At 47.8% G+C, this 144,179-nt stretch overlaps 2 protein-coding genes, 1 long non-coding RNA gene and 1 other non-coding gene across 5 annotated transcripts; 3 read left to right on the forward strand and 1 right to left on the reverse strand.

The window, feature by feature from the left end:
- The first annotated feature begins 3,875 nt into the window (after positions 1-3,875).
- Positions 3,876-38,687, forward strand: cand1 (cullin-associated and neddylation-dissociated 1). The gene is made up of 14 exons (XM_072485193.1): positions 3,876-4,019; positions 12,131-12,285; positions 13,551-13,674; positions 16,725-16,981; positions 17,092-17,197; positions 17,487-17,632; positions 18,105-18,397; positions 19,123-19,264; positions 22,244-23,737; positions 25,750-25,845; positions 27,508-27,677; positions 27,768-27,932; positions 28,752-28,859; positions 36,059-38,687. The coding sequence occupies exons 1-14, from the start codon at positions 3,880-3,882 to the stop codon at positions 36,281-36,283; spliced, it is 3,621 nt and encodes a 1,206-aa protein (XP_072341294.1). The 5' UTR covers positions 3,876-3,879; the 3' UTR covers positions 36,284-38,687.
- LOC140396693 (small nucleolar RNA SNORA53) lies at positions 10,559-10,812 on the forward strand. The gene has a single exon (XR_011936596.1). It is a non-coding gene; the product is annotated as a small nucleolar RNA SNORA53 (small nucleolar RNA).
- A 2,490-nt stretch (positions 38,688-41,177) lies between the features above and the next one.
- Positions 41,178-83,615, forward strand: LOC140396507 (uncharacterized). Of its 2 annotated transcripts, XM_072485194.1 has the most exons (9): positions 41,178-41,357; positions 53,759-53,846; positions 54,773-54,833; positions 59,984-60,236; positions 61,345-61,446; positions 61,631-61,763; positions 64,866-65,083; positions 68,305-68,433; positions 82,327-83,615. In XM_072485194.1, the coding sequence occupies exons 2-9, from the start codon at positions 53,784-53,786 to the stop codon at positions 83,549-83,551; spliced, it is 2,184 nt and encodes a 727-aa protein (XP_072341295.1). In that variant the 5' UTR covers positions 41,178-41,357; positions 53,759-53,783; the 3' UTR covers positions 83,552-83,615. The 2 variants fall into 2 exon arrangements, with proteins under 2 accessions (XP_072341295.1, XP_072341296.1); XM_072485195.1 differs by lacking the exon at positions 53,759-53,846.
- Positions 83,616-84,693: 1,078 nt separating this feature from the next.
- LOC140395944 (uncharacterized) lies at positions 84,694-89,330 on the reverse strand. The gene is made up of 3 exons (XR_011936413.1): positions 88,991-89,330; positions 85,586-86,019; positions 84,694-84,827 (listed from the first exon to the last, which is right to left on the reverse strand). It is a non-coding gene; the product is annotated as an uncharacterized lncRNA (long non-coding RNA).
- Between the last annotated feature and the right edge of the window lie 54,849 nt (positions 89,331-144,179).

The following is a 144,179-nucleotide window of genomic DNA, read 5'->3' on the forward strand; positions in this document are numbered from 1 at the left end:
AATACAAGGAAAATGTCAAGAACGACACCAGGAACTGTTTGTTGCATTCAGCAATCTCACTCCGCAAATGGCAAGGCTCTAAGGATTGTGCTCCAAAGATTTGGCTGTCCAAGAAATGTCATCACAATCCTTCACTTGCTTCATGCCATTGGGAAATCTGGAATGAATGCCTTCAAAATCTGGATCAGGGATAGTTGAGGATATCTTTTAGTCTCCATACTATTTACAATCTACCTGCAAGGGGCTATTCATCTCCAAGATCAACTGCCTTCTGGTGTCAATATTGAATACAGTTCAGATGGAAAACTGTAACTTCAGTTGTCTCTGTACCAATACTACACTAACTACCATAGGTATACATAACGTACGCTTAGAGAATTCCTGCAGTGTAGTTGCCCACTTGGCACCAGATTTGGAAGCCACTCTGGATCTCTTCAATCTGCATTCAAGATACTCAGCTTATCCTTGTTGCCAAAACAAAACTCGTATCAACCCATGCCTGGTCAGCCAAATATTCCACCTCCCATATATGTTGAAGGAGAGGCGCTGGAATATGTTGAGCACTTCCTGTACCTTGGTAGCCACCTCTCTAAATAGCCCACCACTGACACCAGGAGATCCAATACTGGGTGAGTTGCTGCAGCTCCGCTTTCAGCAAACTACTGCAGCGAGCATTTGACAACAAAGACCTCCGCAAGTCAATAAAAATTCTAGTAACAGAACAATTGTCATCACCGTACTCATGTACTGCAATGAGGCATTGCGTACCAGAGCGTTAGAGAAATGGCATCAACATTTTTTCCCGCTGCATCCTCTGGATTCTGTGGGAGAGCCATTGAACAAATGCTAGTGTAACCAGGTCTACAAGCAATTAGACAATACTCCTGCCTAATCAACTTGAATGGGCAAGACACTGTCCGGATGGCTGAGGCCCATTTCTCCTGTCAGGAACTATTTTCTTGTCCTCTCCTGAAACTTTGGCCATTTGAGAGATAAAGAAAACACTTAAAGGCACTCTGAAGTTCTCCTTGAATTGTGGAAATGATCGGGAGGATTCTGCTATCAATTGTTCAGAAAGGCGCCAACATGTCTATTGAAATGCATCACACTTTGAGTCTCAAAGTTTTAATGCTGCAGCCGAGAAGGAATGGATAGGAGTCCTGCACTCCTGATTGCACTAGTTTGTGGGGTGCCCCATGTGCCAAAATAAATGCTGGTCTACAATTGGCCTATTCAGTCGCATGAAAACCCATGGCAGAAGCTTGCAGTCCTGAGTAGAAGCTTGCCATCCTTGAATTGAGAGACAGTTGGCAATCAAGTGGCACTTATTCACCAATACTCTGTATGGGTCAGGATCACTTGACTCCAGACCTCATTACAGCCTTGGCCAAAACACAAATGGAAGAGCTGAATGCCAGAGGTGAGGTGAAAGTGCCTGCATCAAGACAGCATTTGACAGGTGCTGTCAAAGTCACCTTGCTAACTTGTTGTACATGCTGCAGCCCAGTACACGCATGATGGATGGGCTGCTATTCAAGTGGACCTCTATGTCTGGATAATGTTGAGCTGCTTATGTGTTGTTACACACATACCTGTCCAAGGAAATGGACAGTGTTCCAGCACACACTTAATTTGTTGGTAGTGCAAAGGTCTTGGGGAGCTGGAGGTGGCACAGAACACCCACCCTCTGACCTGCTCTGGTTGAGTTTCGTGGTCAATGGAAACCCCAGGATTTTGATGGCAACCGATTTGGTAATGCCATTGAATGTCAAGAGGAGGTGGTTAGGTTTCCTTGTTGGAGATGGCCATTGCTTGCCACATATACCTTGTAAACATTACTTGCCATATGTCAGCGCTGTCCAGGTCTTGCTGCATGTGGGTATGCACTGATGATTGTGAATGAAGCTGAATACTGCAATTATTAGCAAACATCACTACTACTAACCTGATGGAGGGAAAGGATTGAAGCGGTTGAGATATTGCCCTGAGAGACTCCTGCAGAAATAACCTGAAACTTGGGGCAATCTTCTTTTGTGCTGCTGGCTGTGTTTCTGCTTTACACAAACTTTCCGATCTCATCCGCAGAACTGGTAAACTATACATAGATTCAGTTGATTTGAAGGTATATTACGAAGATGGTTCAGCAGATTACTTGCTTTTTTGAACATTCCCTTAAAGTTATATCACAACTGGAGTATTTCCCACATTTCCCATTGATTGCAGTTTTACTCGGGTGTCTTGGTGTCATATGGTCAAAAGCTACTTTGATGTCGAGTGCCATCACTAGGTGTCAGTGAATGCGTCCGTGAGTGCACCAAGGCTTGGATGAGATGTTTCCAGTCTTTGGCTGATTTCTGACTTGGAAATCTGTCATTTGTAAATATCTCTTGTGATTAAAAAAAATTGCAGCTCTGCAACCAGTGAGTGGGTGATTGCAGAGGTGTGAGTGAGGGAGTAGCAAGGGTGGGAAGGATAGAATCTGAGGAACCATTCTGCAAATCTCAAATTTTGTCCCTCCCTCCCAACCTTACTGCTCCTCCAGAAAGCAAATCTGTGAATGGAAGAGCAGCAAGGGCAGTAGAGAGGGAAGCTGTGATCGGAGGAGTGGCAACAGTTATTTTGGATGGTGAGTCTGACCCATTTGATTGTGGAAGTTTGATATTCTTGAGAGCCTGAGGAGCACAGCTGAATATGAAGAGATGCAAGTGGTGGCCTGAAACGCAGAGTGGGGGCTAGAGTGAAGATTTGCCTCGGGGTCGGAGCTGAGGTGGGAATGTGTCCCAAGGAAGCTCTGAATGCTCAAGGTCTTGGTGTTCGAGAGTAGGACTTGTCACAGCAACAACCGGACATCTTTCTCTTAGTTTAAGGGCGTCCCGTGCAGTCTTTTGAGCATGGGACTATGTTCAGCTCAGGAATATTGCTGCGACCTACCTGAGTAAAAACATAACATTTTAACAAAGTACTTAAAGCACAAATTTTCATATTTATATGCATCATACTGAATGTTACTATGCTGCTTTGAGAGTTTTGTTTTTTCACTTTAATTTTCAAGAGGTTTTAAAAATATGAGTTAATGGAATGTGAGCAATGGTGGCAAGGCCAACATTTGTTACCCATCCTGAATTGTCCTTGAGAAGGTGGCATTGAGTTAAAATGGGGCCACATTGGGAAATAGTTTACAAAGCACCATTGTAGTCAGTCCTCTGCTTCACTCCATGTGCACCTAACCCAGCATGGTCACTCCGCTAGTATGGGCTTCTTCCTGTATTGCATGTACTAACTGCATTAAATGCTGAAATGCAGAGGTCACTTTGGTGATTTGAAACTAATGTTTCTATCCACACACAGTCTAATAATTCCACCAATTGAAGTGACCTAGAATCATTTGCATTCACTACAGATCATAAGGAGTGCTATAATTACATGATTCCTTGTCACAAATAAATTCCAGATCTTTGTCTTCAGCCATTCTCATTCCTAAAGACTATCGTCAGGCAAAGAAGGACGAAGGGAGAACTAGGAGGGTTACGTCCATGGAAAGGGATTGTTGATTGGTTAAATGTATCACATTGATAATGTTTGAATTTTATACTTTGAGCTGTGTTGCAATTGTTTTGGCACTCCATTGACTTTGTGCCTTGGGATATCCTGAGGTTGTAAAATACGCAATATCAATATAAGTTCATTCTCCTTTTTCAATATTGATGAAACAGGATCATTATTTGAATAGATTCTTACTGTTGAATGAAATTATGCTGTTGTTGCAGACAACATTCCACCATTGTCTGTGGCATCTGTTGAAATTGCTGAGTAATATGAGTAGATAATAGAAAACTCCTTTTTGTAACATTTCATTTCACTTGAATAATTTGCAGATTCATGGCTACCAATGACTTGATGACAGAATTGCAGAAAGACTCTATTAAATTGGATGATGACAGTGAACGAAAGGTGGTTAAGATGATCCTGAAGTTACTGGAAGACAAGAATGGTGAAGTGCAGAACCTTGCAGTTAAATGGTACAAGTATAATTTCCAGTTTTCAGAATAAATTTGTACAGATAAATTTATCTAATTTCTGTTGCCTTCACTGGATCAATCTCAGCTTCTGGGGTGGCTGCTGCAAAATCCCTGAAGATCATAAATAAGTGCTGAAAATGACTAATTCTGGTCTTGGAGCCTGTGCATAACTGTGCCCTAAGAGTGATAGTGCAACACCTTCTGTTGATGGCTCAACATTGCTTCCACTTTGAATGCTATATGTTGAGTCTGAGAAAGTGGGCCCTGTTTCCACTGTTCTAAGTAGGCACATGGTATGGTTTCAGCACTTATTTGTATATGATTGCTGATGTATGGCTGGGAGTATCCTTCCTTGGTAAGTGCTGATGCAGCAAAATAATCTCTCAAGTTTTTTGAACATTATAAAATCAAACTCAACTTTATGAAAGAGTAAGAAATCAAATAACTTGCCGTATGATTTGTTCCTAAAATGCCTACTAAAATGTTAATCATGTTGCTCTGTTGTACATGTTGCATTATTTTCCCTGTATTTTTCATTGGTTCCAGAGTATTTGTAGAATGTTTTCTTTTCTTTATAACCTAACCTATTCGCAGAAGCACTAGACAACTGATCTACATTATCTCCAACAGGACTCTTGTACAATCCGCTACTCCAATACATAGCCATAGAGGTCTACAGCACAGAAAAGTCCCTTCGGCACATTGCACCTGCCAAAAACAACCACCTAACTATTTTAATCCCATTTTCCAGCACTTGACCAATAGCCTTGTATGCCATGGCACATCTAAATACTTCCTAAATGTTATAAGGGTCTCCACCACCCTTTCAGGCAGTGAGTTCCAGACTCCTTCCACCCTCTCGGTGAAAAAGATTTTCCGCACATCCCCTCTAAACTTCCTTATCGTAAATCTATGCCCCCTGTTCATCGATCCCTCAACCACAGGGAAAAGTTTTTTCCTGTTTGCCCCTATCTGTGTCCCTCATAATTTGATACATCTCAATCATGTCCCCCTCAGTAGCCACTGCTCGAAGGAAAGCAACCCCAGTCTATCCAATCATTCTTCATAACTAAACTCTCCTGCCAGGCGACATCCTGATGAATCTCCTCTGCACCTTTCCAGTTCTATCACACCCCTCCTATAATGTGAATAATGTGCACACAATTCTCTAGCTGTGGACTAACCAACATTTGATACAGATCCAGCATAACCTCCCTGCTCTTAAACTCTATTTCTAATGAAGGCAGTTTACCATATGCCATCTTAACACTTTATCCATCTGCCCTGCTATCTTAAGGGACTGGTGTGCATGCAGACCAAGGTCCCTCTGATCCTTCGTGCTTCCCAGTGTCTTTCCATTCATCATGTATTCCCCTGTCTTGTTTGTCCTCCTCAAGTGCATCACCTCCCACTTATCTGGACTGAATTCCATTTGCCACTGATCAACGCCTCTGATCAGCCTGTCAATATCCTCCTGTAATCTAAGGCTATCCTTATAATTTAGCACCCCACCAATTTTTCTATCACCCACACAGTAAGGGCGGCACCACCATTGGCGGCCAAACTTTTAGCTGCCTAGACCCCAAGTTTTGGAATTTCCCCCTCCCAAAATGTCTATCTGCTTTTTTGTGTCACTGGATAAGTTTACCTCTTTGACCAAGCTTTGGTTATCTTCCCAAATATCTCATGAACTGGCTCAGCATCAAATTTTGCTTGGAAACGGTATGGTGAATGTTTCATTATGTTACAACTATTAAAAAACTGAAGTGTTGCAGTTGCATAGAAATATGGCCACTTAATCAAGGTCAGTAAACAGGACACAGTCTTAGAAACATAGAAAACAGGAGTCGGAAGAGGCCATTCGGCCCTTCGAACCCGCTCCGCCATTCATTATAATCGTGGCTGATCATCCAATTCAATAGCCTAATCCTGCTTTCCCCACATATCCTTTGGTCCCCTTTGCCCTAAGATGATAAAAGAATCAAAGGAGACACGAGGAAACATTTTGTTTTATACTGTAATTTATTGTGATCTATAATGCACTGAATGGAGTTCATAGTAACATTCAAAAGAGAATTGGATGAATACTTGAATGGAAAATAAATTACAGGGCTAAGGAGAAAGAGCCGGGGCTTGGGATTAAGAAGCCAGTTCTGCCAAAGAGCTGACACAGGAACGTTAGGCTGACTGGCCACTTCCTGTGTTGAGCTGTAACCACAGAGCCCCTTTCAGGTAGATAATGGGGCTATGCTTGCACAACCACTGCATTGTCAAGAAGAGTGTCTGGAGGACATAGTGCAAGTGTGGACTTAGACAACTGTCAGAACTAGCTGGGAGCTAGCAACCGGTACTTACTACAAACTGACTCTAGGTAATGAAACCTCTCCGTTTCAGCAGAACAAGAGCCATTCACCTGGAGTTTGCAGTTAGTGGCCAAATGACGGCCCTTGCTTATACAGAAAGCTGCCCACAAAGAACTAGTGATATCTGTGAGGTAGGATTTCACATTCACATGTTAGATTGACTCTTGCCAAATGAAGGAGTCACCAGGCATCCAGCAGCAGTAATGTAATCAATCACATTGACGAATTCTCAGACAGCAAACCACAATGTGAAATGCACTGATTATCCTTCCCTTTTTGTACATTTTATGCAGGGCAAAATAAATGATTGGAACATAAACATTAGAGGCTAAAATATTATAATCTTGATAAAAATACCATACATTCTTTTAAACAATGGAAACTTTTGATGTTGCACAAACATACAATTATCTTTTTGGGATGTGAGGTTATTCAGTTAAGACCATAAGACATAGGAGCGGAAGTAAGGCCCATCGAGTCCACTCCACCATTCAATCATGGCTGATTTCAACTCCATAGCCCTTAATTCCTCGAGAAATCAAGAATTTATCAACTTCTGTCTTAAAGACACTCAACTCCCGGCCTCTACCGCCCTCTGTGGCAATGAATTCCACAGACCCACCACTCTCTGGCTGAAGAAATTTCTCCTCATCTCTGTTCTAAAGTGACTCCCTTTTATTCTAAGTCTGTGCCCCTGGGTCCTAGTCTCCCCTGCTAATGGAAACAACTTCCCTACGTCCACCCTATCTAAGCCATTCATTATCTTGTAAGTTTCTATTAGATCTCCCCTCAACCTCCTAAACTCCAATGAATATAATCCCAGGATCCTCAGACGTTCATCGTATGTTAGGCCTACCATTCCTGGGATCATCCGTGTGAATCTCCGCTGGACCCGCTCCAGTGCCAGTATGTCCTTCCTGAGGTGTGGGGCCCAAAATTGCTCACAGTATTCTAAATGGGGCCTAACTAATGCTTTATAAAGCTTCAGAAGTACATCCCTGCTTTTATATTCCAAGCCTCTTGAGATGAATGACAACATTGCATTTGCTTTCATAATTACGGACTCAACCTGCAAGTTTACCTTTAGAGAATCCTGGACTAGGACTCCCAAGTCCCTTTGCACTTCAGCATTATGAATTGTGTCACCGTTTAGAAAATAGTCCATGCCTCTATTTTTTCCAAAGTGCAAGACCTCGCACTTGCCCACATTGAATTTCATCAGCCATTTCTTGGACCACTCTCCTAAACTGTCTAAATCTTTCTGCAGCCTCCCCACCTCCTCCATACTACCTGCCCCCCCCACCTATCTTTGTATCATCGGCAAACTTAGCCAGAATGCCCCCAGTCCCGTCATCTAGATCGTTAATATATAAAGAGAACAGCTGTGGCCCCAACACTGAACCCTGCGGGACACCACTCGTCACCGGTTGCCATTCCGAAAAAGAACCTTTTATCCCAACTCTCTGCCTTCTGCTTGTCAACCAATCGTCAATCCATGTTAGTACCTTGCCTCGAATACCATGGGCCCTTATTTTACTCAGCAGTCTCCCGTGAGGCACCTTATCAAAGGCCTTTTGGAAGTCAAGATAGATAACATCCATTGGCTCTCCTTGGTCTAACCTATTTGTTATCTCTTCAAAGAACTCTAACAGGTTTGTCAGGCACGACCTCCCCATACTAAATCCATGCTGATTTGTCCTAATCCGACCCTGCACTTCCAAGAATTTAGAAATCTCATCCTTAACAATGGATTCTAGAATCTTGCCAACAAGATTATCGAGTTCTTTGAGAAGGTGACTGAACAGGTAGACGAGGGTAGAGCAGTTGATGTGGTGTATATGGATTTCAGCAAAGCGTTTGATAAGGTTCCCCACGGTAGGCTATTGCAGAAAATACGGAGGCTGGGGATTGAGGGTGATTTAGAGATGTGGATCAGAAATTGGCTAGCTGAAAGAAGACAGAGGGTGGTGGTTGATGGGAAATGTTCAGAATGGAGTTCAGTCACAAGTGGAGTACCACAAGGATCTGTTCTGGGGCCGTTGCTGTTTGTCATTTTTATCAATGACCTAGAGGAAGGCGCAGAAGGGTGGGTGAGTAAATTTGCAGACGATACTAAAGTCGGTGGTGTTGTCGATAGTGTGGAAGGAAGTAGCAGGTTACAGAGGGATATAGATAAGCTGCAGAGCTGGGCTGAGAGGTGGCAAATGGAGTTTAATGTAGAGAAGTGTGAGAAGATTCACTTTGTAAGGAATAACAGGAATGCGGAATATTTGGCTAATGGTAAAGTTCTTGGAAGTGTGGATGAGCAGAGGGATCTAGGTGTCCATGTACATAGATCCCTGAAAGTTGCCACCCAGGTTGATAGGGTGGTGAAGAAGGCCTATGGAGTGTTGGCCTTTATTGGTAGAGGGATTGAGTTCCGGAGTCAGGAGGTCATGTTGCAGCTGTACAGAACTCTGGTACGGCCGCATTTGGAGTATTGCGTACAGTTCTGGTCACCGCATTATAGGAAGGACGTGGAGGCTTTGGAGCGGGTGCAGAGGAGATTTACCAGGATGTTGCCTGGTATGGAGGGAAAATCTTATGAGGAAAGGCTGATGGACTTGAGGTTGTTTTCGTTGGAGAGAAGAAGGTTAAGAGGAGACTTAATAGAGGCATACAAAATGATCAGGGGGTTGGATAAGGTGGACAGTGAGAGCCTTCTCCCGCGGATGGAAATGGCTGGCACGAGGGGACATAACTTTAAACTGAGGGGTAATAGATATAGGACAGAGGTCAGAGGTAGGTTCTTTACGCAAAGAGTAGTGAGGCCGTGGAATGCCCTACCTGCTACAGTAGTGAACTCGCCAACATTGAGGGCATTTAAAAGTTTATTGGATAAACATATGGATGATAATGGTATAGTGTAGGTTAGATGGCTTTTGTTTCGGTGCAACATCGTGGGCCGAAGGGCCTGTACTGCGCTGTATTGTTCTATGTTCTATGTTCTAACCGAGGTTAGGCTAATTGGCCTATAATTTTCCATCTTTTTCCTTGTCCCCTTCTTGAACAGGGGGGTTACAACAGCGATTTTCCAATCCTCTGGGACTTTCCCTGACTCCAGTGACTTTTGAAAGATCATAACGAACGCCTCCACTATTTCTTCAGCTATCTCCTTTAGAACTCTAGGATGTAGCCCATCTGGGCCCGGAGATTTATCAATTTTTAGACCCCATAGTTTCTCTAGCACTTTCTCCTTTGTGATAGCTACCTGTAAGGTCCGAATCCATTCCCAACCTGGCTAAGCAAACACTCTGAGAAGCTTTTTCTAAAATGCTTGCACGAAGATGGCCTTTGGGCATTCTACAAAGGTGTTTCCCCTCTGTGGATGAGATAGATTCCCTGCACAATGATGAAGTTTGCTTGCTTTGAGCGCATGGTTGAAGCACGTGGTGCCCAAACCTCGTGCTGATTACCAAAGCTGAGCAGCTGGTGGTGACTTTTGTTGCTGGTTATATTGCTGGTGTGTTTTGTGCTGTTGTGTCTCACCCTGCTGTCTCTGATGTCAGTGCTGAATAAGGAAAAGGGTAGCTCTGTAGTACAGGTTATTAAAATGCTTGGACCTTTAGGAGTGTGGAAGGGGCTCATTGCCCGTATTATCGCAATTGGTACTCTGTCTGCAGTGCAGACTGCCCTGCAGTGGTTTATCTGCGACTTTGTTAAGGTGTACTTCAGGCTTCCTCGCCCACCACCTCCTGAGATGCCAACGTCACTGAAGAGGAAACTTAGGTTGTAGTAAAATACATGGACTTGATTTATATGTCATTTCATAATACATGTTTAAAAAAAAGAGCTATTTAATACTTAAAGGATGATGTCTGTAATGCAATGTTGAGTTGTGGGAGAGGGCAGAGTATTCATCATCTTCGCCTCTGAATCATAACCCAAGTTATCAATGTGTAATGTATAATTGGTTTATTTGCAGGGTCTATTTCGTGACAATTTATTTAAACCTAGTTGGGAATGAAACAAATTTAATTCGTAAAATCGGTATTGGTAAAAATCACCATCTTATCTCTGATCAGCAAATACAGAATGTTTAAAACTTCTTGTGGGTTAGCGATTGTGCTTAAATTATTGACATTTGTAAATTTAGATGCTAGTCATTGGAGGTTTGGTTGGGACAGTTTTTTAAAACACACGCTCCTTAGATCCACCTTTGGGATGTGTCTGTTAGGCCTCACTGGTAGATCTCTTTGCACCCTGGTGTTGTGTTCTCCAGTGGACTGGCAGGCGACATTCATCAACTTTAGTGGTTGTACAGTCAAAGGTGCTTGAGTCATTGGCGTGTCAAAGTATTATACCTGCATGGTAGCCCCTCTGATCTGATGTGAATAACCTGTTACTTCAGGCTGTTTCTGCCATCAGGACTTTGCTGCTGTGTGGACATGTTTGTCAAACTCCATCTGGTTTAAATCTTGCAATGAAATGTGAGATGTGTGTAAGCTACTCTGGCTGCTCAATGACCCCATGACAATTGCCAGTTTTGCTGGACCACCATTTGATATAGAAATGCCGGTATCAGGAAATGCCTGCATAGGATCTTGATCGAATAAACAGCGGTGACATTGCAATTACCTGTAATGTTTTTACATTGGCGATTTCAAAATGTTTTAACCTGAATGACATTAAAATTGAGCCAAGACACTCCACTGTGTACGTTAGTACTGTCGGTGGTTCCACACCGAGTTCTGGTCATTGGGTCAGTAAACATTAAAGAATATTTGCAACAATCAAAAATAAAATTTTACTAATGTATGTTAAATGCACGTTGCTGAAAAAAACCCCACATTATTGTAATCATATGTTGAGCTGTTTGGCGTGAGTAGAAGATGGGCATTGTTTACTTTTTAACGATTGCTCTGGCCTCAAAGGTACACTATGGCACTCCAATAGTGCATTCTGATTTACATGTTGCAACGATGCTGGCTTTTTAAAACAGTTCGAACTAACTTGCCATTGGCAGTTTTCTGTGTAAATACACTTGTCATTTTTTAAAGAATAAGGGATGGCACGGTGGTGCAGTGGTTAGCACCGCTGTCTCACGGCGCCGAGGACCTGGGTTTAATCCCGGGTCACTGTCCGTGTGGAGATTGCACGTTCTCCCCCTGTCTGCGTGGGCCTCACCCCCACAACCCAAAGATGTGAAGGGTAGGTGGATTGGCTGTGCTAAATTGCCCTTTAATTGGAAAAATAATTAGGTGCTCTAAATTTGTTTTTAAAAATATTTTTTTTAAAGAATACTGTTCTTTAAGAAGCTGTAGTATTTTGCAACATGGAAGGAAGCCAAGGTACCCATCAAGGATGTGCTGCGAACCCCACAACGTGTTAAAGTGGCAGCCTTTTCTACTGCTGAGTAACTGACTGTAAGAATTTCTGGCAGGAGAGTGACTTGATTGATTTGTTTTGCAACTTGCTGCCACCTATATTTTTTGTCAAACCTTTATAGTCATTTCCATATGCATAATTCTATTCTACAAAACAATTATCAGTAACACTAAAGTTCACTAATAGCAGCAGAATTCACAGATATCCTCAATGAATGTGAGTACTAAACCAGGTTGTGGAAAGGGCAGTCTCTGTATTTAATAGATGTGTCGATAGAATGTGTATACTCCAGATGTAAATATGCATTTATCAGGAATTTGGTTTTGAGTGTGTGCCATTTTTTGCTCCGTTTTAAGCATGTAATTAAATGTTTATCCTCAGTCTTGGTCCATTGGTCAGTAAAGTGAAGGAATATCAGGTGGAGACAATTGTGGATACCCTGTGTACCAATATGCTGTCAGACAAGGAACAACTACGTGACATTTCCAGCATTGGACTGAAAACGGTAATTGGAGAACTACCTCCAGCTTCTAGTGGTAAGTTTATACTTCAAAAAAATATTGTCACTGCATTTTCAAGAATGCTAGAGAAAACACTCTGACAAGGTTATTTAGCAAGTGCATGTAGCAAATTCACAACCCTCCACCTTAACTCCTTGTCAAGGAACCTTTTGAATTAACTATCCTGTCTGAGAGCAAATGGTGCAGTCATTTATTTCTGAACTCCACAACCGCTTCAGATTGTATTTGCATTTACAACAGCAGCCTCCTGCCAGGGTCTGTGAAAGCTGATGAATGAATAAATTAACTTTTTTCTGTCAATTAGCAAAATAATGAGCTAATAGTTTGTTAACCTTAGAATTATGGATGGCAGAACTTAAACATTTGAGCATGGAAATGATTAGCAAACAGGATTAACTGACAAAATAAGTATGTTAGAAAGGCAGTTTACTTATTTCACTTGAGCATTAATTGCTGGCTAGAAATTGCAGTTGAAAGCAATGTCTGAGATTGAAGTAATTTGCCTCATTCAATTTAGGGTTAGGCTCTTTAGATTGTTGACTAGTTAATGCTGTTCAAGGCTAATCTGTCGAATATTTTGAAGTCTTGTCAAAGTCATTATTATGGCTCAGGAAGAGGCCATTTGGCCCATGCCCGCTCTCTGTAGCGTAATCCAGTCAGTTCCATTCCTCTGCTCCATCGCCATTGTGGCCTGGATTATCTGTGTTAGTCAGGCCCGAGCACATGTCCAACAGAACTTGGAGCTGGAGACAAACATCCCATGCGAGAGCTCAAAAAAGGCGCAAAAACCCTGTGAGAAGCGAGAGAGGGGTTTAAAAAAAATGAGAAGACAGAAAATGAGAGGTGTGCCTTAAATATTTTTATGGTATAGAGGTATGTCATGACATACATAAAAGGCTGGGAACCACTGCTTTACTTAGTTCACTTCCCACAAATCTTCCATATTTATTCAGTTTTACTATCTTAATTTATTTTGCATGTTCTTGCTTTTGTAGCTTTCTTAAAAATAAATAAATGTTTGGCCCATGGAACTACCCATTTTCCCATGTTTCTGCAATTTTCAGGTCATCTGAAATTGGCCTCTGGCTGGAAAACAGTTTTTCAAGCTGTGTTTGTGTGCCATTTATTTGGAATGGTGGTATTGTAATGCGACAGCGACCAATTATTTTTGCATAGGACATGGTATCTTTTCCAAAAGCGGTTTAGCAATCACCACATATACTTTAAAACCCATCCTTGTTATTCTCCGAGATCTATTTGAGAATGTATTTGTCTTGTAGGATCTGCTTTAGCAGCCAACGTTTGTAAAAAGATCACAGGACGTCTCACCAGTGCCATTGCCAAACAGGAAGATGTCTCTGTTCAGTTGGAAGCACTGGACATCATGGCGGATATGCTAAGCCGGTAATTGGGCTTTTGATTTTGGCCAAAAGTGTATACTATATCCAGTTCATGTTCCACAGCAACAAGCAGGAAGAAATAACTAGAGACACACCGTACAGATATCAGGGGCGGGATTCTTCGGTCGCTGACGCCGAAAATCACGTTCGCCGATCGTCCGGAGAATCTCCTTCCACGACCAAATCGGGGGCGGTGCCGCTTTTGCGATGCTCCGCCCCCTCGAGTACGCCACGCGCCGTATCGACGGCCTCAGGGCATTGCTTGAGGCCTGACCGGCCGAGTTCCCAACAGCGTCGGTCTCATCCATCGGGAACTCAGCGTGGCGGCTGCGGACTCAGTCCGACGCCACCACAATCGGGGGAGGGCCGACCCGCGGGTTGGGGGGACTTTGCCAGGGTTGGGGGCACTGTTGGGAGGTGGTCCTGGGGGATCGAGCCGGCCAAAGGCGGGACACTATTTCGCAGGCCGGGTCCGCGAGCAACTGGTGCCATGTTGCCGCCACCGTGCGCGGCCATGGACCAGGCAATTATCTGGTCTATATCGGCAGCTAGAGTCGGGTGCTTTACGCTGCCTTGATGCTAACCGCCAGCCAAACGGAGGATCGGTCACCTTTTTACACCATTTTTTCTGTCCTAAAATGCCACTGTGTTCCCATGCCAGCGTGGGGACATAGCCTCAAAATCGGAGAATCCATCCCCAGAAGTTTAAGGTCGTGACATAATTTTAGAGTTATGCTCATGTTCTCATGCTCGAGGGGCTCTTGTCTGAATTGTAAAATTCATTTACTGCCTCCTAATTCTCTGCGCATTAGTTCTGGTTATAATATATTACAATTTGTGAAATGACCAGGGTGAAGGGATGGTGTGGAGAGAAGAAAGCAACAAAAAGTTGGAAGAATCCATAGTGGGAGGGCCTGGCATAAGCTGCAAATTTTGATACAGAAAATTAACCATTTTGATGTGTAGATCAGTGAACCTACATGAGACTATACAAGATTGAAAAGTAGTTCTGAGAAAATAGTGAAATGGAGCGTGGAGACTTTATTTGATGAAAGAGTAAAGGGAAACAATGTGGAAAGATTAAAATAAAATTTACAGCAGGAAGGCTGTAAGAGAGAAATTGGTCTTTTCTTTTGCTGTTTTTTGGATTTCTCCAAACACTCGAACTTGCAGCAGAAAGGCAGTTTCTGTAAGAAATCCTGTGTGACCTAATACTGTGGCTTTACTCTTCAGGAGAATTTTGACTTGGAGGCGCTCAGTTTTAGCCATAATCTAACAGCTGTGGTAGCTTTGCACTGCTGGCTCCTCCGTCAAGCACAATAAATCAAATGTCGGAACGTGCTGTTCCCCTCCTACTGAGCAGGGTTTCTATTGTAACAGCACATCAGTGGTAGGATCAAACTAAGCTTTCTCGTGCTGGTTCATGCATGTTGAGTACAGTGGGACCAATAACTACTTAACAGTGATATATAACACCATACCTCCCATGTAAAGTACCCGCCTCCCGCCTTTCTAAAATGAGACGTAGGAGATGGTAGTGTAATTTCACTGGACTACGAGGCCCAAGCTAACGTGGGATTGTATCCCACTGCTGTATCTGGTGGAATTTCAATTTAATGAATAAAATCTGGAATATAAAGTTAGTCTCAGTAATGGTGACCATTGTTGTAAATACCCATCTCATTCATTAATATCTGTTTAGGGAAATACCTATCTGGTCTATATATGACCCCAGACCTACAGTATTGTGATTAACTTTCAACTACTCTTTGAAATAGCCTAGCAAGCCACTCGTTCAATTAGAGATGAGCAATGAATGCTGGCCTTGCCAATGACACACACATTTGATTTGATTTATTATTGTCACATGTAATAGTATACAGTGAAGAGTATTGTTTCTTGCCTGCTGTACAAACAATGCATACCGTACATAGGGAAGGAAGGAGAGACTGCAGAATATAATGTTACAGTTATAGCAAGGTGTAGAGAAAGGATCAACTTAATACGAGGTAGGTCCATTCAAAAGTCTGATGGCAGTAGGGAAGAAGTTGTTCTTGAGTCGGTTGGTACGTGACTTCAAACTTTGGTTTTTCCTGACAGAAGACGGTGGAAGAGAATACCCGGGGTGCATGGGGTCCTTAATTATGCTGGCTGCCTGTCTGAGGCAGCGGGAATTATTGATAGAGTCAATGGATGGGAGGCTGCATTGCGTGATGGACTGGGCGACATTCACAACCTTTTGTAGTTTCCTGCGGTCTTCCCATGTAAAAAATAAAATAATTGCATACAAATAGGCCATTATGCTTAAAATGTACAATAAGTTACTGAAAAACACTGTACAAAGTAATTGGATATTGGGGCAGCACAGAGGCCCAGTGGTTAGCACTGCTGCCTCATAGCGCTGAGGACCTGGGTTTGATCCTGGTCCCGGGTCACTGTCTGTGTGGAGTTTGCACATTCTCCCGTGTCTGCGTGGGTCTCACCCCCACAACCCAAAAAGATGTGTAGGATAGGTGAATTGGCCACGCTAAATTGCCCCTTAATTGGAAAGAAATGAATTGGGTACTCTAAAAAAAAATTTAAAACCTAAGTAATTGGATAGATAATGTGTTTCAGCCAAAGACTAAGTCAAGAACTGTTGATCGACTATGTTTATAAAAAATAAAACTGAATGTAATGTGCATAGAATGATGACCGCACACGTATATCGTGCGATATATGAAAACATTTTCACCTTGTATAATTTGATTGGTCTCGTATGTTGACTAATTGATTTAATTTACAGGTGTACCTTAGCGTGGTCCGTTTTGAAACTTCCATTTTCCAAGTTAATTTAAGACTGTTCAATAGATTTTTTTCCACCATTCATGATGGAAGCCAAAAAAGAACTTTTTGTTCCTACTGCACTATCTTGACTGGTGTTTTATAAAAAAAAAGAGAAACTTTCTGGCAGACTCTGCTGTGTCTTGTAATGAAAAAATAACTTAATGTTTAACCAAAGATGGCCATTTTAAATTGGAACTAAAATTGGATTTTTGTTATCTTTTTTTCTAGGCAAGGAGGTCTGCTGGTTAATTTCCATCCATCAATTTTGAACTGCCTTCTTCCTCAGCTTACCAGTCCCCGGCTTGCTGTTCGAAAGAGAACTATTATTGCTCTTGGTCACCTTGTTATGAGCTGTGGAAACCTGGTCTTTGTTGACCTGATTGAGCATTTGTTGACAGAGCTTGCCAAAAATGAATCCATGTCTACAACTAGGACCTATATTCAATGTATTGCTGCTATTAGCCGACAGGCAGGGCACCGAATAGGTAACGGGAATCTGAATTTGTATCTTTTTTGAAATGTTTTCATCAGTTTATCAACCCTTTAAAGCCATTATTTGTGGGAATTTCTGAATCATTGATTATTTTCACCTTAGGGGAATATCTGGAGAAAATCATTCCATTAGTCGTTAAGTTCTGCAGTGTTGAGGACGATGAACTGAGAGAATACTGCATTCAAGCATTTGAATCGTTTGTGAGACGGTACGATGTAATGTTAATTTTGTAATTTTAAATGGAAAAGCAATTGCTGGTGAAAAAGGTCTGCGGAGCAATAAACCTTTGCCTAAAAGTCAAGTGTTTGTTTATAACTTTGTCCATTTCTGTAGTTAAAGATTGTGTTTGACCTGACTTAACAGTGCATAACACAACTCGTACCAGTGACAAGCTGAGCTGGTAATTTTATTAGCAATTAAATGTTGGATCCAAATATTATTAGTTTACCAGCATCAGTTAGTTTATGGAACAACTGTGCAATCGTCCTGTTTCATAGGTGCCCTAAGGAAGTTTTTCTTCACGTCACCACCATTATTAACCTGTGCCTGAGGTACTTGACCTATGACCCCAATTACAATTATGATGATGAAGATGATGATGAAGCTGCAATGGAATCTGAAGGTGGAGATGATGATGATCAAGGTACAAAACTTGTCATGAATACTCTATCCTTTTGTATTAAGCAGCTTGTGAGATAAGCTTGTAGGTGGACAAATTCGTGAGTCAACCTAGATGGTTTAAAGAATATGTTTTTGTAGTTGAGAAAAATATATGAGCAGTTATATTTTTTGTGTATTGTCCGATTTTAGGAAAATTACTTCCTACTTCATGGTGTTGATATTTACTCAGTCCTTCGGTAGCTCATCAAAGTGGCAATTTTAGAGTCTAGACAGTGAGAGTTGGTGGAATATTTAACCACTGGGTTCATCACAACTGGGCTTGACCCTGTCCTTACCTGACTTCCACGAGTGTACACTTTTCAGGCATGAGATAGTGATCTGTACTGAAAATCCTTCCTGAATTTCTCTCTGCTTTCTCTGTTTCAGTTTGTAGAAGTTTTGTTTGAAGGACATTTATAAATATTAATACATTTTGCAACCCTTTATGTTACTAGGGAGTGATGATGAGTACAGCGATGATGATGATATGAGCTGGAAGGTCCGACGAGCTGCTGCAAAGTGTTTAGACGGTGTGGTCAGCACTCGCCATGAAATGCTACCAGAATTTTATAAAACGGTATCTCCTGCGCTGATCGCCAGATTCAAGGAGCGTGAAGAAAATGTTAAAGCAGACGTTTTCCATGCATATCTCTCGCTTCTGAAACAGACCAGGCCTTCTCAGAGCTGGCATCTTGACCCAGATGCGATGGAACAAGAGGAGACCCCTTTAGTTATGCTTCAGAATCAAGTAAGTTTGAAGGGGGCTTTCACCATTATTGCTGCCGCTTTATGTGGCTTGATAGCAAACACTGTTATCGATCAATGTTCATTTAGTGCTTCTGTCATGTTTTTTTGAGGTAGTTTGCTGCCTAACTTAAAACAGTGCTCAGTTCAAATCTTATCGTTCCGTCATCAAAATGCCATGATAATTTTAAATTAGTGCACTCTTCTATGTATTTTGTTACACCTGTGTTCTCCATTAATGCCACTTATTTTGTTTTTCTGTTAAACCAGATTGACGATCTTAAGCAGAAGTCTTTGTTTTTGTTAGTGAGTTGTATGCCTCATGTGGTCAATGTGTGTTACATGCGTAATGTGTATTTTCCTCATTTAGGTGGAGTATATGTTCTTTTTTAAAAAAAAATTACAGATCTTATTTCATCTTTGAAAGAGATCTCTGAACTGGTTGTGACTGGGGGGAAGAAATGAATAAATGAATATTCCTGTTCTTGACTAATCTGCACGTGAATAATTTTGAAAGACTTGATATTTTTCGAGCCCTTGGATTTTTTTCAAGCCCCTCAAAAGGTCATTGTATCAAAGTTAGGTACTTTATTGAGCATTTAATCTTTCACGTAACTTCATTCGGGTATTCTTTCTCACTTGACTATATAATGTTCTAATCTCTAATGAATGCGACATGGAAACAATGAATGATTAATTTTGACCTTGTTTGAATCCCTTTCGTTAAAGGTTCCCAACATTGTTAAAGCTTTACATAAGCAGATGAAAGAGAAAAGTGTGAAGACCCGCCAGTGTTGCTTTCACATGTTGACTGAGCTGGTGAATGTGTTGCCTGGTGCTTTGACTCAGCATGTACCAGTTCTTGTTCCAGGTAAAGTATTGATATTTTTTTCATCAGTTATGCTGCTTTCTAAGATTTTATTTGAAGCTATAGAAATTTTATAAATTTAGAGTACCCAATTATTTTTTTTTCCAATTAAGGGGCAATTTAGTGTGGCCAATCCACCTAACCTGCACATCTTTGGGTTGTAGGGGAAGAATGTTAGACTTTGAATATAAAGTTGTTTCAGTAACTAGTCGGTCCGAAGTCCAATGAATAATAATCTGCCAGATTCATATTCTACCTCTCTCCTTTTAAGATGCCCTTTAACCTACCTTTTTGACCAACTTAACGCCAATTTTCCCCCAATTAGCCCATTGTCAATTGCTGTCTGATTATGTTCTATTGAAATGCTTTGGGACAGTTTATTGGGTTAAACATGCTATGTAAAATCAAGTTCTGGATTGTGGTGATTCAGAAAGTGAGGAAATAACATTTGCCCATACTAATAGCTTTATCATATTCCATTTCACACAGACCAGCTCTTTTTAATATTGCTTTTCCAGGCCCAAAAAAAAAAATATATATATATATATATATATATAGGAGAAGTCAGTTAAAAGCAGACATACACTGACAGCAAAGAGACAGGAAATCCCCCTACCCTGCCGATGATTACCATCGACAATGCTCCCTCTGTTCTGACATTAGTTGGATTGAGGAGCCAGGGATTCCAGATGGGGTTGGGATGGCCACCACTCCATCCACCCTCCCTCACAATACTGCTCACCAGGCCCTGCTCCCTTCCTCCCCTCCCCACCTGGAATCCCTGGCTCCATATTTAGGTTAGGGTTTTACTGTCAAAATGGAGCAGATAGGAAAGTTAACATGAAAATAAAATTGGCACAAAGCCGAATTAAGCCAGGGTTAGCAAGGGAAGGAAAATGAGAAAACCTAAGAGTCTTTCCATTGTCGAGAATCAGTTAGCGACAAAGAGGAATAGATGTGAGAAAAAGATACATTTGATCCTGAGGTGATCTTCCAACCTCCTTCCTATCCGTGCAATCACGAAGAACAGGTATTTCTATCTCTGTAACATTGGCCCCTCTTTGCCAGCCCATCTCTGCTGAAACCCTCAGTCATGCCTCCATTAACACGATATTTGACTATTCCAATGCACTCCTTGCTGATCTACCACATTTTACTCTTGTAAACTTGTCATCCAAAACTTGGTTGCCTGAGTCTCGTATTGCAGCAGGTCCCAATCCCCCTGTGCTCACTCACTTACATTAGCTCCTTGTCGAGCAATATATTGGCTTGAAAATTCTCATCATAGTTTTCAAATCACTCAATAGTCTTATCCATTCGTATCTCTTGTAATATCCTCCAGTCCCATAATTTTGAGATATCTGCGTTCCTATAATTCTGGCCTCTATGTATTCCCAGTCATAATTTCCCTACCATTGGTGACTGTGCCTTCAGTTTCCTGGGCCACAAGCTCTTGAATTCCTGCCCTCCGCCTCTTTGCCTCTCTCACTTTCTTCTTTAAAATGCTCCTTAAAACCTTTATTGACCAAGCTTCTGGTGAACTGGCCTAAGAGCCCAGAAGATCTTCCAGTCAGTGGCAGAGTAGGAGCGCATGCCACTTGACCTCATCTGAAAATGCACCTTTACTTACGCTGGATCTTTTGGACTTTCCTGTCACAGTTCCAGCTCGGGTCCATCGATGAGCTAAGTCCAGAGGCCTTGTGCCGAAGTGCAATGTTGGAAAGCCACTTCCCTTTTTTTGTCATGAGCTGAAGTCACACCCCTTGAGGTTAGGTATCATTGAATTGAATTTTAAAGACTTTTAATGGACCTGCCTTTGCTAGGTTCTTGTTCTACCCCCCCCCCCCACACACACACACACACACACACACACACACACACACCCTGACACTATATTGCCTATGCCCTTCCCCAATAATGTTGACTCTGTTCTGACATTTGTTGGATTGAGGAGCCCCATCTGAAATCTCTCAGTTGGTCGGATTGAGGGATCCCAATATGACTGAGGAGCGAGCATTGTTGTAGGGGGAGGGATGAGTGGATCGGTGACTAGTGTTGGGGTTGCCGTGGGTGATGGCTGGAATGCTTTGACACTCCACCTAGCTTACTGCAATAAGTTGCGCTTCTGTGTAGATTTTGCATCCAAATTTGAGGTCAAAGTTCCGAAGTGGGGGCGCGCTCAAGGAATGAGTGTGGGCTCCCACAAAAGTCATGTTTGGCATACCGGACATTCTGTGTTCGGGTGTAATTTGGCTCTCTGGTCTTTAGATGCCATTGCCATCCTCAATAGCAGCAGCTATCTCGGTGTTTGCCGCTTTTGAGATTGGAAGATCTGGGCCATCATCCCCTCGTTGCTCAGTGTCATAGTTTGTTTTGTAATGCTCCTTTGAAGTGTCTTGGGACATTTCACTGAATTAAAGGTGACATAAGTTGTTGAAAGGCTGCAGGGAAAGCTGTTTCAAAGCTGATGACTCAAAAAGGTAGATGTAAGGAGAAAATCATTGAAAAACCAACATTGTGTGGCAGCTGAAGAGACAGGAAATCTAAAACCGGCGAACTGAATCTTGATTAATATTTCTCCCTCTCAATACTGCATGTTAGTGTTTGATCCCATAAGAGTATAATACATTTTCAAAATGTACTTGTAAACTGTAAGCTAAGCTTTAAGTATACAGTATTCATATTTGTTTTGCATGCAATTTGTGACATTTGGATTTGTGTGTTGTCAGCAGTGGGTGGTTGAAGCAGGATTGACTGCAAAAAAAACTCAATCTTTAAGCCAGTAAATCTACCTACTCAAAATAGCAAATACCCATTCTTTGAAATGATAAAATTTACACATTTATTTTCGTGACATCTTTTTGTAGAATTGTATTCAGATAGTTCCTTGAGATATTCTAAGTAAAAAATGTAATTTAGTTTGTTTATAAAAAATGCTTACACCACACCATTACCACAGTTTTTCTCTTTTTTTTGTTGCAGGAATAATCTTTTCCTTGAATGATAAATCCAGCTCGTCCAATCTAAAGATTGATGCTCTCTCATGTTTATATGTTATCCTCTGTAACCACTCGCCTCAGGTCTTCCATCCTCATGTAGAAGCTTTAGTTCCACCAGTCGTGGCTTGCGTGGGTGATCCTTTTTACAAGATCACTTCGGAAGCCCTTCTTGTAACTCAACAGCTTGTAAAAGTAATTAGGCCTCTAGATCACGTATATGCATTTGAAGCTGCTCCATACATTAATGACTTATTCACTTGTACTGTAAAGCGTTTGAAAGCTGCAGACATTGATCAGGAGGTGAAGGAGAGAGCTATCTCCTGTATGGGACAGATCATTTGTAATCTTGGGGACTATTTAGGCAGTGACTTACCCAGCACACTGCAGATTTTCTTGGAGAGGCTGAAGAATGAAATTACTCGACTTACAACAGTGAAAGCCTTGACATTAATAGCTGCATCTTCTCTCAAGATTGACCTGCGACCAGTGCTAGGTGAGGGAGTACCAATTTTAGCCTCATTCTTGAGGAAAAACCAGCGAGCACTGAAGCTGAGTACCCTTTCTGCTTTGGACATCTTGATCAAGAACTACAGCGACAGCCTGACACCTGCCATGATTGAAGCAGTCCTAGTGGAGCTTCCACCTCTTATTAGTGAAAGTGATATGCATGTGTCACAGATGGCCATTAGCTTTCTTACAACCTTGGCCAAGGTACACCCATCTTCTCTTTCAAAGGTCAGCGGCTCAATTCTTACTGAGCTTATTGGGCTGGTACGGTCCCCACTACTTCAAGGAGGAGCTCTTAGTGCAATGTTGTATTTCTTCCAAGCTCTTGTTGGGACTGGAACAGCAAACCTAGGTTATATGGAGTTGTTGCGAATGTTGACTGGTCCCGTTTATTCTCAGAGCAGTGCATTGACCCACAAACAGTCCTATTACTCAATCGCCAAGTGTGTAGCAGCACTTACCCGCGCCTGCCCCCGCGAAGGGCCAGCTGTGGTTGGGCAGTTTATCCAGGATGTGAAGAATTCTCGATCTACTGATTCTATCCGTCTTTTGGCTTTGCTCTCCCTCGGAGAAGTTGGGCACCATATAGACTTAAGTGGACAAACTGAGCTTAAATCTGTAATCTTAGAAGCTTTCTCTTCCTCTAGTGAGGAGGTCAAATCTGCAGCATCCTATGCCCTTGGAAGCATTAGTGTTGGAAACCTTCCTGAGTACCTGCCTTTTGTTCTGCAAGAAATAACCAGTCAGCCTAAAAGGCAGTATCTTCTCTTACATTCTCTGAAAGAGATTATTAGCTCTTCTTCAGTTGGAGGTCTTAAACCATATGTAGAAAACATCTGGAATTTGCTGTTGAAACACTGTGAGTGTGCAGAAGAAGGGACTCGAAATGTTGTTGCAGAATGCCTGGGAAAACTTACTCTGATAGATCCAGAAACATTACTACCACGACTTAAAGGGTACTTGGAATCAGGTAGGTTATTTATGTGGAGCATATTTAAAATTTTGTTTAGTGTTCGTTTGGAATGGATCATATCGAGTACTTTTATAAAAAAAATGACTTTTCTTACATGGCAACTTTAAGGAAAAGAATTTAATTTCACATAATCTGTAATTATTGTAAATAGCATTGCAGTAACCAGCTGCTACATTGTGGTTATGCAGAAAGCCTTCAATACCATCTCAGTCTGTAATGTAGTTTGGGGAAAACTGGCCAGTGTTCAGAAAAAGAGCTATGTTTGAAAATGAAGTGAGAAGAGAGGAATAAAGAAAATCAACTAAAAAAGGAGAAATTAAAGACCAGGATACTGTGGTCCTTGGGTACCTGTTATAAAAAAAATTAAAAAAAACCCTGTTCCCTAGCCACAGATTCTGCCTGAGGCGGAACCAAACCATTTGCAACCTTGTTGCTGTATTTGACCCTGCGATAAGCTTCTAAAGAATTATTATAGAATCCCTACAGTGCAGAAGGAGGCCATTCGGTCCATCAGGTCTGCACCGACCCTCTGAAAGAGCACCCTATCTAGGCCCGCTCCCCTCCCCTGTCCCTGTAACCCCTCCTAACCTGTACATCTTTGGACTGTGGGAGGAAACCGGAGGAAACTCATGTAGACGGGAGGAGAATGTGTGGGCTTTTGACTACACACTCGTGCCATCACAAAGGCTATTTCCACCTCTGTGGCATTGCCTGATTCCCCCACCCTGGTCTCAGATCAGCTGCTGAAACCCAAATCCATGCCATTGCTACTTCTAGACTTGAATATTCCAAGCAGCACCTGACCAGCCTCCCATCTTTCACCCTGCTTAAACTTGTTCATCCAAAACTCTGCTGCCTGTGCCCTAACTCGCACCACGTCCTGTTCACCTATCTGCCTTCTGTTCACTTTGGCTCCTGATGAAAAATTCCTTTTAGATGAAATTCTTGTTTTGTTTTTTCAAATCCCTCCACGGCCATGTGTCTGTCTATCTCAGGGTCTAAAATTCTCAGATATCTACACTCCTCTAGTTCTGACTATCCCTGGTTTTACTCGCTCTGCGATTGGCAGCCGTACCATCAGCTGTCAAGCCTCTGAAAATCTGAAAAGCCTCTTGACTCTGGGAATCTTTGTCCAAGCCTCTTGTCTCTTTACCTATTGTTCCGCTTTTAAGGCAGTCCTTAAAATTTAGCTATGTGACCAAACGTTTGGACATTATCATAGATTATCATAGAATTTACAGAGCAGAAGGAGGCCATTCAGCCCATCGAGTCTGCACCGGCTCTTGGAAAGAGCACCCTACCCAAGGTCAACACCACCACCCTATCCCCATAACCCAGTAACCCCACCCAACACTAAGGGCAATTTTGGACACTAAGGGCAATTTTATCATGGCCAATCCACCTAACCTGCACATCTTTGGACTGTGGGAGGAAACCGGAGCACCCGGAGCAAACCCACGCACACACGGGGAGGATGTGCAGACTCCGCACAGACAGTGACCCAAGCCAGAATCGAACCTGGGACCCTGGAGCTGTGAAGCAATTATGCTATCCAAAAGGCTACCGTGCTGCCCCAAACATCTACCCAAATATCTCCTAATATGGCTCAGTGTCAAATTTGTGAAGTACTTTAGAATATTTTAATGTGTTAAAACTGCTATATAACTGGAAGGATTCTTGAAATAAGTAGAAATATCCATCTCCATCCGGGACTAGTGTCTTTCAGTAGAAATTGGCCCTTGTTTATAAATGAAAATCTTTTTGATCTTTGCACTTTGTTTAGTCCGCTTATTTATGACTCGAGCACGATTTTGATGATTCTAGGTGGTTGAAATTTGTGTAGGAAACTATCCTTATATACGCAGTCATATTTAGTCTGAAGGAGTTCAAATTTATATTTGATAAAATACTGATCTTAAACAAGAAATCTTAGAGATTGCACTGGAATCGGTATTCTGTCTAGTATTATTCAGCCTGTGGTGTGCTTTAATCTTGCTATTTTCCGATAGGATCTTCCTATGCTCGAAGCTCTGTGGTTACAGCTGTGAAGTTTACGATTTCTGATCACCCACAGCCATTAGATCCTCTATTAAAGAACTGCATAGGTAAACGTGTTTATTTTCTTTCACGGATTCTGCTGGTATTAAAACCTTTGAATAGTTTTGAAATGTGTTTTGAATGTTTGGACATATTAAAGTTAAGTTGGACCTACGGGTAAGTGGTGATAATGGCTGCAAACGTTTGTGCACTCAATTGGACCAAAAACCTGTAGAATTGTACCGACACCCAGAGGATGGCAACTGATGTGTAAGTGGCTGATGATCTCTTTCAATAACGCTGCTGGAGCTAGTCCTTCAAGATGCTGAACACATGTTCAGTTGTGCGAGGTTACAGGAGGGAATTGGCTGGAGCATGGTGCGCCAAAATGGCACCATTGGTGTCAAATCAATGTGGCACCCTGGCATCATAATCAGCCTACTCTGTCCTGGTTGGCGTGAGCTGCACGCACATGAATGCCCTTCACCAATATGGCATCCGATGCAATTCATAGTGGATGACGTTTTGGTCCCAGGTTGGCAATACGAGTGCCCAAGCAATGGGGGCCACTGAGCTCAATTTGACGCCCATTTGTCTGACCAGAAATGGTGATGGAAGCAGAAACCGTAATAACCTGTAGAAGGGGAATTGGATAATACTTGAAAAAAGATAAATAATAAAGGAGCAAGGGAATGCGTTGGACTGGATAACTTCCAGAGAGATGACACGAGTGACGGGCTGATCATGGTGTTCTCTATACCAGAATACGGCACAACATCGTGGGCCGAAGGGCCTGTTCTGTGCTGGATTTTCTATGTTCTACTTTGTGCAACCTGTGTACATCCCATCAGTTGGGGATAGGGAATAGTACTTTGGCGATTTTCTGGGAAATTAAGAAATCTCCCCTGGAAGCCCAACGGGTAAACGCATGTCTGGTTTCACTGGGCGAATTAAGTTGTTTAAATCAGAAGACTGCAGATTCATTCCAGCTTTGTGCAGAGCGTAATGATGTTGGCTGGAAAGCTAGGGTTCTGTGGTTGGCTGCAGGACCTTGAGAAACGATGGGAGGGATAAAGGTTTGGGCGGGGGGGGGGGGGGGGGGGGGCGGGGCTGGTGGTGGTGAGCAGCAGCTAAACTTGTTACTGCTGATGTCAGTGGATTTAATGCCGGTTGGCCAAATTGCATGCATAGATATTGGGTGAGGACAGGTTTAGGCTGGGCTGAAATGTCCCCACTCATCATCATAGAATTTACAGTGCAGAAGGAGGCCATTCGGCCCATCAAGTCTGCACTGGCTCTTGGAAAGAGCACCGCACTTAAGCCCACACCTCCACCCTATCCCAGTAAACCAGTAACCCCACCTAACCTAAGGGCAATTTAGCATGGCCAATCCACCTAACCTGCACATCTTTGGACTGTGGGAGGAAACCGGAGCACCCGGAGGAAACCCACGGGGAGAACGTGCAGACTCCGCACAGACAGTGACCCAAGCCGGGATTCGAACCTGGGACCCTGGAGCTGTGAAGCAACCGTGCTGCCCCCAAACACCTAGTCTGCTGACATTTGCTGTGCATGCTGGGACATGAAGAATGGCTAATTGTGTGGGGACTTGGGCACTTGTCTCAACAAGAATTAGCATTTGTCGGGATTGCATGGTGCTCTGGTGATTTTAGAAAAACAAAATAGTGATGCATCAATTATTTAGTAATTCTTATTTACGTTACTTCCAGGTGATTTCCTGAAAACATTGGAGGATCCAGATCTCAATGTGAGAAGAGTAGCTTTAGTAACCTTCAATTCAGCTGCACATAATAAACCATCGCTAATCAGGGACCTCTTGGATACTGTTCTTCCTCATCTTTATAATGAAACAAAAGTTAGAAAGGAATTAATAAGAGAGGTTTGTATTTTGGTTTGAAAATGGTTGGGGAATTTATAAATTCTGCAAAATCTTAACTATCGTTCATCACTTTGTTTCTCTCTTTGCAAGGTGGAAATGGGACCATTCAAGCATACTGTAGATGATGGCTTAGATATTAGGAAAGCAGCTTTTGAATGCATGTACACGCTTCTGGATAGCTGTCTTGACAGATTAGACATTTTTGAATTCCTGAACCATGTTGAGGATGGATTGAAGGACCATTATGACATCAAGGTAAATAACATGAATGCAGATTATGTTGCTCAATAACAATTCGCTAAATTTAAAACAAAACTTCTCATTGGATGTCGGTTTTTCATGGATGAGCCTAGATCTTGGGCAGCACGGTAGCACTGTGGTTAGCACAGTTGCTTCACAGCTCCTGGGTCCCTGGTTCGATTCCTGGCTTGGGTCATTGGCTGCGCGGAGTCTGCACGTTCACCCCGTGTCTGTGTGGGTTTTCTCCGGGTGCTCCAGTTTCCTCCCATAGCAGGTTATGTGGATTGGCAATGCTGAATTTCCCTTTGTGTCCAAAAATGTTTGGTGGGGTTACTGGGTAACAGGGATAGGTTCGAAGTGTGGACTTAAGTGGGGTGCTCTTTCCAAGGGCCGATGCAAACTCGATGGGCTGAATGGTTGATTCTACGAGATGGTTGGCATTGGCCATTTTACCTTGAAGACATCACCATTATTGCACATTTTGCCAAATGTTTACCAATGCACAATCGCAGTAAAGGTTAGTGATAAGGGATCCCAAACTCTGGTGGTTTAACCATTCCCCCTCCTGCACAACCACTTCTCCTGAGCAGAGGGACGCTTGAGGCTAAAGATATCCTTTATTATAGACTAAATGCAGATCATGGCTCAAGAGCATATCATGCAATAGATTTGCCCACTGTCTAGACTTTGTTTTTGTGTGCTTATTATAGGTATTTTGAATCAAAGTATGCTAAGGCCGGTTGTATTATATTTTGGAAAAATAAACGCATGCATTTAGTATAACTTTGCAGAAAACTAGTTTATTGTCTTAAGCTTTTTTTAAAAACCTAACAGATGCTGACCTTCTTGATGTTAGTACGATTATCCACTCTTTGTCCAAGTGCAGTTCTACAGAGATTGGACAGGCTGGTGGAACCTTTACGTGCTACCTGTACAACTAAGGTAAAATTCAATATATAATTTAGAGGGCTATAGAAAAAGGTACATTTGTTGCCAGGCTATTTTTAGGCCCGTGAATAATCCACTGTTGTACTTGAGTGAAATCTGATTCTCATCTGAATTTATGGACATACTCCCAGTGCAGCAAGGAGGTTATGATTCAAGATCATAAGAAATAGGTGCAAATGTAGGCATTCGGCTCCTTAGGCCTGCTCCAACATTCAGTAAGGTCATGGCTGTTGTATCTTTGGACTAACAGTACAAATTAAATGGATTGCTGATTCCCCGATCAGGGGTAACCACCGGTTTGTCCCGGGGAAGATGGACGGGGGGTTCCAGAGCTGGCATCGGGCGGGGATTGGAAGAATGGGGGACCTGTTCATCGACGGGATGTTTGCGAGCCTAGGGGCACTGGAGGAGAAGTTTGAGTTACCCACGGGAAATGCCTTTACATATATACAGGTGAGGGCTTTTGTGAGGCGACAGGTGAGGGAATTCCCGTTGCTCCCGGCACAAGAAGTTCAAGATGGGGTGATCTCGGGTGTATGGGTCGGGGAGGGCAAGGTGTCGGAAATACACCAGGAGTTGAAAGAAGAGGGGGAAGCGCTGGTAGAAGAGTTGAAGGGTAAATGGGAGGAGGAGCTGGGGGAGGAGATCGAGGAAGGTCTGTGGGCTGATGCCCAAGGTAGGGTTAATTCCTCCTCCTCGTGTGCCAGGCTCAGCCAGATACAATTTAAGGTGGTCCACAGAGTGCACTTGACGGGGGTGAGGTTGAGTAGGTTCTTTGGGGTAAAGGACAGATGTGGAAGGTGCTCAGGGAGCCCGGCGAACCATGTCCATATGTTTTGGTCATGCCCGGCACTGGAGGGGTTCTGGAGAGGCGGGAGCAATATCTCAGGTGGTGAAAGTCAGGGTCAAACCAAGCTGAGGGCTAGCAATATTTGGAGTAGTGGACGAACCGTGAGTGCAGGAGGCGAAAGAGGCCGGCATTCTGGCCTTTGCGTCCCTAGTAGCCCGGCGAAGGATCTTGCTAATGTGGAAGGAGGCGAAGCCCCCCAGCCTGGAGGCCTGGATAAATGATATGGCTGGGTTCATAAAGTTGGAGAGGATTAAGTTCGCCTTGAGAGGGTCTGCGCAGGGGTTTTACAGGCAGTGGCAACCGTTCCTAGACTATCTCGCGGAGCGTTAGAGGAAGGCCGGTCAGCAGCAGCAGCAACCTTGGGTGGGGGGGGGTGGGGTGGAGGGGACGTCCCTGGGGGTGGGTGGGTGGGGGGGGAGGGGGGGGTGGAGGGGACGTCCTGAGGGGGGGGGGGGGGGGGGGAGGGAGGAGACGGGGACGTCCCTGGGGGGGGGGGGGGGGACTGCCTGGGAGGGTGGATGAGCAAGAGATAACATGAAGGGTTGGGGAAACTGTCACGTATGGGTGAGGGCCAGTGTACAAAGCTGTGTAAATATATCATTTTGCCATGTATATATCTTGCTCTGCGCGATTTCTCGTGTTTTTTTTGTTACGGTGGGCGGGGGGTGGTTATTCTTTGTAAGGGAGAAAAATTGTGTTAAAAAGCTTTAATAAATATATTTTAAATAAATAGATTGCTGATGTACGTGGATTATTAAGTAAGTCTTCACTGTACAAATGCTGGTACTAGACTTGGTTCCTAAAGAGACATTACACACAACAATAACCCACATATGTAACATCCCTCCCCTTTCCTTGTAAGGTCCAACACCACTAATAACTAATATGTTAAACAGTTATTTACACATATATATATATATATATACACAAATGCAAGCATTAAATTATTACATTTTAATAACTCAGTCAATAAGGTAAACGTTCAGGTGGGCTTATATTTTTCGCTGGTTCTCTGCGCGTTTCCGGGACTTTGTTATCCTCAACCTTAGATTTTCAGCTTCTCCAATAGATGTCTACTCTGGAAGGTGTTCCAGTCTCTTTTTCCAAGGGAAAGCTAGTGGTAGCAAGAACTTCTGGTGCAATCGCTTCTGTAGATGAACTAGAAGTTACACAGTCATATGACACAGACACCTCTTGCTGGCACTGGCACACTAGATCTGCATGCCATCTCCACATGAGTTTGTCTGTAGGTTGGACCCGCTTCAGTCAATACCTTCGCAGGGACCCACTTCTCACTAGTGGTCTTGCTGCGTGCTAATTCTTCTCCTTGCTGAAACGAGTGTTTCCTTGAGTTACTTTCTCGCCTCAAGATTTGTTACTATTAGTTTTGATCTACTATGTCAGATGACTCCTCTGGCAAGAGTAAATCCACGGTAGTCCTCAGCGTTCTTTTTATCAATAGCAAAGCTGGGAAACTTTTGTGTAATTGCATGGGACGTATCCCGGTATGTTGCTAAAAAGCTGTTCACATGGCGATGAAGTGAACCTCGGTCCTTTTAGCATTCCACTTTACTCCAGCAGGCTCTTGCTGTGTGGCCAGTTCAGCTACAATCTTTAAATTGGCTGTCCTTGCTCCTGCAATCAGCCTGTGAATGGCCTGTGTTTGCACAACAATGACACAACGGTTGCTGGGTAAACTTGGATCCTCGTATTTGCACCGAGCCCTGAACGCCATTGAAATGGCAATACTCAATGCAGTCTTCAGACTTAAATTTCACTCCATTATTAATCATCTCTGAATGACATCATTTTTCTAACCACACACCAAGCGACCTCTAATTGTGCTGTCTACGAGTCGCCAAATTCACAAAACCCTGTAAGTTGCTTGAGGAGTGCAACGAACTGCGCAATATTTGCCCTTTCTAACTGATTCCTTCGATGAAATCGAAACCTTCCTGCAATAATCAACGGCTTTGGTGCATAATGATCTTCTGATATTTTAACCAATTCTTGATACGTCTTATCCCTGGGTTTCTCAGGCTGAACCAAGCTTCTTAACAAATTGAAAGTTTTGCTTCCAATTGTACTTAGGAATGTAGTGACCTTAATATCTTCTGAAATCTTATTGGCTAGAATATAATAATGGAATCTTTCTGAGTATGATTTCCAGTTCTGAGTCTTCATCAAATGAGCCCATCATGCCAAACTTTCCTGCCATTTTTAATTGTACGGAATGCGCTCCCAACTCCCTTGAATTAATGGTCTAGTTAAATAAAGTTGAACTACCAATTTGGAACAGCGTTAACCCGCATCACATGCTATGAAAATCTTTTGTTCTGTCCCGCACTACCTTCGTGTACTGCACGTGGCGAACTCTGAAGCCTGAAATCCTTGGAGTGCCGGTTTAAAATTGGTATCGGCCCTTCCTTTGAATTTTGCCGCAAAACCCTTACCGGTTCCAATTCCAGGTGCGATTTTGACCTTCTGTTAATCTGTTTGATCGATTGGTCTGTTGAAGCAGCTCAACTCTTCTGCGTCCAAGTCCTGACCATCGAAGTTTGGCCTTTCGCCCTTCCCGCTGTAAATAAAAAATTCCTGATCTATTCCTCATCGCCAGTTTGCTTTTTGTAAACTGTTGTACCTTTAGATTAACAGTACAGAAGAAATAGATTGCTGCTGCAATGCGTGGGTTGAATTCAACATTAACTAAGTCTTCACTGTACAAAAGATGGGTACTAGATGAAGGGCAAAAGTTACAAAGTAGCCGATGACGTGTCACATGACTTCTTAAAGAGACGTTGCACACAACTACAGAAACCCACACGAATAACAATGGCTGATCTAATTGTGGTCTCAACTCCACTTTCCAGTAAACTTTGACGTGTGTCCAACTCAGCCTTGAATGACAAAACCTTAAATGCTGTCTTCGGTAGAGAATTCTGAAGACCAATGACCCATGGAGAGGAAATCCCTCCTTTTCTCCGTCCTAAATGGGAGATCCCTTATTCTGAAACCTTGCCCTCTAGTTCTAGGTTCCTCCTCGAGGAGCAACATTTTTTTCAGCATCTGCCTTGTCAAGCCCCCGCAGAGTCTTATGTTTCAATAAGAGCACCTCTCATTCTACGTGCGAGTGAACCCAACTTGCTCAACTTTTCCGCATAACACAGCCCTTCATCCCAGAGGGCCTAGTGAACCTTCTCTGAACTGTCTCCAATTAAAAAATTATTGGCACCCATCCATCTCAGGTGACAATGGACTGTGCCCAGGGTATATGAACATTCTTATTGTGGTTGTAGAAGTGGATTTGTGAGTGACAGTCCCTTCTGCAGCTGACAAATGAATACTGTTAGCCAGAGGTTGACTGGTGCTTTTTCCTTCCAGAAGGCTGTTGTTTCCTGCCATCTGGTCATTTCTATAGTGCTCTGCTTTTTCCGTCCCCCCCCCCTCCTAATTGCTTGTCCCCAGGCACTCCAGATAGCAGCAATGATTCTTGCGCACCATAGAACATAGAACAGTACAGCGCAGTACAGGCCCTTCGGCCCACGATGTTGCACCGAAACAAAAGCCATCTAACCTACACTATGCCATTATCATCCATATGTTTATCCAATAAACTTTTAAATGCCCTCAATGTTGGCGAGTTCACTACTGTAGCAGGTAGGGCATTCCACGGCCTTACTACTCTTTGCGTAAAGAACCTACCTCTGACCTCTGTCCTATATCTATTACCCCTCAGTTTAAAGTTATGTCCCCTCGTGCCAGCCAAATCCATCCGCGGGGAGAAGGCTCTCACTGTCCACCCTATCCAACCCCCTGATCATTTTGTATGCCTCTGTTAAGTCTCCTCTTAACCTTCTTCTCTCCAACGAAAACGACCTCAAGTCCATCAGCCTTTCCTCATAAGATTTTCCCTCCATACCAGGCAACATCCTGGTAAATCTCCTCTGCACCCGCTCCAAAGCCTCCACGTCCTTCCTATAATGCGGTGACCAGAACTGTACGCAATACTCCAAATGCGGCCGTACCAGAGTTCTGTACAGCTGCAACATGACCTCCCGACTCCGGAACTCAATCCCTCTACCAATAAAGGCCAACACTCCATAGGCCGCCTTCACAACCCTATCAACCTGGGTGGCAACTTTCAGGGATCTATGTACATGGACACCTAGATCCCTCTGCTCATCCACACTTCCAAGAACTTTACCATTAGCCAAATATTCCGCATTCCTGTTATTCCTTCCAAAGTGAATCACCTCACACTTCTCTACATTAAACTCCATTTGCCACCTCTCAGCCCAGCTCTGCAGCTTATCTATATCCCTCTGTAACCTACTACATCCTTCCACACTATCGACAACACCACCGACTTTAGTATCGTCTGCAAATTTACTCACCCACCCTTCTGCGCCTTCCTCTAGGTCACTGATAAAAATGACAAACAGCAACGGCCCCAGAACAGATCCTTGTGGTACTCCACTTGTGACTGAACTCCATTCTGAACATTTCCCATCAACCACCACCCTCTGTCTTCTTTCAGCTAGCCAATTTCTGATCCACATCTCTAAATCACCCTCAATCTGCAGCCTCCGTATTTTCTGCAATAGCCTACCGTGGGGAACCTTATCAAATGCTTTGCTGAAATCCATATACACCACATCAACTGCTCTACCCTCGTCTACCTGTTCAGTCACCTTCTCAAAGAACTCAATAAGGTTTGTGAGGCATGACCTACCCTTCACAAAGCCATGCTGACTATCCCTGACCAGTTCCCATCCCGGTGAATTTGAAGTCATGATTGCAGACATCCTTATATTGCAGATGTGGACAACCTGTTTATCACCAATAGCAAACTTTCCATCGAGCATGGCTTGGGGAATGCGGCCTTCACCCATTTGGCTCACATTACCCGGCCAACAGAGTCGCCACTGACTCGAGGGCAAACATGCTGGGAACCACTGAACGCTGGTTTATTTCTATATTTCTGTCTTGCCAGGAGATGCTGAATGTTCATCTGAGGCAGTGGAGCTGGAAGCTGTTCTGCTGCTTTACTTGGCTTTCATAAGTTCTCCATCCCTTGCTACTGTAAAGGAGGGTGCTGAGAACATACACCTGGTACACGCACAGCTTTGTACTTTTGGTTAGTTTGCTCGATCCATACTCGACTTCTCAACTTCGACGTGACAGCTGCGGCCGTCGTAATTCTGGTGCTGATTTTGGCCTCGGGCCAAGCTGTGGTATTCTAGAATCTATGATTTTAAGTTGTCGATGACCTTCAGAGTGAGGTTGTCTGTGTTAATGGAAGGTGGAGTCTCTGCATCTTGGCTCGGGAGGGGGGGGGTTCCTAGCTTCGCACAGGGTCACCTTGGCAGGTATGCTTTTTTCAAACGCTAAAATAATTCAAATTGAAGGCAGTTACCGTGAAAAATATAAACTCAACAATTTATATCCAGTGTATATATGCTAGAATATAAAAAAGATGGAGTTAATAACTTGGGAATTTTATTGCAGCCATTTTATAGATGAAGGAATTGGATTAGGAATTGGTACCAAGTTGCTAATGTTTACAATGTTTGGTAAAATGCTGGCAGGGTTGTTTGTTTTTTTAACTTTGAAAAAGTAAACTAGTGCAATAGGCCGTGCTAAGGAATATTCTAGTTTTCTAAGAATTTTCAAGAAGGTTGACTTCATATTGACTGCAGGTAAACAGGATCCAAGCTCCCACCCAACGCCGAAACCTGAACAAGCAGCGATGTGACTAATGTTGCATTGCATACTTTACAGCAGTACAAAATGTGCACTGTTGTTGACTTGCAAATTACCCCCTATAATTACAATAACATTTTAGCAGATTATGGGATCTGTATTTGCAGCTCAAGCTCTAGGCTTTGGCAAGTAAGATTGGGAAATTTGATACATATATAGATCTGACTGCTTTTTTAATTAATTAAGATCTGTATTGAACGGTGGGAACAGAATATAACTGCAGCTAACAGATCTTTAACAGGATGTTGTGGCTAATATTGCACATACTGGGATAGTTACACCAAAAGGATTTTGGTCAGGTTTCAGTTGTCCCTGTTCTTGGGTTTAAAAATATGAGACAGATTTTTATTACACTTTATGATGTCCAGAGTTGCACAATGAAATCAAGCGGGCATCATGCAACATGAAAAAACAAAGGAATATTGAAACTTTATTACTTGCGCTTCTCCCGGTTTCCTCCGACTGCACAAAATTTTGGAATTCTTTCAGTTTTTCAGCCAATGAGATTGCTTTTTTTTTAAAAAAACCCAGAAAGTTAATTTCTTTAAAGTCTTACGATGTTAATGGTTTGATTTGTTAGGTAAAAGCTAATTCGGTCAAACAGGAGTTTGAGAAGCAAGACGAACTGAAGCGCTCAGCCATGAGGGCAGTTGCAGCACTACTGACCATTCCAGAAGCAGAGAAAAGTCCACTCATGAGCGAGTTTCAGTCTCAAATAAGCTCCAACCCTGAGCTGGCAGCCATCTTTGAGAGCATCCAAAAGGACTCGTCTTCTACAAGCTTGGAGTCGATGGACACTACCTAAATCTTTTCTTCCAAAGAAGGAATCTTTAATTCTTGTATTGATGTTATGCACTGAAATCTCAGTCAGTACGCAAGCAAAAAGAAAATCTCTACTTTGAGCTTTAAGCTTATGAATTCATTTTTACTTTCGTGGAAATTCTAGTTTTTGTTTATTGTTGCTTTTATAGTAGTTAACTCAGAAAGTCATTGTAGTTAAAGTGGAAAAAATAGTGTAAATTACACAGAACATTTTGTTATACCACACTCAATTCATCAGTATTTAAAAGGCAATGCATTTGTAGAAGTAGATTGTGTATAGGTATGCAATAAGGGTTTTTGGTGTGCTGAATGAACTTGGAATATAAATGTGAAATTTTACTCCAAGATCTTTTCTTTCCGGAAACTTCATGCCATTCACTTTTTATTATGTAATTTTTTTTTTTTGCAAGGAAAAAAATGAGAAAAAAATGTCTGTTCACCTGTCTACTGTTTTTGTTTCAGCTTGCTAAACAATAGTTAAAGAACTCTGCTTTGTGAGATTTATGATATTAAAATGGTTGGCACAGTTCTTAAATCATAGGTTGGTACTTCCAATTTCTTGGGATGGCAAATTATTTCCATGAATGCATTGATACTGAATGGGACATTCCAAAATGTATGTTCTGTAAAATTGTGTTTTGTTTAGAATACAAAGCTTGAATTCAAAAGATGATTTTATCCTGTGCACCGCTAATGCCTTCCTGGTTTTGTTTTATTGGTCTTATTATAGTTTACATTTAATTAACTTTTTCAAGTAAAGGTAGAATAAACCTGCACTAAAAACTGGGTCCAACGGAAATTAATAGGTATGTACTGAATGAGAAAAACGTAATCTGCCCGGATGCTCCCAAAGTTGGAAAAGCTATACCACTTTTAAGCTATTTTGTAACCCTCAAAAAAGCTATTGCGCAAAACAAAAATACTTGGATGGAAATACTTGGTGCGGGAATTGGGGGAAACATTAAGGAAGGTGAGCAGGCAGTAGTTGTTTTGGATAATGGTGGCTTGGTATTTGAAGGAAGTGCACATGGTGCATAAATATTGTTTGTGGGGGCTGATGACACAATCATCAGCTGCCTCTTAATTCTGCCCATGGTGTTCGAAGGTTATGTACGTTGTTTTCCTGTGGAACTTGCCATATATAAATAATCTTCATTTGATGGCAATACAAACCTAATTGAAAAAAGCTTTGCAAATTGTCCCCTCTTAACCACTGTACGCATCCCATAGTTTCACTTCAATGTTTAGCATTGTAGTAGCAATGTTCAACATATAATATGTTTCATTTAAGAAATCTAATGTTAGCCACAAATATTCTGTCAGATAATGGCCAACTTGCATTCTTATTCTCTTGTCATCAAGCAAGCTACTTTCTGTATGTTTCAACTGGTCAGTGTTTTTATTTAGGCATTCTTCAATAATACCTGAATTTCTGTTTCGTTTGAAATGGCATCAATTTATCAGCATCGAATGTTTATCCATTATTGCATTAATTTCCCTTCTGGAATGTGCTGTGTGGTCTGGTCTGAGAAATAGATAACTTTATTTCTCCAAAAGTTGGAATTTTGAAAGCTCCATTGAAAGTAAACTTGCACAACAGCTGGACCCTGAAGCATAATTAGTTATGTGACAATATCTGGACTGGGATTGATGATTTTTGTGCTTCCTATCCATTTGCAATACATCCGTTTAATTTGGCAGGGGGTGGTGGGGAGAATGCATTTTACAGAAATGAGTCGGGGTTTGAAGATCCCCAAAAATTTGTCCGTGTGTTGGTTTGTAGAATATTTAAAACCTTAATTCTTTTGATCAAACTGGAATTTTATGTTGGGAGTTTTGCTTAAATGTGTACCGAGGCTTTTTTTCTTGTTGTTGCTTATTTGAGTATTATGTGTATCACTGCCGAACTTTAGGTTCATTCATTATATCTGTACTACAGAATGATACCTCGTGTATGCTTACGTGTACACGATCTGTACTTTAATATGCACCCCGGACTGGTGCTTTGTTTCCTGCAAGCAGTCATTTGAAATTTTTCTGGTGTGTTAGTCATGCACTATAATGCTTGAGGTGGCCAGAGACACTAAAGACTTTGATGTAAATGGCTGTTGTATACATCAGAGATCAATAGTCTGTGAATGTCAATTTTGCTTTTGGCCGGTGGAGCTCACTGCTGCCTATGGTGCTCATGAATTATGCATTGATGCCTTTGGTCTATTCTTTGTAATTGCATGTTTTAAGATTAACAATTCTGTAAAATGGGAACTGGTTTAGTACACTGGAATTCTCATGTACTTTTATTAGGTGCTTATTGAATGGTTATTTTCTAAACTGATCTATTTAAACGATCAATCCTGATTAAAATCATTGTCCCATTATTGCATAAAGACTAACAACACTTGATAAAGAAAAAGCTGATGAAAGGTCTTCTTTCAACTAGTTTGCTTCAACAAACATTGGTGAATAGAATCAAGTGGACTTCTAGTTTCAGTTGTAATTGACGCACAGTGGAGCTTTTGTTCATTCTAAAAAGCGATGTGCATAAAAATGTTGCTTCAAAAGCTACATGCCCAGTTGCAGCAAAGGGTAATTTCACATAATAGTGTGATTTATTTGAAAACTAGAAAAGGGTATACACAAGTTAAGAACTCCCATCCTCTTCAAAATCCCTGTCACATCTTAAGTTTACCAAAATATTGTGCAACCATTGACGTGAAGTTTAAATGTAGTCACTGCAGTTATGGTGGCCATTTTGGTGTGCAGCAACTTGATTTGTTTGTAATGATGGTACTCACCATGTCATGCAATCTTTTCCATCCATCTGGAAAAGTTGACATGCAGTGTTTTTAATCCCTTCTGGAAATTAGCACTTCAGGCATTGCAACACCCAGGCATAGCCACCTCACCAAACAGTCCAAAGGTGTGCAGGACAGGTGGATTGGTCATGCTAAATTGTCCCTTAGTGTCCAAAGATTAGGTGGGGTTACAGGGATAGGGTGGGTCAGTGGGCCTAGGTCAGGCGCTCTTTCAAAGGGTCTGTGTAGGAATTCTCATAGCCTAACCAGGGTGTACTATTTACAGGGGTGACTGCAGCAAGTTGCCACTGCTTCCTTGGCAGACCTCCCAACTCCATGATCTCCAGCAGTTAGGCCAAGGATGTCAGGTTCTTAATGTGAGTGCCTCCAAGGGGCTGGTTTAGCACAGGGCTAAAGAGCTGAGTTTTAAGGCAGGTCAGCAGCACGGTTCAATTCCCGTACTAGCCTCCCCGAACAGGCGCCAGAATGTGGCGACTAGGGGCTTTTCACAGTAACTTCATTTGAAGCCTACTTGTGACAATCAGCGATTTTCATTTCATTTCAAGTTGCATACCATCCTATCCTGGACATTATGCACTGTTCCCTTACAGCTGGTTAAAACTGTAAATCCAACCATGTTTGGGGATTACCAGCACCAAAGGGACTGCAAGGGTTTGAGAAGGAGGCACACCACTGCCTTCCCAGGGCAAGTAGGCAATAAATGCTGAATTTCCTGAGAATGAAGATTATTCAATGTTAATTTGTGGGCCGGGTATGGGTGATCAATACACTGCTCACTAAAACCAAAAGCTTTGTGACAGTTGCCTGCTAAATGACCATTGCTTTGTACAAAATAGCGCTGGTGCTGCTGAACCTTAACAGAGTGGAATTATTTTGCAATTCATTTAGGTAGTGGCATTGTGGAGAGAACATGCTGGAGGGGCAATTCCCTGGAGCCTCAGGAAATCTGCTAATCTTTGGAAATGCAGTACCCCCGTTAGAGGAAATGAGACAAAATCACCTGTCAAATCAAACCAAGCATGGGTGGCTCTAAATGTCGCTGTCGGTGGCTTATGCCGCTGATCAGCCTTGCGGATAAAAATGAGCAGCAGTGGTCCCTTGCTGCTGGGGGAGTTTCTCCCTCCTCCTGTTTCTTATGAATTGCACTACCAACAAGTTGCACCAATTGATATGTGTGGATGGTGCAGAGTGTCAAGAGGTGCAGGCTCACCTGACTGCTGTACCTTCCAAAAGAACAAGAGGGGGACTGCAGTGACACTATTATGGTAGTAGATGATAAAATAATGTTGAAACAATTGCCCCAAACGCTACCACTGTACAGTTGAGTGGCAATATGGCAACAATGAGAATCGGTGCAGAAATAATTTCTGAATGTTCCCATTAATGCTCTTTTCAATTTTTTAATTGTATATATACACAGCAATAAAATAAAAATCAGCTGAGTTGTAAAAATGGGTACATGATCCATTCCAGCCAGGGCCTGGAGGTGAAAATAACTCCAGCATCCTTAACAGCGACTGGAAGGGACGCCCACAGGAACGTCGTCTCTGATTGTCTGCTCGACTGATGATCTGCGGCAGCAATTATCTCTAACTCAATCCGCTTCGCCTTTCCCCCGGCATTGCCAGTATTTGCTGCTGTGTTTCATAGGAGCGAGAGCAACTTTCCACTTTCTCGGTGCTCACACAATGTTCTTACGATTTAACCCAGCTTCAGTGAAAGAGTGCACTGTGTAAAAAAAAAAAAATGCGTTGAAGTCAGTGAAGCCAATCTGTGACTAGTTGGAGCAGTCATGCTTGAAAAGTCCACGATGCCAGGGAGGTCAGTGAAAGATGAAAGTGGTGGTAGTTGTCAGTGTGATCCTGTGAATGAGTAAATGATGGGGTACAACGAGCGATCATAGAGCAGTTACCAGTGGAGGCTGGTTAGTGTGTGAGAGAGAGGAGGTAGTGAGTGATTGCAGGTACTGCATGTTTCTCAGTGGGAGGTGGCTGATACCAGGGGAGGGTGATCCCAGCAACTCAGTGGGGGGTGGCTGACTGCAGCTTGTGTTCAGCGCCACAATTGCAAACCTTCACTGCACAAGGGACTCTGCAAGGGGGAAAAAAACAGCCGGGGGAACTGTTCTTTAGCCAGTGTTTCCAGAGTGAAGCTGCAAGCCTGGGGTGACGGTCTGTGCCCAGATCCGGGAGGAAACCCCCTTAACCCAGGCTGCAGTCCGGGCAAGTGTTGGCCAACCAGGTAAGTGAGTGGAGGATGGTGTTTTGTTTTTATTTTTCCAGCCTCTCTTGTTTTTAATTATGGAAAGGTGGTTACAGTGTAATGCTGGAGTGGGATCACCCAGAAAGTTACACTTTCATTCGGAAAGTGACAAATTCTTGTTCACACCAGTTTACTGGCACAACCTATCCACTGGTTTCTGGCACTGCAGTGTACCCTTCAACAGCAGTGAGGCTCGGCTTAGTTGTACCGACTGAGATTCCCTTGGAACTGGAAGACTTGGAGTTATTGGCGATCACTTGGGGATAAAAAAAACTCACTTCTTTCGCCACATCAAAGGCATAATAATCTCTTTTTCACCGGCCACTGATTAACTTTACACCGTACAATGGCAGACTTGATGGCGTTTGGCTTTTACAATGAACCACCTTATTCGATTATCACTTCTCACAAATGTCTGTGTTAATTGTGAAAATTATACCTCGTTCTGCAGAGAACACTGAGCTGTTTCAGGACATCTGAGATTTCGTAAATAACAACTTTAAAATAATAAACCTCGGGTTGGAGGTGAAGGTGACCACTGATCATCACTCTCAAACCTTGTTTGTCAGCAAATACCTTTGTAAAATCTGACACCCTTGTCCGAAGAGAGTGGGGTGCTTCTTTCCAGCAAATGTTTATACTTAAAGCAATGCCCTTATAAAGAACATAAAGAGGTTGGAGCAAGAGTAGGCCATGTGGCCCCTCAGTCCTGCCGCTTCATTCAATCCAATCCTGGCCATCTGATCATCTTTATTAGTGTCACAAGTAGGCTTACATTAACACTGCCATGAAGTTACTGTGAAAATCCCCTAGCTGCCGCATTCTGGCACCTGTTCGGGTACACGGAGGGAGAATTCAGAATGTCCAGCACATCTTTCGGGACTTTGTGGGAGGAAACTGGAGCACCCGGAGGAAACCCACACAGACACGGGGAGAACGTGCAGACTCCGCACAGACAGTGACCGAAGCCAGGAATTGAACCCGGGACCCTGGCGCTGTGAAGCAACAGTGCTAACCGCTGTGCTACCGTGCCGCCCATTTTGATTGTGGCTTTGGTGACCAGTCTCTTGCCTGCCTCCAAAACCATTAACGCCCTTGTTCACCAAATCGCTGTCCAATTCGGCCTTGAGGAGATTCAAGGCTGTGGACGCGATATCAAATGACTAATGACCCACTGAGAGAAGAGATTTCTCATCTCAGTCATAAATGGGAGACATCTTATTTTAAACTGTGCCCATGGTTCTGGACTCCCCCCACAAGGGGATACATCCTCTCAAAATCCACCCTATTAAGTTCCTTCAGAAACTTTTATGCTTCAATAAGATCACCTCATTCTTCTGAACCCCAATGGATATAGGCCCAACCGTCTCAACCTTTCCTCAATAGACAACCCCTTCAAAACCAGAATCAGCCCAGTGAACTTTCTCTGAATCGCTTCAGGTTCATGTATATCCGTCCTTAAATAATGAGACTGAAACTCTACACAATACTCTAGGTGCAGTCTCGCAAATGCCCTGTACAGTTGCAGCAAGGTTCCTACTTTTATACTTCACCCTCTCCCCACCCCCGCAATAAAGGCTAACACTCCAATTGTCTTCCAAATTATTTGCTGCAATTCACATTCGAGGACACCAGTCTCCCTTAGTACTGCGGCATTCCATAGTCTTACGCATGGCTGGTCAGATCCCAGCAGTAGCTAAGATGCTGGACCAGAGCCACAACGTTTTTAAGTTTTAATGCAGTGCGGAAAATCGATTTGTCCCAGGTGTGATAGCATAAGAAATACGGCTTGGTTATTTTATAAACAAACTTTATTAAAACAGAAGAAAAACAATATTTAAACTTCAACCATAACAAAAACATATTACATGCAGTTTCTTAACCATAACACACAAGTTCTCATTAAACAGCACTTAAAATGAACATGCAGCTCCCATTCCACTTAGGCAGGCAAAAGTAATACTTGCATTTATGAAGCATTTTTCTGTCACAATGAAGATTTTTGAGAACCCTTTTCGAAAGTCGGTGTCTGGAACAATGTTTTGTGGCCTCCCTCTCAGTGGCTTTTCAAATCCTTCTCCTCCCCTGTTCAAAACAGAATTCCATTTCTCTCTATATGAGCTATGTCCAGCCTATCAAACAAAGGTTCTCTTCTGGGGTGTTCAGAATTGAACCCATCAGCATTGTCTTGGCTGTTTGATTTCCCACTCCCGTTTATACAAAAGAACAGAGCCATGCTATTGGTATGTAACTAACCTCCCATTGATAGTTAAAGAGGGTAATGGGCTGATGGCTGATCAGCCAGGAATGCCCCAAAGGACAATGGATCTTGAGTGACTCACCCTTGCTGAACAAGTGCATTAGTTAGTGGGAACAGGTAGTCCCACTAATGAGTTTAAGTCTGAATGGGACAGTGTAACTCAGGCCAGGTGTGGGTGAATCCTTCTGACTACTGCAAGCAGTTTTTATTCCCTCAGTCTGTTAACCACTAAATTAACCACTTTGATCTCATTCCTGGACCCAAGTTCCAAATATTTCCCTCATGTAACAACAGTCTCTTGCCATTAAATACTACTTTTCTATTCTTCCTGCCAAAGTGGCAATCTCACATTTTCCCATATTATATTCCAACTGCAAGGTGTTTGCCCTCTACGTTAATCTGTCTATACCCCGTTGCAGATACTTTGTATCCTACTCACAACTTGCTGATCTACCTATTTTTGTACCATCAGCAAATTTAGCTACAATACAATTACGTGCCTTCATCCAAGTCATTAATATCGATCAAAAATAGTTGAGGTCCGAGCATTCACCCCTTGTTACAATTTGCCAAATTGCAAATTCCTCATCCTGGCTCTTTGTTTTCTGTTAGTTGCCCAATCCTCTATCTATGCTAATATCCCCTTTGTATCTGCACCATGAGTGTTAGTGACACCATTTTAAGATTCATATTGTTGATTGTTATGTTTTGTTTTATTAATTGTGGCAAGGTATTGGAAGTTTCATATGCATAATGGATGCAAAACATCACAGTACCATGCACTTAGCTTAATTAAATTGTAAATATGTTTAATATTCTAAATATAATAAGTTTAGCCCTCTGCAAATGTTTTATCCAACTACGATAACTAGTTTGCTTTTATATTTATCCATAGTTTGTAATTAATGTTTCTCTGATATTTTATGCAAAGTGCAAATAATATTACCAATTTAATTTAAATCTTTTGAGTAACTTACCTCATCAGCATTTTGTAAAGTCTCAATTCTTTGAAATTCAGGAAGTTTAGGGGAAAATATTTTCTTTTGTTAATAGCAATGCTTTGTTAGCCCTCTTGTGAAGGTACAGTTTCGTGAGTAGTCGCCTTTATTCTGAACTTTATCCACATATGACCATTCCCCATACTTGTATCTAAACTGCAGATTGACAAAAGTTATTAGATTTCATAGAATTTACAGTGCAGAAGGAGGCCATTCGGCCCATCGAGTCTGCACCGGCTCTTTGAAAGAGCACCCTACCCAAGCCCACATCTCCACCCTATCACCATAATCCAGTAACCCCACTCAACACTAAGGTCAATTTTGAACACTAAGGGCAATTTATCATGGCCAATCCACCTAATTAAGCACTGCGCTGGTCAAGGAGACACAGCCTGAGTGAGTGAGACACAGACAGAGTGAGAATTTGGTAATTTGGTGCAGTGAGGTAACCAGGAAAGGTAAGTGGTTAATCTAATTGTGCTGTTTTTCAGTTAAAAGTGCAGTGTAGATTAGTGTCTGATTGGCTGAAGCTGCCCCCACCCTAATTCTGAGGCAGTTATCTGGCAGTCACCTGAGGCCTGTTAAGGAGCACAAAGGTACACATTGTATTCTTCTCTTTGAAGTTTTAGTGTGAGTCATCCTAAAGTCTGTATAAAAGACGGACAGAAAGCGCACTTAGTAAGCATTGCGCTGGTCAAGGAGACACAGCCTGAGTGAGTGAGACACAGACAGAGTGAGAATTTGGTAATTTGGTGCAGTGAGGTAATTCGGTGAAGAGTGGGAGAAGGTGCTTTTTCCCAACTGTTTTGTTCTCTCTCTTTCTTCGGGCCTAATTTTGGGAGCCGTTCGGAGGAGGAGGAGCAGTCTCTGTGAGTATAAAAACCTAACGGCAACTTCCTGTTTTCCAGTTGGTTTTTTTCCCAAAAGTGATGTCAGAGGGAAGCTGTGATCTGATTGGTTGATAGCAAATCTGCCCCAATTTAAAAAAAAAAACACAGCTAAACTCATAAACTTAAATTAAACTAATTAATTAATTAGTGATGGCTGGTCAGGTGATGTGCTTGAGCTGCTTGATGTGGGAGCTGGCAGATCCCATTGCGAGCTGCAGCGACCACATCTGCAGTAAGTGTTCGCTGCTTGAAGAGCTCCGGCTCAGAGTTGATGAGCTGGAATCTGAGCTTCAAACACTGAGGCACATCCGGGAGGGGGAGACTTACCTGGACACTGTGTTTCAGGAGGCAGTCACACCTGTCAGAGTAAGTAGTTTAAATCCTGCCAGTGGCCAGGGACAGCAGGGTGTGACTGCAAGTCAGGCAGGTAAAGGGAACCAGCAGCCAGGAACTCAGGAGCCTCAGCCCTTGACCCTGTCCAAAGGTATGAGGCACTTGCTCCCTGTGTGGATGGCGAACAGGGCTGCAGGAAGGATGAGTCAGCTGACCGAGGCATCATGGTTCAGCAGGCCATTCAAGGGGAGGGAGTAAATAGGCAAGTTGTAGTTGTAGGGGATTCTATTATCAGGGGGATAGATAGTACCCTTTGTGAGAAGGATAAAGAGTCCCGCATGGTATATTGCCTGCCCGGTGCTAGGGTGAGGGACATCTATGACCGGCTTGAAAGGATACTGGAGAGGGAGGGGGAGGATCCAATTGTTGTGGTCCATGTCGGTACCAACAACATAGGCAAGTCTAGAAAAGAGGACCTGTTTAGAGATTATAAAGAGCTAGGATTCAAATTAAAAAACAGGTCCTCAAGGGTCATAATCTCCGGATTACTGCCCGAGCCACGAGCAAATTGGCATAGGGAGGCAAGAATAAGGGAAGTTAACACGTGGCTGAAAGAGTGGTGTGGGAAAGAGGGGTTCCTTTTCATGGGACACTGGCATCAGTTTTGGGACAGGGGGGACCTATACCGTTGGGATGGTCTCCACCTGAACCGAGCTGGGACCAGTGTTCTGGCGAAAAGAGTAAATAGGGTGGTCAATAGGACTTTAAACTAGCGATTGGGGGGGAAGAGAAAGTCAGGGAACCAAGAGGTGAAGTAATCAGTGGGAAGCGCAGCTGCTTAGGAATACAAAAAAGCACGAAAAGACAGAACTCAGGAGAGGTTACGATAGTCCCCATCTCACAAAATATGACACACTGTATGGAAAGGCTCAATAAACCAAGGACCACCACACTAAGAAAACAAAAAGGGACGGTCAATAGAGAATTAAAGGTGCTATATTTAAATGTGCGCAGTGTACGGAATAAGGTAGATGAGCTTGTGGCCCAGATTGTGACTGGCAGGTATGATGTGGTAAGCATCACAGAGACGTGGTTGCAGGGGGTTCAGGGCTGGCATTTAAACATCCAGGGATTCACAACCTATCGAAAAGACAGAGAGGTGGGCAGAGGGGGTGGGGTTGCCTTGTTAATTAGGAATGAAATTAAATCAATAGCACTAAACAACATAGGGTCAGATGATGTGGAGTCTATGTGGGTAGAGTTGAGGAACCACAAAGGCAAAAAAACCATAATGGGAGTTATGTACAGGCCTCCTAACAGTGGTCAGGACCAGGGGCACAAAATGCACCACGAAATAGAAAGTGCATGTCAGAAAGGCAAGGTCACAGTGATCATGGGGGACTTCAATATGCAGGTGGACTGGGTAAATAATGCTGCCAGTGGACCCAAGGAAAGGGAATTCATTGAATGTTTACAGGAGGGCTTTTTGGAACAGCTTGTGATGGAGCCCACGAGGGGACAGGCCATTCTGGACTTAGTGTTATGTAATGAGCCAGATTTGATTAAAGATCTTAAAGTAAGGGAACATTTAGGAGGCAGTGATCATAATATGGTAGAATTCAATCTCCAATTTGAAAGAAAGAAGGTAGAATCAGATGTAAAGGTGTTACAGTTAAATAAAGGTAACTACAGGGGCATGAAGGAGGAACTGACAAAAATCGACTGGGAGCAGAGCCTAGTGGGAAAGACAGTAGAACAGCAATGGCAATAGTTTCTGGGAGTAATTGAGGACACAGTACAGAGGTTCATCCCAAAGAAAAGAAAGGTTATCAGAGGGGGGATTAGGCAGCCATGGCTGACAAAGGAAGTTAGGGAATGCATCAAAGCAAAAGAGAAAGCCTATAATGTGGCAAAGAGTAGTGGGAAGTCAGAAGATTGGGAAGGCTATAAAAACAAACAGAGGATAACAAAGAGAGAAATAAGGAAAGAGAGGATCAATTATGAAGGTAGGCTAGCCAGTCACATTAGGAATGATAGTAAAAGTTTATTTTAATACATTAAAAACAAACGGGAGGCAAAAGTAGACATTGGGCCGTTCCAAAATGACGCTGGTAATCCAGTGATGGGAGACAAGGAAATAGCTGAGGAACTAAATAAGTACTTTGCGTCAGTCTTCACAGTAGAAGACATGAGTAATATCCCAACAATTCAGGAGAGTCAGGGGGCAGAGTTGAATATGGTAGCCATCACAAAGGAGAAAGTGCTAGAGAAACAGAGGTCTAACATTTGATAAATCTCCGGGCCCAGATGGGCTACATCCTAGAGTTCTAAAGGAGATAGCTGAAGAAATAGTGGAGGCATTAGTTATGATCTTTCAAAAGTCACTGGAGTCAGGGAAAGTCCCAGAGGATTGGAAAATCGCTGTTGTAACCCCCCTGTTCAAGAAGGGGACAAGGAAAAAGATGGAAAATTATAGGCCAATTAGCCTAACCTCGGTTGTTGGCAAGATTCTAGAATCCATTGTTAAGGATGAGATTTCTAAATTCTTGGAAGTGCAGGGTCGGATTAGGACAAGTCAGCATGGATTTAGTAAGGGGAGGTCGTGCCTGACAAACCTGTTCGAGTTCTTTAAAGAGATAACAAATAGGTTAGACCAAGGAGAGCCAATGGATGTTATCTATCTTGACTTCCAAAAGGCCTTTGATAAGGTGCCTCACGGGAGACTGCTGAGTAAAATAAGGGCTCATGGTATTCGAGGCAAGGTACTAACATGGATTGACGATTCGCTGTCAGGCAGAAAACAGAGAGTTGGGATAAAAGGTTCTTTTTCAGAATGGCAACCGGTGACGAGTTCAGTGTTGGGGCCACAGCTGTTCTCTTTATATATTAACGATCTAGATGACGGGACTGGGGGCATTCTGGCTAGGTTTGCCGATGATACAAAGATAGGTGGAGGGGTAGGTAGTATGGAGGAGGTAGGGAGGCTGCAGAAAGATTTAGACAGTTTAAGAGAGTGGTCCAAGAAATGACTGATGAAATTCAACGTGGGCAAGTGCGCGGTCTTGCACTTTGGTAAAAAGAATAGAGGCATGGACTATTTTCTAAACGGTGATAAAATTCATAATGCTGAAGTGCAAAGGGACTTGGGAGTCCTAGTCCAGGATTCTCTAAAGGTAAACTTGCAGGTTGAGTCCGTAATTAAGAAAGCAAATGCAATGTTGTCATTTATCTCAAGAGGCTTGGAATATAAAAGCAGGGATGTACTTCTGAAGCTTTATAAAGCATTAGTTAGGCCCCATTTAGAATACTGTGAGCAATTTTGGGCCCCACACCTCAGGAAGGACATACTGGCACTGGAGTGGGTCCAGCGGAGATTCACACGGATGATCCCAGGAATGGTAGGCCTAACATACGATGAACGTCTGAGGATCCTGGGATTATATTCATTGGAGTTTAGGAGGTTGAGGGGAGATCTAAGAGAAACTTACAAGATAATGAATGGCTTAGATAGGGTGGACGTAGGGAAGTTGTTTCCATTAGCAGGAGAGATTAGGACCCGGGGGCACAGCCTTAGAATAAAAGGGAGTCACTTTAGAACAGAGATGAGGAGAAATTTCTTCAGCCAGAGAGTGGTGGGTCTGTGGAATTCATTGCCACAGAGGGCGGTGGAGGCCGGGAGTTGAGTGTCTTTAAGACAGAAGTTGATAAATTCTTGATTTCTCGAGGAATTAAGGGCTATGGAGAGAGAGCGGGTAAATGGAGTTGAAATCAGCCATGATTGAATGGTGGAGTGGACTCGATGGGCCGAATGGCCTTACTTCCGCTCCTATGTCTTATGGTCTAACCTGCATATCTTTGGACTGTGGGAGGAAACCGGAGCACCCGGAGGAAACCCACGCAGACACGGGGAGAACGTGCAGACTCCGCACAGACAGTGACCCAAGCCGGGAATCGAACCTGGGACCCTGGAGCTGTGAAGCAATTGTGCTAACCACCGTGCTACCGTGCTGCCCTTACAGTATAAGAGCACCTTAGTTGAGCAAAAACCTGTCAACAAACAGCAAAAGTCCCTTTTAAAATAGAAAGAAACATGCAATTTACAAAAAATCTATTCAAGGAATGTGGGCTTCGCTAGCTAGGCCAACATTTCCTGCCCTTGAGGAGGTGTTGGTGAGCTGCCTTGTACCGCTGCAGTCCATGTGGTATAGATGCACCTGCGGTGCCTTTTTGTGTTATCTGGGCAAATTTCCACATTGCTGGGTCGTTTAGCAGCTTGACTTCAACTTAAAATTTTACAAATTCTAGTAACAGAACTTCACCTGCCAGTGGCTGTTAACTAGCATTTAGTTGCAATCATTTGCTTTTGAATAGGTGTTCTTAACCAGCTGTAGGTCAGTTAAGTCATCACCGGGAACTTGGGAACAGTATAAAAGCAAGGGGGCCTGGGCAGGGCGCTTCTGAATAGGAGCGGCATCTGAACGGAGTGGCTTAATTGGGGACTTGGAGACGACCTACTATATAAAATCAATGTATATAAATGACTGATGAATATAGATAATAAGAGTTAAGTTACAGCTACAGGAGTTGACCTGTGAGGGAGCAGCGGTGTGGAGCAGACTGTTCCCAACACACTGTATAGGTAGTGGATAAGTTATTTTCTCCACTTCAGAGATTCATTAAGGAAAGAGTTCTATCTTTAAAAATAAACATAAATAAATTTAAGCTGGGCATGAATTTAAGGTAAGAGTCTTTTAACTAAAGTTATGGCAGGGGAGCTCAGTCCTGTGTGTTGCATTGCCTGCAGCATGTGGGAATTCATAGACTCTCCTTGCTGCCTGGATGATCACATGTGCAGGAAGTGCCACCGGTTTGTCCAACTTGAGCTCTGCGTTTCAGAGCTTGAGTGTCGGCTGGAGGCACTGAGGTGCATCCGCGAGGCTGAGATTTACGTGGATCGCATGTTTTTAGACGTAATTCCACAGCTTAAGGAAATGCATTCAGAGAGGGAATGGGTGACCATCAGTCAGAGGAAGGGAGGCAGGCAGGTAGTTGGGAAAGCCCCAGAGTGCATCTGAGGCAAAAACCATTATTCTGTGTGGGAAAATAGTGGGAGTGACAGTTCCTCTGAGATTCATAGCACTCTGGGTGTCTCAGCTGCACAAGGGGGAGGAGTAAGATTGGAAGAGCAGTAGTGGCGGGACACAGACAGGGGCACAGACAGGTGTTTCTGAGGCAGCAGATATGACTCGAGGATAGTGTGTTGGCTCCCTGGTGCCAGGGTCAGGGATGTCACTGAACGGCAGCAGAGCAATCTGAAGGGGGAGGGTGATCAGACAGAGGGCGTGGTTCACATTGGTGCCAACGAGATAGATAGAAAGAGGGATTGGGCCCTGCAACAAGAATTAAGGGAGCTAGTAGCAGATTGAGAATCAGGACATAAAAGATTGTAATCACTGGGTTATTCCCAGTGCCACATGCCAGTGAGTATAGAAATAAGAGTTTAGAGCAGATCAATGCGTAGCTGGAGAGATGGTGTAGGAGGGAGGGCTTTAGGTTCCTGAGGGAGGGTTTCAGGTTCCTCGATCACTAGGTTAGTTTCTGGGGAAGGTGGGGTCTGTGCAAGGGTTCCACCAACACTGGAATGGGACTAATGTGCTTGCAGGGAGTTTTGGTAGTGCAGTTGGGGGTTTAAAACTAATTTGGCAAGGGATTGGGATATGGAATAGGGGTAGAGTAGGGATGACGCAGAGCCGAATATAGGAGACACATCAAGTCAGTCTGGAAAGCTGAATGATTATAGACAAGTTAAGGCACAAGGGAGAAGTATGAGAAGGCTGGATGTCATTTATTTTAATGCAAGGAGTCTGTGAGTAAGGCAGATGAGTTGAGGGCGTTGATTAACATATGGGAAGATGATATTATTGCTATAGCAGAGACATGGTTGAGAGAGCGACAGAACTGGCAGCTCAATATTCCAGGATCTAGAATCTTCAGGCAAGATGGGGGGTGTGAAAGAGGAGGTGGTGTTGCAATATTGATCAAAGAGTCAATTTCTGCAGCAAAGAGGGATGATATCTTAGAAGGTCCCTCAAATGAGGCCAGATGGGTAGAACTTTGAAACGAAAAGGGCTAATCACGTTTCTGGGAGTGCACTATAGGCCCCCATACAATCAGGGAGAGATAGAAAGGCAGATATGAAAGGGTGCCCCAATCTCTAAGTGAGCTTCTGGGTGTCCCCCCCCCCCCCACTCATGACCAATGTCAACCCCCACAAACATGGGCATTAACCCACAACCCCCCCCCCCCCCCCTCATGTGAGGACACCCTGCTAGCGAGGCCTCTGGGGGTCCCCCTGTTCAGTCCACCCCAACACACTTACAGGCAGGCCCCTCCTTCCAGGACCCCCACCAATCACACCCCCAATCTCCCAGAGGCCCCTTCTTACTTGCCGTGCATCTCTAACCCTCATACCCCCCCCGCACCCTCCTTTCATGGGGCATGGCCCTACTCTTGACCCTTGACAGTGCCACAGTGGCATCTGAGCACCCTTGCCCTGGCAGTGCTTCTGCTGGCTTGGCAGTGCCGCTGAGGCACCTTGGCAGTGCCATGGTGGCAGTGCCAGCCTGCCAGTGCCAAGATGACTGTGCTCCGGGGCCACCCTGCCCTACACCTGACCACCCGGGAGCCTCCGATGGCCTGGGAGCCCCCTGGCTGCCATTCTACCAAGTCCACGTTTGTGTGGACCAGTGCTGAACGGCTCCTGGCTGGAGGCCAAAGATCCTGGGAAGTAGGCCTTAAGTAGATTCCGGGCCTACTTACGCAAGCGCAGCTTGGTCCCCCCCATTGTGGGTGGGTTCCTGATCCCGATGCCTTGCGGGACTTGGGCAGATCCCATGAGACATCCTGGCTGTTGGGAAGCCCACGGGAGGCTTCACCCAGCATCCACCGGCCATGCCGCGCTCACAAGTCAGGTTTTGCTCTCTGCAGTTTAGTTAGAAAAAGATGAACAGTCTTTAAAGCTGTGAAGACTTGTCTGAGAGCAGGAGGGAGCTAAAACAAGCCAGTTGAAACAGCTTTGGAAGACATACAGCAAGAATTGCTGACAGGAGTCACATTTTTACTGTAAAGCAGTATCAAAAGATATATTTTTCAAAGAATAATTCTGTAAAGCAAATGTTCCTCTGTGCCATTGATATTAAGGTGGATTGAGAGCTGATATGTTTTTTCCTTGTTTTAGTGGGAATAAAGTTAGCAATTAAGGGTATTGAGCAGTGTTGTTTATGGGTTAATTGTAAGCTATATTATGGTGTGATGTGAAAGATTTTAATACTGTGTGAGTAATAAAGTTTGTTTTAATATACCATATCCCTATTTCCTTGTGCAACCACCCTGGAGCGAAATGTCCTTTCCTCACAGTCGTACAAAATTAAAGTAAAATATTGGGCTTTCAGTCCAGTACCTTAGCCACTGTTGGGGTCTGGTCTGGGATCATAATGACTATTACTAATTGATATTAATGATTAGATGGAGAAGCTCAATGCTAACAGATTACCAAAATCCCCTTTTCACTCTCCATGGTTGCATATCTTTAAATAACTGTGACACAGCAAGGAATCAATCACATGGAGTTCATTGTGTGGGTGGAGCTGAATAGAAATATATAACCAGGGCTAACCCTGGAATTTCAGATGGGAATGACTATGCAAGATCGATCTGGCAGATCGATCTACTGCGTGTTTTCCTCGCAATATTACGGAACTTATAATCTTGTATCTCTGAATTCTGCTGTTGATCATCAGAATATATTGAATTACTGTGGGATATTTGGTTGCTCAATGCTAGCATTTTCCGATATGTTTATTAATCAGTCAGATTTCCGATATATTTGATTATTTCAAGAAAAGGTCAATAGAGGATTGCCACCATGGAGACACTGTACAAGACCAAATTAATAACTAGTGAACAAAGACTTCAAAGGGAAATTTCGGTAAGTGCTTATGTACTAAAGTTAGAAGTGAAATAATAGACACATTAGCTTGACGTTATTAGAAATTGAATGAATGAGCATGGCGGATAGAAATTTATCTCCGAATTAATCTGTTATTTTGTATTAACTTGGATAGAATCATCCCTTCTTGTAATAATCTAAATATATATTTCCCACTGAAATATGTTGAAGAATTTTAATGAAACGTGGTGAAGGAGGTTCTCATTTACATCAGCAATTTCTTGAGCTTCTGAACCGTCCGTCACAATTAAAATAGTGAAAACATGAAAAGTGGAATGAGGTGCTATGATAATTATTCATGCAGAATTATCTTGGAATCCACTCCTTCATGCAGCTTAAGCCTCACTCAGCAACCAACTCTGAGATCTAACTCAATACAGACTAGTTCGGGATAGAAAATAATCATCATAGGATATGTCAGATCACCCAGATAGTCAGCTTTTTATCTAAAGTGAGGAAAATAAAATATATGTCATTCTGTACATTTTACGTTTTTTTTTTAACTATAGGTTCATCAAAATCATAGAATGTTAGGGTTGATGTATTTGTTTGCATAAATATACAGCTGATTATTAAGATAAAAGCAAATGACTGCGGATGCTGGAATCTGAAACAACAGAAAATGCTGGACAATCTCAGCAGGTCTGACAGCGTCTGTGGAGAGAGAAGGGAGCTTAACGTTTCGAGTCTGGATGACTCTGTGACTGCAGAGTCATCCAGACTCGAAACATTAGCTCCCTTCTCTCTCCACAGATGCTGTCAGACCTGCTGAGATTGTCCAGTATTGCCTGTTTTTATTGTTGAAGCTGATGATTAAGGTGGCTATCAGTTTCAAAATCTTTAAAGTGTGTTACTTTACATTAGAAATGGTATGAACAGTTTCAAATTTGGAAATATATTCACAGAGCCATGTCACGTTGCACAAAAGACCATCAATAAGATCACAGGAGATATTGAGATTAACAGGTAAGATTAAAAGTCTATGAAAGTACAGAATAGCAGATGGAATGAACAATGTTATTTTACAATCCATATGCTCACAAATGCAGACATTATTCTTATGTGGAAAAGTGAGCTCCAGTAATTTATACTTCCCTTGGAGTTGTGTGGAAGATGTGTAATGGATTGTCAGAGCAAGGACGCTTTCAATGTCAATGGAAGAATGATGGGGGAGAGATTTGCACTGTGTGTAACAAGATAAAAAGAACAGATTTATGATAGGGTGGTACGGTGGCACAGTGGTTAGCACTGCCGCCTCACAGCGCCAGGGACCCGGGCTCATTTCCGGCCTCTGTCTGTCTGGAGATTGTACTTTCTCCCCGTGTCTGCGTGGGTTTCCTCCGGGTGCTCCGGTTTCCTCCCACAATCCAAAGATGTGGAGGTTAGGTGGATTGGCCATGCTAAATTGCCCCTTAATGTCCAGGGATGTGCAGATTAGGTTTTGGGTTACGGGGATAGGGCGGAGTGGATGTGCGTGAGCAAATGGGTGGAGTGCTCATTCGAAGGGTCAGGGCAGATTCGATCGGCCGACTGGCCTCCTTCTGCAGTGTAGGGATTCGCTGACTTTGTTACACATCCTACCAAAATTTTCACCCGATGTGAATGGTCACAATTGTGCAACAAGTCAGCTGAATAACTTGCACAGACAATGTAAAAATGCATAGATTAGAGATGCCATTTTCAGAAAATATGGAGCTAAATAGAGATGCAATTTTCAAATATTTTGTGATTATTTTGCTTCAGTATGGTTTTATACTTCCACGCTTGCCAGAAATTTGACGAGATAGATTTTTGACTGCAGTTTTCATTTTCTGACAGTTTCCATCAAAATGGTAATCTTATATTCCTGTCACATTTCTTGAGGGGATTATTTCAGCTCTGTTGCACACCCACCCTGATGCTGTTTTCAGAATTTATTTTATGATTACGTAAGCACTCAAGATATTATTTCTGACTGAATTAATCTGAAATAGTCACAATAGGAGATAGATAAGTAGCTAAGAGAAATGCATGGAATCGCACTCCAATAGAGAATTCATTGATACTATAATTAATTGAACGCTAAAATACTCGGGGATCAATCTCGAATCTGTTATAGTATAAACTGATAGTGAGTTGTCAGCCTTTTATCCATCTCTTCTGCCTCCCTTGGTCCGTAACCGTCCTCGTCGTGTAAACACCGTCCTCTTACTGAACAGTGTGGCCAGCCCTCTAGCTCTACCGATTGCATGAATGATAGGTCTCTCCAACCCAGCCCTTTCTTACCCGCAGTCGATCCTTCTCCCTCAGGTGCGTTTCTTGGAGGAAGACTATGTGGGCCTTCATATTTTCCAGGCGAGCGAAGACTGGATCATTTCACTGGGCCGTTAAATCCCCTGATGTTCCAGATGACTATTCTGATGGCGGGTTCTGTCCTCCTCCTCCTGCGGGATCAACCATACTTACCTTGTGGATGCACCCCTGCACTCCGGGGTTTCCCATCCAAAATGGACGGGGTTACTGAACTCATCATGAGGCTGAGTCCCTGTGCTCCGGGGTTCTCTTTGTCCAGGGGCCACCCAGCCTGGCCTCCAACTATATATGTGCCACATGGGTGAGCCCCTGCACTCCGGGGTTTCCCTTAGTTTGGGGACTCTCCAAAGTGGCTCTTTGTGGTGCCTTTGTGTTCCTTGCTGCCATATGCAACCTGCTGTAGCCAGCCTAGCGCCCTTTCCCTCTTGTCCCTTTGTTTTCCCTTCGGATTCCCTCCCTCCCTTGCCCCTACTGTTGTCCTCTTCCTCCATTCACCCCTCTTACTACTACCCCCAGTAGTGGCAGGAGATGAGCCGTGGCCCCTCCCCCTTCGCTCGTACCTCCTGACACTAGCTTTCCCACGAGTGAGGGGGTTCCCTCCTGGGGTCGGACTAAACCCCCCCCTTTGCCCGCTGCACGTCTGTTCCCCCTTCCTCCTCCCCCTCTCCTTTTTATTTGATTTAAAGTGCCCAATTCGTTTTTTTTCCAATTGAGGGGCAATTTAGCATGGCTAATCCACCTACTTGGCACATCTCTGGGTTGTGTGGGTGAGACCCATGCAGATACGGGGAGAATGTGCAAACTCCACACGGACAGTGACCCAGAACCCGGGTCCTCGGTGCAGTGAGGCAACCGTGCTAACCACTGCGCCACCGTCCCACCCTTCCTCACCCTTTCCTGCACCCTGCTGCTCTTGCCTTCTCCTTTCTGAGCCTTGGCTCTCACATTCAAACTGAGGCGATGCAACCCTGCACACATAGTCATTCACAGTCCCAGTGTTGCAGGATGTCTGCTTCATCGCTGGCTCTGCTTCTGTCTCCCTGCCTGTTTCTATGGACAACATCGTCCGTGTCTACAGGGTAGTGAAGTAATGCTCTCTGCCCTGCAAGGTGACCCACAGTTTGGCTGGGTAAAGCATTCCAAATTTCACCCTGTTTCTGTACAGGGCTGCTTCGGACTATTGAAATCTGCCCGGTGCTTGACCAGGTCCGTCCTAATGTCCTGATAAATCCTAATCGAGTGTCCTTCCCAGTTGCAGGACCTTGTCAGCTTGGCCCAGTTCAGGATTCTTTCCCAGTTTTGGTACTTCTGCAATTATGTCCCTTGGCTGTTTCCCGGCCCTGAGCTTTGGCCGGAGTGACTTGTGGGCTCTGTCTATTTCTGGTGTCTTGGAGAAGCTGTCTCTCCCCACCCGGTTGCCCAGCATCTAGGCCACATGTTCTCTGGGGTTCCTGCCCTCGGCTCCTTCCCTTAGGCCCACTATGCCTAGGTTCTGGCACCACAATCGATACTCCTGGGGCGGGATTCTCCGCAATCGGCGCGATGTCCGCCGACCGGCGCCAAAAACGGCGCGAATCAGTCCGGCATCGTGCCGCCCCAAGTGTGCGGAATTCTCCGCATCTTGAGGGGCCGAGCCCTCACCTTGAGGAGCTAGGCCCGCGCCGGACTGATTTCCGCCCCGCCAGGTGGCGGGAAAGGCCTTTGGTGCCCCGCCAGCTGACACGAAACTGACTTTGCCGTGCGGCGCATGCGCAGGAGCGTCAGCGGCCGCTCACGGCATCCCTGCGCATGCGCAGTGGATGGGGTCTCTTCTGCCTCCGCCAAAGTGGAGACCATGGCGAAGGCGGAAGGAAAAGAGTGCCCCCACGGCACAGGCCCGCCCGCGGATCGGTGGGCCCCGATCGCGGGCCAGGCCACCGTGGGGGCACCCCCCGGGGCCAGATCGCCCCGCGCCCCCCCAAGACCCTGGAACCCGCCCGCGCCGCCTTGTCCCGCCGGTAAGAGAGGTGGTTTGATTCTCGCCGGCGGGACAGGCATTCCAGCAGCGGGACTTCGATCCATCGCAGGCCGGGGAATCGCCGGGGGGGGGGGGGGGGGGGGGGGGGGGAGCGGCGGCGTCAACCGGCGCGATCCCCACCCCCGCCGAATATCCGGTGCTGGAGAATTCAGCAACCGGCGGGGGCGGGATTCACGCCAGCCCCCGGCGATTCTCCGACCCGGCGGGGGGTCGGAGAATCCCGCTCCTGATCTTCGAGCTTTCCCTCTAGCACCCCTTGAGTAGCCACCAAACGTGCTACCTCTTTTTCCAGTGAGCGATCCAGTCCCTCTGGTCAGTTGAAGCCTTTTCCAGCTCCCTTATGGTTGCCCCCTGTGAATCCAACTGTCTCTCCACCTTTTCCAGGGCTGCCTGCATGGTGATCAGCGTTCCGCCATCTTGACCATTGCCCTCATATTGACTTTAATGGCCTCCTTGAATTCCTGGAGTTCCTTTGTAACCAATTCCCTCCACCCGCTTGCCGGGGGGGGAGCTTGGTGCACCACCTGGTCGTCCCTCTCGGTCGGCCGTGATTGGTTTTGTCGCCCTGTGTGTTTGCCACCTCCCTGGTTCGCCTCTCCAGGCCTTTGTTGCCTTTTCCTTTTTTTCGACCCTGCTCAGCATGACTCGTCTTGCTGTTGTTGGAGGAGGGTGAGGGAGTGTTTCTTTCCGATTCAAGCAGGCTGTTTTGAGTTTAAAGTGCCTAAATCCAAATTCTTAGGAGGAGAGCCACCTTTCGTAAATCCGTTCAACACATCCCCATCACCAGAAGTCATTAATCAATAATTCTTAGAAAAATACCCAAAGACTTTGGCCCTCAGCTGTCCAGTAATTACAGTCACCAGGTTTGTAAATTTAATTAGAATTACTTTTTATTAATAACAAGAACTATAATGACATATGCAGCAAATTCAACTAGTTAACTATTATCTCATTCATAACCCCCACTTTAACCTACCCCACCCGCTATACACACATACACAGACAACAAACAAACACAGAGGGGAAGAGAGAGGTGAAAATAATAAGTAAAAGGGTAAAGAGTCTGTTTCAGATGGTTGTCTTTAAGCACTCTACCCTCCACACCAGGCTTTCAGGTCGAGGTCTCTGTTTTCCAGTCTGTAAGGTTGTAACTTTAGATTCATTCAGGTTTCTCAGTTTCAGAAATACAGGAGCTTTCCTGGAGAAAAACCAGGGTGAAAGAGAGGGAGAGAAAGAAAGAGAGAAAGCTGGTCCTTGTATCTCAGTGTCCAGTCACCAACTCTGCTTTCGTTCGGTCTCTGGCAGGACCCAATCAACTCTGCTTTCCTTAGGTCTCAGACAGGACCCAATCATCACCTGTTGCCAGGCAGAATACAGCCTTTTGGCCAATTCATTGGCCACCAGCCAACCAATCAAACTGAGTCCCACCCATTTCTCAGGTGCCACAGAGTCTGAGTTCTGCTGTTCGAAAGCTAGCACCATATATTATGCTGCAACGTTTGGAATTCCTCATTCTCTCTGCTGCTTGACTTAAAGACACATGTCCATTAAGCATCCATGGATCAAAATGATAATGGGAAAAAAATAAAGGGCAAATAAGGAAATCAACAGGAAGGACCCTGACACGTTATATTCCTTCCCTGAGAACAGGTTGCCTAAAAATACTTTGGGCCAAATTTTCAATCCATTGGTAAGGTAATGGGCAAAATTTCACCAGTTTTGAATTCTCTTGTAAGTTCAAGGAAAAAACATGTTTCAAGCCGGAATCATATGCTCAGAATTGACATTTCACTTCAAAATATTTTAGATGATTTATTGGCCGCTTCAAAGCCGCATCTCAGTGGGGTGACAGAGACAAGGGCATGCATGAAAACATCAGTTCCTCATCTTCCAAAAATCCACTGTACAGTCCTTCAAAAGAATGTCGTCAAAGGAAGTGAAGTGCCATTTTCTAGTATTGTTGACTTCTTTATGGAAAGGAAGAAAACTCTCAAATTGAATGGATTTCATTGGCAGAGGACCAATATCGCTGTGCCCAGCAATGTCCCTTTGGTAATAAGGTAGGATAATTCAATTGCTACTTTTAATAATCTGAAAATCTATCCGAGTTTTCAATGTTTTATATTCCAATATAAGTATACTCCAAAGGATTACTGTTCTTCCTTTAAGCAGGGAATGCCAAAATGAGAGCGGTAAGGTTCATTTTGGGATATTCCTTTAATAGCAACACTTACTAATTACTCTTTTCTTTCCTTTTTAAAAAATTTAGAGTACCCAATTCTTTTTTTTTTCCAATTAAGGGGCAATTTAGCGTGGCCAATTCACCTACCCTGCACATCTTTTTGGGCTGTGGGGGTGAGACGCACGCAGACACTGGGAGGATGGAACTTTTAATGAAAACTACATTAATGACTGAAACATACTCAATTATTGAGCTTAAATCTTATTCCATAGAATCCCTACAGTGCAGAAGGAGGCCATTTGGCCCATCGAGTCTGCACCGACCCTCTGATAGAGCACCCCACCTAGGCCCCCCCCACCCCCACCCTCCCCCGCCCTATCCCTGTAACCCTGTAACCCATCTAACCATTGGCACTAAGGGGCAATTTAGCATGGCCAATCCATCTAACCTGTGCATCTTTGTGACTGTGGGAGGAAACCGGAGCACTCGGAGGAAACCCACGCAGACACGGGGCGAATGTGCTAACTCCACACAGTCACCCAAGACCGGAAGTCACCCAAGGCCGGAACCCGGATCCCTGGCGCTGTGATGCAGCAGTGCTAACCACCGTGCTGCCTTTATTGAGTCAGTTTTACTGTAACAAGCAACAGCTTGATTCCGATCACAATTGAGCATATAGAATGTAATTAATGCACTAATAAGAGATGTACATAGCTGGACCGTAATATTTTAAAAGCATTTATTTGCATGAAGAACATATTTGAATAAAAGTGTCATTTTCTTTTTTTGAATTTTCTGCAGGGCTCATAAGAAATCTGAGGTACTCTACAAACAAATGTAGATTACGTACATTAATTGATACATTTTTAAAAAGATGAATAAAGAAAATGACTGCTTATGATTGGTTTGAGTTTTGGCAGGAATTGTCAAAAGTGAAGTGTATAATAAGCAGTGATCAACTTTCTGTTACACTGTACTCGTTTCAGGAGCTATGGGAGTCGGACTTGTGAGAATGTGGAGGATGCTGAAAAGCGTACGGGAAATGGAAATGGGAGAAAAGTTTGTGGTTTGGGATCCAGCACAGTCAGGTTTGTACTGTTCAGCCTTGCTCATTTAATGACGTGACCATTGTATGTTGTGGCCCAACTCACTGATGTATCCATTCATATGTAAATGGGAGCAAATATTAATAGTTTCTCTTTTAAAATACGGGAAACAACACAACTGAGTGGAAGACTACAAAACGTCAATGTTTATTTATGTATTTCGCAGGAACATTCTGCAACATTCAGCAGAAGAATCAACATATAAAAATCCAAATTGTGCTGAATTAGCAGATGACGTTGAAGGGGATAGTTCATCTTTGCAACACTATCCTGGAGCATTTTCACCCAAATGCCAAAGAGTAAATTCATTTTAATGGAGAATTATACTTGTTTGTTGGTATATTTTCTGCTGCTATTGATTTTTTTTGTCCAATTGAATTATTTTGCTAATTATTTTAAAAAGTTATGGTTAAGGTTTTTATCACCTCTTGACCTCAGATTAGTGGGCTACGTTTCCCATAAATAGGCGGGATTCTCCGTCCGTCCCCCCCGCACCTGTTTTCTGGCGCGGTGTGCCCCCACCGGCAGCGTGATTCTCCGTTCCGGCAGCAGGCCAATGGGGTTTCCCATTGTGGGCACCCCCACGCCATCGGGAAATCCGCGGCCGTGAGTGCGCTGCCGGCGAAGCGGAGGATCCCGCTGACGGAGAATCCAGCCCCAGATCTTTTATGAATTGAAACCCGTGTCTAGCTGGCTGTTGTATAGGGTTAACACACCCAAGATTAACACTTAATCCCAGTAAATTGGCACAGGATGTCCGTACATCTTCTGACCATTTCAAAGGGGGGAAACATTCACAGCATTGGACCACTTGGCACAGAGTGGCTATTAAATAAATCTACGAGTTAATACATCAATCCGAATATTATTTACTGCAACCTATACCAGAATTGCTCATTTCTAGTATATGCAACTGGGATGATGGTTTGAAACAGATTGTTGTCCCCCCCGTAGCATTTCTTGTCAAACTATTTTTTTTAAAAAATGGTCTGAATTTTACTTGATATGCCGGAGGAATGGGATGGTAGGAACCCTCAAATAGGAGACTTGCACTTACTGCCTTACTCCTGCTACAATCCCACCCCCCATCAATCGCCAATGGACAAGGATGGTGTAGATGCCTGCCTGAATAAGGTAGAAACCTCAGTAAATGATACAAATGTGGGTCCTGTGATGTAAAATACACGTGCTCCTTATTTCCCTGCTGGCACTGGGAACGGGATTCTGGTTGCCAGTGATCAGTGAGAGGAAAAGCCTCATTGAATCAGCCAGAGCCTCAAATCCCTGGGGGTGAAGAATACCCATTAGTCTCTCTGTGATGACGTTCTGTGTACTTTGGAATCCAGTTGACGTTATTTGCTCCAGGCAGCCCTCCAGCACCTGCAGCCCTTCCTTCGCTGCCTCCACGTCAGGCTGGCTCTCTCGAGAAGTAGAGGAAGGTCTCTCAGTGTGCGTTTTCACACAGCTTGCTTATTCCTGATCATTCCTCCATTAAAACAGAAGAATGTATGAAAGCATGAACTGTCAACAGCCTTACCTTTCAGATTGACACATTCTGTTGTGAACGAGCTGTGACCACCATGTTGGGGTCCACTCTAACAAGGTTTAAGAATAGGAAAAGTGATTTGCAGCTTGACAACAATGACAAATCTCATGACTTTCTGTCTGGCCGTAACATGCGATATTGTGGGTTTCCTTCCAACTGCTGCAATACTACGCCAAGTTACAAGAACGAATTGGAATCCCAGGACGTTCACTTTCAGTGTGGAGTTTGCACATTCTCCCCCTGTCTGCGTGGGTCTCACCCCCACCACCCAAAGATGTGCAGTGTAGGTGGAATGTCCACACTAAGTTGCCCCTTAATTGGAAAATTAAAAAACAAAATACCAGGGCGCAATTCTCCCCCCAAAACTCTAAATGTGGTCTCCAGCAAGGAAAGCAGTGCGATTCCTGGTGGGTGGGTCGGCACCGTCCGGATCGCAATCCACCCGCACTTAGAAATTTTTTGGAGCGACGTGTTTTGCACCGCATTGAGGGGGGGGGGGGGGGGGGGGCAAACATGCCAGAAAGCCCGATTTCACAGAGATGGGGGGCATCCTGATCTCAAAGTGACAGTAAAGGGCTCAGTCTCCAATCACATCACCCGCATCAGGGCATCAGTGCCCCTCCCACCACCATCTTCACTGGCATCAACTCATTCTCCCCCATCCCCCCATGATCGCTGGCATTGGGTCCCTCCCAATGGGTCACCCTTCAGGCCTCTCCCTCCCTCACCCCCGACCTCTCACTGGCATCAGGCCCCCTCCTCCCCAAACGTCGGTATGAGCAGACCTCCCCCAGGTGGGGCGACACGGTGGCACAATGGTTAGTACAGCTGCTTCACAGCACCAGGGACCCGGGTTCAATTCTGGGGTTGGGTGACTGTGCAGAGTTCGCACGTTCTGTCCGCGTCTGCGTGGGTTTCTTCCGGGTGCTCCGGTTTCCTCCCACAGTCCAAAGATGTGCAGATTAGGTCAATTGCCCATTCTAAATTGCCACATAGTGTCCAAGGATGTGTTCGTTCGGGTTGGGATAGGGCCGCTGCAGACTCGATGGGTTGAATGGTCTCCTTCTGCACTGTATGGATTCTATGATTCCATATGAGCGACACTCTGCTATGAGGTCACCTAATACCCCCACCCCCATGCTCCACATCCCCTCATGCCCCCCCCCTCAGATCACTATTTCAGGCCCCGTCTCTTCCAGGCTCCCTTTCTGGCCTCGGCCTTGCACAGTGCCATGGCACTGCCATGTTCCCGACTACCCGAGGGCCACAATGTCCTCAGAGCTCCCCAGTGTGATCGACACATCTGGTCTCTGGTGATGGAGACCAGTAGTGACTCCCACCGGCTTCACGCTGTGCCGGCAGGGAGGGAATCCTGGGCTCCAGGAGAATCCGGCTTCAAACCGTTCGAGAATATTTAAATTATAATTCGAAGATGCTAATCTGGTTTACGCCCAGCGAGGGCATGAAGCAGAATACACGAGCTGCAGCCAGTCGGGAGCATCCTGTATTGTTCACAGCCCTGTGCAAGTCCTGTTTCGGGGCTCTCCCGCTAATCTCTCGACGTAGCCCGATTTGCGCCGGGCGCATCATGACCGAGAATCACCCCCCCCAATTTCTGAGCGGTGTCACCACTTTCACTATTCGCACTACATTCTCCATTCAGAGGAAACCTCTTCTCAATGTCAAATCCCTGTGGAATATGACAGCGCAATTAACTCTTGTTCTACACTTCAGATGTAGCTGTCCTGGAAATATTGCCAGAATTTCCCTGGGCCAAGTCACTCATATTGCAGAGTTATGGTGTATCACAGATTCTGTACGTCTTATTTCTTTGTTCTTTTTTCGTGAAAACCAGGTAGGACTAAAGGTGGGACGCAAGTTCCGGATCGAACATGGTTACACAGTGGACGATGATGACATCAAAAGCGTGAGAAGCATAAAAAGTGTGAAGAGTGTAAATAGCTCATCGGACTCTGTTGCAAGTACAAAATGGTCAAAGGGGTTTGTGAGAAAACCTGGTGTTAATCAGCACCGATCTTCAGCAACTTATTTTTCAGAAACAGGAAATACCAGGTGACTTGAAGCTCCATTTAGAGGCGATTTCCATTTGAATGAGTCTCAGAATCAGGTTCGAGAATGATGCTCGCGCTGGCCTTGTGGCTCAGTGGTAGCGCCCGTACCTCTGGACCAGAAGATCGGGGTTTGAGCAGTGTGGGAGTATGATTTGTGTGGTTCTCAGCAAGTATGCCCACTCAAAAATTATAGTGCAAGGGTTCCTCAATGAGGACCTTCTCGCAGTCACTGTTATTCTCCACTTGAACGGCAGAGAGCTGAGCGCAATCTCCCAAATGTTGCTGCCGATGGCCTGGGGGATCAGGGCTCCAGATCTGGCTGGGAGGGAGTCGAAAGAATGGGAGCTGCCATTCAGGTGGAATATTTGCTTCCCCGATGGGTTCTAAGTCATACATCATGCATCGACTGCGTAGGTGCATTGAGTATTGTGGCATGATAACAATAAGATTAAGAGAACTGCAAGTCTGAGTATCCGCGGTGCCTATTGGCCTGGCCCTTGTTTGCCTCTGAAAGTACCTGTGCCCTCTCACATTCCTGCGAGTCATTCTCGTCCATCCAATTGGGCATCACTGTACATCCTTCAACCCCAGCCTCCTCACTGTCCTAGTCTGGGTTAGTGATGGAATCCTTAATTGTCAAGGGTCGAATGTTGAGGGCTGGGCATCGGGAGGGGTAGGCTAGCGCCTCCCAGCTGCGGTACCTCCTTTTTATTGTGGGTTTATGGGTTATCTTCTCCTGCGATGAGACAAAGAGGAGATTGTAAGCCAGGTGGCTGACCTGTTGTGGTGGGTGGAGGGTGGGTACAGCAGATGGCATGTGTGGGCACTGCACCTAAACAGGAAGGGGTAGTGCTGAGGAGTGCCAAGAGGGTTTGAGGAAGATGCTGGGGGGTTGGGTGCTGGGAGATGGGGAGTGGATTAATGTTGACATTCCTGGTGTGACAGGCGGGACAGATGCCAGGAGGAGACAGGCGGTCACTCACCCTTGCAGGTTGAATGGGGTCATTCATTTTCTGGCAGCATTGGACGTCGGTCCTCCATGATGTGCTGCTGGCACTGACTGCCTCAGCCACCACACCCCCTCGCTGCTTCGGGCATTCAGGGTGGCCCACCTCTCATCCACGGCATCCAGGAGCCTGTTCAGGTTTGCTTCCTGGAAGAGATGTGCAGATCTCCACGTTGCCATCCTGGTTGAACAGGAGTGAATGCAGAGGGATCGTTTAACTGCAGATCCGCCAGACTTATCACATTTTGAATCATTTCTTTCAGTTTCTGGGTGGAATATTCCCCCCAAAATGGCAAAGTGCCAGTTTCGGATTGAAAACCGGCATGTTTCTCCTCAGACTACACGGGGGGCAACACTGGTCTCAGAGCCCCCAGTGTGGTCCTCACATTTGGTCTTCATTTTTGGAGACCAGTAGTGATTCCCGCCGACGTCACGTCATTCCGCTGGGTGGGAACATCTGACGGTCCCGGAAGATTTGGTGTTAGGCCAGCCGATATTGAATATTTAAATATGTAACAATTTGCGGTATTGATATGTCACCAGTGGAGGACAGGGAAGATGTCATTCTGAGATCTCCCCGTCACAAATCCCGCTATGGCCCTCTTGCGCGAATTCCCGGCCACAACAGGATTTGCGCCGGGGGGTAACGGAAAATCGGCCTCACTTACATTATTCCTTTGGCTCTTCCATGCAGCACAGTTTTTAAAGACCACGATGAAAGGTTAAGGTTTTTATCACACAGAAGATTTTCCTGATTATCAGAACTTATCAAAGAGCCAGTCAAAAAGGCTTGTTTAGTTCTTTTTTTCCTGGTACAGTTTTCCCACCACCATGATGTCGCAGAGCCAGAGGCCAACATGTTTTGCTATGCAACTGAAGTAACTGCTGCATTAGTCATTTCTGTTGGCAATCACGCAGCTCCACGGGGCCAAATGATTTTTTTAGGCGCAAGATTGCGGTAACGGTGGTTATGCGACGTTTTTTTCTGTTTCTTATAAATTTAGAGTACACAATTAATTTTTTTCCGATTAAGGGGCAATTTAGCATGGCCAACCCACCTATCCTGCACACCTTGGGTAGTGGAGGCGAAACCCACGCTAACACGGGGAGAATGAGCAAACGCCACACGGATTGTGACCCAGAGCCGGGATCGAACCCGGGTCCTCGGCGCCGTGAGGCAGCAGTGCTCACCACTGTGCCACCTCCTGCCCTTGGTGGTTATGTGACTTGATTGGTAAATCAGAAGCTGGACGAATAATCCATAAATTCATAATTCTAAACCCCCTAGTCACCAGTTTGAGAATTTGAATTCAGTTTTTGAAAATCGCTAGCTGTGACTATAAAGCTGAACCTAAAGTTGCTGGATGTCATAAAAAAACAACTTTTTCACTTCTGTCATTTCTGCCACTTAGCGCTGCTGCCTCACAGCGCCAGGGACCCCGATTCGATTCCGACCTCGGGTGACTGTCGGCGTGGAGTTTGCACGTTCTAAACGTGTCTGCGTGGGTTTCCTCCGGGTGCTCCGGTTTTCTCCCACAGTCCAAAGATGTGCAGGTTAGGTGGATTGGCCATGCTAAATTTCCCCTTAGTGTCCAAAGATGTGCAGGTTAGGTTAAGGGGATGGGGCGGGGGAGTGGGTCTAGGTGAGGTGCTCTTTCAGAGGGTTGGTGCAGACTGGATGGGCCGAATGGTCTCCTTCTGCACTGTAGGGATTCTATGATTGAAGAAAACCTACTGCCCTTTACCTGGTCTAAATGTGACTCCAGCCCGCATGTGGTTAACCTTTAAGTAACAGGCTACTCAGATACAGAAAACTGCTGTCAGTGGCCCACTTTTCAAGGTAAATGGTGGGTGACAAATGAACGCCAGCCTTGCCAGTAATAAATGGCGAAAGACAAACAGATCAACTATGATGGCGGAGCAGGCCCGAGGGGCCGAGTGCCTACTTCTGCTTCTATTCTGTATGTTCGCATGGCTCCTATGTGCTTTTCCCTCATACAGATGCAGAACATTCTGTTTGTTAGTGAGGAACTAGGGGGAACACCTCATTGTAAACAACCTTAAAACGATCAAATTAATCGTCAATTTCAGAATGAAAAATAGCTCTCTGCACATCATTCCCGGTTTCCAATACTGATTGGGAGCCTATTATAAAGTGGGTGAGTTCGCACAAATAATGGAAGAATTCCTAAACTACTGTTGGTGTTTCGGCCTAGGGTGTGTCGCTCAGGTCTAAATGTAAAAGGTGCCAGCTGCCCCAAACACTCCACTGCTCCTTCAGTAAGAAAACTGAAGTCTATCTCGAGTAAAAGATGTGATCCGCCCGTGACAGACAGCAGCTCCAGGTACCAAAATAATCTTTTGTTTGGAGTTCATTTTTATGAAAATGTTCAAGGCTGTGGTAATTTAGTTGCTGTTCAAAACATTAATTGTTCTTTCTTCAAAGGGTAATTTAGTTTCACTAGATTTGTCAGGCTGATCTGAAAATAAATTGATGCTGAGGTCTTTCCTTTCCCATACACTGTTTCCCGGTGACTATTACTCTGTGGCTGTCACAGGTAAAATGGTGTTTTGCACAAACCTCATCCGTCACGCTCCCTTCTGATTTACAGCTACTTTGACAGTGCCATACGCATTCTGATTTAAGCACTCGTCCATTTAATTAACCCTCTCATGCCTCTTTATCCAACTTATACAGTCATCGTTCTAAAGGGTAGGGAGCCAGCAAGCATCGCCATGGATACAGTCAACACTTGGGAGACGCTTGAGTAGTATTGGAAGGGAAACATCCACCCATTGCTTCCCAAACATGATCCAAATTCTGAGGGAATCTGTGATTTTAATACTGTAGCTTTAGGGTGGAACCATAGTTCAGGCATTGTAGCTATTGGTTTGTCCTTGATGTTCGCGAAACATGTAATCAATTATGGCAAATTATGGTGTGTAAGCTGTGGTTAAAATCTCTCATTGTCCTGTTACATAATTCTCCATGGCTGGTGTTTAATGAAAAGGTGTTTTTTTTTTTACATTTACCCTTTCGCAAGATGCAGCTGTTGCTGGCTGGGCTCTTTCTTAGTTGCTGGCATTTATTGCCCTTGAGAAGGTGATAGTGAGCTGCCTTCTTGGTCCACTGCAGTCTATATGGTGCAGGTACATTCACAGTGCTGTTAGGAGGGGAGTTTCAGGATTTTGACCCAGCGACAGTGAAGGAACGGCAATGTAGTTCCAAGCCGGATTGCTTGAAGGGTTCCCATGTGTCTGCGGACTTGTCCTTTTTCTGAGTTACCAAGCCAGGGCTCAGAGTGTGGGTCAGGGGCGAACCCCTAATCCAGCTCCTCGCCTGCTCCAAAAACCAATTCAAATTGAATCCAATTCATGGTCCCCACAAGAGAGACATACCAGATCTGAGCCAAAGGCTCAATCTACATTACACATGATTTTGGCCTGGAGATCGTGGGTTTGCAAGTTAATCCTGTGAAGAGCCAGGTGAGGAAAATGGAAAGATAGAGGTACAGGGAAAAGTCACAAATACGCAGAAAATCAGAAAAGGGAAAACTAACTTTGTTTACAATTCCAACAATTGCTTTGTATCTTCCCAATGCCATTGAATAGTTCAGAAATAGCACAGACCCAGGACCCAGTGAGATGAGTCTGACTATGCAGAGCGGAGTAAGGTTGGAAATTGCGGAGACATCCACCTGAACGCTCCAACCACCTTGGCTGGATTCTCCCAAAATGGGACTATGTCCCCACGCCGGCGGACTAACGCTGGAGATTTACTCCAGAGATTCCTGGAAAAAAGATCAGCTAATTCACTGCCCTGCAGGGGACCAGCAGGGACCCAGAGTAAATCTCACAGCTTTAGCTGCGGATACGGGCCCCCGCACTTCCGGTTTGGAGTCTGCGTATGCGCAAGGCGGCCGCCTCTAGCGGCCACGCCGAGCTCCATGGCGGACTCAGACCGCGGAGCCAGATGCAAAAATTAGACCCCACCCGACCGGTCGCGCACCTGAGCATCTAACCGTGCGTATCTAACCCCCCGGCCACCTATAAGGCCTCTCCCGGCGTCCGATCCCCCCGCCCCCCCCACCAGAGCGGCCGCAGACTGAGCCTTGTAGCCACCTAAAATGGCTGATTCCCTATTAATTTGGCCAAAACCCGATTTAAAATGGCTAACCGAAAAGGCTGATGGGAAAAACAGCCAACAGGACACAAACGGACAGCTGCAGACAGAATAGCGTATTCGGCTCTGGGGAAGTCGGCCCAGATCGATACTCAAGACTATTAGCAGCACATCAACCCAGACATCTGCAGTTTAATCGGCTATCCCCGGGAACAATTGCAACATATTAGCAATTGAATGCCGGACCAGACCTGTCGGCGCCTGCAGTGGCCGAAACAAAGACAGGTGAACGACCACCCCCCGATCGAGGAATCGGCCCGTTATTGAACATATCAAACCCAGTGATTGGGAACAAGTCCAATCACTTGGGACTCAGGGTCAAGGGTCGCCCCGAGAGGCGGGAGCCCCTGGGCCCTATAAAGTGAGGGGCCAAGTTCAGATCGCGCTCTCTCTCCCTTCTTCACCTGCTCGAGACCTTCGCAAGAACATCGACCAGAAACAGTAAGTCTGACTCCAGCGATCGCTACCCGATAAAGACTTCTAGCTATCGACCCGTATCAGCCTTTTTGAATCCCGCGGGCCAGATCCGATTCGATAAGTCATTTGTTTCCCTGACCTGGTGGGCCCTTCCTAAAGTTAAGTATTGGCCAGTAGTGATAGGTTTCTATATAGATAGTAGGATTATTGAGTAAGCATTAATTGTTGTATATAATAAATGACCGTTGATTTCAATCTTACTAAGCAGTGTGCTGACTTAATAATCATAACTCGAGCTTGAACCACGTGGCGGTATCAGAAAGATACCTGGCGACTCGTGAGCAAAGGTGACATAATCAGAGGTAATAAAACTAAGGCTAAAAAGAGCAACATAATTGGTGACTCCGCCGGGACCCGACATAGAAGTGGAAAACCACTCCGGGAGAACCCCAGAAATTTGAATAGAATCCAATTGGAAGCAAAAAAAAAAACCCACAAGTGTTCAAGCGGTTTTGGTTAATAATTCACAGTTCGGAGGTGTGTGTATGCATGCGTAACTAACAGGGTTATAAGGTAAAACTGATAGATTTTTGTTGCGTCAAAACTGTCAGCAGTCTGTATTTTCGGAAATTAGCGCAAGCCGTACCCACACCTACGACACCACCTTAGCCCCCTGTTCCAAATTTGAACGTAGCGAGCAGATAAGAGAGATGGCCATGCAGGCAATGCAACGCCTCATGAACCCCGAAGAATTTGCGGTCGCACCGATCAGCAGCATTAAAGTGGGACAGTGTCCCATTTGGGAAGTGGAAATTCGCAAATTTCTGCAGGGCAAAGGATGGCCCGTGTGGAGCGGTTTCTGCAGTAACGACGACTCAGGTCCCGGAAGTATAGGGCATACTTGGTGGGAGAACATGAGTGAAATCCATAAGAAAAGCTTAGCGAAAGCGTGCAAGCCGATGGCAATCGTGTCCTGCATGGCACAATTGCGAGGCACAGAGGAGGTCGTCAGGACGCTCCGAAAAGAAATAGAAGGCATACATCGTATGAGTAAAATCGATGTATGCGAGATGGAAAAAGAGAACCTGGAATTGAAAAGGCAGTTAGAAGCCAAGGACGAAGAGGTGGCTGACTCCAAATGGGGCCACCAGCCTTGTCTGGTGCATTTAAGCAGTTTCCAATCCCAGTATGAGAAGGCTTATCAGGACACGCAGTGTGCCGTCCTGGTTAAGAAAGAGACAGAGAAGCAGGTGGAGACGCTACAGAAGCAGTGTAGTGATCTCAAGGCAGCCTTGAGAGCGCTCCACGCTGCAACCACGGAACAAAGGCAGAGTACCTTAGACCATGCGAAGTGCCGAAAGCAAATTGCAGACCTGCAAGCAATGCTTTCTATCCAAAAGGGATTCCAAGACACCTTTGGGGAAAGTTTAGAACAGGAAGACGGCCCTGATTGGGAAGAACTGCAAGAGACAGCGCAGAGATATGTTCAGGGAACATGTGCGCAGGGAAAGCCCCAAAGGACGAGAGCACCCCCACCCCCCACACAGCAGGTAATACAGGCTCCCATGGACCCTGTAACAACCCACCGCACCCACAGCAGACGAGGCGGAAGTCTTATATTCCACCCCCCTCACAGTGACCCAATTACGGGACGCGTGTGCTAAAATCACACCATTCCTCCCCGCTTCAGACCCACACCATTTCTTTGCCACCGTCAAACACCAGGCGACCATGTACGGCCTGGATGAGAAAGAGCAGGTAAAGCTCACGGTCCTCAGCTTAGACCCATCAGTCGCAGCAGCCCTTCCCAACCCACAGAATGTAGGAGGATGCACTCTTGCAGAAATGCATACCGCGATCCTGGATGCGATCGGGTATAACCGGGGCGACCCCGTAGACGGTCTAAATAAGTGCAGACAGAAAAAGTCTGAACACCCCACAGCATTCGCAGGACGCTTGTGGATTCACTTTGAAGCCGTTTTCGGAAATGTAGACCGTGCCCATTTGTCCGCAGACAATATGGCCAAATGGACCCGCACCCTTATCTCCCATGCCACGGAAGCAGGACAGAATGCCTGTAGCAATTATGACCCCTCGGAGGAGGCTCATAATGAGAAGTGGGTGGTCAAAAGATTGTCCCGCGTTTGGGAACAAGCGGCTCACAGTAAACCCGCAGCTAGAACCCCTGAGGAAAAACAAGCCGGCGCAGACGTGCAGTCAGTAAGAACCACTCTTCACAACCCTGCCTGGGTAAACGAGGGAAAGAGCAGCCCCCCAGCAAAACCGCAAGAATGCTACAATTGCAGACAATTGGGACATTTTGCCAAAGAATGCAAGGCCCCTAAAAAACCACAGAGAGCCCAACAGACAGGCACCCTCAATAAGAAAAAGGCAGAGCCCATACATAGTGTTAGCGCCCAGTCTGATCAGACAGACTTGACCGGAACGGACTGACGGTGTACAGGCTCCCCCAGCTGGGTCTGCGATACCCTGTGGGATAGTTCAGGACGACCCGTAGTCGCAGCAAAGGTTAGGGGACAGCCAATCGAGCTTCTCTGGGACACAGGAGGGTCCCGCACAACCTTAAATTCCTCCACCCTTGGTAAGGACACGTGGCCCACCACAGCCACTATCACCCTCAGCGGCTTCACAGGCCACTCACAACAGGGACATATCACAACCCCTGTACCCATCCAAATCGGCACCATTAATGCAAAACACCCCGTAGTGTTAGTCAACCTGCCCCCAACAGCAGAGCACATTTTGGGGATCGACTTCATGAATTCTGACCACCTCTCTTTCGATCCAGTCAACCAGTGTGTCTGGAAGATGGCGAAATCGGCTAGAGCCCCCGCAACGCTCAATATAGGGGATTATATGAACAAAATTAGCGCAGTAGGCGAGTTTTGGTTCAACCCCACCACAGTCAGCACGGACCGACAGGTTAGGGCAGTCCTGCAAAAGAACAGGGCAGCATTCGCAACCCACAAACACAACTGTGGACGGATGACCGGTTCCGTACAAATAACAGGACCGGACCCTAGACCCCAAAAGCAGTACGGATTCCCCCTAGAAGCAGAGGGAGAAATCCTAAAGGTTATAGAAAGTTTATTAGAGCAGGGCGTCCTAAGATTGGTAGCCTCAACTAATAATGCCCCGATTTGGCCAGTAAGGAAGCCCGACGGATCATGGCGCTTGACCATAGATTAGCGGGAGCTCAATAAAGTCACCCCCGTGGCAGCCCCCACCGTTGCAACAAGTCCCGAGACCATGCTCAAACAGGGACTCCATGCCCGATATTTCACGGTTTTGGACGTCAGTAATGGGTTCTGGTCCATTCCATTGGCAAAGGCGTGCCAGTATAAATTTGCCTTCACTTTCAGAGCGCAGCAGTACACGTGGACATGCCTGCCACAAGGCTTCCACAACTCCCCCTCCATTTTCCACCGACAGCTGGCAAATGGACTAGCAAAATTTTCTCGCCCCGAATGTCTGGTACAGTATGTAGACGATCTACTACTGCAGACAGACACGAAGGAAGAGCACATTGAGCTTCTGTCCGAACTCCTGGAATTACTACATTCCATTGGCTGTAAAGTAAACCCCAAAAAGGCCCAGATATTGGAAGAGAAAGTGGTATATTTGGGTACTATTATCACACACGGCAAACGCGAGATCGAGCACAAAAGAATTGACTCGATCGCTAAATTGCCCCTTCCCCAACACTTTTCAGCCCTCCGGTCGTTTTTAGGACTGGTTGGCTACTGCCGAAACCACATTGACGGTTTCGCCAACAAGGCAGCGCCCCTCTCAGACCTCCTAAAGAAAGGAGCCCCCTGGGAATGGCTTCCGCAGCATACGGATGCTGTGGAATCATTAAAACAGGCGCTCATAGCCGCCCCCACACTACAAGTTCCCGACCTGCTTTCCCCTTACGCAATAGAGGTAGCGACCACAGACCGCACCCTTTCAGCCGTGCTCCTGCAGGAACGGCACGACCAGTTAAGACCCGTAGCTTATGCCTCCCGAATTTTAGATGCTGTGGAGCAGGGATTCTCAGCCTGTGAGAGGCACCTGCTCGCAGTTTTCTGAGCAGTCCGGTACTTTTCATACATTACCGGACTGAACCCCATCACCATTTTGACCAACACACCCCCACCCAACTTTTACTAGACGGACGACTTAAAGACGGTACCGTCAGCCAAATCCGCGCTGCTAGGTGGACCCTTCTCTTACAAGGACGGGACATTACAGTCAAACGGACCAAAACACACACATACTTAGCGGACAATCTACAGTACCCCGGAACCCCCCATGAGTGTGAAATCATCTCGCCCCACCATAATACAGGCCCCTTTATAGCCAAAACACCCCCCAGAAAACTAGCCACTCCATCTCAGAACCCCCCTCACCCGGACACGTGTGATCCCATTAGGATCTATGTGGATGGATCTTCCACAGTCCTGGATGGGCAACGCATAACAGGTTGTGGGATTTATGTGGAGGACGCGCAGGGACGTGCCCTCGAGGAAATCGCATTAAAATTACCCGGACACTTAGGCACGCAGGCAGCAGAGCTTGCGGCCATCGCTTACGTTGTAGAGCACCCAGATTCCTTCCCCAGCCCAGCAGACATATATTCAGACAGCCTATACGTTTGCAACAACCTCACCGAATTTCTACCCCTCTGGGAAACAAGAGGATTTGTTTCCGCGGATGGGAAACCCCTCCCCTCAGCCCCATTACTCCGCCATATTTTGGGAAAAGCCAAGAACCAGACCTTTGGCATTATAAAAGTCCGCAGCCACCATCGTTCCTTCCCCCCATGAAATGTAAAAGCCGACGCACTGGCTAAGGCAGGATCCAGGCATGGGTATTTTTGGAAGCCCCCCGAGAGCGCCCCACTGAGTGCGCCAGTGAGTGCAGTTCAGGTCGCGCAGACTAGGATCGAAGATCTAGTAGAGGCCCAGAAGCAGGATCGCGCCATCACTGAGATCGTGAAAGGGAAGTTTCCAGCCTCATACGAGAGGTACAGAAATACAATAACCACACATGACGGTGTGGTGCTAAAGGACACCCTTTATGTAGTTCCTGAGCAGCATAGGAACCAAATAATCTGTTTATTCCATGATGGTCATGGACACCAGGGAATCGAACCCACCGCAGCCCACCTCAAACAGCTTTGTAGGTGGCCTAATCTCAAAGAGGATGTATCCCATTACATTGTGAATTGCCTCATCTGCGCTCAGAACAACCCAGATAGATATGCCAAAAAGGCACATCTCAACCACACCTGACCCGTTATCGGCCCCTGGACTAACCTCCAGATCGATTTTATAGGTCCATTGCCCCCTTGCAGGAATGGCTATAAATATGTTCTGGGGTCATGGACATTTTTACAAAGTGGGTGGAAGCATTTCCAGCCCGCACCAACACCGCGAAAACCACAGCCAAAATCCTAACCCACCAAATTTTTACAAGATGGGGACTCCTCCGCAGTATTGAATCGCACCAAGGTTCTCACTTTACGGGACGGGTCATGCAGAACGTCCTCACGATATTTGGCATAACCCAAACATTTCACATTGCGTACCACCCTCAGTCGAGTGGTATAGTGGAGCGCATGAATCGGACCCTAAAAACCACCCTTAGAAAAATGGCCCAGCAAAACAACACCACTTGGGATTCGGTCCTCCCCTTTGCGCTGATGTTTTTGCATAACACTGTTTCCACCTCCACAGGTTTCACCCCACACACCCTCATGACCGGACGCCCCATGAAAGGGACAGAGTACTTGTTGGGTTTAGACCTGACCAGCCCTGAAGTTACGGCCCTCACCCACGAGAAAGCCATTGAACAATTACTTATAAATGTAAAAACGGCTCAGTTAGCAGCCGCTGTTAAACTGGGTACTAAAAGAAAACAGAACAAGGCCTGTTTTGATAAGGCAGTACATGCAACGGAGTATAATATAGGACAACAAGTGATGTTGTCTGTGTATAACCCCAGCACATTTCTGTCTCCGAAATACTCGGGTCCGTACTCCATTACGGATAAAGTAAGCCCATCGGTATACAAAATCAAATACCAAAATGGTAAGACTGCGTGGTTTCACATAAACCAGCTAAAGGCTTATGGAGCACAGTGAAACCACGCCCACCACGTCATGCTTGATGCAGCAGGCCAAACCCTACCCACAGCCAACGTGACCACACCAACCCCCTCCACGTCCAGCCCAGACACGGACTCGCCCCCCACTCCACCCACAAACTTTACACTCCGCCCCGGAATGCCCACAGACTGCAGCAGCAGAGACAGCGACTGTGACTCTGACGACAGCCACAGCAGGCCTCCCTACTATCCTGGTCCCACACCCAGCGACTCCGAGTTCGACTCCAGTGACCCCTTCCTCATCACTTTCTTAAACAAACCACACCACCGACCACCGAACCACACAGACTACCGCGACTTTATCCCCACTCAACTTGACGAACGCCATTCGCACCGCGACAACTCCTACAGACTCGTCCCAACTCATACCACGCAGCCCTCTCAACATTAATTCACTCCAGAATTTGGCACCCGGGAGAAGGGGACGACCCCGAGTCAGACCCCCAATCCGCCAACCCCTTTGCGACCCTGTTCGCAACAGAGAACTGAGGTGTCCACATGATGATTTAAAGGAGACACTTGGTGAAAAGTGTTGTCCTTCCTGATGGAACCTGCAGGATGTTTTACGTTGTTTGTATGTTTGTTTAAATGTTGTTCGTCCGACAGGAGAATTTTCTCACACGCCCGTTCTGCCGAAACCTCTGAGGACTTGCCTCAGAGACCCACCGCGGCCAGACGCTCGTTCAGAGCAACTAGCTTTTTAGCTGATACTTGTTCGGGTATCAGACGCCCGATCGTAACTGCTCTTCTGATTTGACGGGAGAATCACAGCAGCAACCCCACCATGATGACTACATTTTTGCCCGTTCTTGTCGGTTGCTCAGGCAGTGGAGAAACGGCGTGAGACCCGCCCTGCCTGGGGACCCCCCCCGTTGGTCAAAAACGCTCGGGTAGGGGAGATACGGTATTGGTAGCCGTCCTACCTGGGGACTCCATCCAAATCTTACCCGTCGCGGCCCATACGCACCTCATTCGACCTTTTCCTTTCAAAAACAGTTTTATTTATTTAGGCAACCTTTGGGTTGCTGCCAAATGCTATTTACATCCTAGAACATTTGGATGATAAATCAGCACTGGTCCACCATTGGGAAGTGTGCCGTGTCCTAACATTTGTTTTGAAAAAAAAAATGAGGGAGTCACATATAGTGACCAATTCTAAGGGAATAATTGGCCCCGCAGGACAGACACACTAACATACTGGATATTATACCAAGGTAGTTACAGGTACTATGCTTGTTTTACAGAACTCCTGAAGCTCCAGGACCGGAGAAAACGGAGAACACAAAGAAAGAAAAAGAAAGAGGACAGCCATGAGGACTTCTTTCATCGTGATCAAGATTTTTATACTGGACAGTTGGTTGCGCGGGAACACGGACCCCATTACTTCAAACCTCCCTGCCGTTAATGTTTCACTGCCCCGCAGTACCGAGGGCCCAGTCACCAGCCGCGCTGCATTATCCTGGTGTGCCAAGTTCATACCTTGGTACTCCCTGTCATACGTTATCGAAGCACTATTAGCGTCGGCCATACTCTGCTGTGCAGCGCAGACTATGCACCTCCGCAAATGGAGAAGGGGAGCGTACCGCGCTCGAACCCCGGTATGTCGGATCCAATCCCCTATGTTCGGGTATGACCAGACCCCAGACCCCCGCGACCTATAATACAAAAATAAAGAACAAGCACTTGCGTTTCCCTGTAAATAAAAAGATGTACAAAACTTTCAATGAAAAAAAAAAGTATGATCCTGAGCTTGACTGCCAAGCCAGGAAAGAATATATGGAATGTTATGATTGTTGTATGTTTTCGAGAGATAGGATGATGCAATGCTTGATGAGTGTATTTAGGTAAAATTAGAGGTTCCAAGTTTTTATTTTGTAGATACATGCCCCTGCCTGACATAGCGCCCTCAAGAATTGTTTAGGTAAATTTTTGTGCATAGCTAGGGTCAGAGTAGTGGCCATGTCGGAGGTGCCGCACCCCCCCCCCCCCCCCCCCCCCCCCAACCCGGTCAGGGAACGGAAAGGACAAAATTTATGTGATCCTTCGCGCTTCGCGTTAGGATCACAAGGAGGGTCTGTAGCCACCTAAAATGGCTGATTCCCTATTAATTTGGCCAAAACCCGATTTAAAATGGCTAACAGAAAAGGCTGATGGGAAAAGCAGCCAACAGGACACAAACGAACAGCTGCAGACAGAATAGCATATTCGGCTCTGGGGAAGTCGGCCCAGATCGATACTCAAGACTATTAGCAGCACATCAACCCAGACATCTGCAGTTTAATCGGCTATCCCCGGGAACAATTGCAACATATTAGCAATTGAATGCCGGACCAGACCTGTCGGCGCCTGCAGTGGCCGAAACAAAGACAGGTGAACGACCACCCCCCGATCGAGGAATCGCCCTGTTATTGGACATATCGAACCCAGTGATTGGGAACAAGTCCAATCACTTGGGACTCAGGGTAAAGGGCCGCCCCGAGAGGAGGGATCCCCTGGGCCCTATAAAGTGAGGGGCCAAGTTCAGATCTCTCTCTCTCCCTTCTTCACCTGCTCGAGACCTTCTCAAGAACATCGACCAGAAACAGTAAGTCTGACTCCAGCGATCGCTACCCGATAAAGACTCCTAGCCATCGACCCGTATCAGCCTTTTTGAATCCCACGGGCCAGATCCGATTCGATAAGTCATTTGTTTCCCTGACCTGGTGGGCCCTTCCTAAAGTTAAGTATTGGCCAGTAGTGATAGGTTTCTATATAGATAGTAGGATTATTGAGTAAGCATTAATTGTATATAATAAATGACGGTTGATTTCAATCTTACTAAGCGGGGTGCTGACTTATTAATCATAACTCGAGCTTGAACCACGTGGCGGTATCAGAAAGATACCTGGCGACTCGTGAGCAAAGGTGACATAATCAGAGGTAATAAAACTAAGGCTAAAAAGAGCACCAGTCTGCAGCCGCTACACCAGCATTCCGACCGGCAATAGGTGGTTAGTTCCACGCCGTCGGGAACTCGGCTGGTCGGGAGCGGAGGACCACTGGGTGGGCCTCTGTCAATGGGCCCCCAGCCGCGTGGCGTACTGCGCGATCACGCCGATTCTCGGGTCCTGGAGAATTGCTGGACCGGTGCCATACCCGATTTCAGCGTGCGTAAAAGTGGATTCTCCACCCCTCCGCCGAATGCGATTTCGCTGCGGAGAATCCAGCCCCTTTATGGAGGAGTGGTGCCAGGAGTGGTGCTAGAGGAGAATGAATTGTAAAGTTACATTCTTGTTCAAAAAGGGGAATATAGATAAGCCCAGGTCAATCAATCTATCTTTATTAGTGTCACAAGTAGGCTCACATTAACACTGCAATGAAGTTACTGTGAAAAACCCCATAGTCGACACACTCTGGCCCCTGTTCGGGTACATGGAGGGAGAATTCAGAATGTCCAAATTACCTAACAGCACGTCTTTCAGGACTTGTGGGAGGAAACGGACCACCCGAAGGAAACCCACGCAGACACGGGGAGAACGTGCAGACTCCGCACAGACAGTGACTGAAGCTGGAATTGAACCCAGGACCCTGGCGCTGTGAAGCAACAGTGCTAACCACTGTGCTACCGTGCCGCCCAGCAACTACAAAGTGGTCATTTTAACCTCGATCGTGGGAACGTTTTCCAGAACTGATAATCTGAGGCAAAAGTAAGTCACTTGGACAAATCTGGATTATTATTGAAAGCTAGCGCAGATTTGTTGAAGGCACAAAAAAAGCAAAATACTGCAGATGCCGTAAGCCTGAAATAAAAACAGAAAATATTGGAATAACCCAGCAGTTCAGGCAGCGTCTGTGGGAAAAGAAGCAGAGTTGAGGTTTCAGAATGATAACCTTACACTTTCATTTAGCAGAGCTATGGGGAAAAGGTGGGGGAGTGTGAGCAGCTGAGTTGCTCTCGCAGAGAGCTAGCACAGACACAATCGCTGAATGGCCTCCTTCTGCATTGTAGCTTTATTTCCCCCAAAATATCTTTTATTATAAAATTTGTAGAAGCTCATTACTTAACAGCGTAACATACAGTGTAAACCAGATCATAGAACATAGAGTGCAGAAGGAGGCCATTCGGCCCATCGAGTCTGCACCGACCCACTTTAAGCCCTCACTTCCACCCTATCGCTGCAACCCAATAACTCCTCCCAACATTTTTGGACACGGAGGGAGAATTCAGAATGTCCAATCCACCTAACCTGCTCGTCTTTCAAGACTTGTGGGAGGAAACCGGAGCACCCGGAGGAAACCCACGCAGACACGGGGAGAACGTGCAGACTCCGCACAGACAGTGACCCAGCGAGGAATCGAACCTGGGACGCTGGCGCTGCGAAGCAACTGTGCTAACCACTGTGCTACCATGCTGCCCACATCAGTTTCTTTCAAGACAGCATGTGGCACTCTGCAGGGCCTTACTGCACTTACAGTTACAGGTCATCCTTTGCAATAATCAATTCATGTCAAATATACAGCCTGACGGGGTTGATAGTTTCCCTCTGTGTAGTACGGTGGAGCACCTTTCCTCATTGAGTCTTTGCAGCAACTGCCGCAAGCTATGGTACATCTCTCAGCACATAGCCCTGGAGCTTGGATTGTAACCATTCTACGAATCTGTACAAACGAGGCTGAGGACTCGTGCTGCTGAAGCTCGGACCGTTTGCTGTCCATCTGCCCAGCCCAAGTTAAAATGATGGCTCTAATTTCATTTCAGAGGAGGAAGGAAATCCAAGATATTTGGTCTCAAAGTATTGAAGTGAAATTGGACAAGAAGAGAATGTACCAGCCTCCCTGAACAGGCGCCGGAATGTGGCGACTAGGGGATTTTCACAGTAACTTCATTTGAAGCCTACTTGTGACAATAAGCGATTTTCATTTCATTGCATTTTTCATGATGATCAAAGTAGAATTTAAGAGGAACATATGAACTATTTATCACAGGGAAAGAAAACTGTAAATTCATCTCCATAGATCATAAGACATGGGAGCAGAAGTAGACCATTCAGCCCATCGAGTCTGCTCCACCACTGAATGAGATCATGTCTGATCTGATGTGATAATCCTCAAGTCCACTTGCCCGCCTTAACCCCATAACCCTTGATTCCCTTACTGATTAAAAATCTGTCTGTCTCAGCCTTGAACATGCTTAACAACCCAGCCTCTACGGTCCCCTGTGGTAAAGAATTCCACAGCTTCACTACCCTCTGAGAGAGCTAAATGGGCGACCCATTATTCTGAGATTATGCCCTCTAGTCCTAGACAGTCCCCATAAGAGTCAACATCCTCTCAGCATCTACCCTGTCAAGCCCCTGGAGAATTCTATATGTCTCCAAAAGGTTGCCTCTCCTTTATAATTAATGTTTCCCCGAAGTGATGTAAAATGCTAATTTTTAAAATGCCTTTATTATAATTTTTTATTATTAATTGTTTTAAAATTTTGAAGGACTGAATTGGAACACATCTGTCGCCTGCCCTTTCTAAATGGGATCAGCTTGGATATGGAGATTGAGCACAGATCTGTAAGTCAGGCTAACTGTACAGGCGTGACTGGCTCTGACAAGTTGTGCTTTGACGATAACGGTGTTGGAAATACGGGAAACGGCAGTGCTGAGAAAGGAGCTGATCCAGACCCTGTCCCACAAGTGGTCACTAAAATTACTTTCCAAAGTCCAGTTGTACAGGACTTTTCTCCTCTAACTCCAAACCATGGGAAGCCCGAAGGAAAGATGAACAGAATAACAAAGCAACTGGGCAGCAAAGTTCAACCGACTAAATATTACCCCTTGATAGCAACCAGTTCAAGCAAACCATCTCAGAAGTTTTGCACTAGCAAGACCTCCGAAACAGCAGTCTGTTGCAGCACAATCAGCAAATGCTCCGATAATGAAGAATACAAAGTTAGTTTGATGGCGAGTGAAGATGAAATAGAGGAAGAGTGCATTTTTGACTTTAATCGGACATTGCGTGAGAAGGGAAACAGCTCAGTTGGAAATACTAGAATTGCACTTCCAGCGGTGAAGTGTAGGGCGAGATATCGCAATCAGAAACAGCCTATGAAGTCCTCCCTGAAGAAGTCATTTGACTGGCGCAGTCACTCTCAAACGAAGATTAGCGAAGATCCTAAGACGAGAGAGGAATGGAAGGACGACTGTGTAAAGGCGGCTTTAGAGAGAAATGTGAAAGCCGGCTTAAAAAAGAAACATCTTGTACCCCTCTATCAATCATCATTAAACCAAGAGGTGCAGGGTTGTACTTGTTCAATTTGTGAGGAATGTACAGTGTTTTGCAGTAATTGCCATTGTGGACAGCTTTCCCTTCAACAGCAAAACGTGCGTCATCTGGGATTGTTAAATGCAATGCAGCAGAAATTGAAGCAACTATATTACTGTGAATCAACAGAACAAAACTCCCATTGGAATAATGAAACGGCTGTGGATACAAATGCATCTTCGAATCAGCTTTACTACAGGGAGAACCACACTTTTCAAGGTCAGGATGAGCAGGACTGCTTGCAACTCCCACAGACAGTGGATTTTGTACTGTGTAAAACTCCCTCGCCAGAACGTACCGTCGAACTATCCAGTTCTCTGGGAGGTAAAGTTCCCAAAATAACCATGACCTGTCCTACCCCCGTTCCATGTAGGACATATAATGAGGTGGTTTCATGAAGATAACCGTATGGCTTTGGTTTTAATTTGGGCCGAGTTTGGTGCTTGCAGATTGTGTGTGTGTGTGTGTTGGGGGGGGGGTGTTGGGGGATGTTTGGGAGTTGTTGGCTGGTGTTGGGAGGGAGGTGGGTGCCAGTTGGTGGAGGAGGGGTTGGGGGTGTGACTGGAGAGAGTCACAAACCCACATGCTATGGGCAGCACGGTAGCATAAGTGGATAGCACCTTGACTTCACAGCGCCAGGGTCCCAGGTTCGATTCCCCGCTGGGTCACTGTCTGTGCGAAGTCTGCACATTCTCCCCGTGTTTGCGCGGGTTTCGCCCCCACAACCCAAAGATGTGCAGGCTAGGTGGATTGACCACGCTAAATTGAAATGAAATGAAATGAAAATCGCTTATTGTCACAAGTAGCCCCTTAATTGGAAAAAATGAATTGGGTGCACTAAATTTAAAAGAAGAAAGAAATGGCCATCGGTGTGTCAGTTCTACAAATGGCCCGAGCACCTGCCTGCAGATGTGTAAGAACCATCGACCCCGGGGATATTCATTGGGGTTGGTGGTAAACACAGGGGACAGTGGGGCTTTCTATCCCCAAAATACCTCCTGGGGATTTCTGGGTTTTTGACGACCTAAATGATGCAAAAAGATTTAACACTGGTTCCTTGAACTAAAGTCATTGCAATTCATGAATTAAAATTTTGTGGAGTGATTAGAAATGTGTGAAATATGCAGAATCTCATTAAGAATTTCTAAGCCACAACTGAACTTAAATTAAGTGCAATAAATGCTTGCGGTTTCAAGCATGCAAAGTATGTAACAACAGACATTGCCATAATATTCTACAGAATTGGAACATTGGCAACAGGAATATTTTTAACTGGCACCTACTCTGGAACAAAAAGCTGAATGCCTTGTGACATATTTTGGATGAATTCATTATTGCCGCAAATTGTGCGTGAACAATTAGTTCTTCAATGATCTAAGCACAAAATGTACGTAGACATGGAAATACCTTTTCTGTAATAAAGATTTCAGTGACATGTTTTGGATGCTTATATTTTAACCCCTACATGGTTAACGTTTATTATGAACACGTAAAACAATTTTTACAAGAAAAATAGCTTTAGCAAGTGAAAATCCATGAAGTATTGCGTGGACATTTTGATGCATGCTAACTGAACAAACGGTCAATTCACATGTATTGGAACCAATCAGAAATGTTACGTCGTATCTCAACGTTTGGAGCTTCTTGCGTCAGTTTCCAAGCTTTTTAACATAACTGCAAAAAAAAATAAAAAGCATATGTTTCTTTTTACTATTTCAGCTTGGTGTATTATTTTAAAGCGATTTGTAATTTTATTGAAGTGCTTAATTACTTCCTCTGGAAGCAAATTGCACTTAATCGGCAACAAGGCAAAATAATCCTCAAATTCACAACGTAGGTACAGCTTGTTTGGCCCATTGGCCGAAATTGTCCAGCCGTTCATCCCACCGACAGCGAACCCCCCGCCCCCGTCCCCCCAGCCGCTGCAGGTTCCCCAGCGGCGGAGGGTGCGAACAACGCGAAGACCCGTTGCCAGCGGCGGGACTGCCACAAAACACGCCGTGGGGGTTTGGCGGAAGAACCCGCCCGATTATCGTGCTTGTGCAGATGTTGGCTCTTCAGTTGAAGCTGGCTGAATTAACCCTATTTCCTCGCCTCTTCACTGAACTGCATCACCTTATATTATCCTTTGTTCAAATAGTTATCTGGCTTGATTCTGAATTTGGGACGTTTGACCTGAAATGAATGATTGAGCCATTGAGAGTAGTGGGATTAGACATTTTTCAATGCAGCTTTATCCTCTGAACTCTCTCGTGAGTGTTATTTTGCTGGTGGCTGGATTGCTGTTTGAGAAATGTTCTTTGATCATTATGGAGCAGAGATCAGAAAGAAATTGCCCTGCAAATTCTCCTCTTTGAAAGTTGCCTTTCAGACAGTTCATTCTAATACATGAGAACTATTTGAACGTGTGGAATGCAAACACCCACACTCACAGGCTGGGCTGAATGGTCCATTTCCACGGTGGATTTCTTACACTTGTGGATTTCCACGCAAGTAGTGAGTCCAGATTTTAATTGTGGTCCAGTGTTTGGCAGGTGAGGTTCGACTTCAGTTTAGAAAGAAGAATAGGGATATTTAAATTCACGAGCGGCCCTCCATTCTATTCAAAACTGGAAGTACTGCAAATTCCTGCTTTCTGGAAAGCACACCCTGAGCAGGACTGGCTACTGGGATGTCCCTTGAGGGAAGAGGAAGGGAAAGATCACAGCAGGGAAACCTCATGTCCTTCTGACATCAAAAAAAGCGTCTTTGTCAAAACTCTTCCAGGTTGGACTGCACTTGCCATTTTCTACTTGGATGTCCCAGTAACTGTGGCAGTCGGCCCCTGGTACCATATAAAAGCAAAAATGCCGCAGATGCCGGGAATCTGAAATTAAAATAGAAAATGCTGGAAATGGTTTGGCAACATCTGTGAAGACAGAAACAAAGTCAATGTTTTGAGTCCATATGATTCTTCTACAGAACTGCAAATCGATAAGAATGTAAAGATTTATAGGGCGGCACGGTGGCGCAGTAGTTAGCACTGCTACCTCACGGCGCCGAGGACCTGGGTTCGATCCTGGCCCCGGGTCATTGTCCGTGTGGAGTTTGCACATTCTCCCCATGTCTGCGTGGGTCTCACCCCCATAACCAAAAGATGTGCAGGGTAGGCAGATTGGCCACACTAAATTGCCCCTTTATTGGAAAAAGTTTTTAAAAAAGGAATGTAAAGATTTACATATAATTGGAGACACAGGGGGAGGAAGTGGGACAGAATAGAAGGACAGGGATTGGAGCAAAGGAGAGTTTGACATTGGTGACATGGATATAAGGTAAAGGGGGATGTTAATGGTGCTCGCGCCTGGGCTTCGCCATTGGCAGGACTGATAAGTCCAATATCTAGGGCGCGATCTTACAGAAACTATTCTAAGTACCAGCCTCCTCGAACAAGCGCCGGAATGTGGCGACTAGGGGCTTTTCACAGTAACTTCATTTGAAGCCTACTTGTGACAATAAGCGATTTTCATTTCATTTTTCAAGTGTGGTAGCGAGCGAGAATAGCGGGTGCGTCCTCACGACCGACCCATCGAGACCGCTACCGGTATCTAATGCCAATTAGGGCTGGTAATGATGCACCACGGGCTTCACATCGGAAAAGACTGTCCAGCCACCTGATTCGCCCGGACCACGCCCGGCAGCTACCCGCTAACGAGGGGGAGCAGCAGTTAAACCGATCCCGCAGAGAAAACCCCAAACATGCAGCCATGCCACCACGCAGGCCCGCTCCACGATTCGGAGCTGCCGACCTGGCCAGACTGTTGGACGCGGTGGAGTCGGAGAGTCAGCCACAGGGCAGTCAGTGTCATCTGGGATGCAGTGGCAGCAGGCGGACTGTCACCCAGTGTCGCAAGAAGCTCAACGACCTCCACCAGGCTGCACGGGTAAGTTAGAAACAGCCCCTGGCACCAGTCTCACTTGCCACCCCCTGGTGCCCCCCCGATGACCCTGTGGTTGACGCCGCACCCCCAACACAATACTACGCCTGTGCCCCAGCAAACCCTGGCACCCACCAGCACACTCCACCCAGTACCAGCCATGACCCCCTCCATCCCCCAGCAATGCATGAAGCATGCGGCACACAATGCCCTCTCTCTGTCCCCGCAAGACAAGTTGCCCTGGGTCCTCACCCCCTATGACGAACGGGCCGTGGAGGTCGTGGGGGTGGCTGAGGACAGAGCGGTCAGCGACGGAAAGCTGATGGAGGCAGGAACATCCAGGGCAGACAGAGGTCAAAGGGCTGCTGCATCCCAGGACCCAGCTGGGTCCCAGTCAGATGTTGAGCCTCTGGATCAGGTTTACCCGGAGCTGATGCACACGCTAGAGAGGGATGTCTGCGACACCCGAGCACGTCCATAGCCGACTGGAGGAGTCCCAAAGGCTATGGGTGCAGCACCGAGGCCAGCACTGCTAGGCTACAACCGCAGTGGAGAGCCAGGAGCACCGCATGAGCAGCGTGAGTGGTGGTGTCCAAGGCGTTGCTCAATCATGATGGCCATGGCTGAGGACCTCGACAGCATATCCCAGTCACTGGGGGACATGCCCTTGATGCAGTGGACCTTGCTGAGGTGCTGCGAAGTATGTCCCAGTCTCAGGTGGACCTTGCCGAGGCCCCGCAGAGACAACGGGGGTCACCAGCCCACCCTAGACCCCTCTCCTGACAATGGTGTGCCTCTGGGACAGCGGGCAGAACGGGGTGGCATGGCAAGGCATGTGTCACCGGCAGATTGGCCGAAGCCCTCCGGCCCCAGGCCCTCTAGACAATGCCCGCCAGGGCAATTAAATGCCACAAGGCACTGTAAGCAGCAGACTACCTCCACCTCTGATGTGCATCCTGGGATCACACCTAGACGGAACGGCAGAGCCCCAGTTGCCCTCTGACCTTCCCCGGCACCTGGGCTCGATGGTCCTAGACCTGCCACCGCCCCCCCCCCTCCCCCGCCGAGGCATACCACGTGCAGCTGATGGGTGTGAGGCATGATGGTGCAGACAGACAGGAGTCAGACTGTGCCATAGATTGAGGAGCACCAGAGCTCAGCTCACAGCGGGTTATCATCACCCTCCTGCCTTGAGTCTGTGGAGGGCACAGCAGACCACCACAAAATGGGGGACCCTCCAGGGGGTGTCCTGCAGGGCACTACCAGGGCGGTCGAGGCATCGGGACTGCACTGGACCCCAGACCCCAGACTCTCGCCGGTTACATTACTTGGACTGGGCGCAGGTTTCCTCCCCGATCCACACATCCAGCCTCTGGTTGTGTCAATGTCCCCAGTGCGGAGACCCTGCTCTTGGGTGTTTGATTGTTGGCTGCTGCCTCTGTGGTGTTGATGCCTCCAGTGTTCAGGCAAATAGTCCAGGACTCACAGTCTGATTGGGACACTCGACAACGCCACTGGTCTGAGACATGGCACATCTGCCCATGGGAATTCACTTGTAAGCTGTGAGGTGCTCACATTATTAACATTGCCAATTTCTTATTAGCGATAGCCGTCAGCTTTGCGGCCAGTGGCCACCACGATCAGTGGGAGTTAAAGTAATCTGCACCATATCGCCAAAGGAACTTTGTCCTGGGGGTGTTCGGTGGGACAGAGAGACAGCAGCTGAAGATGCGTCTGGTATGGGCATACAGGATCCAGGGTGGGCGCTGAGCCCCTCGCCCCATCAGCGCAGGTGTCCCCAACCGATGGCGGCTGATGCCCCCAGCCGGGCCAGTCCCTGCCCCCGCCCCCCTCCCACCGAGCACTGGGGCAGCAGCCCTGGTGCCCTGGGCTGATTACCCGATTTCCAAGATGGCTACTCACCTCCTCCGATACAACAGCTGCCATTGCGCTAGTTTTACGTTTTTAAATAGGTGCGCTGAAGGGCGTCCGTGTGACCGCTCGCTGGGGAGCCGGTTTGATCCCGGGCGGCTGTTAGATAGGGGGTCCTTCCTGTTAATCGGATGGAGATCGGCCTGAATTGGTGATTATCGGTTTGTCGCCACGTCACAAAGGGATCCGGATCTTGCCAATGGGAGCGGGCTGGTTAGATCAGCAACTGATCGGCCTCAATTACGATCTAATCAGCTCGAGCGGATTGCCCCCCGGCACGACATGCCCGTTAGATCATGCCCTTAGTATTGATAACTTATTTTCCTCATTGTTAAATTTGCTCAATATTGGTTCAATTAATCAATGCCCGATAGAAGCACAGTAGGAAGTCTTACAACACCAGGTTAAAGTCCAACAGGTTTGTTTCGAATCACTAGCTTTCGGAGCACTGCTCCTTCCTCAGGTGAATGAAGAGGTGGGTTCCAGAAACATATATATATATATATATATATATAGACAAAGTCAATGATGCAAGACAATACTTTGAATGCAAGTCTTTGCAGGTAATTAAGTCTTTACAGGTCCAGATGGAGCAACTGGAGAGAGGGATAATCACAGGTTAAAGAGGTGTGAATTGTCTCAAGCCAGGACAGTTGGTAGGATTTCGCAAGCCCAGGCCAGATGTTGGGGAGAGAACGTAATGCGACATGAATCCAAGGTCCCGGTTGAGGCCGTACTCATGTGTGCGGAACTTGGCAAAAGTTTCTGCTCGACGATTTTGCGTTGTCGCGCATCCTGAGGGCTGCCTTGGAGAACGCTTACCCGAAGATCACAGGCTGAATGCCATGGCAGGGTTGTGTGGTGTCATGGTCGCTGTTCTGAAGGCTGGGTAGTTTGCTGCAAACAATGATCTGTTTGAGGTTGTGAAATGAAAAATGAAAAGAAATGAAAATCGCTTATTGTCACAAGTCGGCTTCAAATGAAGTTACTGTGAAAAGCCCCTAGTCGCCACATTCCGGCGCCTGTTCGGGGAGGCTGTTACGGGAGGCTGTGCAGTTGTTTGAAGGCAAGTAGTGGGGGTGTGGGGATGACCATGGCAAGATGTTTGGCAAGGCGTGTTGAAGGTTGCGAAGAAGATGTTGCAGTTTCTCCACTCCGGGGAAGTACTGGACGACGAAGGGTACTCTTTCGGTTGTGTCCCGTGTTTGTCTTCTGAGGAGGTTGGTTTGGTTTTTTGCTGTGGCGCATTGGAACTGTCGATCGATGAGTCGAGCGCCATATCCCATTCGTACGAGGGCATCTTTCAGCGTCTGTAGATGTTTGTTACGCTCCTCCTCGTATAAACACGGCTGTTCAGAGACTCGGGGTAAACATGGTACTGAAAGGGAGGTTGGCAAATGGGGATCAGGCGTAAAACCTGCTGAAACTTGAGGAAAGCTTGTCTGAGAGACACAGAGAATCAAATGAATAATCTGATCAAGTGGTAGATAAGGTCAGGGGAGGAAGAGACAAAAAGTCATATGATATTATTGAGAAAAGATTAGATCAAGGAAGAGAGTAAGGTGGGAAGGTGATGTAATTAAAGAAACAGCTTGTCAAGTAGCCCTCTTGTCAATCAGGGCTGTTGTGACACCTGGAATAATGCGATGGCATTTAAGCAAATTGTAAATCAATTTGACACATATCAGCACAATTGCTCCGGCTGCCGTGAAATCCCAGGGAAGAATCTAGAAGCAAGACCAAAGCCATAATAAAACCTTCCCAGTCAAGAAGAAAAGAACTACTTTCATGCAACAACTTGGACATAGTGTGTAGATGGCTTCTCTGAAGGTTTCAGTTCTGGCAGAATTAGGCACTGGTAAATATTTAATCAGGTCACCGTTTAAGATTTCTGTCAGCAAAACTATGAGTGGAATATTATGTAGGAAAGTCTGAGAAGGTTAATGAGTGTTTGATAAATGGAACATTTGTGATTTTATTAACCCTGGGGAGCGGTGGGGGGGGGGGGGGGGGGGGGGGGAGATGTGCCTGCTCCCTGGAATGGGTCTCTCGCTATGTGTATCCTCATTAACAACATCCTGAAGAGATTTCTTTACATCATGCTTTTCACCTGATTGCTTTCTTCATCGAAGCATAATTATCTTGCATCGAAAGCAATAGATTAAAACACTTTATTTCATCTCTGAAGAATCCTTCTACTTATCTTGCGAAGTTTTGTTTTAACTGCATTTTCAATTTTTATCGACAGTCATGTGATACAATAGTGAGCTATCCTTTAATTGTTTTCCTTTAATTGGCTGACTAGGCTGGGCTGAGAATTAGTTTTTCTATTATTTCTTCATTAAACTTTGCCTCTCTCCTCCATATCCAAAGGCATTGACACCTTGCCAAGGTATCGTTCTACCAACTCTGCTGCTCTCCAATACCACAGTCCAAAGTGCGTTAATCATTTGAATCTTGCAGCGTATTCCTCTGATGCATCATAGATGAAGCCTGCTTTGATCCTCACTTGATGTCACACCTGCTTGCTTTTAACGGGGGTGAGTTTTCCCCTCTCGACTTCCAAGTGTCAAGGCCAATTGTAGCACCCCACCATCTCCACAGCTTGGATCAGCTAACTGAGCAGCCTGGGACCTCGTCGACTATAGTTTGCCAGTTACTCACTGGTATTTCATGGTGAAGATTTCAAGGTTAGATCCTGTTCATAAAAATGGGGCTGGAAATTAAAAAAGTGGCTTTTAAAAGTTAACTCCATGTTACATTATACAAGCTGGAGTTGGTGTGGGGTGACATGTCACAACAATTTTTTTTTCAATTCATTTTTCCAAAGAGTTTCTACAGTGCAGAATGAGTCCACTTGGCCCATCGAGGCTGCACCTATGCTCCAAAAGGGAACCCTGCCTAGGCCCACCCCGCCCCATCACTGTACCTCCATAACTCCACCTAACCTGCACATCTTTTGACACGAAGGGAATATTTGGCATGGTCAATCTACCTAACCTGCACATGGAATCATAGAATCCCTACAGTGCAGAAGAAAGCCATATGGCCCATTGGGTCTGCACCGACCCTCTGATAGAGCACCGTACCTAGGCCCAACCTGGCCCTATCCCCACCTATCCTTTGGATACTAAGGGGCAATTTAGCATTGCTAATCCACCTAACCTGCACATTTTTGGACTGGGGGAGGAAACCCGAGCTCCCGGAGGAAACCCATGTAGGCGCGGGGAGATGGACAAACTCCACACAGTCATCCAAAGTTTGAATCTAACCTGGGTCCCGGGTACTGTGAGGCAGCAGTGCTAACTACTGTATCACCATGCTGCCCTCTTTTGACACTAAGGGGCAATTTAACATGGCCAGTCCACCTAACCTGCGTATCTTTGGATGGGATGTGGGTGTGACTGGCTAGGCCAGAATCTATTGCCCATCCTTATTTGTCTTTCAAACATTGGTGGTGATCTGCATTCGCGAACGCTGCTGTCTCTGTGGGGTGGGGGGGGGGGGGGAGAGGTTCAGAGGTCCTGGTTGGGGCACTGGGGGGGTGGGGGGGGGGTGTTGAAAGAAAAGGGCTGCATTTAAAAATGGCCCCTCAATCTGTAGGTATTCTTCCTTCACTGGCAAACTGAGATCGTCAGTGCAGCAAATGATGTAAGTGCGGCCTCGATGGGACGTTCCTCGCTGAGGCCAAGAAAATGACAAAGTGCCGTTGAATGTGGGGTGTTTCTCGACACTGCAGCCACTGAAAAACACCCCACTAATCGCGGCCAAAAGCGGACTCTTTCTTTCCCGTTGAATTACGCCCCTAATCTCTGAATATTGCGAGTTAAAAATAAGAGCCCTAAAAAGAGGGCTGGAATTCATGGAAATTGTATTTTTGATGGACTTACACTGGATGGAATTATAGGTGGCCATTCTTTGAGAATTAGCTATTATTCTTCCTGGTACATCAGTTCTGGGAAGATGGTAAAGGTGCGCACCATCAGAAGAATAAGACAGAAGTGGCCTGATTAACAACAGACACAGAACTTCGAAGAGTATAAGCAGGCCATACTCTGTTAATCAGCCTCGAGTATAAAGGCCTGGTTAATTATTCTAGTTGCAATCTGTCATGCCATATGTTTTTGTTGCTTTGCAAGAACGCCGACACTGCCAATGGCTGCCAGCAAACTCAAAGCTAAATAAGTTTGATTGGAAATGTACAGTTGAACAAAAAGTTCAGCACAGCTCAGTCAATTCAGTTCAGCCGTGCGGCTGAGATCTGCTGCCTTCCATCTGAACTAAATGCTCCGCAGCCTGTGTAGACAGATTTGGACTTTGCTCATATAAATCCTAGTCTGTATGTAGTCTAGCACATTAATATTCGACAGTAAGGATAACATTTTCGAAGAGAAAATGTACATGAGGACTGTTCACTAGAAATCTACAAAGCAAAGTGCTTCCAGCGAAGAACAACAATTTTTTCTCCCTCTGTTCTCCTGTTTACTCAGGCAGAGTGCAAAGAGATTAGTTTTGAAATCAGATTCCCCAGTATGATACAGCATTTTATTTTTCTAATTGGTAGGTATTTGCGCTATTGGTAATTTGCACGATTTCAACATTTGCATCGCTCATTTTTGACTTAATTTAAATAAAAACATTAACAAGATTAATGTTGGGCAATGACACAGGAATGTCAGATTTTGTGTCACAGTCTTCGCATTTGCAAGCACCAGGGGTAATATTGGCCTTGTGCCTTCCTACTTGGACCCCCACCTGAGGCGCTGCATTCCTTGAATGCTTTTAAAACCTTGAGGCTGAACCCAAAAGGACTTTGGACCAGAACGTGTTTGAAGTAAGCAACTAAAAGTGACAAATGAAATTGAGGAACAGTCAGATTGATTCCGAGCAAGTCAAATGTTGTTTACATAAGGAGGTAGAGGGTCAACTCGCGAGCAAGAATATTTCTGGCCTGGAACTCTTTATTAGACCTCCAGATTTCTGGTTGTGATCTGCCGCACTGAAGTTATAGCATAATGGTAATGTGATTGGATCAAGATGCTGATGCACAATCAATTACTCTCGAGACAAGGTGAGTCATAACTAATCAGCTTTAATCAGCTAGAACTGTACCAGCAGCTTCGATACAGAAAGTGAAGGCTGCTGGGACGGCATGTGTTCTTATACCCCGCCTCTCAGGGCGGAGCTATGTACGTTAGCCAATGGTAGACTCCTAGGTCTAGCCAATGGGCATCCACCTCTCAGGTACTGCAATACCTGGTATTACCACAGATGCTTATCTCATTAACAATGATTACGAAACGGCTGGATTGTTATAAAAACCCATCTGCTTCGCGAATGCCCTTGAGGGGAGTAAATCTGCTCTTCTTACCTGGTCTGGCCTACACATGTTTCCAGACATACACCACTGTAGTCGCCTCTTAATTTCAACTCAAATGGTCTAGCAAGCTGCTTAATTCAAGGCGGTTTACCAGCATACTACCTGCTCAAAGGCAATTTGGGATGGCCAATAATTCCCGCCTTTCCAGCAATGCTCACATCCCAGGAACATATGTATATTCTTTAAAAGGATGCCATTTTGGCTTAGGTGACTTTGAGTACTTGGAGCGCCTAATTTCAGCAGGTGTTGGATTCCTTTAATTTGCAAATTAGGATTATACGATGCTCGTGAATGTGAAATTCTTGAACAAATGGGCAGAGGTTAGTTGCACTGTGAATTCTCTGCCTAATGTGTCAGTTGTCGAGGGGCTTTCTTGAAATGGACCGCTGAATGCTGTTTAAAAAAAGAAGGCTCAGGGGTGGCGGCAATGAGTGAGTGAGCCACACATTTGGGGGCTTTCACTCCGGCGGGATTTGAGGACCTGGTTCCCCGGTTTTGCGGGGCTGTGGAGCGCTGAAAGGACAGCCACGGGGGGCTCAGGAGCGAGCAGAGCTGCATGGAACTGCGGGAGAGCAGAAAGCACCGCAAACAGGAGAGGACGGGACAAAGACAAGGTGCAGGGGAAGCTGACCCGGGAGCAAAGATGGCGGACCTGCGGACCCGGCGATCCAGCAGGCGCTGGAAAACATGCTGCAGGTGATAAAGGGCAGTTTTGAATCGTTGAAGCGGGATAACTTGGACCCACTTCAGAAGGCAGTGGGTCAATTGAACCAGAGATTGGATGCCCAGGATGAAAAAGTTAAGGAGCTGGGAGAGGCGGTGGAGGAGCAGGCGGACGTGCAGACGATTGCTGCGCTAGAAGTCGACGGGTTGAAGGAGAGACAGAGAAGACTGCTGGACAGAGTAGAGGAGCTGGAAAATAGAGCCCGTAGACAAAATCTGAGGATCATCGGCCTCCCGGAGAGGGTGGAGGGAGCTGATGCCACAGCGTTCGTGGCTGACCTGTTGATGCAGCTGATGGGGGCTGAAGCCTGTCCACGACCGCCGGAGCTGGAGGGGGCACACAGAGTACAGGCGAGACAGGTGCGTCCGGGGGGTGCCTCCCGTCCGATGGTGATTAGGTTCCACAGGTTTGTGGAGAAGGAGCGGGTGCTACAGTGGGCAAAGAGCGCTAAGAGCAGCACATGGAATAACAGTGTCCTTCGCATTTACCAGGACCTAAGCCAGGAGGTGGCCAGGCGGTGAGCAGCCTTTAAAGAAGTTAAGGAGGTGTTGTTCAAAAAGCACGTGAAGTTTGGTCTGCTCTTCCCGGCCCGTCTTTGGGTTACGCATCAGGTCCAACACCACTACTTCTCCGAGCCCGAAGAACCGATGGACTTTGTGAAGGATCAGGGGCTGGTTGCGAAAAAAGGACCCATGGACGCAAGCTAGGGTCCGGGAACTACTGTTTGAAGGGACGCCTACTGTGCCTGGACTGCTGGTCGACTGTTTACTGCTTTAAAGGTGCCTTGTGGTGTATTTTTGTGGGCAGTTTTTGCCTGTGGGGGATGTGGGGGGAGGGTCCCCCGGGAGGGTCCCCCCCCCCTCTCGAATGGTCTTTTTCCTTTTTTCTGTTGTTTTTTTTTTCTCTCTTTTTTTTCTTCTGTTGTGGTGGGTACCTTTTGTTGGGCTCTCTGAGTGCGCAGGAGCCGGTATTGGAACAAAAGGGTGGCCAGTCAGCAATGGGGATTAAAGATGTTGGTTGGGGGTTTTTGTTTCATTTATGTCTATGGTTTTGATGTTTGTTTCGGATGGGGGATGTACGGGTCCTGGGTTATTGCGGTGTTTGGTGCTCAGAAAGGGACGTGGGTTAACACTTTTCTGTGTACACAGCTGGAACTGTGTTGTACCCGGAGCAGCCTCGCGGTGCTGTTTGATGTTTACATCTTGCTTGATCTTTCCCACCTTAGTGAGACTTCTCCAGTGGGTCGGAGTGGGGGTTGGTGTGCTGGGGAGGGGGAGACGAGGTCGGGGAAACAATGGGAGTGAGACAAGGGGGCGCCGGAGCGATGAGTCACTGGGCTAGCAGATTGGCTAGTCAAGGGAGTCAGGTGGGGGGGCAGAATACAGCCAGTGAATGGCAGGGGTGGGGTTATCAGGGGATGTTGCCAGGGGGAGGGGGGGGGAGTTATTTTGCTGACGGGGGGGATCTGAAGTAGGTAATGGAAACAAGGTCGGGGTGGAGACGGCCAAGAGGCGAGCCAGGAATGGCACGGCGCATGGGCCGGGGGCGGGCCCAAGAAAGGTTATGGCTGACCGGCGGGGGGGGGGGTTTGTGCCCCCCAACCAGGCTGATCACCTGGGATGTCAGGGGACTGAATGGGCCAGTTAAAAGGGCACGTGTGTTCACGCATTTGCGGGCTCTAAAGGCGGACGTAATTATGTTGCAGGAGACACATCTGAAAGTGTTCGACCAGACTAGGCTAAGGAAGGGCTGGATCAGCCAGGTCTTCCACTCGGACTTGGATTCTAAGTCCAGGGGGGTGGCAATTATGATCAATAAGCGGGTTCAATTTGAGGCGGAGGGCGTAGCCGCAGAGGGCGGGGGCAGATTCCTTATGGTAAGGGGCAAGCTGGAGGGGAGAAGAGTGGTGCTGGTGAACATATATGCCTCGAACTGGGACAACGTTGACTTTATCAAAAGAGTGCTGGGAAGATCCCGGACCTAGACTCACGTAAGTTGATAATGGGCGGGGGGACTTTAATACGGTCCTTGACCCGGGGCTGGACCGGTCATGTCCCAGAACGGGCAGGCTCCCAGCAATGGCAAGGGAGCTGAAAGGGTTCATGGAGCAAATGGGGGCTGTGGACCCATGGAGAGCCAGACAGCCGACGGGAAGGGGCTACTCGTTTTATTCGCGTGTTCATAAAGTATATTCTAGGATTGATTTTTTTATCTTGAGCAGGGACTGTGTAGGGGCGGTAAAGAATACGGAATACTCGGCAATCACTATCTCGGACCATGCCCCGCACTGGGTGGACCTGCAGGTCGGGGGGGCGAATTACCAATGCCCGCAATGGAGGTTAGATGTAGGACTGTTGTCGGAGGAGGGGATATGTGAGAGACTTCGGAAGTGTATGCAAAATTACTTGCAGGTGAACGATACGGGGGCGGTTTCAGCAGCGACCCTGTGGGAGGCGCTGAAGGCAGTAGTGAGGGGAGAGCTGATCTCAATTCGGGCTCACAGGGTCGGGGCGGACAGAGCAGAAATGGACAGATTGGTTAGGGAAATTCACCGGATAGACGAGGAGCATGCGGGGTCCCCGGGGGAGGACCTACTAAGGGAGAGACGGAGATTGCAGGCGGAACTGGGGGTGCTCTCCACGAGTAGGGCCGTGGAACAACTTAGGAAGGCGAGGGGAGTGGTGTATGAGCATGGGGGAGAAGGCCAGCAGATTGCTCGCGCAGCAACTCAGGAAGAGGGAGGCGGCCAGGGAAATAGGTAGAGTGGTTGATGGGGAGGGGAGCAGAGTGGAGACCCGGCAGGACTGAAGAAGGTATTTCGGGACTTCTATAGTAAGCTGTACACTTCAGAACCCCCGGAAGAGCGGAGGAGATGAAAAGGTTCCTGGATGGACTAACCTTCCCAAAAGTAGGCAGGGGCCTAGTGGACGTGCTGGGGGCCCTGATTAGAGTGGAGGAGGTATTGGGGGCCTAAAGGCCATGCAGTCGGGGAAAGCCCCGGGACCGGATGGATACCCAGTAGAGTTTTACAATAAGTTCTCGGAGATAGTGGGACCGGTCCTGAAAAGGGTTTTTAATGAGGCAAGGGACAGAGGGACCCTGCCACAGATTATGTTGCAAGCCACCATCTCGCTGATATTGAAGCGGGATTAGGACCCGGAATCCTGCGGGTCATACAGGCCAATCTCCCTGATCAATGTAGATGCCAAGCTCCTGGCCAAGGTCCTGGCGATTAGAATTGAGGACTGCGTACCGGAGGTGATTGGGGACGATCAGACAGGGTTTGTGAAAGGCAGGCAGCTGACAGCTAACTTGAGAAGATTGCTTAATGTGATCATGGTGCCCCCGACGGGCAAGGAGGTGGAGGTAGTGGTGGCAATGGACGCTGAGAAGGCCTTCGACCGGGTGGAGTGGGGCTATTTGTGGGAGCTGCTTGGACAGTTTGGGTTCAGGGAGGGACTGGTTAATTGGGTCAGACTATTGTACCAGGCCCCAAAAGTTAGCGTTAGGACGAACAGGATGTCAGATTATTTCAGACTACACCGCGGGACCAGGCAGGGGTGCCCACTTTTCCCGTTGCTGTTCGCGCTGGCCATAGAGCCGTTGGCGATGGCGTTGAGAGCTGCAAATGGGTGGAAGGTGATTACTAGGGGCGGGGGTGGAACATAGGGTCGCTCTCTCTATGCGGACGACCTGCTCCTGTGCGTGTCGGACCCACTGGCCGGGATGGACAATATACTGGAAAAATCAAGGAAGTTCGGCCGGTTTCCAGGGTACAAATTGAATATGGCCAAGAGTGAGATGTTTGTGGTGCAGGCAAGGGGCCAGTAGAATAGACTGAAGGAGCTGCCATTTAGGCTGGTGGAGGAAAGTTTCTGGTACTTGGGGATACAGGTGGCACGAGACTGGGGCAGGTTGCATAAGTTAAATTTGACTAGGGTGGTGGAACAAATGAAGAGGGAGTTTCGGAGATGGGATGCACTCCTGCTGTCACTGGCGAGGAGGGTGCAGACTGTAAAGATGGCAATCCTCCTAGATTTCTGTTCATCTTCCAGTGCCTCCCGATCTTTATCCCAGGGTCCTTCTTCAAAGGACTGGCAAAATCATCATGAGCTTTGTCTGGGCGGGAAAATCCCCGCGGGTGAAGAAGGCGATGCTTGAAAGGAGCCGCAGCGAGGGGGCACTGGCATTGCCGAGTCTGATCAACTACTACTGGGCGGCTAACATAGCCATAATAAGGAAGTGGATGGTGGGTACGGGGTCTATCTGGGAGCGAGTGGAGGCGGCTTCGTGCGGCGGCTTCGTGCAGGGGCACCAGTTTGGCAGCCCTGGTCCTGTCGCCGGCCAGGTACTCCACCAGCCCGGTAGTGGAAGCGGCCCTGCGGATATGGAGCCAGTGGAGGAGGCATGTAGGGGGGGTGGGTACATCTGTCTGGGCTCCAATATGTGATAACCATCGATTTGCCCCCAGTAACATGGAAGGAGGGTTTCGAACATGGCGGCGGGCGGGGGTGGGGAGGGTGGGCGATATGTTCCTGGAGGGGAGCTTTGCGAGTTTGAGGGGCTTGGAGGAGAAATTTGGGCTGGTAAGAGGAAATGACTTTACGTACTTACAGATGCGGGACTTTGTACACAGACAGGTCCCATCCTTCCCACGCCTCCCACCAATAGGGATCCAGGACAGAATAGTCTCTAGAGGAGAAGGAGGCGAGGGTAGAGTCTCGGATATCTACAAGGTGCTCATGAAGGGGGAAGAGTCCCCAGACGGAGGAACTGAAACTCAAATGGGAGGAGGAGCTGGGCGGGGAGATGGAGGACGGGCTGTGGACGGAAACCCTGAGTTGGGTAAACTCAACCGCAACATGTGCCAGGCTCGGCCTGATTCAGTTTAAGGTCGTTCACCGGGCCCACATGACGGTAGCTCGGATGAATGAAGTAGGAGGGATAAATAATCGGGTAGTGTCTATGGGAGAGGAGCGGGCATGGGCAGTATGCATGGGCAGTATGGTTTGACTGAAGTATTGGTTTTATATTGATGTTTGCACAGTTTTAAAAAAACACTACTTGTGATCATACATTTACAAGTAAGTTTAACTATCTTGTGGCATTTTACCGAGACATACACACAAGCCATATGGTCTACTTTTATTAAACACTCCTGAACCATCCACTCATCGAAGCACTGCTTGTGAAGTAACTCCATTTCATGATGTGTGCGAATATAGATGCAAGTACTGGAATGTACTCCAGGATAGATTTTCTGATTGGACTGTAATGTTGGCAGAGAGAAGGGTTGGAAGTACACCTGTATCCAACCACAGCACAGCTCTGCTTTGACCATTACACAAGAGGATAAACTAATTCATTCTCAGGATGTGCGTGTCACTGGCAAAGCCAACGTGTAATGTCCATCTATTGTTGCGTTTCTGGTAAATGATGAACCCACGGATGTCAACACTTGGTGGGGGGGGGGGTGGGTGCTTCTGGCTGATGGCAATGCCATTAAATGGCAAGAGGAGGGGTTAGACTCTCGCTTGTTGGAGATGGTCATTGCCTGACATTTTTGTGGCATGATTGTTTCTTTCCAGTTATCAACCCAAGCCGAGGATCTGGACCAGGTCTCGTCGCTTGTCGGCATTCACAGTTCACTAGGCGATGAAGCAGAACAGTGTGAAAGGACCGGCAAACAGCTTTGTTTCTGAACAGTATTGATGAAGCAGCTGAAGATGATTGGGTGGAAGACACTGCATGAGGAACCCTTGCAATGATGCTTGGGGGCTGAGTAAATTGATAATTGGTGCCAAACTAGCACAAATCTTCCTTTGAGCTCAGTATGACTACAACCAATGGAGAGTCCCCCCCCCCCCCCCCCCCCCCCCCCCCCCCCCCCCCCCCCCCACCTCCCGATTCTCATGACTTTAATTTTACTGGGGCTCCATGTCACTACACTTAATCAAATGTTGTCATAGGGAATTTGAAGGACAGCTATTCTTACCTATCTCTGAAATTCAGTTCTGTTGTGCATAGACCTGGATCTGGGTAGTCCTGAGTGAGCTGAGAATCCAAAGTGATCATTGGTGAGCAGGTTATTATTGAGTAAGTCCCACGTGGCAGCGATGTCAATGGTTCCTTCCATCACCTTGCTAAAAATTGAGAGTAGGTGATAATTGGTCGGGTTAGATTTTTCTTGCTTTTTGTGGACTGCGCTGCACTCTATATCATTCTGTGCCAACTGCAGCTTAATATAACTCTTCTGCATGATGAGCTTCCTGTCTACAAACCTGGGGTCAACCGCTTTGTTGCCAATATTTAACATTCACACAGTATTGTAAACATTCCTAATGGGAATTTCCTACGTAAGCAATGGCCTTCACTCTTTGCTGTTAAAATAATTGAATCATTCATTATGTTTCTCCAAAATAAAATTCAACCGGCCTTTTCTTTTCCCTCTAACTAAAATTTATTGGCAGAATTTTCTTGTCTTTCCCACCAGTAGGATATTCCGGGGGAGAATGCGGGCAACGTAAAACCACATAGGCAGCGGTGGGGTGAGAAGTTCCCGCCAATGGTGGGCTTCCTCCGTCACCGGAAAGCAGGCTGTGGGAGGTGGGGCCACGGAAAATCCCTTGATGTTTAAAGGTCACAGATTATGCAATGGCATGATTCCTTTTATCTCAGGTCGCCTTTGGTGCCTTTTGAATGCATTCCATCTAATTCTTGCTTCAAGAACTCAATTTGTCTCAAATGCCTGGGCTTCAACTGGAAGTTTTAGCAAAGTCTGGGCATTCTAAGCACCTGCATTTTGCAGCACTCTGCAGAACAGCATCTTTTATTGTGAAATAAAAACAGAAAATGCTGGGGAAACGCAGGTCACGCAGCATCTGTAGGGAGAGATTGTGAATTAACAGCCCCATACCTTGCTTGCTGTGGCAATCGGTGACGGATTACCACCCTGTGGCGACTTACCTGCATTTAAAGGGCAAAGCACCTATCTCACCTGACCTTTAATCTTCATGTTAAGCTGGAGGAAGTTTTGGCTCATCTATTATTTTGAACAGTTTAACAACAGTGTGCTTGGCAGAGATAGTCAAGGATGGGATGTGGTCAAGAACAGTGGTGGAGAGGTTTAGTTGGGCAGAAGAAGGCATCATGAAGGCAGATGTTGTTGAGAGAGGGAACAAGTGGATAGGGTGGAGGGTGGATAGGGTGGATATCGCTGCAACCGGTCCACATCAGACACCATTTCCCTGGCCCTGCACTCATCCCTAGAGCATCTCGAAAACAAGGACTCCTACATTAGACTCCTATTTATTGACTACAGCTCCGCCTTCAACACCATAATCCCAGCCAAGCTCATATCAAAGCTCCAAAACCTAGGACTTGGCTCCCCACTCTGCAACTGGATCCTCGATTTTCTGACCAACAGACCACAATCAGTAAGAATGAACAACAACACCTCTTCCACAATAGTCCTCAACACCGGGGCCTCGCAAGGCTGCGCACTTAGCCCCCTACTCTACTCCCTGTACACACACGACTGCGTGGCAAAACTTGGTTCCAACTCCATCTACAAGTTTGCTGACGATACGACCATAGTGGGCCCGATCTCGAAACACGATGAGTCCGGATACAGGAGGGAGATTGAGAACCTAGTGGAGTGATGTAGCAACAACAATCTCTCCCTCAATGCCAGCAAAACTAAAGAGCTGGTAATTGACTTCAGGAAGCAAAGTACTGTACACACCCCTGTCAGCATCAACTGGGCCGAGGTGGAGATGGTTAGCAGTTTCAAATTCCTAGGGGTGCACATCTCCAAAAATCTGTCCTGGTCCACCCATGTCGACGCTACCACCAAGAAAGCACAACAGCACCTATACTTCCTCAGGAAACTAAGGAAATTCGGCATGTCCACATTGACTCTTACCAACTTTTACAGATGCACCATAGAAAGCATCCTATCAGGCTGCATCACAGCCTGGTATGGCAACTGCTCAGCCCAGGACCGCAAGAAACTTCAGAGAGTCGTGAACACCGCCCAGTCCATCACACAAACCTGCCTCCCAACCATTGACTCCATCTACACCTCCCGCTGCCCGGGGAAAGCGGGCAGCATAATCAAAGATCCCTCCCACCCGGCTTGCTCACTCTTCCAACTTCTTCCATCGGGCAGGAGATACAGAAGTCTGAGAACACGCACGAACAGACTCAAAAACAGCTTCTTCCCCACTGTCACCAGACTCCTAAATGACCCTCTTATGGACTGATTTCATTAACACTACACCCGGTATGCTTCATCCGATGCCAGTGCTTATGTAGTTACATTGTATATGTTGTGTTGCCCTATTATGCATTTTCTTTTATTCCCTTTTCTTCTCATGTACTTAATGATCTGTTGAGCTGCTCGCAGAAAAATACTTTTCATTGTACCTCGGTACACGTGACAATCAACAAATCCAATCCAATCCAATCCAAGAGGATTTTCAAAGTCAAAGTTCAAGATCAAGTAGAGAGACCTTTGTGGACTTATACCAGGTACAGACAACAGCAGTTTAAAATGGAAAAGAAAACAAAAACATTTACAATGCTCACTGGTATGGGGGCGAGGAAGAAGGCTGGTTGGAGGTTGAGGAGGGGGTAAATGAGTTTCATGAGTGAGGAGTGTTGGATGAGATGAGGAAAAATTAGAGAACCGCAAAGTATATCATGGAGCTCACCTGACCCACAACTTTACATAGATTTTGGTTATGGGGAGCACAAGGGCCCACTTTACGTGTGATGCAATAGAGAGCTAAAGTATGTTTAAAACAAAACAATGTTTATTCTATGAAACCAGTTAACATTTTATAAACACACAGTAAACATCTAATCAACTACAAACACTGATACTTTCCCAAATACAATACTCTATAGGTAACCCTTAATAACTTCCCAAACAACATCCATAAGTTAAATCCTTTTTAAAATAAAGACAGCAGGTTTAAATGCTCTACAGAAATAGGCATTACTTTGAACTCATCAATGATCTGGAGACATTCTTTAGCTTGTAGAGAGAGAGAGATCATTATACAGCTGCTTGCTTTGAATGCAGCTCTGAAAACGAAATCAAAAACACACTGCAGCTATCAGCTCAAAAACGAAAGTAAAAGACAGACAGACAGCCCAGCTCCACCCACGCACTGACATCGCTGCAGCCATTTGATGAAACACACTTTTCTTAAAGGGACTCTCATATGACAGGAGGAAAGGGGCCTTGCAGCCTAGGGTGGTTCTGGAGTAGTAGGTAATTTTGGATGAAGAGAACAGGATTTGGTAATATTATGAAATGAAATGAAATGAAAATCACTTATTGTCACAAGTAGGCTTCAAATGAAGTTACTGTGAGAAGCCCCTCACAAAGCCCCTTAGAGCCCTCTGTTCTTGACCATGGTTGTTATTGTTCTACAGGATCTCAAATTCTCTTTGTAATTTTTAAAATTTGGTATTGGAGATAAAATTTGAACATGGGTGAATCCATAAAAAATTATTATTACCTCAATCGCCTCTAAGACTGCCAGAGGACAGTTTCTTTTGTTTTCTGTAGCTGGAAAATAATCATGTAGGTTAGATCGGCAGTTTTTAAAAATCAATTCACACCAGTTTTTAAGGGACATTGGCCCATTTTGTCAGGTTGCCTCCCAGGTGGTGAAAGTGAAAATATGTCCCATATTGTTAAAAAGCAAACTTCAATCCAAATGCAAAACAGGCTAACTTGGTCAATATTCAGCTGTAGATTTATTAACCTGTCTTGTCCCAATTGGGAAACAAAGATTCAGAAAAATCTTGCACTGAGTACATTGCATCTGAACGATAGAAGACAAATCTGTGGGCTAGCAAGATAATACATCTTAAATGATCGATGATGTTCAACATGGCTAATACTGGTTTATAGTAAAGAAATTAGATTGCATTATATTGGCCTTTGGAATACCTTCAATTAAGAGACAAACTTATAACCTTAAGATCGGCTGTAATTATTTTTACTGGCAGCTTCAATAATTGAAATATTTTAAATCCCAAATAAACCTCTTCAGCAACTAGAAGATTGTAATGAAGGAACTGGCAAAAGTTGTAAAGGCGGAGAGCAGGTGAAGTTCGCCATAGATTTCCATGGTTCTTAAGTTGGGTCTTAATTCTCATTGTGAATGTCGCAAAAGAAAACGTTTGCTCGGAGCTGTAACTGTCGAGTGTCAGCTCTGGGAATTGCTAACATGTTCCAAAGCATTTAAAGAGGTAGAATTTTGTTTGGTGCTATGGACATAACAATTTTGCACAACAGTCAGTCCCACGCAGAGAATAACATTTCATAAATCACTCATAACCAATGTAGTAACCCGTGCAGAACATGCCAGTAAGCATTCAGCAGGGAAGGCAGCATCTGTGGAGAGAGAAACAGGGTGAATGGGCTGAATTTGTTGGTCTCGCCAAGACCGGGAATGGAGGCAGACGGGGCCTGGAAATTATGAGGCCAGCTGGTCTGCCGATTTCCTGACGCCTCTCTCAACGGTGGCCATTTTGGTTGATGCAGGTTCGAAGCCTGGGAAGGTTGCCAGGTGGACAGGCTATTAGATGTGCTAAGAGCTTTGGTTAGCCGGGGCTTATAAAGATGTCTGGGATTTTCCAGGATTCCAGTGATACAGGCAGGCCTGAAGGTCCGCCCTGTCAGCCTGGGTTGGGGTGACCCCGGAGAGGGATTCCACTCCACATACACCAAACCTCAACCCTAACAGTACTAGATTACATGTAGTTTCTTACCTTTAACACATGAGTTCCCATTAAACAGCACTTTAAATTAACATGCAGCTCTCTTTCCACTTACACAGGAGCGAAAAAGCATTATTTGCATTTATGAAGCAATTTGTCTTCTTTCAGAACAGCACGGTAGCACAGTCATTAGCACTGTTGCTTCACAGCTCCAGAGTCCCAGGTTCGATTCTCGGCTGTGCGGGGTCTGCACTTTCTCCCCGTGTCTGCGTAGGTTTCCTCCGGGTGCCCCGGTTTCCTGCCACAGACCAAAGATGTGCAGGTTAGGTGGATTGGACATGCTAAATTCCCCTTAGTGTCCAAAATGGTAAGGTGGCATTACGGGGATAGGGTGGAGGTGTGGGCTTAAGTTGAGTGCTCTTTCCAAGGGCCGGTGCAGACCTGATGGGCTGAATGGCCTCCTTCTGCACTGTAAGTTCTATGAACTCTTTTCCAAAGCATGCCTCAGTGGCAACTTTCATGACCTCTCTCTGTCACTTTCCAAAGCCTTCTCCTGTACCTGTTGAAAACAGGATTCTCTATCTCTGACCTCCACCACCCCCTTAAACAAAGGTTCTCTCCTGGAGTTTCTAGACCTAAACCCATTGTCGTTATCATGGCTATTTGATTTCCCAAATTTATACAAAAGAACAGAGCCAGGCAATTGATAGGCAACTAACTTCCCTTTGACGGACAAAGAGGCCATCAGACTCTGCAATGAGCTAATGGCTGGTCAGACAGGGTGTGCCAAAGGCAATGGGTCTGGGGCACCTTGTGTATTCTTATTACTGAGCTTAAATCTGAATGGGACAATGTAACTCAGGCCAGCTGTGGGCATATCCTTCTGACTCCATGCTAGCAGTTTTTATCATCTCAGTCTGGTAACCACTAAATTGCCTGCTCCATCTTCGATCCCATTCCTGGACCCCAGTTCCTGATATGTCTCTCTTGTAACCACCCCCTCCCCCCCTCCCCAATGTTCGATAGAAGTGGTGAAGCTTTTTAATGAAAGTTTTGAAAATGAGACTATAAGGCGCCATCTTGTGGAATTACCCACCCAGTTACTTACCTTGGGCCACAGCTACTGTAGCCGGCTGTTCCTCTGAAACCAGGACGTTGATTGGTCCTCCAGCTTTGAAAGCTCGGCCACTGCCCTTAATTGGACAGGAAACTTATCTTCATGCGGGGTAAGGTGGCGCCCCAGTAAGAATCCCAGGTTAGTGACTGTCTCCACTTGGGGGTGGGTGGGTTGGGGACATGGGAACAATCCCACCTCCTATTTCCTGCCCGGAGACAAAGATTCAGCTCAATATTTCAGAGACAAATTCAGTTTCTCCCTTCAACAAAGCTTCTCCTATTACCAACATCTGCAGTTTTATTTTTGTGCATTCAGAATGATAGGTGTTTGGTTCCCTCATTGGGCTTTCATTACTTTTTCTGATTCGCAATTTGTGGAGTAACCAGGAGATTTAACAAATATAGTGACATTTCATAATAACATGAAATAATCCCAGTCTCATATTATTGCAGATTAATTTCCAGGATCTGGCTGGAACTACATTAAAGTTAGCAAAGGACTGAGAAAAGTAATTAAGATGAAGTCTTGATAATAACTGTTCATTTGGTGCACAGAAGGTTGTGAAGATGAAGTTGTACAGTGGTTTATTGCTCAAACGTATCAAATGGAAATACCAGTTATCATTGAAAGAGATGCAAAGAGCAATGAAATATAAAAATAATTTATCAAACATGAATGGTGGCTTAAGACAGGAATAAAGCTAATGTGTTACCATATAATGCTTTCTCACAATTGAATTAACTTTCAAATCTTCAAACCAGTAATACAGTATTCATTCATTATATAACTCTAGTGTTATTGTCTCATGTATGCAATATGTTCAGACCGTGTTCATCTGATAACACATCTGATGACACACTATTTAAACAAGGAACAGTGGGACTAAGTGGGATGATTTTTGAAGGACACGGGATTTGATGCCCCACTGGATAGGGGCCGATTTCGCACAGTGGGCTAAACAGCTGGTTTGTAATGCAGAACAATGCCAGCAGCGCGGGTTCAATTCCCGTACTGGCCCTCCCGAACAGGTGCCGGAATGTGGCGACTAGGGGCTTTTCACAGTAACTTCATTGAAGCCTGCTTGTGACAATAAGCGATTATTATTATTATTATTATTATAACTGGTGTCGCAAAGAGGAGTGCAGCTGCTGAAGAGCTGGGAGCAACTTGGAACTTAATCATGTATTCTTACACATCTGCTGGAAATGAAGCGTAAAGTAAAAATGTTTAATATTTTGATTGGGTCAATTAATTAATGTCTTTTTGGCAATGAAAGTACGCTTTCTTCAGTTTGGTGTATTAGGTACATAGAACATAGAACCTTCAGTGCAGAAGGAGGCCATTCGGCCCATCGAGTCTTCACCGACCCACATTAAGCCCACACTTCCACCCTATCCCCGTAACACAATAACCCCTCCTAACCTTTTTGGTCACTTAGGGCAATTTATCATGGCCAATCCACCTAACCTGCACGTCTTTGGACTGTGGGAGGAAACCGGAGCACCCGGAGGAAACCCACGCACACACGGGGAGAACGTGCAGACTCCGCACAGACAGTGACCCAGCGGGGAATCGAACCTGGGACCCTGCTGCTGTGAAGCCACAGTGCTAGCCACTTGTGCTACCGTGCTGCCCAAGAATTGTTCGATCTATGTTGCTTTTAGTCTGTTGGTTACTGTAAAAGTCCTAAAATGTGAAATATTGTCCTTTGATTATTTCCATTGGTCGCTTGGAACTTCATCTCCCTTAAAAAGCATTCGGAGCACCTATAGCCAATGCAGTTCCTTTAAAGTGTCAGAGGAAAGTGGCAACCAATCTGCGCAGACACCAACATGATAACGGCCAGGTGATCTGTTCAGTGATGTTGGTTATGGGATAGATTTTGGCAAGAAAATCAGGGAGAACACCCCTGCCCTTCTTTAAAATAGCACCATGAGATATTTTCCAGGCATCTGAGAGGCAAGGCTGGGCCTCCATTTAACATCACATCTATAAGATGGCGCCCCCAACAATGCAGCATTCACTCAATACTGCACTGGAATGCCAATCATAGAATGGGTCTTGAGTCCAGAATTTTCTGCTGCAGGGACCAAGAGTTCGACCAATAATGCCACAGCTAATACTCTTCTATTTATCAAGCACTCTGAAATCACTTTGCAGCATTCACTTCCCATTGGAAGATATAAGCAGCAGGGGAAGTATGAGGAGTCTCAAGGGAAACTAACAGAAAAATACAAAACATTCTGAAAAACAGAAAATTACCAGCTGATGTATTGAACCTTCACCCTCCGACATAGTTCAACCTATGAATGACATCAATCCCATCAATCCAGTCACGCAGTCGCAGCAGTGACTAAAATCCAGAAAAATAAATACATTGGCTAACTTAGGAAATAAATTCATCTCTGCCCCCAAGGGTAATCAAGCAAGCTCCAGGGGTCCATGGTGATTAGTATCATTAGTCCCCATTGGCCCACTTATCTAGTATTATCTTGCTGAAAAAGAAAAATGCCATTGAAACTTTTCATCTTGCACTCAACATGCCTGATTTCATGGGGAACAACAATTTATCCCTCATAAGAAAAAGGGTGCTGATTGGTTGGGAAGTTGACTTTGATGGGTCGAGATGTTACCATTGCGAATGCACCAAGGAGCTACTGTTTCTTTTGCTTTTGTTTATTCAAATATGGCGTAATGCGTGGACATATTCCCTTTGCCTGCAGAGGACAGGCCCCGGTGTTTGAATATAAGTAGCTTCTGGCAGGTGTAAGCGAGCTACATTGCAAACCTGACTGATAATCTTCAATTGATAATGTTATGATGACCATGAAGGACACTGGAATCATCAATAGATCTCCCCGTGGACTTTGTGTAATATGAATTCCTTTATTGAGCAGGCAGAGACTCACCCAATAGGAGATGCCTGGCAGAAGTTTAAACCCTGTAGTTCTAACCGAGACCAGGTTTCCATAGGTCCCCGGGCTGGGATGCAAGTGTTATATGATATGTTAGCGGCTCTTTTGTTGGTAGACTGGCCTTGGCGGTATTATGTTGGCGACGAGGATTAAAACCGAATTTTTCTGAGCAGCCTTCAGAGTTGAATATGAGCAGCCTCCTCGGTAAGAAATAAAAAAACCCTCTTCGGTGATCTCGGATATTATGACATTACCGGAGAAGTCTGGGCCAAAATAAGTGGAGCGCATGCACCTCTTCAGGGCCAATAACATTGTGGGGGATGAGATGCAGAAAGCGATTCTACTGACAGCAATTGGGCCTCTGACATTCAATGTAATAAAAAGTCTGACCTACCCAGACGCCCCGACTTGAAAACTTTTGACGAGCTCGTGGACATGGTGTGAAATCACTATGACCCAAAGCTCTCCAACATTCTCCGGATTGCCCCTTTATAATGACAGGGAGGACCCCGGGGGAACCTGCCACAGAACTTTTAACCAGTTTGCAGAAATTGGCCGAACATTCGCATCACAATTCGTCTGATACCTGACCGGGATATTGCGAGACAGATTTGTGTGCGGAATAAACAATATTACAACTCATAAACTCAATCTGGATCCCCCCAAAAACAATGAGATAGCCCTATCCTGGAAAATGCAGAAACAGGGGCTCAGGGACTACAAGGGGCACCTGACAGGAAAGCCCTCTGGTTAGGGGGAGGGGCCTCATGTAAAAGCACCCATTCCTCTGTTGAAGGCCCCTGTGTGAATCGCCCATCACCAATTCAGATTTCAGCTGGTGTACCCCGGCAGTCAAGGAAACTTTTTGACAATCCTAAGGATGCTCGGGGACCCGCTCCGGAAGTGTGCAGATGTCAGACGAGGGACTATTATAAGCACTAAAAATGCACAACCAAGGCAAGGCTACAGGAATGGGCTTATGTGCGCTATTCAGGGAAGAAGCCAAGGCCAGCACAGGCTTGTGCATTGGAGGTTTGCTCCATCCCAGATGAAGAGACAATGCAATTAAACCATATCATCAGGACCAAGGTTGCCCCAGTAATGATAAAGCTGCCAGTAAATGGCCACCCATTGGAGATGGAGGTGGACACGGGGGCCGCTGTCCCCTTTCTTGGAGAGCAGACATTTGATCGTCTCCAAATTAGCATCCAGTCCTTGAGTTTGGAAAATACTAGAGCCAGATTAGTCACCTACATAGAACATAGAACATAGAACAATACAGCGCAGTACAGGCCCTTCGGCCCACGATGTTGCACCAAAACAAAAGCCATCTAACCTACACTATACCATTATCATCCATATGTTTATCCAATAAACTTTTAAATGCCCTCAATGTTGGCGAGTTCACTACTGTAGCAGGTAGGGCATTCCACGGCCTCACTACTCTTTGCGTAAAGAACCTACCTCTGACCTCTGTCCTATATCTATTACCCCTCAGTTTAAAGTTATGTCCCCTCGTGCCAGCCATTTCCATCCGCGGGAGAAGGCTATCACTGTCCACCCTATCCAACCCCCTAATCATGTTGTATGCCTCTATTAAGTCTCCTCTTAACCTTCTTCTCTCCAACGAAAACAACCTCAAGTCCATCAGCCTTTCCTCATAAGATTTTCCCTCCATACCAGGCAACATCCTGGTAAATCTCCTCTGCACCCGCTCCAAAGCCTCCACGTCCTTCCTATAATGCGGTGACCAGAACTGTACGCAATACTCCAAATGCGGCCGTACCAGAGTTCTGTACAACTGCAACATGACCTCCTGATTCCGGAACTCAATCCCTCTACCAATAAAGGCCAACACTCCATAGGCCTTCTTCACCACCCTATCAACCTGGGTGGCAACTTTCAGGGATCTATGTACATGGGCACCTAGATCCCTCTGCTCATCCACACTTTCAAGAACTTTTCCATTAGTCAAATGTTCCACATTCCTGTTATTCCTTCCAAAGTGAATCACCTCACACTTCTCTACATTAAACTCCATTTGCCACCTCTCAGCCCAGCTCTGCAGCTTATCTATATCCCTCTGTAACCTGCTACTTCCTTCCACACTGTTGACAACACCACCGACTTTAGTATCGTCTGCAAATTTACTCACCCACCCTTCTGCGCCTTCCTCTAGGTCATTGATAAAAATGACAAACAGCAACGGCCCCAGAACAGATCCTTGTGGTACTCCACTTGTGACTGAACTCCATTCTGAACATTTCCCATCAACCACCACCCTCTGTCTTCTTTCAGCTAGCCAATTTCTGATCCACATCTCTAAATCCCCCTCAATCCCCAGCCTCCGTATTTTCTGCAATAGCCTACCGTGGGGAACCTTATCAAACGCTTTGCTGAAATCCATATACACCACATCAACTGCTCTACCCTCGTCTACCTGTTCAGTCACCTGGGGGAGCTTTTGTGGAATAAGGGTGCACAATGACCCCAGTGACCTACAGACGGCAGTCAGCCTGGTTTCCACTCATCATTGTGCGAGGACGTCTTCAAATGGGCGAAATGGGTTTTCCAAGCCGGCGAAGTGACCTATTTGTGCTCTCGGGTGGACAAAACAGGGCTACACCCTGTGGAAGACAAGGTCAGGGCCATTAAGGAAGCGAAAACTCCAAGAAACAGTTTGGCAGCAACAAACCTTACCTGAACTACTGACAACTCTCACAGCCAATGCCCCTGTCCCCTTTAATCCCGCCCTTCGACGGGAATTGGGAAAAATGGATTGGGCGCCTGCCCATGTTGGCCGTGTGGCGAGCGCTAAATCGCACAGGCGACGCAAAATTCAGACAAATTAGGTGTTAATGGCCTTAATTGTTCCTTGAATTGTTGATAGGCCCCGCACTAGGGAAGGAAGGGGGCAGGGCCAGGGGGGAAGGGCGGTGTTGGAGAGGAGCGCCCGCTGATGGACAGGAGGGGGGGTGGGGGAGACTACCACACTGGGGGATCGATGGAGTGGCGGGAGTGGCCGGGGTCAGCAGGAGTCAGCTGACTTACGGGAGTGCTATGGGGGGAGCAACGCAGCTAGTGAGGGACCTAGCTGGGAGTGGGGGGGGGGGGGGGCGGGGAGGCTGGGTTGCTGCTACATTGGCCTAGGGTGAGCTGGAGCTCGGAGAGAGAGTCGGGGCGGGGATCTGCAGCTGGGGGGAATGGAGCGTGCGGAAGGTGCGGGCACGTGGCTGGCCTAGAAAAGGGGATGGCTAATCGGCAGGGGGGGGGGGGAAGCCCCCTGATCAGGCTGATAACGTGGAATGTGAGAGGCCTGAACGGGCCGATCAAGAGGGCCCGTGTGTTCGCGCACCTGAAGAGACTGAGGGCAGATGTGGTCATACTCCAGGAGACGCATTTGAGGGTGGCAGATCAGGTTAGGCTGAGAAAGGGGTGGGTAGGGCAGGTTTTCCACTCGAGGTTGGACGCAAAGAATCGAGGGGTGGCGATTTTGGTGGGGAAGTGGGTGTCGTTTGAGGTGCTGAACATCGTGGCAGACAATGGAGGTAGATATGTGATGGTGAGTGGTAAGCTGCAGGGGGTGCGGGCGGTCTTGGTGAATATATATGCCCCAAATTGGGACGATGCCGGATTTATGTGGCGCATGTTGGGCCGGATTCCGGGCCTGGAGGCAGGGAGCTTGATAATGGGGGGGGGACTTTAATACGGTACTGGATCCAGCATTGGACCGCTCCAGGTCCAGGACGGGTAAGAGGCCAGCGGCGGCCAAGGTGCTGAGGGGGTTTATGGACCAGATGGGAGGAGTGGACCCATGGAGGATTGTCAGGCCGGGCGCCAGGGAATTTTCTTTTTTTTCCCACGTCCATAAAGCCTACTCCCGGATAGACTTCTTCGTTATGAGCAGGGCACTAATTCCGAGGGTGGAGGGCACGGAGTATTCGGCCATAGCCATCTCAGACCATGCCCCTTATTGGGTGGAGCTGGAGCTAGGGGAAGAGAGGGACCAGCGCCCGCTGTGGCACCTGGATGTGGGCTTGCTGGCGGATGAGGAGGTGAGTGGGCGGATCCGGGGGTGCATTGAAAGCTATCTAGAGGCTAACAATAATGGGGAGGTGCAGGTGGGGGTGGTCTGGGAGGCGCTGAAGGCGGTGATTAGGGGAGAGCTAATCTCCACTAGGGCCCCCAAGGAGAAGAAGGAGAGGAGAGAGAGGGAGAGATTGGTGGGGGAGATTTGAAAGGTGGATAGGAGGTATGCAGAGGTCCCCGAGGAGGGACTACTCAAGGAGCGACGAAGCCTCCAGGCCGAGTTCGGCCTGTTGACCACCAAGAAGGCAGAGGTGCAGTGGAGGAAAGCGCAAGTGGTGGTGCATGAGTACGGGGAGAAGGCTAGCCGGACGTTGTCACACCAGCTTCGGAAGCGGGAGGCAGCGAGGGAGATTGGGGGAGTTAGGGATAAAGGGGGGAACACGGTGCGGAGTGCGGTGGGAATAAATGGGTATTTAGAGACTTTTATGAGGGGCTGTATAGGTCTCAGCCCCCGACGGAGGAAGGGGGGATGCATCGATTTTTGGATCGGCTGAGGTTCCCGAGGGTGGAGGAGGAGCAAGTGGCTGGGCTTGGGGCACCGGTAGGGCTGGAGGAGCTGACTAAGGGGCTGGGGAGTATGTAGGCGGAAGGCAACGGGGCCAGGTGGGTTACCGGTGGAATTTTACCAGAAGAGCATGGACCTGCTGGGCCCTCTATTAGTGAGGACGTTCAATAAGGCGAGGGAGGGAGGGAGGGGCCTACCCCGACGATGTCCAGGGCGCTGATCTTGCTGATCTTGAAGCGGGACAAGGACCCATTACAGTGTGGGTCGTATAGGCCAATCTCTCTCCTCAACGTGGACGCGAAGCAGTTGGCTACCAGAATTGAGGACTGTGTCCCGGGGGTGATTCACGAGGACCAGACGGGTTTTGTTCCGGGAAGGAAGCTGAATACCAATGTGCGGAGGCTCCTTAACGTAATCATGATGCCTACAGTGGAGGGGGAAGCGGATATAGTGGCGGCGATGGACGCGGAGAAGGCCTTCGATAGGGTGGAGTGGGGGTACCTCTGGGAAGTGTTGAGGAGGTTTGGTTCGGGGAGGGGTTTATTAGTTGGATTAGGCTACTTTACGAAGCCCCGGTGGCGAGTGTGGCCACGAATCGGAGGAGGTCGGAAAACTTTCGGCTGTACCGGGGGACCCCCTATCCCCCTTGCTATTTGCATTGGCAATTGAGCCTTTGGCTATGGCTCTAAGGGAGTCCAGGAACTGGAGGGGGCTGGTCCGGGAGTGGGGAGGAACACCGGGTTTCGTTGTATGCCGATGACCTGTTACTATATGTGGCGGACCCAGTGGGGGAGATGCCGGAGGTGATGCGGTTCCTCAGGGAGTTTGGGGACTTTTCCGGGTATAAGCTCAACGTGGGGAAGAGTGAGCTCTTTGTGGTACACCCAGGGGACCAGGGAAGGGGGATAGACGAGCTTCCACTGAAGAGGGCGGAAAGGAGTTTTTGGTATCTGGGGTCCAGGTGGCCAGGAGCTGGGGGGGCCCTACACAAGCTCAACTTGACGAGGCTGGTGGAGCAGGTGGAGGAGGAGTTTAAAAGGTGGGATATGCTGCCACTCTCCCTAGCGGGTAGGGTACAGTCGGTGAAGATGACGGTGCTCCCGAGGTTCCTTTGTATATTCCAGTGCCTCCCCATCCTGATCCCTAAGGCCTTTTTTAAGCGGGTCAGTAGGAGCATCATGGGATTCGTGTGGGCGAAAAAGACCCCGAGGGTGAGAAGGGTGTTTCTGGAGCAGAGTAGGGACAGAGGAGGGTTAGCGTTACGTAATCTGTGTGGGTATTACTGGGCTACCAATGTGGCGATGATACGCAAGTGGGTAATGGAGGGGGAGGGGGCGGCGTGGAAGAGGCTGGAGATGGCGTCCTGCGTGGGCACGAGTCTGGGAGCACTGGTGACAGCACCGCTGCCGCTCCCACCGACTAGGTACACCACAAGTCTGGTGGTGGCGGCGACTTTGAAAATTTGGGGGCAGTGGAGGTGCCACGGGGTGAGGTAGAGGCTTTGGCTTGGTCCCCGATCCGGGAGAACCATCGGTTCGTCCCGGGGAGAATGGATGGAGGGTTCCTGAGCTGGCACAGGGCAGGAATTAGAAGGATGGGGGACCTGTTTTTAGATGGGACGTTTGCGAGCCTTGGGGCGTTGGAGAAAAAATTACGGCTTCCTCCCGGAAATGCCTTCAGGTACATGCAGGTAAGGGCGTTTGTAGTACGGCAGGTAAGGGAGTTCCCGCTGCTTCCAACACTCAGGATCCAGGATAGGGTGCTCTCGGGGGTGTGGGTTGGAGAGGGCAGGGTCTCGGCGACCTACCAGGAGATGCAGGAGGAGGAGGAGACCTCGGTGGAGGAGCTAAAGGGTAAATGGGAGGAGGAGCTTAGGGAGGAGATAGACGAGGGTACGTGGGCGGACGCCCTGGGTAGGGTTAATTCTGCCTCCTCTTGCGCCAGGCTTAGCCTGATACAATTTAAGGTTCTTCACAGAGCGCATATGACAGGGGCAAGGCTGAGCAGGTTCTTTGGGGTGGAAGACAGGTGTGGGAGGTGCTCGGGGAGCCCAGCTAATCACGCCCATATGTTCTGGGCGTGCCCGGCGCTGGATGGGTTCTGGAGGGGACTTGCGAGGACGGTGTCTAATGTGGTGAACACCCAGGTTAAGCCGAGCTGGGGGTGAGCACTATTTGGGGTATCGGACGAGCCGGGAGTGCAGGAGGCGAAAGAGGCCGGTATTCTGGCCTTTGCGTCCCTGGTAGCCCGGCGGAGGATTCTGCTACAGTGGAAAGATGCGAGGCCCCCGAGCGTGGAAGCCTGGGTCAGCGACATGGCAGGGTTCATTAAATTGGAGAGGGTAAAATTTGCCTGAGTGGGTCTGTGCCAGGGCTCTTCAGGCAGTGGCAACCGTTCCTAGACTTTCTAGCGGAGCGTTAGGAGGTGGTCAGCAGCAGCAACTCAGAGGGGGGGGAGGAGCCCCCTGGGTGTACTTTGTGTTTTCTACTGCGTTTATTATTGCTTAATGGGAGTTTGTACATTGGGGGAACTCGTGATGTAGTTGTAAGATGTTTATTTATGTGTTCTTTGTTTCTCTTTTTTCTGTAAGGGTTGAAAATGTGTAAACATTTGAATAAAAATATTTCTAAAAAAAAAAAAGAATTGTTGATAGGCTTGCTTCTGGCACCTGTGCATGCCTGCTGACTGCAATGTTGCCCGTGAGCGCAATGACGTCGGGCAGGTGCCCAAGATCTTCTTGTGCGACTTTACATGTTTCAGGTCGGGCGCACGTCCGCTCCAGCAGCAGAAGATTCTGGCCCATGACTGGAATGTTCCGGGATCTTCCAGTCCTGCCAGCGGAGCACCAACGTCGCAGGCATCCTGGCGGCGAGGGGCGCATTCAATAGGAAGCCCCGTTGACAGAGGCGGGACCAGAAGATCACACCACTGGCCAATGTCAGCAGGACGTCGCCGTCACGGCGAAAGTATCTTTTTTCAGCGACATTCTGTACTAAACAACCTGAAAACCTGCAAAAATCGGGATGCCTTCCACTCACAGGGACCTGTCCAGATCTCTGTGGCATATTTGCACCAATTTACACTCACAAAATGCAAATACACATCCTGAATGCCGGTCCAGAAGATGGCGCCGGAGCGAGGCGACTCTCTACGAGCCCTCCCCAACAGAGCCACTTTTTACTTAACTTATACTCGTTCTAATCTTTTCCCTATTATGTATTTTCTTTTCTTCCCTTTTCTTCCCATGTACTTAATGATCTGTTGAGCTGCTCGCAGAAAAATACTTTTCACTGTACCTCGGTACACGCGACAATAAACAAATCCAATCTAACCCAATCCAGAATGCGTGTGCACTCACAATTTAGACACCGAAGATTATTGTTGCCACTCACAATATAAACAGCAGGTGGTGCTACAGCATCTTTGACAGCACCATGGTTTGTTTTTGTATCGCTTGCATGACTTTTCCCACAACGCCATCATTATTTTAAAATTACTGAATAAAACATTAGAATTTGCCAAATCAATTGCATTAAAATAGCCAAGATAGCTTCTCCACAGATCTTTTCTTTTACAGTTTGGACTCTCAGATTGAGCATGATGGAGGTGGCCTTGGATCCAGCAGTTTGGAGCAGGGCGATCCACGGGCCCTTGTGCATTGAGCTGTGTCCTGGCCCTGGATGACCTTTGAAGGAAATGGGTCGCTGACACGGAAAAATGACGGTCGGAGTATATTCTGAAACAAGGAAGTGAACGTTTGGGGACTGGCGGAGAATCTTTAGAATTGAAGCAGTAAAAACCCCACCAGATTTTGCGATGGCATTGGCACTGATACTGCCAGCATTTACTGACAGCAACGTCTGCATTCTGCACGGGTGCGAGACAGAAAATCAGCCGCTGCCATCAGTGGTTCTGTGCTCCGCCAGAGAGGGCGCTGTTCACATCCCTTCAGAATGCAATCAATTGGAAATCGATGAAATGACGAAACTCACACCTGAAACTTCAGATAAAATCCGTTAAAAATGTTACACCTTGTTAAATTAGATATAACTGAGGTTTTAAAGCATGCCAAATTCACAATTACTGCTGGACAGCCTCATTGGCCCTGAAAGAATAACCTTATACTAGATGAACATAGAATATAGAACATAGACGATACAGTGCAGAAGGAGGCCATTCGGCCCATCGAGTCTGCACCGACCCACTTAAGCCCTCACTTCCACCCTCTCACCGTAACCCAATAACCCCTCCTAACCTTTTTTGGCCACTAAGGGCAATTTATCATGGCCAATCCACCTACCTGCACGTCTTTGGACTGTGGGAGGAAACCGGAGCACCCGGAGGAAACCCACGCAGACACGGGGAGAGCGTGCAGACTCCGCACAGACAGTGACCCAGCGGGGAATCAAACCTGGGACCTGGCGCTGTGAAGCCACAGTGCTAACCACTTGTGCTACCGTGCTGCCCTGAATGTCAAATTTGGTGAGAAATTCCATGTATTTCTCAATTTTCCAAGTTTATTTATGTTATTGCAGCTTCTCCCTTGATCAGATGTGTATATCTCAATCATTTAATTTTTCTATCTTTCAAAAATTAAAGTTAAAAGTCAGCTTATTTCCTGGTTTGCTGTCTGTGAGATTTCTTAAATGTAGTTGGCGGGCAGCACGGTGGTGCAGTAGTTAGCATTGCTGCCTCACGGCGCCGAGGTCCCAGGTTCGGTCCTGGTTCTGGGTCACTGTCCGTGTGGAGTTTGCACATTCTCCCCGTGTTTGCGTGGGTTTCGCCCCCACAACCCAAAGATGTGCAGGCTAGGTGGATTGGCCACGCTAAACTGCCCCTTAATTGGAAAAAATGAATTGGGTACTGTAAATTTAGAAAACAAAAATGGAGTTGGCTGCCTACCTGGGCCCTGATGACATAATTGCGCTGAACGTTTAGGGATCCCTTGACTTGGCTGTAGAAACAAGCAGGAAAGGGGAAATCCACACCACAGAGAACGCTGGATGTTTGTGGGTGGTTTTCTTCGAGGGAAGGAGTGATTGTCATCGCTTTGCCGTTGGGCATGACGTCCAGTGAGGACGCAGGCAAGAAAATAAACAGTAAGCAATCTGTGAATTAATTGCTGCCTCATTCCCATACACAAATTTGAATTTTGCAAATCACTTGCCTATTGATTTAAAATATTGATTTACTGTAGTACATTATGGAGCTATGGGCGCATTGCCTGATCAAAACGAACTTTTGAAACCTTTCCCAGTGGAAATTAATCGTCTGTGTTGGTAACAGTTAATGCCAGAATTAACCATAGTGCTAGCTTCTGAAAGGTCCAAATAGCCTATTTATTTTTAGATGATTTGCAAAGAAAATGATACACTTTTAGAACTCTGCTCTTAAACTATTACCAAAGAAAGAATTCTCCAGTTAGCAAGAGGAGATCTGTGCATCTGATAGGTCAATTTATGATTCACATTTGGAACACCGATTATAATTTTCCTCTTCCTGTCTGTTAGTGGAACTGCTGAGTGTGACTTTCTGGGAATTTGGTTCTTAGCTGCTGATAGGCTGACAGACATAGCGACTGATATTGATGTTTTCAATACAGTATGGCACAGTTAACCTTGTTGCTATGAAAGAGGTCAGCACAGCATAGCGAGTAGCAGAGCATTGGCTGCGAAACCTAACCCTCAGCGTTAAATTTAGTTTAGCCAACGAACCGAAAATCATCAGCTTGCTGAAATGGCCTCATATTCCTAGAGACTGTCAAGAATGAGCTTATTTCAAAAGATTTTGGGGGGGGATAGACCATTCTGCCGCGGAATGTTTACAAACCTATCTCCAAATGTAAGTCATGGTAAAGTTTTCACGTTTCGACCTCATTGCTCAAGAAAAAAAAAAATCGACCTCATCTTCTCTTAAAGGTTCAGATATCCATGCTAAAGTATGGTGCAGTGATTAATATCAGCGCATCAAGTGGTCATTCATCATTTGGGACTTTTTCGATTAATTTTGGCCTTCGTAGCAGAGCTTACTGTGCATCATCCATACCACATAAGGATAATACATGTACTGACCGATGGAGAGGTAATCATGACCCTTCAGCAATTACCGCAATGTAACGATAAATCAGAAATGTCGACTGTTGTTTAAGGGAATCTGCAATAGCTTATGATAGGGAGAGAATAGACTTGCATGAAAGAAGGTATGACACAATCATCAAAAGTTAACATACCTGGCGGCACGGTGGCGCAGTGGTTAGCATTGCTGCCTCAGAGCGCCGAGGACCCGGGTTCGATGCCGGCCCCGGGTCACTGTCTGTGTGGAGTTTGCATATTCTCCCCTTATTAGCGTGGGTCTCAGCCCCACAACTCAAATATGTGCCTGGTAGGTGAATTAGCCAGGCTAAATTACCCCTTAATTGGAAATAAAAAAGAATTGGGAACTCAAAATTTATGTTTAAAAAAATTAACATAGCCTGATTGAGCACCACGTTATGATACTGTGAGATATATCGACAGGCATTGTTGCATTGAGCTGAGTAACTGTCTTCACACATCCTCCTTGAAACCTTCTCATGTGTGTTACGATCCCAGTTGATGTTATAATTGACGGGAAGATCCCATTTACTTGTTTTGTATAACACATGGAGAAACAGAGTCACGGGACCGCTAATCAGTTAACAACAAGAAAAAAGCATTTATTAGACCTGAAGAGTTGGATTATTATACATACTCCTTTACTTCCCTTAACGATTAGGCACAAATTTTAAGGGTAACATGGATTAAAAAGTGCATCTTAAGCTACAATGGTCTCATTAACACACAAAGTCCCTTTTAAGCACACAGGATGACTGTGAAATGAATGAATGAAAATCTCTTATTGTCACAAGTAGGCTTCAATTAAGTTACTGTGAAAAGCCCCTAGTCGCCACATTCCGGCGCCTGTTCGGGGAGGCTGTTACGGTAAGACACACTGCTCTCTGAACCCAAGTGAATGTCTGTGGAATTCTCCTCCTAATCCCTCCCCCCAGATGGTTGTTATAACTTGAGCCCCCTTGTCTCACTAAATTCCGGCTTCCACACGAGTGATTTCAAATTCTGCTTTCAAAAGTCACACTTTCAAATCTTCTTTTAAATTATGCTTTCCCGCTGCTGTTTCCAGCGAGGTTTTGCTTTCAGGATTTACACCTCTTTCTTCTGGTTTCCTTTGTCTTAAAGACTTTTTGATTTCACACAGTCAAAATGTAATTTTGTGCATTAACCTCTATTTTCTTCTCTTGTCAAAATCTCTTGTAGCTGTTTCAAGTGCGTTGTTATGATGTTTCTGATGTTCAATCAAAAAGGACTCCTACATCAGACTCCTATTCATAGACTACAGCTTTGTCTTCAACACCATAATCCCAGCCACGCTCATATCCAAACTCCAAAACCTAGGAATTGGCTCCTCCCTCTGCAACTGGATCCTCGACTTCCTGACCCACAGACCGCAATCAGTAAGGATAAACAACAACACCTCCTCCACCATAGTCCTCAATACCGGGGTCCCTACTATACTATATGGGCAGCATGGTAGCATTGTGGATAGCACAATTGCTTCACAGCTCCAGGGTCCCAGGGTCGATTCCGGCATGGGTCACTGTCTGTGCGGAGTCTGCACGTTCTCCCCGTGTGTGCGTGGGTTTCCTCCGGGTGCTCCGGTTTCCTCCCACAGTGCAAAGATGTTCAGGTTAGGTGGATTGGCCATGATAAATTGCCCTTAGTGTCCAAAATTGGCCTTAGTGTTGGGTGGGGTTACTGGGTTATGGGGATAGAGTGGAGGTGTTGACCTTGGGTAGGGTGCTCTTTCCAAGAGCCGGTGCAGACTTGATGGGCCGAATGGTCCACATTGACTCTTACCAACTTTTACAGATGCACCACAGAAAGCACCTTATTTAGCTGCGTCACAGTTTAGTATGGCAACTGCTCAGCCCAAGACCGTAAGAAACTATGGAGAGTCATCAACACAGCTCAGTCTATCACGTGGACACGTCTCCCATCCATTGACTCCATCGACACCTCCCGCTGTCTTGGAAAAGCGGGCAACATAATCAAAGACACCTCCCACCTGGGTTATTCTCTCTTCCAACACCTTCCATTGGGCAGGAAATACAAAAGTCTGAAAACACGCACCAACAGGTTCAAAAACAGCTTCTTCCCCGCTGTTGCCAGACTCCTGAATGAACCTCTTATGGACTGAACTGATCTCTCCACACATCTTCTCTGAGACCATACTCCATATGCTTCACCCGATGTCCATGAACACCATTCTCCGGCCTCATTGCGCTCTCGCTCAAGCGTAACGAGGCCGGTGAATAGTAGGAGAGACCAAAAACGAGATCCGCGCCCAGCGCCAAACAGTTTCGCTCCATGGGTGAAATTCGGATCTCGCTGTAGCGTTGCGAGAATCCAGTTATCACCACTTATGCCCCATTTCCATACGAGCAACGAGAGCCACCCCATATCCAATGGCCACCCGTCATTCAGTGGCCTCTCCAGCAAGTGTTCGTGCTGACGCCGATTAATACTCCTTTTGAAAAACGTGAACCTGGAAGAAGGGCTTCTGTGGCGAGCTGAGGAGGTGAGTAGCCATCTTTGCTCACAGGCAAAGAGCTGGGGGTTGCTGGAATTGCCACTCCAGTGCTTGGCGGGGTGTGGGGGACCCTCCACAGAGGTGGGCCGCCATGGAGGGTCGGAAGGAGGCGCTGGAGGGGCAACAGGGGGGCAATTGCTCATGGCACCGCCATGCAAACCCCTGGATCCCAACACCATTCTGGTGGCAATCCTTGTCCCTGCCCCACCAATCATCCATAACATCCACCGGCTGCCGAGGCCTCTGGCCGTGCGGCTAAAGGCTATTGCTAAGAGGGAATTAGCAATTGTGATGAAGTGAGCACTTGACACATGCCAAGTGGATTCCCGTGGGTGGGCGGGCCATGTAGCATGTGGGAGTCATTGCCTAGCATCCCAATCACACCTTGATACCTGGGCACTATGCTTGAACACTGCAGGAGGCAACACCACACGTGCAACATCCGAACAACCAGGGGATGGGACACAGCTCCGGGGACATGTCCACGGACAGAGGGTGGGTGAGCACCACGGGGGGAAGCGGGAGCATGGGGAGGGGGGGGGGGGGGGGGTTGCGATGCCTGGAGAGATGGGCAAAGGGTCCGGGGGTTAGCCCGCATTGAGGAGGAAAGTGACAGAGGCATCATAGTGGTTGTGCAAAAAGTTGTTTAATGCGCTGCACAATACCCCACTCCCAATGGTGCTGCCCCCCCCCCATCCCCCTTATCCCCAATCCTTACCCTTCCACCCCCTACCTGCCCTCCCTCCCCACAACCTCCCCCCTACCCCAGTGCCCTCAGTGATCCTCAATGTGCTTGGCCCTCCTAGCTCCGTCTTGGTATTTCCCCAGGATGCACATCAAAGGTGGAGGCAGCCAGCTGCTTACCTCGTCCCATGGCCTTCGATGCCCCTAGCGGGCATCCTCTGGGGGGGACACTGGCGCCAGAGGGCCCAGGTTCACGAGTCGGCGGTGCGTGCACAGCCATGCCACCCTGTCCCGTGTGCTGACTGCGAGATCCGGCCTCATCAGAGGGGTGGAACTCGGGGTAGCTGGTGACCACTGTCGGCACACCATGGGGCGGGTCCAGCCTGGCACCCAGCGTCCCCTCCTGACGATTGGTGCCCATAAGGCACTGGGGTTTACCTTTGGAGGGGGGCAGCTGGTTCGAGCCCCGGCTGCCCCTGCATCACCTGGCTCTGCCAGCCCTGGCATTTCCCCATGGTCAGCAACATGGTGTTGATGCACTCGGCGATGCTCCTCAGTGACTGGGACATGCTCTACAGCGCCTCGGCAATGCCAACCTGCGACTGGGACAGGCTCCGCAGCATCTCGGCCATTGCTATCTGAGAGCGGGACATGCCCCGCAGAACATCATCAAGGTCGGCCTGGTACTGGGTGACATCCCCCAGGATGTCAGACATTCTACCGAGGCCCTCAGCCATGGTCGCCACTGACTGCGCAACGCCTTGGACACCTTCATTCATGGTGCCGATGTCGTGCACCAGGCTCTCCAGTACGGTCGCCACCCTAGCAATGTTGGCCTCGGTGCCACTCATTGGCGGAGCCATCTCTTGCACCCATAGCCTCTGGGACTCCTCCAAGTGGCTATGGATCTGCTAGAGTGTTGCTGACATCTCCCTCTGAATGTCCTGGCCGCTCCCTATTGTCTCCATTAGCTCCGGGTAACACACTTCCAGAGGCTCAGCATCAGGCTGGGACCAAGATGGGTCCTGGGATCCAGCAGACTTCCGACTGCTGTCTCGCCTGGGCGTTCCTGCCTCCACCTGATGTACATCAGCAGCAGTGTGGTTCTCACCAGATTGTCCCGCAGAAGCCTGACCAATAACATTTCCCACCGAGGTGTGTGTGTCTGCGCTGGTGGGGGATGGGGACAGCTGTGCCACCCGACTATGGTGGCATCCTCGGAGCTCTCCTCCAAGGTGTACTCCTCGTAGTCAGGAGAGGGGGCTGCCTGGGATGGGCCGGCGCCATTGGCTGGAGGTCCTGCAGGAGAATGGACATGTGGTCAGTGGGAGGGACAGGGTCCCCCGGGTGTAGCTGGTGGTTCCTCAGCTCTGCGGCTTCCGCAGCCTCCGCGTGGGTGACAGACGTGTCCTCGGCCACCCTGGTCACCTCTAGGGCCCGCTCCTCGAAGGAGGTGAGGATTCTTATGCCTGGCACCCCTCTGCCAGTCTGGGCCCTCTCCCAGAAATTGTGGGAGAGCTTTTCCTGAGGACACACAGAGAGGACATCGTTAGCCACACGTGTGGTTCAGTGGTGGGTGAGGGGGTATGAAGGCGGGGTTGGAGGGAGGGGGGATGGAGGGCTGGGGTGTCACTTGGAGAGTTCGGTGGGTGGATGCCCCCTTGGGGATGGGGGAGGGAGGCTGGGAAGCGCGGTCCCAGCAGTAGGCGGAGCATAAGAGTCTGTGTTTCACCCACAGCAGTCATTCTGTACCGGAGCTGCTGGAGTATCTACTTGTTCATTAAAGCCTTCAATTGGACTACAATCTCGCTTCAGTTGTGATTGATCGTGCATCGGTGTGAAAAGACCCGGGTCGCCTGTTCGGGCACACCTAGGGAGAATTCAGAATGCCCAATTCACCTGACAAGCACGTCTTTCCGGGACTTGTGGGAGGAAACCGGAGCATCCGGAGGAAACACGCGCAGACACGGGGAGACTGTGCAAACTCCACACAGTGACCCAAGCTGGGAATCGAACCTGGGTCGTTATTTGCGGCGAGTAACCCGCGAGGCTTCGTTGAGTGGACCAATTAACGTTGAATTGCGTTGCCGGTTTCGCTGGGCTGAGAGTCGGAAAGCTCACGGCAATTCCCACTCGCTACCACACTTGGAGATGTTTCCGGAGAATCGTGTCCTATGTCTATGTATTTACATTGTGTGTTTATCGATTGTGTTATTTTTTTTCATGCATGGAATGATCTGCCTGGACTGTACGCAGAACAATACTTCACACTTTACAATAAAACTAAATCCAAAATCTGAAAATATCGTACGCTTGCTTTGTTTGTTCTTTGAAACTTTTTGTGATCTTCTTGTTTCTCCCAGTCCCATTAGAAATTAATTCTTTTCAGTTCTGTGTGAGCCACAACACTCACTTCCTCTCTCTGAAGTATCACAGTTCATTCTAAATACCTTCAACCTTTTTGCACAATGCCGAACTCTCACAGTCCAGTTTTCAGTAGAGTTTGAATGACCTTTGGCAAACTATTCACTTGCCTTCTTCCAGCTATTACATCCTGTGTAGTTTCACCGACAAGCATTTTTAAATCAGAGTCTCTGGTCATTGACTCTGAAAGGTCACTTTGCAATTTCAGCTCGGCATACTTGGTGATTTCCAATTTTACAAGTACATCAGTTCTTTTCTTATTGTCCATTACTGACTTTGATACATCAGTAATATTACTTGGATCAGTTGTCACGAGTAGGCTTACATTAACACTGCAATGCAGTTACTGTGTGTGGTAGGCTATATTAGGGGTATCGCGGTACCTATGTGGGGTGTACCTTATACTGTAGTATGAGTGGTGGAACCTGCCTGCTGGTTCCGCCCAGCAGGCGGAGCATAAGAGTCTGTGTTTCACCCACAGCAGTCATTCTGTACTGGAGCTGCTGGGGTAACTACTTGTTCATTAAAGCCTTCAATTGGACTACAATCTCACTTCAGTTGTGATTGATCGTGCATCGGTGTGAAAAGACCCGGGTCGCCTGTTCGGGCACACCTAGGGAGAATTCAGAATGTCCAATTCACCTAACAAGCACGTCTTTCGGGACTTGTGGGAGGAAACTGGAGCATCCGGAGGAAACACGCGCAGACACGGGGAGATTGTGCAAACTCCACACAGTGACCCAAGCCGTGAATCGAACCTGGGTCCCTGTGTTGTGAAGCAACCGTGCTAACCACTGTGCTACTGTGCCGCCCCTACTTCTGATTTTTGACGTTGGCTAAGTTTGCCGTCAGGATCAATCTTTGCTAAGTTTGCTTTTCCAAGTTTATCTTTTAGACAGTTCAAATCCTCAGTCACGTGTTCCACTATCCCTGACTGACTCTCAATCGCTCTCATCATTCACAAGCTCCTCTTTATACGTGAAAGTTGATTTCCTGTGCCAATCAGGTTTTCCTGCAATTGTTGATTATCTGCAATAAGTGTCTCATTTCTGTCCACGGTAGTTTTCAAAAGTTTGTTGAGATCACTGTGATCGGCTGCCTTTTGCAGTGCAGTTGTCATCACATTACTGCCTCCTCCTTCAGCCTGGGAAAGGTTGCTATACCAATTGAGGCTTTCCTAAAGGTACATCAGACTGTTTGCTACATATTGGAAGGCCTTGATTCCTTTAAATTCACAACACCCAGTTTGCTACACCCACCAGTCAAAATTCATCTCTGGAACAATGTGAATGTGCCAGCCTGATAACATGTTTGTGTGAAGATTGCATTTCAATTTAAGTCGGTTTGACCATTTGGGTCTGAACTCTACCAAGGTTCAAGGCCTGGTTTGCACACAATGGGCTGGATTCTCTGATTGCCGACCAAAATCGCATTCGGCAATTGGCCGGAGAATCCGTTTTGCCCCCAAAATCAGGGGCGGCGCCGTTTTTCGGATGCTCTGCCCCCCCCCTCAAAAACAGTAGGTCGCACGCTGTTGAGACGGCCTCAGGACGTCACCTGAGGCCCTCCACTGATACTCCGCCCCCAGTGGGCCGACTTCCTGACGGCGTGGGACTAGTGTGCTCACAGTTTTCGGAGAACCTCGCGCGGCAGCTGCCGACTGTGGCCCACGCCGCCACAGTCAGGGTGGGGGGGAGCCATTCCGCTGGTCGGTAGGGCTTCAGCTGGGGCTGGGAGAACTGGTGGGTGGGGGGGGGGGGGGGTTTGGTCTGGGGGTAGCAAGGGGGGTTACAGAGAGGCACTATCTGGCAGGCCGGGACCGTGCGTGGCTGACGCTTTGTTGTACGGCGCAACCGCCGCGGGTCGCCACCATGTGCATGCGCGGCTACAGACCCGGCAATACTTCCGTCCATATCTGCAGGTAAAGCCGGGGGCTTTACATGGCGCTGCTGCTAGGCACCCCCCCCCCCCCCCCCCCACAACCTCCCACCAGGCGGAGCATCGGTACAAGGGTGGCGCCGGCCTTTTGGTCGTAAGGCTAGGCATATGCTCCGGACATCGCCACAAAATCGGAGATTATCCAGCCCAATATTGTTCTAAGTTAGTTCTTCAACACCGGGGCTGGACAGATGGACTGCAATGGCCTTCTCTGCTCCTCCACATTCCTCTATTCCCTGGTTAGAAATAGCCGTGCTAAACTGCAATGTGTGGCTTTTACTGAGCAAGACCCACCACTTTTAGCCACTGTCACGTTGCCAGTCACTGGGCACAGTTTCAAGGGTTAGCAGCTGATCTGTGAATGGCGTTGCCAGTGACTCTAAAACTAATCAGGAGTCAATTTGCGAAGGCTGAGAGTGCAGGACAGACTGGAACGGTTTCATTCTTCAGAAACAGCTGCCAACTGCAAACCATAGAAAGTGAGAAATGATTGCAAAATCAATAAAAAAAATTAAAAACCTCTATGTCTTCAACTATAGATGTGTGAGGGTCTAGGTAACGCCACATGTGAACTGCCCCTTCAAGAATGTTCAATACCAAATTTTGTTAAGTCGTCAGTTTATTTTAAAACTAAAATTAGCGTATCCTTTATCTTAAACTAATTCCAGCGGTCCATCTTATTCCTAATTTCCAAGAAATCATATATATAGCATAGTATTTATAGTACATTGCTGTGGATAATGTCATTATTCAATTATCATTATATAAAAACTTCCACCATCTGGTTTATTTAATAACTGTTACCATTACTTGCTAATAAAAGTGGAAAAATAATATTATTGACTTGACATACAGTGATGAAGGGATTTAATGTGAGGAAATATCTGAAGAAATGAAAAACAGATCTCTCCCATCCGTACAACTTTATAAAGCTCCTATCATTCAGATTTCATCACAATTACGTGAACAAGACCGTAGCTAAATGATGTCTTAAACAGATTTCTAAAAATCATTAATCAGAGTTCAGTTTCTTTTAAGCAGCAATGCATATTCTATTAAAACAAACATTTTACCATTCAATGTGTTTTAAAAAATCTAGGGTAGATTTTCCTGTTTCTGCATCAGGGGCAATTGGGCACATTGAACACAGGAAAATTAAGTCAACACCTTTACCGGTATAGGTTAACTATGCGGGGTGTCCAAATACCCGAACTGCCCCCATGTGTAGTTCTGTAACCTTCAGTTCTGTAACCACCAATACTCATTGCAAAACCTTGACCAAATAATTGGGTCCTCAAACCTCTTTGCCAGTCTGTAGTATATCCTCCCGCTATGATTTGAATGTGTCTGTCCATTAGTAGAGAGTTGTGAATGACAGCAGAACTTTCAACATGTCTTGGTGAAGGGTGTGCTAGCGCGTCCTGGCAGGCACTCTCTTGTTTTGTACAACACATATCCAACAGCTGATTCCTGAGCAGTGCTGCCAAAGGCTATGGCCCAGAATATTCTGCCCTTTTGACAGGAGGAGAAAGAAAATGTAACACCTTGTAATGGCAACCTAAAGAGGAATCTGTCATTCAGTTATATTTAGAGAGCATCCCAATATGCAGAATGTATACACCGGGTTTTGCAACACAACTGATGTATTTAACATGAAAAATTTACAGTTTCCATCTTTATTGCACTATTGGCCAGAGACACCTCAGCAGTCCAAAAGTTAAAAGCATTTCATTCTAGATCTCGGGTCCATTCTCAGGGAGAGAGAGGATCTCATCTCTGTTGTTTCACTCCATCAGAGTAACCATGGCAACTTTTATACTGACTTCAGGGTGCGGCCAATATCTGGGGGAATTTCTGAGCTCCCCCAGGAATGCAGCCTGATATCTACTGTACAGCCCAGAGATATGTATAAATCCCTGCCTTTAAATCTGATAACTACCTCAGGATATGTGGGTCAGAATTTTTAACCTTAGTGAAGGCATGTTCCTTATCAATTCATTCATATTCTACTTTCAACTGGATAAGCTATGCACTTCGGCAAGATTCAGGCTCTAAGTGTTGATGGTAAATAGAGAATGGGGTGTTTGACCAAGAGTCAAAATGGATTTAATTACTTAAAAAATTATGCTATTGATATGTTCACCTTATCATGCGGCCATATCAACTATTGTGCTGCTCGTTCCTGATTGGCTATAAACAGCATTGGGAGGTTTTTTATTTATTAATTCAAGGGATGTGGGCATGGCTGGCTTGGCTAGCGTTTATTGTTCATCCATAGTTGCCCTTTAGAAGGTGGTAGTGAGCCGCCTTTTTGAACCACGGTGTTATGTTCTAGTGTATGGGCAATGATTGAATCAGTACACCAAAGAACATCTAGTTCTAGACTAGTTGAATTTATTATTGTACAACCAAAATGTGGGGTGGAAACTAATACTTGTTATATTACGTTGTGTAATACCTTATTACTCATGTACTTCTTTCCAAGATGATCCTGTACTTGATGTGCATTAACACTCAAAGTCTCCAATTAAAGCAAATTGTTTATTGAGTGATGTTAACAAATAAACTATGAGTTTGTTCTCTCTTCCACAATTAAACTAGAGATTAAATTAACAAGATTAAATATATATTAACTCTGCCATCTAGTGATTACCTAGCTGTTTAATATGCAGATATGCAGATCACTGCAATACTAACAACTGGAACAATCATAAAACACAACTAACCATGACGACTTCTTCTGTAGACTCCTCCGAGGTTGCAGTGTCACATGGTATAACTTGCGTGTCACCTAGTGGTCGGAGGTCATACATAGTTACATGCACAATTGCTTTTGCATATCACTACACGCTGCAGTCCATGTAGCATCCGCAGTGCTGTTAGGGAGGGAGTTCCAGGATTTTGACCCATTGACAGTGACGATGTATTCCCAAGTCAGGATGTTGCGTGACTTGGAGGGGAACACCCAGGTGGTGGTGTTCCAGGTATCTGCTGTTCTGGTCCTTCTGATGGTAGAGGTTGTGGGTTTGAAAGATGCTGCAGAAGGGAGCTTTGCGAATTCCTGCAGTGCCTCTTGTAGATGGTACACATTGCTGCCACTGTGCCCCCAGCTCTAGCTGCCGATACGGCCCGGAGCATTGCCGGGTCAATGGCCGCGGATGCGCAAGCCGGCGGCCTGCAGCGGCCGTGCCGTGTTTCATGGCGGACGCAGCCTGCATACCCGGACCGCAAAAATAGTCCCCCCCTTCGGCCGGCTGCCGCGCCCCGGACCGCGTCCCCCCCCCCCACACAGTGCCCCCGGTCCCGAATTAAGCCACCACCACCCCCCCCCCCCCCCCGCCCGTAGATTGCCTCTCCCCTGACTGTAGCGGCGCCAGACTGAGTCCGCAGCCGCCACGCTGAGTTCCCGATAGGTGAGACCACACCCTGAGCCCGTGGATAAGGCGTGCGGTGTACTCCTAGACCACGTCGCTTTTCAGGAGGCGGAGCATCGCGAAAGCGGTGCAGATTTTGTCATCATCGGGGATTCTCCGCTCCGTCGCCGAACGCGATTTCGGAGTCGGGGATCGGAGATTCCTGCCCATGATCTCGAGCGAGGACAAGTATAATCATTGCATGCAAAATGGCAATGTTGCAATGAAAATTTGTACAACCAGTGCAGTTAATGCAGAAACTCGAAAAGATAAATGGACAGTACCATGAATGATAAATGACACAGTAATAACACAGATACGAGGGCTAACCTCATCAATTTGTCTGATGTCAAAAAGCTGCGAATTAAACCGCAAGCAGTAAACAAGGGTAGACAAAAAGGAAAAGGCGGTGGGATTGATTTGCTTGTTGAAGAGAAAATTAACGCAATAGTGACGGAAGATATTAGCTCTGACGATATGGAATCTGTATGGGTAGAGCTGAGGAACACCAAGGGGCAGAAAACATTAGTGGGGGGTGTATTTAGACCCTCAAACTGTCGTGATGATGCTGGGAATGGCATTAAACAGGAAATTAGAGACACATGCAACAAAGAACAGCTGTAATTATGGGTGACTTTAATGTACATATCGATTTGGGAATCAAATTAGTAACAATACTAAAGAGGAGGAATTCCTGGAGTATCTTCAGGATTGTTTCCTGGACCAATACATTGAGGAACCAACCAAATTGGGTAATGTGTGATGAGAAAGAAATTGGCAATTCAGTTGTGCGAGACACCTTGGGGATGAGTGACCATAATATTTAAAAAAAAAATTAAAGTACCCAATTCATTTTTTTTCCAATTAAGGGGCAATTTAGCGTGGCCAATTCACCTAACCTGCACATCTTGGGGCTGTGGGGGTGAGACCCACGCAGACACAGAGAGAATGTGCAAACTCCACATGGACAGTGACCCAGTGAGTGACCATAATACAGTATAATTCCTTCTTAAAAAAATGTTTTATTAAAGTGTTTCAATTTTACCAAACAGTACAAAAAATGTAATTTTATTACAAATCCAAAAATACATGTTTCAGGGGAAAAAAATACTGAAAAGAGTACAAACCCACATAACCCATAACCCCTTCCCAACCCTCCATCACCCCTAATGATCACTGATGGTGATTAGTTCTTTAAAATAGGCAATGAAAGCTGCCGCCTCATGTAGAATCCCTCGACCGAACAGCTCATGGTGTATCTGACCTTCTCCAGGAACAGAAACTCCATTAGATCCCCTAACCAGGTCGAGGCGCTGGGTGCAGCAAGGCATTCAATAAGGCGAAGGCGAGACATCTGCCTCTGCCCCAGTCTGGAGCCCCGGCGGCTCCGGCACCCCAAATATTGGAAGTAGAGGGCAAGGCTACAATTTGACTTTTAAAATCAGCGACAAGGAGCTAAAGAAGGCGACCCAAAAGCTCACAAGTTTGAGACAAGACAAGAACCGTGCGTGTGATTGGCTGGGTCCCCGGAACATTGCTCACACTGATCATCCACCTCCAGGAAAACCCAGCACTATCCCTCCCACCGGAACACCCTGCACAATCCCTCGCCGGGACAACCTGCACTATCCCTCCCCGGGACAACCTGCACTATCCCTCCCCGGGACACCCTACACTGTCCCTCCCCGGGACAACCTGCACTATCCCTCCCCGGGACACCCTGCACTGTCCCTCCCCGGGACAACCTGCACTATCCCTCCTCGGAACAACCTGCACTATCCCTCCGCGGGACAACCTGCACTGTCCCTCCCCGGAACAACATGCACCATCCCTCCCCGGGACAACCTGCACTATCCCTCCCGCCGGGACACCATGCACTATCCCTCCCCGGACACCCTGCACTATCCCTCCCCGGACACCCTGCACTATCCCGCCACGGACAACCTGCACTGTCCCTTCCCCGAGACACCGTGCCCTACCCCTCGCCTGACACCCTGCACTGCGCCTCCCCGGGCACCCTGCACTATCTCTCCCCGGGACACCCTGCACTATCCCTCCCCGGGCACCCTGCACTATCCCTCCCCAGGTACCCTGCACTATCCCTCCCGGGACACCCTACACTATCCCTCCCCGGGCACCCTGCACTATCCCTCCCCGGGACACACTGCACTATCCCTCCCCGGGCACCCTGCACTATCCCTCCCCGGGACAATCTGCACTATCCCTCCCCCCGGGACACCCTGCACTATAACCTCCCCGGAAACCATGCACGATCCCGCCCCGGACACTCTGCACTATCCCTCCCCGGGACAACCTGCACTACCCCTCCCCGGGACACCCTGCACTATCCCACCCCGGACACCCTGCACTATTCCTCCCCGGGACAACCTGCACTATCCCTCCCCCCGGGACACCCTGCACTATCCCTTTCTGGACACCCTGCACTATCCCGTCCCGGACTTCCTGCACTACCTCTTCCCCGGGACGCCTTGCCCTACCCCTCCCCGGACACCCTGCACTACCCCTCCCCGGGCACCCTGCACTATCTCTCCGTGAACACCCTGCACTATCCCTCCCCGGAGCTGTTTAGCACAGGGCTAAATCGGTGGCTTTGAAAGCAGGCCAGCAGCACGGTTCAATTCCCGTAACAGCCTCCCCGAACAGGCGCCGGAATGTGGCGACTAGGGGCTTTACACAGTAACTTCATTTGAAGCCTACTTGTGACAATAAGCGATCTTCATTTTTGATTTCATCCCTCCCCGGGACACCCTGCACCATCCCTCCCCCAGGGACACCCTGCACCATCCCTACCCCCGGGATACCCTGCACTATCCGTTCCCGGGGCACCCTGCACTATCCCTCCCCCCGGGACACCCTGCACTATCCCTCACCCCGGGACACACTGCACTATCCCTCCCCGGGGCAACCTGCACCATCCCTCCCCCCGGGACACCCTGCACCATCCCTCCCCCAGGGACACCCTGCACCATCCCTACCCCCGGGATACCCTGCACTATCCGTTCCCGGGGCACCCTGCACTATCCCTCCCCCTGGGGCACCCTGCACTATCCCTCACCCCGTGACACACTGCACTATCCCTCCCCGGGACAACCTGCACTATCCCTCCCCGGGACACCCTGCATTATCCCTCCCCCCGGGACACCCTGCACCATCCCTCCCCAGGACACCCTGCACTATCCCTCCCCCCGGAACATCCTGCACTAGCCCTCCCCGGGACACACTGCACTGTCCCTCCCCGGGACACCCTGCACTATCCCTCTCCGGGACAACCTGCACTATCCCTCCCCCCGGGACACCCTGCACTATCCCTCCCTGGGACACCCTGCACCATCCCTCCCCGGGACACCCTGCACTATCCCTCCCCGGACACTGCACTATCCCTCCCCGGGACACCCTGCACTATCCCTCCACGGAAACCCTGGACTATCCCTCCCTGGGACACCCTGCACTGTCCCTCCCCGGGAAACCCTGCACTATCCCTCCCTGGGACACCCTGCACTATCCATCCCCGGGACACCCTGCACTATCCCTCCACGGACACCCTGCACTATCCCTCCCCGGGACACTCTGCACTATCCCTCCCCGGGACACCCTGCACTGTCCCTCCCCGGGACACACGGCACTATCCCTCCCTGGGACACCCTGCACTATCCCTCCCCGGGACACACTGCACTATCCCTCCACGGACACCCTGCACTATCCCTCACCGGGACACCCTGCACTATCCCACCCTGGGACACTCTGCACTATCCCTTCCCGGGACACCCTGCAGTATCCCACCTGGGACACCCTGCACTATCACTTCCCGGACACCCTGCACTATCCCTCCCCGGACAACCTGCACTATCCCTCCAAGGACACCCTGCATTATCCCTCCCCGGACACCCTGCACTGTCCCTCCCCGGACGCCCTGCACGATCCCTCCCCCGACACTCTGCACTATCCCTCACCAGGACACCCTGCACTATCCCACCCCGGACACCCTGCACTATCCCTCCCCGGACACCCTGCACTATCCCTCCCCGAACATCCTGCACTATCCCTCCCCGGACGCCCTGAACTATCCCTCCACGGACACATTTCAATATCTCTCACCAGGACACCCTGCACTATCCCTCCCCGGACACCCTGCACTATCCCTCCACGGGACACCCTGCGCTATCCCTCCTGGGACACCTGCACTACCCCTCCCCGGGACACCCTGCACTATCCCTCCCGCCTGGACACCCTGCACTAACCCTCCCTGGACACCCTGCACTATCTCTACCCGGACACCCTGCACTATCCCTCCCCGGGAGACCCTGCACTATCCCTCCCCCCGGGACACGCTGCACTGTCCCTCCCCGGACACTCTGCACTAACCCTCCCCAGGACACCCTGCACTATCCCTCCTGGGACACCCTGCCCTATCCCTCCTGGGACACCCTGCACTATCCCTCCCCGGACACCCTGCACTATCCCTCCCGGGACACCCTGTGCTATCCCTCCTGCGACACCCTTCACTATCCAACCCCCGGGACACACTGCTCTATCCCTCCCTGAACAGCCTGCACTGTCCCTCCCCGGACACCCTGAACTATCCCTCTCCGGGACACCCTGTACTACCCCTCGCCGGAAACCCTGCTCTATCCCTCCTCGGGTACATCCTGCACTATCCCTCACCGGACACCCTGCACTATCCCTCCCCGGACGCCCTGCACTCTCCCTCCCCCCGGGACACCCTGCACTATCCCTCCCCGGACACCCTGCACTATCCCTTCCCGGACACCGTGCACTGTCGCTCCCGGACACCCTGCACTATCCTTCCTGGACACTCTGCACTATCCCTCCCAGGACACCCTGCACTATCCCTCCTTGGACACCCTGCACTAACCCTCCCCGGGACACCCTGCACTATCCCTCTCCGGACACCCTGCACTCCCCCTCCCCGGACACCCTGCACCATCCCTCCCCTCGGGACACCCAGCACTATCCCTCCCCGGACACCCTGCACTATCCCTCCCCGGACACCCTGCACTATCCCTCCCCGGGACACCCTGCATTATCCTTCCCCCCGGGACACCCTGCACGATCCTTCCCCGGGACACCCTGCACTATCCATCCCCCCGGGACACCTGCACGATTCTTCCCCGGGACACCCTGCACTATCCCTCCCCGCGGGACACCTGCACGATTCTTCCCCGGGACACCCTGCACTATCCCTCCCCGGGAAACTCTGCACTCTCCCTCCCCGGGACACCCTGCACTATCCCTCCCCGGACACCCTGCACTATCCCTCCCGGGACACCCTGCGCTATCCCTCCTGCGACACCCTGCACTATCCACCCTCCCCCCCGGGACACACTGCACTATACCTCCCCGAACACCCTGCACTGTCCCTCCCCGGACACCCTGAAATATCCCTCTCCGGGACACCCTGCACTATCCTTCCCCCCGGGACACCCTGCACTATCCCTTCCCCCGGGACACCTGCACGATTCTTCCCCGGGACACCCTGCACTATCCCTCCCCGGGAAACTCTGCACTATCCCTCCCCGGGACACACTGCACTATCCCTCCCCGGGACACCCTGCACTTTCCCTCCCCCCAGGACACCCTGCACTATCCCTCCCACCGGGACACCTGCATGATACTTTCCCGGGACAGCCTGCACTATCCCTCCCCGGGAAACTCTGCACTATCCCTCCCCGGGAAACTCTGCACTATCCCTCCCCGGGACACCCTGCACTATCCCTCCCCCCGGGACACCTGCACGATTCTTCCCCGGGACACCCTGCACTATCCCTTCCGCGGGACACCCTGCACTATCCCTCCCCCCGAGACACCTACACGATTCTTCCCCGGGACACCCTGCACTATCCCTCCCCAGGAAACTCTGCACTATCCCTCCCCGGGGCACCCTGCCCTATCCCTCCCCGGGAAACTCTGCACCATCCCTCCCCGGACACCCTGCACTATCCCTCCCCGGGGCACCTTGCACTATCCCTCCCCGGACACCCTGCACTATCGCTCCCCGGACATCCTGCACTATCCCTCCCCCCGGGACACCCTGCCCTACCCCTCCCCGTACGCCCTGCACTATCCCTCCACGGACACCCTGCACTATCCCTCCCCACGGGACACCCGGCACTATCCCTCCCCCTGGGACACCCTGCACTACCCATCCCCCCGGGACACCCTGCACTATCCCTCCGCGGACACCCTGCACTATCCCTCCCCCCAGGACACCCTGCACTGTCCCTCCCCGGACACACTGCACTAACCCTCCCCAGGACACCCTGCACTATCCCTCCTGGGACGCCCTGCACTATCCCTCCTGGGACACCCTGCACTATCCCTCCCCGGACACCCTGCACTATCCCTCCCCCGGGACACCCTGCACTATCCCTCCCCGGACACCCTGCACTATCCCTCCCCGGACACCCTGCACTAACCTTCCCCAGGACACCCTGCACTATCCCTCCCCGGACACCCTGCACTATCCCTCCTGGGACATCCTGCACTATCCCTCCCCGGACACCCTGCACTATCCCTCCCCCGGGACACCCTGCACGATCCCTCACCGGACACCCTGCACTATCCTTCCCCGGACACCCTGCACTATCCCTCCCGGGACACCCTGCGCTATCCCTCCTGCGACACCCTTCACTATCCAACCCCCGGGACACACTGCACTATCCCTCCCTGAACACCCTGCACTGTCCCTCCCCGGACACCCTGAACTATCCCTCTCCGGGACACCCTGTACTACCCCTCGCCGGAAACCCTGCACTATCCCTCCTCGGGACACCCTGCACTATCCCTCCCCGGACGCCTTGCACTATCCCTCCCCCCGGGACACCCTGCAGTATCCCTCCCCGGACACCCTGCACTATCCCTCCCGGGACACCGTGCACTATCGCTCCCGGACACCCTGCACTATCCCTCCTGGACACTCTGCACTATCCCTCCCAGGACACCCTGCACTATCCCTCCTTGGACACCCTGCACTAACCCTCCCCGGGACACCCTGCACTATCCCTCTCCGGACACCCTGCACTCTCCCTCCCCGGACACCCTGCTCCATCCCTCCCCTCGGGACACCCAGCACTATCCCTCCCCGGACACCCTGCACTATCCCTCCCCGGACACCCTGCACTATCCCTCCCCGGGACACCCTGCACTATCCTTCCCCCCGGGACACCCTGCACGATCCTTCCCCGGGACACCCTGCACTATCCCTCCCCCCGGGACACCTGCACGATTCTTCCCCGGGACACCCTGCACTATCCCTCCCCGGGAAACTCTGCACTATACCTCCCCGGGACACCCTGCACTATCCCTCCCCGGGAAACTCTGCACTATCCCTCCCCGGACACCATGCACTATCCCTCCCCGGACACACTGCACTATCCCTCCCCGGACACCCTGCACTATCCCTCCCCGGACACCCTGCATTATCCCACCCCGGGTCACCCTGCACTATCCCTCCCCATGACACCCTGCACTATCCCTCCCCGGACACCCTGCACTATCCCTCCCCGGAACACCCTGCACTATCCCTCCCCGGGACACTCTGCATTATCCCTCCCCCGACACCCTGCACTATCCCTCCCCGGGACACCCTGCACTATCCCTTCACGGAAACCCTGCACCATCCCTTCCCCCGGGACACCCTGCACTATCCCTCCCCGGGACACCCTGCACTATCCCTCCTGGGACACCCTGCACTATTCCTCCCCCCGGGACACCTGCACGATTCTTCCCCGGGACACCCTGCGCTATCCCTCCTCGGGACACCCTGCACTATCCTTCCCCCCGGGACACCCTGAACGATCCCTCCCCGGGACACCCTGCACTATCCCTCCACGGAAACCCTGCACCATCCCTCCCCCCGGGACATCCTGCACTATCCCTCCCCGGGACACCCTGCACTATCCCTCCTGGGACACCCTGCAGTATTCCTCCCCCCGGGACACCTGCACGATTCTTCCCCGGGACACCCTGCGCTATCCCTCCTCGGGACACCCTGCACTATCCTTCCCCCCGGGACACCCTGAACGATCCTTCCCCGGGACACCCTGCACTATCCCTCCCCCGGGACACCTGTACGATTCTTCCCCGGGACACCCTGCACTATCCCTCCCCGGGAAACTCTGCACTATCCCTCCCCGGACACCCTGCACTATCCCTCCCCGAACACTCTGCACTATCCCTCACCAGAGCACCCTGCACTATCCCTCCCCGGACACCCTGCACTATCCCTCCACGGGACACCCTGCGCTACCCCTCCTGGGACACCCTGCACTATCCCTCCCCGGACACCCTGCACTATCACTCCCCGGAACACCCTGCACTATCCCTCCCCCCGGGACACACTGCATTATCCATCCGCGGACACCCTGCACTATCCCTCCCCGGACACCCTGCACTATCCCTCCCCGGGACACCCTGCACTATCCCTCCTCCCGGACACCCTGCACTGTCCCTCCCCGGACACTCTGCACTAACCCTCCCCAGGACACCCTGCACTATCCCTCCTGGGACACCCTGCACTATCACTCCCCCCGCGACACCTACACGATTCTTCCCCGGGACACCCTGCACTATCCCTCCCCAGGAAACTCTGCACTATCCCTCCCGGGACACCCTACACTATCCCTCCCCGGGAAACTCTGCACCATCCCTCCCCGGACACACTGCACTATCCCTCCCCGGGACACCCTGCCCTACCCCTCCCCGGACGCCCTGCACTATCCCTCCACGGACACCCTGCACTATCCCTCCCCCGGGACACCCTGCACTATCCCTCCCCCTGGGACACCCTGCACTATCCCTCCCCCCGGGACACCCTGCACTGTCCCTCCCCGGACGCCCTGCACTATCCCTCCCCCGACACTCTGCACTATCCCTCACCAGGACACCCTGCACTATCCCACCCCGGACACCCTGCACTATCCCTCCCCGGACACCCTGCACTATCCCTCCCCGAACATCCTGCACTATCCCTCTCCGGACGCCCTGAACTATCCCTCCACGGACACATTTCAATATCTTTCACCAGGACACCCTGCACTATCCCTCCCCGGACACCCTGCACTATCCCTCCACGGGATACCCTGCGCTATCCCTCCTGGGACACCTGCACTACCCCTCCCCGGGACACCCTGCACTATCCCTCCCGCCTGGACACCCTGCACTAACCCTCCCTGGACACCCTGCACTATCTCTACCCGGACACCCTGCACTATCCCTCCCCGGGAGACCCTGCACTATCCCTCCCCCCGGGACACGCTGCACTGTCCCTCCCCGGACACTCTGCACTAACCCTCCTGGGACACCATGCCCTATCCCTCCTGGGACACCCTGCACTATCCCTCCCCGGACACCGTGCACTATCCCTCCCCCTGGGACACCCTGCACTACCCCTCCCCGTACACGCTGCACTATCCCTCCCCGGACACCCTGCACTATCCCTCCCAGGACACCCTGCGCTTTCCCTCCGGCAACACCCTGCAATATCCACCACCTCCGGGACACCCTGCACGATCCCTCCCCGGACACACTGCACTATCCCTCCCCAGGCCACCCTGCACTATCCTTCCCCCCGGGACACCCTGCACTATCCCTCCCCCCGGGACACCTGCACGATTCTTCCCCGGGACAACTTGCACTATCCCTCCCCGGGAAACTCTGCACTATCCCACCCCGGGACACCCTGCACTATCCCTCCCTGGACACCTTGCACTATCCCTCCCGGGACACCCTGCGCTATCCCTCCTGCGACACCCTGCACTATTCACCCACCCCCCGGGGACACACTGCACTATCCCTCCCCGAACACCCTGCACTGTCCCTCCCCGGACTCCCTGAACTATCCCTCTCCGGGACACCCTGCACTATCCCTCCCCCCGGGACACCAGCACGATTCTTCCCCGGGACTCCTGCACTATCCCTCCCCGGGAAACTCTGCACTATCCCTCCCCGGGACACCCTGCACTATCCCTCCCCGGGACACACTGCACTATCCCTCCCCCCGGGACACACTGCACTATCCCTCCCCGGGACACCCTGCACGATCCCTCCCCGGACACACTGCACTATCCTTCCCCGGGACACCCTGCACTATCCTTCCCCCCGGGACACCCTGCACTATCCCTCCCCCCGGGACACCTGCACGATTCTCCCCCGGGACACCCTGCACTATCCCTCCCAGGGAAACTCTGCACTATCCCTCCCCGGGACACCCTGCACTATCCCTCCCCGGACACCCTGCACTATCCCTCCCGGGACACCCTGCGCTATCCCTCCTGCGACACCCTGCACTATCCACCCTCCCCCCCGGGACACGCTGCACTATACCTCCCCGAACACCCTGCACTGTCCCTCCCCGGACACCCTGAAATATCCCTCTCCGGGACACCCTGCACTATCCTTCCCCCCGGGAAACCCTGCACTATCCCTTCCCCCGGGACACCTGCACGATTCTTCCCCGGGACACCCTGCACTATCCCTCCCCGGGAAACTCTGCACTATCCCTCCCCGGGACACACTGCACTATCCCTCCCCGGGACACCCTGCACTTTCCCTCCCCCGGGGACACCATGCACTATCCCTCCCCCCGGGACACTTGCATGATTCTTCCCCGGGACAGCCTGCACTATCCCTCCCCGGGAAACTCTGCACTATCCCTCCCCGGGAAACTCTGCACTATCCCTCCCCGGGACACCCTGCACTATCCCTCCCCCCGGGACACCTGCACGATTCTTCCCCGGGACACCCTGCACTATCCCTTCCCCGGGACACCCTGCACTATCCCTCCCCCCGGGACACCTACACGATTCTTCCCCGGGACACCCTGCACTATCCCTCCCCAGGAAACTCTGCACTATCCCTCCCCGGGACACCCTGCCCTATCCCTCCCCGGGAAACTCTGCACCATCCCTCCCCGGACACCCTGCACTATCCATCCCCGGGATACCCTGCACTATCCCTCCCCGGACACCCTGCACTATCGCTCCCCGGACATCCTGCACTATCCCTCCCTCCCGGGACACCCTGCCCTACCCCTCCCCGTACGCCCTGCACTATCCCTCCACGGACACCCTGCACTATCCCTCCCAACGGGACACCCTGCACTATCCCTCCCCCTGGGACACCCTGCACTATCCCTCCCCCCGGGACACCCTGCACTATCCCTCCGCGGACACCCTGCACTATCACTCCCCCCAGGACACCCTGCACTGTCCCTCCCCGGACACACTGCACTAACCCTCCCCAGGACACCCTGCACTATCCCTCCTGGGACGCCTGCACTATCCCTCCTGGGACACCCTGCACTATCCCTCCCCGGACACCCTGCACTATCCCTCCCCGGACACACTGCACTATCCCTCCCCGGGACACCCTGCACTACCCTTCCCCACGGGACACCCTGCACTATCCCTCCCCCCGGGACGCCTGCACGATTCTTCCCCGGGAAACCCTGCACTATCCCTCCCCGGGACACCCTGCACTATCCCTCCCCGGACACCCTGCACTATCCCTCCCGGGACACCCTGCGCTATCCCTCCTGCGACACCCTGCACTATCCACCCTCCCCCCAGGGACACACTGCACTATATCTCCCCGGACACCCTGCACTGTCCCTCCCCGGACACCCTGAAATATCCCTCTCCGGGACACCCTGCACTATCCTTCCCCCCGGGACACCCTGCACTATCCTTTCCCCCGGGACACCTGCACGATTCTTCCCCGGGACACCCTGCACTATCCCTCCCCGGGAAACTCTGCACTATCCCTCCCCGGGACACACTGCACTATCCCTCCCCGGGACACCCTGCACTTTCCCTCCCCCCGGGACACCCTGCACTATCCCTCCCACCGGGACACCTGCATGATTCTTCCCCCGGACAGCCTGCACTATCCCTCCCCGGGAAACTCTGCACTATCCCTCCCCGGGAAACTCTGCACTATCCCTCCCCGGGACACCCTGCACTATCCCTCCCCCCGGGTCACCTGCACGATTCTTCCCGGGACACCCTGCACTATCCTTTCCCCGGGACACCCTGCACTATCCCTCCCCCCGGGACACCTACACGATTCTTCCCCGGGACACCCTGCACTATCCCTCCCCAGGAAACTCTGCACTATCCCTCCCCGGGACACCCTGCCCTATCCCTCCCCGGGAAACTCTGCACCATCCCTCCCCGGACACCCTGCACTATCCCTCCCCGGGACACCTTGCACTATCCCTCCCCGGACACCCTGCACTATCGCTCCCCGGACATTCTGCACTATCCCTCCCCCCCGGGACACCCTGCCCTACCCCTCCCCGTACGCCCTGCACTATCCCTCCACGGACACCCTGCACTATCCCTCCCCACGGGACACCCGGCACTATCCCTCCCCCTGGGACACCCTGCACTATCCCTCCCCCCGGGACACCCTGCACTATCCCTCCGCGGACACCCTGCACTATCCCTCCCCCCAGGACACCCTGCACTGTCCCTCCCCGGACACACTGCACTAACCCTCCCCAGGACACACTGCACTATCCCTCCTGGGACGCCCTGCACTATCCATCGTGGGACACCCTGCACTATCCCTCCCCGAACACCCTGCAC

Source organism: Scyliorhinus torazame, chromosome 19 (assembly GCF_047496885.1).
Source record: "Scyliorhinus torazame isolate Kashiwa2021f chromosome 19, sScyTor2.1, whole genome shotgun sequence".
NCBI classification, from domain to species: Eukaryota; Metazoa; Chordata; class Chondrichthyes; order Carcharhiniformes; family Scyliorhinidae; genus Scyliorhinus; species Scyliorhinus torazame.

Coding starts and splice junctions, on each gene's coding strand:
- cand1 (XM_072485193.1), top strand. CDS start 3,880: ATGGCTACCAATGACTTGATGACAGAATTGCAGAAAGACTCTATTAAA. Junction 16,982..17,091: donor ACAGGCAGGGCACCGAATAG/GTAACGGGAATC, acceptor TTTTCACCTTAG/GGGAATATCTGGAGAAAATC. Junction 27,678..27,767: donor GAAAGGAATTAATAAGAGAG/GTTTGTATTTTG, acceptor TCTCTTTGCAAG/GTGGAAATGGGACCATTCAA.
- LOC140396507 (XM_072485194.1), top strand. CDS start 53,784: ATGGAGACACTGTACAAGACCAAATTAATAACTAGTGAACAAAGACTT. Junction 53,847..54,772: donor GACTTCAAAGGGAAATTTCG/GTAAGTGCTTAT, acceptor ATATATTCACAG/AGCCATGTCACGTTGCACAA. Junction 68,434..82,326: donor GTGACAGACAGCAGCTCCAG/GTACCAAAATAA, acceptor AAAATTTTGAAG/GACTGAATTGGAACACATCT.